At 42.9% G+C, this 109,623-nt stretch overlaps 1 protein-coding gene across 2 annotated transcripts; it reads right to left on the bottom strand.

The window, feature by feature from the left end:
- Positions 1-5,167: 5,167 nt before the first annotated feature.
- ap1ar (adaptor related protein complex 1 associated regulatory protein) lies at positions 5,168-80,327 on the bottom strand. 2 transcript variants are annotated; one of them, XM_055645580.1, is made up of 10 exons: positions 79,974-80,324; positions 40,397-40,445; positions 38,783-38,809; positions 31,537-31,562; positions 30,982-31,078; positions 26,342-26,440; positions 17,324-17,388; positions 12,751-12,827; positions 11,763-11,885; positions 5,168-5,875 (listed from the first exon to the last, which is right to left on the bottom strand). In XM_055645580.1, the coding sequence occupies exons 1-10, from the start codon at positions 80,105-80,107 to the stop codon at positions 5,610-5,612; spliced, it is 963 nt and encodes a 320-aa protein (XP_055501555.1). In that variant the 5' UTR covers positions 80,108-80,324; the 3' UTR covers positions 5,168-5,609. The 2 variants fall into 2 exon arrangements, with proteins under 2 accessions (XP_055501555.1, XP_055501566.1); XM_055645591.1 differs by lacking the exon at positions 26,342-26,440 and having other exon boundaries at positions 79,974-80,327.
- Positions 80,328-109,623: the final 29,296 nt, after the last annotated feature.

Below are 109,623 nucleotides of genomic sequence, written 5' to 3'. Positions count from 1 at the left end.
CAGAAGCAGAAGCTCTTCAACCTCAGTTTGGACAGGTTGTGGTCTGCTGGTAAACTGTTTAGTCCTCTGTTAAAAGAAATATGTTGTTACATCAAAACATAGAAGTAGTAGTAAGCTATGTCACACCTTGCACCTGGTTTGCTATAGAACATGAACATGGCTGATCTTTAATCTTGGCACCAGTTTTATGCACCTGCACAATAATGACTAAATTTCTTCATCAATAAAAGAATTGACGAAGAGCTTTAAAATCTTAAAGTCTCACAGCAAGTTTTCTCCTAGCTTTGAATTTATTTTGTAATATATATAGACTGAATAATCGTTGCTACAACATCTAACTGATGGAGATTCAAGAAGTCTTTCACAAAGCAGTACATTATTTCAAGTTAAATGACACCAAAAATATAATGTGATAGGTTTCTATGCTGTAAATACTTTATTTGAAAGATGATACCAGTTTTGAAGCATATTCATATCAATGATGTCTCAAAAGAATGGAAGTCGTAAGAAGCTAGAAATTATTATTATCTTTCCCACGTCAGTGAATGTAACTGAAAAAGTAGACAACCCAGTGGAAAAAGTGACTATAAATCCAAAACTACTATGGAATACACAGCAGACTTAACCTTAGGGTGGCACAGCGATAGAGTTGTTGCCTTACAGTGCTTGCAGCGCCAGAGACCCGGGTTCATTCCCATCTACGGGTGCTGTCTGTGCGGAGTTTGTACGTTCTCCCCGTGACCGTGTGGGTTTTCTCCGAGATCTTTAGCTTTCTCCCACACTCCAAAGACGTGCAGGTGTGTAGGTTGATTGGCTTGGTGTATGTGTAAATTGTCCCTGGTGTGTGTAGGATAGTGTTAATGTGTGGGGATCGCTGGTCAGCGCGGACCCGGTGGACTGAGGGGCCTGTCTCTGCTCTGTATCTCTAAACTAAACAGACACTAAAAGGTGCGTCACAAATTACTGGAGAAGCAAAATTTCAAATCTCTTAACTGAAACTCATCTTTTATGGATTTGACCATTTCATTCTGCTAAAATAAAACCTTCTTGGCCTCCCAAACGGCAGTGCTGTCATTGGATTTAAGGACTTCTGCTGCAATATCCAGCACCAGATAGAAAATGTCCCATTGGCACACTTCAGGAAATGCACCTATTACCGTCATTTTGTAGTTACCTTTTTGCAAGTATTTGCAAGGGCATTATTAGTAAGGGCATTAATATTTTTACATTAAAAAAAATCAATGGTCTTGCGATTATCAGAATCCATATTTGCGATGATGATGATCCGATGGAAACAAGAATGCTGTTCAGGGCGTTTGTCTTGAAGAGTTCTTGAGAAAGGACTATAAAATGTTTACTTTTGTTCCTTCAGTAATGGCAAATTGAAAATGCAATGTCAACAAATGTAATGAAAACTCAGGTCTCAAAATGACCCTCGGTTTTCAAAACCGCAGACATGGAAACTATTTAGAGACTAGAAAAACACCCACATTCCTACGGCCAAGATTTGCTGGTTCCACACGGTGGAAAGTAAAGGCTGCACTTGGGTTCAGAGTGGCCCAGCCACCTTCCCATCATTAAATAAATGTATTTAACACAGTGGCTGAGAGGTTATTATGCAGGTTATTAAATAAAGGGTGGGTCAGTGACCATCTTTGCAACAGTAGGAGTAATCTCCTACTGGTTTACTTGGCTTGGTGGTATTTGATGAGGCTTCATGAATTATGAAAGAACAGGGTACTCTTAGTTGATGTCATGGACCTTGATGTTAAATGATTGTTAATCGATTTGCTCAATGTTTGCACACATAGTTTAATGCAATGTGCAATATTTATTTTGTTAAAGACTGTTAAATGTTATTCTGGTTCGCAAATGATTGGAACATATTTCCCCTACATACCATTGGAACAACAAAGCAAAGCCAACAGCGACAACTGGTGGTTAATAAAAAAAGACGCATACTCCAAAAAGCTTACGAGTTCATTATTACCGTAAGAACAAGAAATATCTTTTGGAAATATCACATTATTAAAACAAAATTAAAGTTACTCTTATGCTCAGTCTGCAATCAAAGCACATTTTTAAATAATGATATATTTTACTTTAATCACCGTTACATTGATTTTACTGTTAATTCATGAATATATTATGCTAAAGAGACAAGTTATTTGCCAGTATGTAGCAAGCAAAATCATTTGGTTTTGCTGAAATGAGACAATGGAAGGCAATTGAACATAGCGCGTTTCAAAACTGGTATAGCCCTTGATAAAATGTTTTGCATGCTCTAAACGGTGTTTACTTAAGAATGATGGAAATTATCAAATGCCAATATGCAAACATTTCCCATGGGCCAAGTTATAGAAATGAAATTGCGATAAAAACACAAAAAGTAAATTAGAACTACTTTCAATTCCAGTAATGCATCATTCAGAGCAAATGCCAGCAACATCCAAATAGGTCTGTGCTGGCAGTTAGATTCAAACAACTTTCATTCCACTTACCATATCTCTCCTTACAAACACATCGTTCACTTCCATCTCTGCACTCTTTCTCTCATCATTCACTGAACTCCAAAGCATTAAGCTCATTTTCATGGGTCTCCAGACCTGTAGTTCCTGACGCCCTGTTGCATGGCAAAATTCCTTTTATATTCATTTATTTTATGCCCACACAATGTTTCCACGACAGCCTCCATCATACTTAGGGGATGGGAAATATACATCGGCAAATGCATGCAGACAGTTACAGGACAGTTGCCTGTATTCCTTAAAGCAAAATTACCAACTTGCTCGAAAATAAATGGTGCTAGAGATATACTGTAACATTGCTGAAGAAAATAACATTAAAAATGCAATATCCTTGTCAACCGTCTACCTTTTGTACATGTTCACATCGCAAAAAACTTTTTAAAACTGTAGGATATTAGTTTTGTTTGAGAACTATCTTGTGTTCAATATAATAACATGCCAGAGATGAGGAATGTAAACAGCAGATTCTTTATTCTTATTCTTAAATGCCCAGCCCAGATTCTGTGCAAGTGCAAAATAAAAGGCTTTTTTTTTGCATTACAGGGTGCCACACTTTTATCACACAACTCTTTCCTATGGTATATAGATGTACAAAATGCTGGACTAACTCAGCGGGACAGGCAGCATCTCTGGAGAGAAGGAACGGGTGATGTTTCAGGTCGAAAACCCTTCTTCAGACATGAAACGTCGCCCATTCCTTCTCTCCAGAGATGCTGCCTGTCCCGCTGAGTTACTCCAGCATTTTGTAAATCTTTTTTCGATTTAAACCAGAATCTGCAGTTCTTTCCTGCACATTCTTTCCATGGGTATGTCAGCTTGAAGTCCAGTCCATTTCTTATGCAAGATTTCCTTATGGTCTTTTGAAGTTAGTTCTGTGTAAATCATATGGGTAGTAGTCCTTTGTACTTCCTATTAGAAAAAGGCATATGTTGCATAATCTGATTTCAGAGGTCAATGCAGGCAGAACACCAAAGACAGTCAGTCACTGGAAGAGATATCTTTAAATCCAAACATGAGGACAACTGGATAGCGTGTTAATCTACTAAACCATTATCCTTGGTAATTCTCCAAGTACATGTATTTAACTCAACTACTGAAAAGTGGAACAGATCTTCAGAAACTAAATAGAATACACAGGTTATAATATGTGTTAAGTGCACAAGGCCAAAGCCTTGCCCTATAAATTACATACAAGGAGATCACACTGGAATCCCCAGCTAACACACCAAATTTTCTTGTGAATTCTGCAAAATGTGGACAAAGTAACGAGAGGTTACGCTTCTATGTAAAACTATTTTAGCTTAAAGCCTGTTGGTGTCCGTCACATAACTACATAAAGCACTTACTACATTATCAACTCTCTATAAAAAATATATATGAGGGTCAAAAGATGGGAAGATGTCAATTAATTTAACAGTTATAGATTATAAACTAAATTATCATCAATCTGAAATGCTGGAACGTTCTTGGAGATGCAAGGCACTGCAGATGGTTTTCCCAGAACGAGAAAAAATGCTGGAGTAACTCAGCAGTTAAGGGTCCAGGGATGAACTATGAGAAAACATGCTCAGGTGGTTTTGACTCGGGAACCTTCGTCAAACTGACCCATCCATGTTCTCCAGAGATGCTGCCTAACACACTGATTTACTCCAGCATTTTTTGATGGAACATTCTTGTTTGAAATATAAAGCATAGATTGGAGAAATAATACTGGAGACAGATCAGATAGTATCTATGGAAGAGAAAGAACAAAGCTACAGCTTCAGGTCAATGGAAAGACAAGGTGTTGTGGAAGTGTATGGAATGCAAAGTCCTGGAGTAACTCAGCAGGTCAGGCAGCAACCCTGGAGCATGTGGATAGGTGACATTTTGGATTAAGACACTTCTTCAGACATTTGGCATTTCAATCAAATGACATTTCATCACAATTCTCCAAATTATCGAGTTGAATTGTTAAATCTGTTTCTCTCCCCACAGATGCTGCTGGACTTGCCGAGTATTTCCAGTATTATCTGTTCTGCTTCAGGTTTCTAAAGGGTGCAGTATTTTGCTTTTGATATATTGGAAAAATATCAGTTAGCACTCAAACAAGAATCCAAGGTGAGCTGACCCAACTGGATTCCAAATTGGTTGGAAGGAGGAGTCAAGGGAGAGTTGTGGAGGGTTGTTCTTGTGATTGAAGGTCTGTGACCAGTTGAGAATGATTTGGATGACAATAAACATTGTAAGCACATTAGCAAATGACATGCAAATTGGTCTGGAGGAGCATAAACTGAACGCCCACAATATTTTCTCTCAGATTAAAGGATTATAAAAATAGAGGGCATAAGCTTCAAGTGAGAGGGGAGAGATTTAAAAGGGTCCTCAGGAGCAACTGTTTCCACTTAGAGTAGTCAGTATCTTGGATGAGCTGCCAGAGGAAGCTATGGAAGTGGATACAATTAGATCTTTTAAAAGGCATTTGGACAGATACACCCTGTATATGGATAGGATGGATTTTACAATGGGGAAATGCAGGCAAACGGGACAAGCCCAGTATACCCACTTGGTTGGCTTGACATGGTGGGCAAAAGGGGCCATTTCGGTACCGAACAACTATGACTCTGAAAAGAAAGATAGAACAACAAACAGCAGCTCAATTCTGTAAAATAACAATTTTCATTACAGTAGTTGCCATACTTGATCAATAAAATGGTGCACTTATCCAGTGTGCTCACTAATTTTGTTATTACTCCTTTTAAAACTACAGCAGCAATGACTCATAACAATGAATACCTACCAACAAGCCTCATGTTGCTATAACGTTTCAATCAAACTTCGTCACATTTTCCCTTTACAACACACTTTAATCAACACCCAAGGTAATGGCTTAAAAATTTCATTCACAAACTGAAAGTTCACAAGAATTGCACTTAATTATAAGTTGTACGTGCTAGCACAATACAAAGCAGTTGCGTTGTTTTGTACTCCATGGCGAGTCAGACCAGTCAACAAAAATAGAAGTCCCACGAAAGTTGAAAAACATTTTTAGAGCATCATAAAAGATTGGTTTAAACCAGCCCATGTTACCAGGCAAGAGCACTATCTATCTTGCTGATTGCCATCTGTAATTTTCACATCACTAGGAGAAAGTTCTAGAACAGGGTTCACAAAACCAGCATATTCAGAATTCCCATTATCATCCATCACAGCACTGACAAAATCATTTTCCCATTCTAGCCCAGTTGAATCATCCGATGCAGACAAGGGGTTGCTCCCAGGTCGACAACTGCTGTGCCTCATGGCTGCTTGGAGAATATCTTCCTCGGTTCGAGAACGCTCTCTCATTGGAATCATTCTGTTAATTCCTTGAATAACATTAAAAGAAACATACATTTTGGTTTAACACAATAGTATAACACTAGGATTCAAAATCAGTTTATCAAATCAGCACAGTGAAAATTATTATTTATTTCAAACAGAAAACCTCTGCCAATTTTAAATTTAATTTAAATGAACGAAAGCAATCATATGCACAAAACAATTTGCAGCATCTAACATTAGCTAAATAATAAGGAACTTCACATGAGTATTAAACCATTAGGAGAACCATTTGGCCTATCGAGTCTACTCCACCAATCGATCATGGCTGACCTATTTTCCCCCTCAAGCTCATTCTCTTGCTTTCTCCGAATAACGTTTGACACCCTGACAAAAGAAACTACCGATATCTGCTTTAAAAATACCCAATGACTTGGCCTCCATGATCATCTGTGCCAATGAAAACCACAGACTCATCACCCTCTGACCAAATAAATTCCTCCTCATCTCCATTCTAAAGTTATTTTATTCTGAGGCTGAGCCTCACGTTGTCAAGTTATCAAGCAAGTTTGTTGAGCTAACAACATTATACTTTCAAAACTCCATTAGATTTGCACAAGCAAAATATTTACGATGGAGAGGCAAAACAGGTGCATCAATCTCCTGTCCCAAGTTAAGCTGTGGGATTCTTCCTTATCTTAGGTCTGGATTCTCTTTCTGCTTAGGTGTACATGATGTTAGGAAGGGTCCAGTTGACCTGACGTACAAGCACATGTAAACTGATATAGCTGAGCAAGATAGTAATGTGGCAAGGCAAGAACAGTGAAAGCACCATCTTCTACGGTGCTAATGTGGGTTCATTCAGAATAGAAAAAGAGCAGTATTTTTATTTCTAAATGAAAGTTTTTCCATTCAATTTGAGGAAGTTGGTCAAAACCTGGCACATTAGAAGATGAAATGAAACATCTCCACTGGTTATCAATTTGTTTACAAAAGAGAAGAGAATCGCTAGCGGTGAAGGCTGTGGTGAGAACAAGTTATCTTGATCATGCTGGAAGAACTAAATTATATCATTAAATTGTAACTTTTTTAATAGATTATGGCTATTCATTATTTATATATATATACACATATGCACATATATACATACATATACATACTATACATACACACTATACATACATATACACATATATATACATCCATATATACATATACATACATATACATATCGTATATTAGCACAGAGCCTTTAGCTACATGGTTGTCTTCTTGCAAGAGTCATGGTTTAAACATATATTCAAATCTATGAAATAGGATAGTATGCAGCAGATATATTGGATAAAAACAAGCAGCTGCTCGTATTGCATAGACAATCCTGCTTTTGCCTGGTATAAAAATATTTATGTAAACCATTCATGTCTTGTGCTAGCTAGTCAACTATGAATACTGTAAGACACAAAATGCAGGTGTAACTCAACGAGACAGGCCGCATCTCTGGAGAAAAGGAATGAATGACGTTTCGGGTCGAGACCCTTCTTCAGACTCATTGATATGTATATTGTTACTTCATCTCGTTCTTGAATAGAAATTTGTAAAAGATTTGAAAGTCCAGTCACTCTACAACCTCCATCCTCCACCAGGAGGGTCTTAAAGCTGCAGAACCAGCCAATTTCCGTCTACCAATACTCTCCTCCATCTAGCAGAACAGGTCCATATCCTCAACAACTTCTCATTCGACTCCGCCCACTTCCTCCTAATCCAAGGCGTAGCTATGGGCACTCGCATGGGCCCTATACCTGTCTCTTTGCAGGGTACATCGAACAATCCCTGTTCCAGGCGTACACTGGCCCTATCCCCGAACTCTACCTCTGCTACATTGACGACTGCATTGGTGCCTCCTCCTGCACCCATACACAACTCACTGACTTCATCAACATCACCACTAATTTCCATCCTGCACTCAAATTCACTTGGACCATCTCTGACATCTCCCTACAGTTTCTAGATCTCACCGTTCCCATCACTGGAAACAGACTATTGACCGACATCTACTACAAACCACCCAACTCCCATAGCTATCTTGACTACATTTCTTCCCACCCTGCTTCCAGAAAAGACTATCCCCTACTCCCAATTCCTCTGTCTACGCCGCATCTGTGCCTAGGATGAGGTGTTCCATACCAGGGCATCGGAGATTTCCTCATTCTTTAGGGAACAGGGGTTCCCCTCTTCCATTATAGATGAGGCTCTCACTGGGGTCTCCGATATCCCGCAGCTCTGCTCTTACTTCCCCTCCCCCCATTCATAACAAGGACAAAGTCCCTCTTGTCCTCACCCTCCACCCCATCAGCCATCGCATTCAGCAAATAATCCTCCAACATTTTCGCTACCTGCAACGGGATCCCACTCCTGGCCACATCTTCCCATCTCCACCCCTTCCTGCTTTCCGCAGAGACCGTTCTCTCCAAAACTCCCTGGTCAACTCGCCCTTTCCCATCCAAACCACCCCCCTCCCTAGGTACTTTTCCATGTAAACGCAGGACATGCAACACCTGTCCCTTTACTTCCCCACTCGACTCCATCCAAGGACTCAAACAGTCTTTCCAGGCAAGGCAGAGGTTCACTTGCACCTTCTCCAACCTCATCTAGTGTATCCGCTGTTCCAGGTGTCAACTTCTCTACATTGGCGGGACCAAACACAGGCTCGGCGATCGTTTCACTGAACACCTCCGCTCAGTCCGTCTTAACCGACCCGATCTCCCAGTGGCTCAGCACTTCAACTTCCCCTCTCAATGTGACCTTTCTGTCCTGGGCCTCCTCCATTGTCAGAGAGAGGCCTAGCGCAAATTGGAGGAACATCACCTCATATTTCGCTTGGGTACTTTACACCCCAGCGGTATGAACATTGACTTCTAACTTCAGTTAGCCTGCTTTCTCTCTCCATCCCCTTCCCCTTCCCAGTTCCCCCACTAGTCTTACCGTCTCCGACTACATTATATCTTGTCCCGCCCCCTCCCGTAACATCAGTCTGAAGAAGGGTCTCGACCCGAAACGTAACCCATTCATTCTCTCCAGAGATGCTGCCTCACCCGCTGAGTTATTCCAGCATTTTGTGCCTACCTTTGGAAAAACAATTTATTCTGCAACTGTGTCTCATTCTTTCCTCTCAAATTTCAAGTCATTTTAAACCAGAATACAAGTGACTTTCAACTGCGTTCCTCAGTAAAATTGCATCATCTTCATCGTTGAATGATTGAAACAAGCTCGCACTGCTTCACTGCTGCAGTTCTATCTCAGTACATCAGCCGACAGAAAATGTCTTGCCTCACCTCAAATATAATGGGCTGCTCTGCACGCACAACAGTAAAGCATCTAGGGTTTCTAAATCAGTAAAGTGAGAGTTTAATGAAACATGACTAAGTTTTAAAATGTACAAATTACACACCATCACATCCTGTGGGAGGAAACATTAAAGGGCCTGTCCCACGAGCATGCGACTCCATGCGGCAAGCGCGACCTAACGTGGTCGTTTGAGCCGTACGGCTTCGCGGGGCCGGTCCCACTTCGATCGCCAGAGCCGTATGGAGTTGTGCGGAGCTGGTCTCGACATCGCCCAGGTCTCTGAAAAACTGACCGTGTTCAAAAATTCCGCGCGGCAACGGCCTGCCGGCCCGCAGCCGCCTCAACGGGCGTGTGCAGCGTCATGACGCCGTAGGCAGCATCTTGACGCCGTACGTCACGCGCGAACTTCCCGCGGACTTCGCTCGAACTTCACGTCACTCACTCGACCTCCGCGCGGCCCCCGCTTCCGGTTTGGTCGCGCTCGCCGCATGCAGGCGCATGCTGGTGGGACCGGCCCTGTACGGGGATCACTCGACCTCTGCGTGGCCCCCCCTTACGGTTTGCTCGCGCTTGCCGCATGCAGGTCGCATGCTCGTGGGACAGGCCCTTTAGGGGTTGAAAGTTGGCCTCAGGCCTTTGTGGTAAATGCACAATATAGTCGGTGTGTATTCCTTTTCCATTCATTGAAGTAAATGAAACTGAAGGTTTAGATGGCGTAGTCAACATTGACTCCATCTAGACCTAATGCTGCCTTGGGAGAGCAGCCAACATAATCAAGGACCTTTTCCACCCGTAATTCCCTCTGCACGCATCAGGCAGAAGGTACAAAAGCTTAAAAGCAAGTCCCCACACACAGGAACAGTTTATTTCCCTCTTATCAGGTTGCTGAATAGTCCTTCCAATCCGCCTCATTGTGGACATTGGAGTTTTTCTCTGGAACTGTTACACACCAATGCTGAAAAACTATACTCTGCATTCTTGGTATTTTTCTCTTTGTTTTACATGATGTGCTTGTATAAGGCTTGATTATATTCATGTATAGTATTATCTGATTTGACTGGATGGCACCTAAACAAAAGCTTGTCACTGTCTCGGTACATTCTCCAGAGATGTGGTCTGTCTCGTTGAGTTACTCCTGCATTTTGTGTCTTATAGTATTCATAGTTGACTCGCTACCACTCGAGCAGTTCCAATTTTCTTCTGCCGTTCTCGGAAGCTTTTCTACAGGTTGATGTTGTGCAGCCAACAATTTGTGAACCATTCACAGAAATGCTGCAGGTGAAATACATCTTCCACATTATTCCACATGTTCTTGCTGATTAGCTAAGAGAATGGAATAATGTCACAGTGACATTATTACATGTGATTGAGCCATGGAGTCCAAGGAAAACCCTTGCTCATTCATCAAACGCTCCAAGGCATTTTTTCCTTTATATTTGTGAATAATAACTGGTGCGAAATGCAAGAACGAAGGGGAGAGTTTAGCTGTCAGTTGAATTTGTAAGTAGAAAGCCTTTCTTCAATTATGCAAATCCCCACATCTCCTTTAATCTTGTCATTAATCAACAAATCAATTATTAACCTCCTTGCTAAGGACACAGGTCCTTCCTATTCATTCTTTCTAGACCCGAGTTTAGATATTTCAATTACATTTCCAGCCAAACTATTTAGTTCCACTAAAAATAACCAGGGACTAGGGCATCTCCCCTCATCGTTGACATTTTCCAGTATGAGAAAATATCATAAATCTCTCTGTACCGTCCCTATTGGTTAGGTTTAGATTTATAATTGTTATTATGTGTACAAAGGTACAGTGAAAGTTTTGTTTTGCATGCTATCCGATCAAATAAGATAATACCATACATAAATACAATCAAAGCAACGTCAAGTACAATAGGTACTTTTGAGCAAAGGAAAATGCAGAATCCAGTTCTCAGCATTGTAGCACAACAGTTCCAAAGATCTGCAATATCTGCAAGTCCAATGTCTGCAAAGGGATGGAGGTGAATTGGGCAGAACCCTGACTTATGGAAGGACCATTCAGATTACTGATAATCTTTCACCTCTTTCCTATATCGGCGTCTAGATCTGCAGGTGTTTGTTTCATCGAGTTCCGGTAAAACCTCCAAGTTCTTGTATTCTGTCCCCTGTTCCTCTACATTTCTTAGTACAATTTTAACCTTTATTATTCTGCTGCCTAGTTTGCTCTTCCTGGATGTACTACCTCACATATGCCAGAGACCATTTTAATTTCCATTTTTATGCCAACTTAATCAATCCACAAATGTCTTCCTGCAGCCCACAAATGTCATTCTCAACACCAACTTCTGCATTGTGGTCTCTACATTTACTTGTTTATTTAATTTTTAAAAAAAGACTTAAATGCTCAAAGTGTATGATGTGATAAGGCGTTGCTCAAATTTTAATCGTCACAAATTTATGGATTCTGCTTGGTTTAATGACTCATTGACATTGGCAGAGGTGGTTTACTGGAGCCAGTTTTACCCATATATCACATTTCCAGCTTCAGCACCTTGAAACAATTGAAAGCAGGTGGAAAAAAAAGCTAACAAATTGAAATAGCTGTACCTTCTTCATCTTCCCACTCGAGGTCCAGTGATGTACTGTCATCATTCGTTGATTTGGTTTTTGTCGTTAGGTCACAGCTGCTCTCAGTGTTTGGCGTTAGAAGCGCAGGCTCAGCCAAGACTCCTAGCAGGAAGGCGGGAACAATTCTTAGCAAGATGACAAATAATCCATTTTCAAAAAAACGGAGGTTCATGCACAACTTAAAAATATTCGATTCCTCACTTGTGACAAAACACTACATGATGTTTAATCGTATTACGGTTGATCCAACAACAAATGCATTGAATTTTTTTACCCCTAGTCAAAAGGAATCATTCATCCTAATTAATATGTTGAACATTACCAAAACTCACTTTTATAATTTGCCCGCTTAGAACAACAAACTGCCTTTATTAAGATTACATTGTCCCTTATTAAGGAATGGGGGGAGGGGAGAGGAGAAAAGCAAAATTAAGGGAAAAGTAAGAGTTTGGTGAAATTTGGCTCCATAATGTGAAGAAAAGAATGGATGGATGTTTTCAGGTTAAGAGGCCACTTGTTGTTAGATTCAATACTTACTTTTTTTTTCAGACGACTTGGGTCTCAGATGTAGATTACAGTTTCCGATGACAAACTGTTACAGTTGTTAGTTTCAGATGACAAACTGAATTTTATATTTTCTATCTAAAAAAAAGCGAACTAATTTTCCGATGTTTTTGGCTTAGTATTCCATTATATTTTCAATCTCAAATATACATTCAAGTTCACATTTATTGTCACATGCACCAATTGGTACAGTGAAATTTGAGTTGCCATACAGCCATACAAATAAAAAGAACACAATACACGATAGAGTCTAACATCATCATCCACCACAGGAGAATCAATGTTTCCCACTGTGATGGAAGGCAATAAAATTCAGTCACCGACAGTTAGCCAACATAATGACATTTTAAGAAAATGTATTTGGAAGAAAATGTTGGCCTTATCGTCCAGTAAGCAAACTTACTGTGTTGATTCCTGAATGCTTCAGATTGAGATTTTGTGTGATGCAAATATGATTCAAAGTCTTCTTCCCCTGCTTCACTGCAGAAATCAATAGAAAAATGAATCAGTAGAAATACTCCATTGAGTTAAGAACATCAACATTACAGATGTTTGGACCAGATTTGATAAATGTTTTTGGTCTCAGTAGGCAGCCATGCCAACTGCTAAAAGAAATCTGGAAATTACAGCTAAAATCCTCGTAATTAAAATTAATGGTGAAAAGAAACGGTCTGCCTGAATTTCCAAAATGTACTCCTGGATGGCAATGTCATGGACTGCTATAGGTTTCCCTCTCAATAGCAAAATGCATAACATATGAAACATTTATGATAATTGTAATCATCAATTAAAACATTTGTGACAAAATAACATAGATAGACTTCAGGAAGTGAAGCAGTCCACATATACCAGTTTGCATTGACAGTGCCAAAGTAGAAATGGTTGAAAACTTCAAATTCCTAGCAGTCAATATCATCAACCTTTCATGGACCACCCAGATTGAAGCAACGACCAAGGAAGCACACCAACGCCTCTACTTCCTTAGAAGGCTTAGGAGGTTTGGCATGTCCCCTACAACTCTCACCAACTTGTACAGATGCACCATAGAAAGCATTTTATCAGGATGCATCACAGCTTGGTTTGGGAACAGCTCCATCCGAGACAGCAAGAAATTGCAGCGAATTGTGGACGCAGCCCAGACCACCACACAAATCAACCTCCCTCTATTGACTCAATTTAAACCTCACTCTGACTCGGCAAGGCTAGCAGCATATTCAAAGACCGGTCGCACCCTGGCCACTCCCTCTTCTCCCCTCAGGTATAGAAGTGTGAAAAAGCACACCACCAGATTAAGGGACAGTTTCTTCCCAGCTGTTATCAGGCAACTGAATCATCCTACCACTTGAACCTCTTTGACCATAGATGATCGGACTTTCCTGGCTTTACTTTGCACTAAATGCTATTCCCTTATCATGTATCTGTACACTGTGGATGGCTCGATTATAATCATGTATTGTCTTTCTGCTAACTGGTTAGCACGCAACAAAAGTTTTTTCACTCGGTACACGTGACAATAAACTAAAACTGATCTGAACTTCGTCACAATTCCTTCCAATATGGTCCTTTCCAACCTCTTGCTGGGGGACTTGCTTCCAAATCACTGGCCTGGCCAAATGCAGCACAGTGGAATACACAGGACGAGCCTGTGCACGTAGGTGTCTCTGCTCCCAGAATAGTTAGACACAGGTTTACCCCAAGATTTATTACCTTTTATATATGTCACTGAAAAACAATTATGAATATAAAATAAAAATCTAGAAACCCAAACCAAAAAAGAAACATTGAAAATTAAAATAACTTAAAATCATTTTAAAAACACCCATTTTAAAATATTGAAATACATTTAAATTAAATGCTCCCAGCAGCTCATTTTTATATTGAATGAGGCAACATTGTACTAGTGCCAGGATAAAGGAACAGTGGGCAAGATTCCCTCAATCTTTTTCTCAGGGTAGAGGATTTAAAAGCTAGAGGGCATAGACTTAATGAGAGGGGAAGGATCTAAGAGGGACCTCAGGGGCAACCTTTTCCACTCAGAGGGTTGACCACATCTGGAATGAGCTACAGAAACGGATACAATCACAACTTTTAAAAGACATTCGGACAGATTTATGGATAGGAAGGGCTTTGGCTGCAGGGATATCGGCCAAATGTAGGCAAATGGGATTAGATCGACATGCCAACTTGGTAAACATGGATAAGGTAGGCCAAAGATCCTGATTCCATGCTGTACAGTTCTATGGCTTTATAACTTATTAGACTCAGAAATCACTAAACATATGGTTTTGCTGTTAAGGATGTCAAAATATCCACTATACAAGAAAAATAAACAAAAATAGATCCAATAAGTTAAAAAATGTTAATGGACAAGCTGATCCTAAAGGTTGACAAATTAATGGGGCATGTTTTTGTCCCAAGATATATATTTTTTAAATCACCATTTAACAATTAAAAGGAATTACAACAATTCCCAAACGAAGCTTGAAGGAAGAATTAACTAACTTTTGGGTGAATTATCAAATATTCACTATTAAAGCATGAAAATAAACCAATTGTAATCTCAATTTGTCACAGGTCAGTTGTGACGAAGTTACAAGAATCTTGAGAGGAAGTAATAATTTAAAATAAAAATGATGTGAGAGCCACAAATATGTGGTAAAAAAGTAAAAATAATTTCCAATGAATTTAGTCAACATTTTTTGAGATGACTCAAATATGGTAGATAAGGAAGTGTCAAGTTGATATTAGGAATCATTCAACAAGATTCTGTCCTGGAGACTAAACAAAATGGGAGCATGTGCAACTTCAGGCAAACATTACTTCATTAGACGGTGGAAAACAGCAGCAAAAAATGTATACACTCAAATTGGCAGAAGGAAATTCCCTACATTATGAAATAAGGAACTATAGATGCTGGTTTACAAAAAAAATGGTAAAGTGCTGGAGTAATGCAGTGGGTCAAACTGCCTGATTTGCTCTAGTTTCTCCAGCACTTGGTGATTTTTGTCACTACATTGGTGCCGTGAATGATAAATGATTTGGATGAAGGAGCAAGAGCTAAAGATCCCAAAATTTTAATTACAGGTCGTCAAACTAAAAATGTTATTTCTCTCTACAGATCCTGTATGAGCACCAGGTAAAGTCCTCTTCTAGTACAATGGGACCTAAACAAGTACTTATTCCAATATTGGAATCCAATATCAATGCAACATTCTCTTAGCTCAGCCTTGATGCATGCTTCTACAGTGCCCTCCATGATGTTTGGTTCAAAGACCCATCATTTATTTATTTGCCTCTGTAATCCACAACTTGAGATTTGTAATAGAAAATATCACGTGTGGTGAAAGTGCACATTATTAGATTTTATTAAAGGTCATTTTTATACATTTTGGTTTCACCATGTAGATATTACAGCAGTATTTATACACTTCCCCCCATTTCAGGGCACCGCGATGTTTGGGACACGGGGCTTCACAGGTATTTGTAATTGCTCAGGTGTGTTTAATTGCCTCCTTAATGCAGGTATAAGAGAGCGCTCAGCACCTAATCTTTCCTCCAGTCTTTCCATCACCGTTGGAAACCTTTATTGCTGTTTATCAACATGAGGACCAAAGTTGTGCCAATGAGTCAAATAAGCCATAATGAGACTGAGATACAAGAATAACACCGTTAGAGACATCAGCCCAACCTTATGCTTACCATAATCAACTGCCTGTCCTACAGATCAGAAACCCTCTTCATGAGTCAGATGTGGATTTGTCTATTACCACTGATCGCAGAAGACTTCATGAACAGACATACAGAGGCTACACAGTAAGATACAAACCATTAGTTAGCCACAAAAATAGGATGGCCAGGTTACAGTTTGCCAAGAAGTACTTAAAAGAGCAACCACAGTTCTGAAAAAAAGATCTTGTGGACAGATGAGATGCAGAATAACTTGTATCAGAGTGATGGCAAGAGCAAACTATGGAGGAGAGAAGGAACTGCCCAAGATCCAAAGCATACCACCTCCTGTGAAACACAGCGGTGGGGGTGTTATGGACTGGGCATGTATGGCTGCTGAAGGTACTGGCTCACTTATCTTCATTGATGATACAACTGCTGATGGTAGTTGCATAATGAATTCTGAAGTGTAAAGACACATCCTATCGGCTCAAGTTCAAACAATTGTCTAAAAACTCATTGGCCGACCGTTCATTCTATGGCAAGACAATGATCCCAAACAAACTGTTAAAGCAACAAAGGAGTTTCTCAAAGCTAAAAAATGGTGGCCAATCACCCGATCTGAACCCAATTGAGCATGACTTTTATATGCTGAAGGGAAAACTGAACGGGACTAACCCTCAAAACAAGCATAGGCTAAAGATGGCTGCAATACAGGCCTGGCAGAGCATCACCAGAGAAGACACCCAGCAACTGGTGATGTCCATGAATCACAGACTTCAAGCAGACATTGCTTGCAAAGGATATGCAACAAAACATTAAACATGACTTTCATTTACCTGACATTGCTGTGCCCCAAACATTATGGTGCCCTGAAATGGGGGGGCGACTATGTATAAACACTGCTGCAATTTCTACATGGTGAAACCAAAATGTATAAAAATGTCCTTTTTTTAAATCTGACAATGTGCACTTTAATCACATGTGATTTTTTCTATTACAAATCTCCAATTGTGGAGTACAGAGGCAAATAAATAAATGATGGGTTTTTGTCCCAAACATTATGGAACGCACAGGATGTGCATTGGCAGATTAAGAATAACTACAAAAACAGGAAGAACAAATGGTTCCTTTTTAAATTCAGAAGTGCTGACGCCAATTATGAAACTGCTATAACCACCAGGTAAGATTGGGCAACTAAGTCAAGTTCATTGCAGTTATTCATTTTCTCAACTCTCGGCATAGAGGAAGCACATGTATACAAGCTACAGAGTGCCACTGCAAACGCTACATGTTTAAGGAGGTCTTACCCTTTTTGCTGATCAGGAGTTGCAGCGGGCTGGGTCCTTTGCTTCATCTTGTGTAGCCTCTGTTGCTATAAAGCACAAAAACTGATTAGTGGATCATCTTTACATATGGAATCTTAATAAGTAGACCAGAACCCCGAGGGGGGTGGGAGAGAAACAAAATGTAGGGAATACTTCATACGTGATTCTGCAAATCAGTTATTTAGAACAGACTAAATATTAGACAGCTGCAAAGAACTTAGCATTTGTTGTAGAGGTATTTTGGGTACCAAGATCAAAGCTCTCCAGAAGTGGTAATACAAGTAGACAGAGTGGTAAAGAAGGCATATGGTATGCTTACTTTCATAGGTCAGGGCACCGAGTAAAAGTCAGAAAGTCATTATGTGAGGTTATCCACTTTGGTGGCAAGAACAGGAAGGCAGATAATTAACTGAATGGTGTCCGATTAGGAAAAGGGGAGGTACAACGAGACTAGGAAGTAACATTGTGTGTAATTTTGGTCTCCTAATTTAAGGAAGAACATTATTGCTATTGAGAGAGCGCATCAGGTTAATTCCCGGAATAGCGGGACTGTCATATGATGAAAGAATGGGTCGACTGAGCTTATATTCACTGGAATTTAGAAGGATGAGAGGGTATCTTATACAGAAACATATAAAATCCTTAAAGGATTGGACAGGCTAGATGCAGGAAAAATGTTCCCGATGTTGGGTGAGTCCAGAACAAGGGGTCAGTTCAAGAATAAGGGCAGAGCTGCCAAGTTTTGTCAGATCATTTCAGTATTCTAGTACCTGAAAATCAGTATTTTGCTGAGGAAATCAGTATTTTTATGCAGTGCCATTCTGCTGAAAAACGTTATATTTTATGTGCGGTCATACCCATGTAAGAGCACAAGAATGCATAACTTTGCTACCAATTGGCATGTCTTCTACGCACCTTACTTGACAGTGCATTCATTGCCATCTCTTTGTATACTGCTGTTTGAACGGCTGCTTCCTGCTTTTAGCACCAGATGATGATGTAGAAGCCATTTTGGAAGGCTCCCTCTCCCTCCCTCCCTCACCTTCTCCCTCCCCCAAACAGTCTGTGACCCATAGCGCTGTGGCCATAGCGCTTTATGTAAAGCCCATAGCGCTCCAGCTGGTAGTGCTATTTTTAGAACCCATAGAGCTGTAGCCGGCAGCTCTTCATTTAAATTCCCACGCGCTAAACTGACAGCACTGTTTAAGCCTGGAACGGGACAGACAGATCAAAGCTTACAAAAATAATCATCCAGATCTTGAAAATTAAAATACTAATAGATGTAATCTGCTATGAGTTTTAGAGGTACAGTATGACTTTTTATATCCTTGCAATTTTTAAGCAGCAAGATGAAACAGGAAGTCGGGCCGATTTTTTTAAAATCTTATCGCATTTCCGTACAAAATACGGAAAATCCGTACTACTTGGCAGCTCTGTAAGGCCATTTAGGACTGAGATGAGGAAAAACTTTTTCACCCAAAGTTGTGAATCTGTGGAATTCTCTGCCACAGAAGGCAGTGGAGGCCAATTCACTGGATGTTTTCAAGAGAGTGTTAGATTTAGCTCTTGGGGCGAAAGGAATCAAGGGATATGGGGGGGAAAAAGTAGGAACTCTGTAGTGAATTTAGATGATAAACCATGATCATATTCAATGGTGGTGCTGGCTCGAAGGGCTGAATGGCCTACTCCTGCATCTAAGATGCAAGTTTATGGAACTTTGGCTGGACTGTATTAGGAGTATTACGGGCAATGCTGGTCACCTCATTACATAAAAGATGTGGAGCCCAGCTTTGAAAAGGGTGCAGTGGATGTCTACTAGAATGGTGCCTGGATTAGGTGTATTAGGTTTAGGGGAAGGTTGATCAGAAATGGGTTGCTTTCTCTGGAATGGCAGAGGTTGTGGGGAGTTTTGATAGAGAGATATAAAATTATGAGAGGCATAGATAGGATAGACAGTCAGAACCTTTTCCCCCAGAATGGAAAAAAAATCTAATACTAGATGGCATAGCTTAAAGGTGAGAGGGGCAAAGTATAAAACAGATATGCAGAGTAAGTTTTTTTCCCACCCCCAGAGAGGGTGGCGAGTGCCTGGAACGTGCTCCCAAGGCTGGTGGTTGAGGCAGATGCGAAAGTGGTATTAGAGAGACTTGAATAGGCATATGGAAATGCAGGGAACGACAGGATATGTATTATGTATAGGCTGATAGGAGTTGGTCTTGGCATTAAGTTCAGCATACACATTGTGGGCTGAAGGGCCTGTTCTTGTGCTGTACGATTCTATATTCTAGGATAAGAAGTCAAGGATATTCAAAAGCCTTTATGTTTCTTACAAAATCATTTTAATGCGGCGCCTTAATCAAGATACTAAGTAATGCTTCGCAGAATTAGTCATTTTCTGTACATAACTTTAAAAAAAAAAAAATTTATTAAAGAGTTTGTAGTTCCATCAAATATTTCTAATCAGAAAATACACAGGGTAGTAAACAGTGTAACGTGCAATTGACAAAGAAACAAACAGAAGTGAGAGCTATTTTAATAGGTAACTTTGACTTGGAATATAATAAAACAAAAACATTAACACCAAGCTAAATTTAGTGAGAAATGTGGCAAAGAAGTTTGTCAGCATGGTACAATTTCAGGATCTTAGCAAAGAGAGATTGGTTTACAGAGGGAATTCTGGAGCTTCTGCCCCACAGGATGAAAGGGTTGATTGTGAGTAAAGGGGTGAAAGGAGTGGGAGGCACACAGAAGGCCAGAGTAAAAGGAGTGCAGCACTTATGGACAGTTGTGGGGGTTGAGGAGAGGCAACGCCATTGAGGGATTTGAACACAAAGGTGAATGCCAATGGCAGACAAATGTAAATCAGGAACTGAAAATATAAGTACTTTTGACACACCATCCACTTCTGTATTTCATTCTGTGACATCTATCTAAATTATGAACAATGATTTTCAGTATTACAAATTTCAGACAAAACAGACAATGACAGCTAAAATATAGTTTGTCTAAAATGTATAATTTGTAGCAAAATAGAAGACAAGAACCAGTTTGAGACAGCAAATAATCTGGATTAATAGAAGCATGGGAGAATTTCAGCTTACATAAACCATGACAGAGTCAGAGAAGATGACCACCTAAATTAGTGGTTTGAGGTAGATATCAAATACGGTTTGATTATATTAATGGGAACCATGCAGCACATCTATGACGGGATGTTAGACAGGTATTTTGACAAGGCAAAAATGGCGAGGCCAATGACACTGTTGTATATCTTGTCTTTTGCTCGTCTTCCTGAGTAAAGTAGAAAGTCCCATCAGATCGTTCAACGAATGATAGAAGTGATGGAGTAGTAGTGGAAAGAGAAGTACTTTCAAAAGATTTGGTTGGCTCCCAGTAGATAAGCGAAGAAAGGGACAAGGGCTGGATTTAAATTTGTTGATAACAATCTCTCTATATAAAGTCATTTTTTTCTTTCCCTCAAATTTCACTTTTGGCAACATTAAATTTCCAATACATTTCCTTAAGTGATTTGGACAGAGGCCTAGAAATTCACCCACATATGAAAATGTATTAAAGTTGTGTGTGGGACCAGTGTCAATTCTTTCAGATGCTATCCGCAATAGATTTTTGCATCACATAATTCTGTGAACGCAAATGGTGACAAAGTTTTTCACGAACTGCAAAAATAAATGTACGAGTTCCGTCCACCAGTGAAACTGGTATGTGCCAATTCATGTTGGTGTCTCAAAGCGGAAGAGATGATTGATGACCAAATCAATAATAAAACATTTTCATTCTCGCTGATCGCGGGGTCCAATGTGCGAATGCTTAAAGATAAAGCACGCACAAATACATCCATCCTAATTTGGATCAATCTCTGCTTCCTCTGGAGTGTCCCACCATCTGATTAATTCCAACTCCATTGTGTTAGCGAAACTGCTGATTGTACTCGCAGTAAAAGCTATAACAGACCAGACAATGTCACTGACACAGTAAAGACAACCTGCATCCTAAAATTGACCATGTCTCCAGCCAAATTGTTCCAGTATAGTTACAACTTTGGTATCTAACCACATATGTTGACCAATTATGTCTTGTACCTAAAAAGGACACATCTAATTTGGCTGATCACTGTGCAAACAGTCTACTCTTAAAAGTATTAGTGACATTGGTATCAAGTGGCAATTATTCACCATTAATCCTACTCACCATTACCCAGTTTGGGTTTCACTTGCAACGCTGAGCTTCAAATCTCATCACCAACACATCAGAGTCCAAAAATGAAACAGTGGGCTGAATTCCATAGTTAAGGCATGACTGACTGCAGCATTTGACCAAGGGTGGCATTGTGTACACACATTAGTTGGTTGCAGCACTTATTCCAGCTGCAGGATGTCAACAGCAGTTCCTCAAGGCAAAAGTAGGAATGTTTGCAGATAATGACACAACATTCCATTCCACCTGCAACCCCTCAGCAAATGCAGCTGCCCATGCCCCAATGTAGTCTTGCTGCTTAGTGGCAAGTACCATTGGTGCAACAGAAGTGCCGGACAATGATTCTTTTTAAGCAACGATTCTCATTCACACGACATGATTATCACTGCTGTGACTCCACAATATCTGCGTCCAGCAACTCAAAATGAAGCAACCACAATTGAAGTTACAAGGGCAGTTAAGAAGCAGTATTCTGCATGAGTGGTTCACATTATACTGCAAAGTCTCTCCACCACATGAAGGACACAAATCAGGAGTTCATAGAAAGGTCTGAAGAAGGGTCTCGAACCGAAACATCACCCTTTCCTGCTCTCCAGATGTTGCCTGTCCCACAAAGTTACTCCAGCTTTGTGACCATCTATGGTCTCCATTAGCCTGGACCAACAGCTTACATGTAGCTCGATACTATTCACTTGATCATCATCTCCTCCGGGTTGGCCCGAATGGTCCAGTATGAGTGGGCCACCATCCAGCAGCTTGATTGTAGATACAGGAGTTTTCTACTGTGATTAGAACAGCAAGCAAATCCACAGGGAAGTCAAGACTGCTGCTGAATGCACCATTTATTGTGCATCCCTACTTGGCACCAAGGTGGTGGTGAAGAGACATCATTCTGACCGCTTGTGGCAAAAGTATTCCAACAACGTTGTGGGGAAATTCCACGGTGAATAACCGATCAAAATGAAAAGGAAAAATGCAGAGCGAAGGATGGCACGCACACTTTTGGACCTCTTGCTGGTGTTGGAATACCCAAGGGACAGTTGCCCTGATCCTCCTAGATGGTTCAAGGCAAAGATTTTCCTTGCCATAAGGAGGAAGCTTTGTTCCTATGTATTTGGTACATGGTGTGGGCACGAGGTGAATGGTGAACTGCAATGAATGCTCAGAACCGGTCATCGGGATACCTATGGATATCAGGCTGATTACTGTAAATAAGGCAAAGCTTCTTCAGCATCCTTAGAGCAATAATTCTCATCTCCACATGCAGTTGTTCAGGTAGAGTGGTTCAGCCCATTACATTTAAACATGTTATCCTTTGGCTGTCTTGCTGCAGGGATGGATGGATCCCAGTGCAAAGCTTCCAAAGACTCATGGACATACACCCTCCAGGTCATCTGCTCCTCTTTATGCGATCTTCGCAGTGAAGCTGTCGACTTAGATTCCGCTCCTGTTCTTGCTGGAGATCAAGTAGAATCAAATCCAAAGTAAACATTAAAAAATGTTTTCAATTCCAAAAGGCTCAGAAATCTCTAGAAGCATCAGAGCGTCAAAACTTAGTGCTGTTGACCCCAAAACATTATGTCCGACAACCAAACCAACTCATCTTTAACTGATGCGCCCTTTAACTGACACAGGTTGTTCTGATGGTTGAGATATCCTATGATATCTGTGAGATATCAGAAGGCAGATAGATATACAGAATAAAGGGGCTGTCACACTGCACGACCTAATCCGCGAGTTAAGAAGAGTGTCTTCGATCTTCAAGCTAGAGGGCACTCGCCTGGAAAGCCCCGAGCTGGATTGACCGTCCACGTTGAAACCGCGAGTTGGATCGACCGAACCGCACGCACACACCGCAAAGGCAGGGGCCGGGGAAAGCTGTCTGAAATTCACACCTGCGATGAAGGTAAAAGACGGCTGCACAGTGTATGGTAAGTCCTTTAGAGAGCGCGGGGGGGGGGGGGGGGGGGGGGGGGGAGGAGAGGAGATACTTTTAAGAAGTATAAAGTTTAGCGGGCATTTTACCTACCAATAGGTTTCCCTTAGTCCTGAAAACGCCAATGAGCCAATCAAAATGCCCGGTCAGCGAAGGAGATTGCCTACGGCTGCCCTCGACTGCCTGTAACTACATAGCGACCCCACTCCACTGCACTACGAGTCAAAAAGAACCATGCCGACCAAATTTTACTCGTGGAAAATTTGTCAACACACTGAAAAATTATCCGTGACCTAGCTGAGGCCACGAGCATGCGAGAACTCCCCTCGAGCATGAAGGAGAGTTCCAATGACCTCATAGGACCTCCTAGGACCATGTATCAACCATGCTGCGAGTTTGAAGGTCGAAGACACTTTTCTAAACTCGCCGATTAGGTCGCCACAGTGGGACTGCCCCTTAAGGGATAGTATAAAGTATAATAATAGTGTAAAGTAGTAGGATCGCATAAAACAGTATAAATACAGAATGCATCCTGCGAGATAGCCACAATGTATGCCGACTGTACACAAGTGAATCAATTTCACATGTTTGCAGAAAACTAACCTCACCACAAAATCAGAATTGAATGTTGCATCATGTGGGGAATGTTACAATTTTGTGTTGCAATTCAGATCCATACATTTGAAAAGTACAAGTTAGGTGACTGAATTTCTAGGCCACAATGTTTAAAAGTTTGCAGATGTACAAATGCTCACATTTTGCATCATATTTCACTATAAATCAAGTTATAGCAGACGATGATGTAAAAATTCCACGGACATTTCACTAGTGAACAATACAAGCGTGGAACTGAACTGCTGAAGTGGCACATAAATGATGGTATATTTGCATTGTCAGCTTGCCCTGCTCTAAATATAAAGTATTCTTTAATGCGAGTGCCATTCTAAGTCACGTAGAACACCTGGCACTCTACCTACGATTTTTGATTGATAATATTGCCACTATTGTAATTCAAACAAATCAATTCTTCCGGTGTTATGATCAGAAGACAGTTAGATTTAGAAATAATCTATTCGAGGCCCGAGGTCGCAAAAGGGGACCCGGAGTGGAGGGCCGTCGAGAACAAAAGGTGTGGGCCCCGGTCTGTGTGGGGGGGGGGGGGGGGGGGGAGGGAGCAAACAAAAAAGGGGGTACTTTGTAATTTTGTCGGCGTCCTTTACGTGAAGACTCTTTGTACACCTAGGTATTCAAAACAAAGCATCTCACTGACTAAAAGTATCTCATCTCTCTATAAAGCAGGGTCGGCAACCTATGGCCCCTGGGCCGAATGCGGCCCGTAACCCAAAATCATCAGGCCGCAGGTGCATTTTTTTCCTCCCCGTAATTATCCGGCCCGCAGAATTCCTTCAGCCCCGGTACGTCCCGGGACGGAAGACGCGGCGCCCAGGCGCAATGACGCAAAGGGGCCTGCACTGGTGGCTACAATGGCGGAGCCGCCGAGCGCCGAGTTCTGGCTGTACCGCATCCTGCACAAAGCCGCCTGCACGGCCACGCACCTTCTGTGTCTGGGCTTCACTGTCGGGATCGGGGTTGTCAACAGGCCGGGGACGAGTGAGTACGAGTACTTGAGCCAACTTCCTTCAGGACCGTAGGTACGCCATGTCCGTGAGCGCCCGTAACTAGGAGCCAGTGCTCCGGGTGGTGTCCTCGAAGGTGCGGGATCTATGTGAACACTTGATTTGATGTCTGCCATCCGGGGCGGGATCCATGTGTACACATGGTACATGTGGCCCGCCATCCGCTCACAGACATGCGTTCTGGCCCCTGTGCAGAACAAGGTTGCCGACCCCTGCTATAAAGTATAATAAGTGTAAAGTAGCAGTATAGTATAAAATAGTATAAATACAGAATAAAGGATGTAGCCAACTTTGTGCTGCAGCTTGAAATGTAATCACATTTTAATTTAACCAAGTTGTAGCACAAAGTCGGTTCCATTCTTCAAACTGTACTGATCATAACACTGGGAGAATTGCTCAGTGTAGGTTACAATTAATGTCAAGTTTATCAAATGAGAATCGTATAGAGGATGGCAGACACCCCCGTGATGAATATGTACAGCAGCACAATGATACCATCATCTTTTCATCTGTTCAGTAGCACGATTCCACAATTGTGTTCTTCAAATACTGAACAGTAGTAGTGCAACTTCTGTGAAATGTTTATGTCATCGATGAGTAAAACCTGAAAAGTCATTGTTAAATTGTTAAACGGTAAAAAAAAAACGATGAATAGGATAATTCCATGAGTAGTAGCTCTGCTTAGTAACCAAAAGTTTGTAGCCTCATTTTGCTGTGGTATTATATTCCATTTGCATGCTTAAACTGGAATGTTGTATTATTAATGTTTAATGTTTTGTGACATTCTTAATTGTTACTGTATGTCGTGTTGTTACTTGTGAGCGGAGCACCAAGGCAAATTCCTTGTATGTGAACATACTTGGCCAATAAACATATTCATTCATTCAAATTGTCATACAGACAGCTCCAAATTAATGTTATTCTATGTCTCATTCAACAAGTTGCAGTTTTGTAGAAACAAGTTTTGTTACTGTATTTGATTACCCTATCTGTTGAATTCAATGTAACATCTGTGATGAAAGCAGGTTTGTTGCTTTGGAGTTGTAAACAATAATTAGAAATGAATCAATAGCATACGGGTGCGATATGAACAAGACGTGGTCTTTAATCACTTTAAAACATTATTGCTGATGTTTTAAATATGCTCTGCCAACAAGATGTGGGCAAAGAATGTTTCAGCTGAGACACCAAATAGGGGCTTCATGCCCTCACCTCCAAAAGCTTTTTCTGCATTGCTGCCCTGGCTGCTTCACGCTGTGCAGCGTAAAATGCTTCTTCGTCTATCCTTAACTGTTCCTCTTGTGCAGCTAACTGCGTGTAAATGAAATAAAAAGGGGTTAACAAAAATTATAAACCTCACTAAAGATTAAAAAAAACATTACAAATACTATTGAGCAGCATATTAATACAACACAAAATATATAAACAGAAATTAAAGTGAATGAAAAGGATATTATAACAAATTGGGAAAAGCAAAGTTAAATGAAATATATACATAAAACACTGTAACCTCTCCTCCTAACGATGGTGAAATATGGCTAATTTCAATCCATATTGCACAACTTCATATATTTTGGACATGAACATGGGGATCCAGGAGAGGGAACCAAAAACCAGATGCAAGGTGTTGGCAGCTTTGGGAACGGGTCAGAGGCAAGGTGTAATTGGCGTCATAAGGGGAAAAAAAAGCTGTTGGAATTTCAGGGTTGGGGAACCTCTGTTCACACAAGCCTGGAGCGATTGGGTTTGGCAGCCAATGGTGGATCTCGGCCAGAGGCGGTTCGGGGAGCGGGGGTGGATAGAAAGGGAAAGGATGGGTGGTAACTTGTGCACAGCCAAGTGATAGAAGATACCCAGTCGGATTTACCTTATACAGTCCAGTTCTTGTACAGGACTTGTTGTAACGTGAATGACCAGAGATCACCACTCATCACAACGTGGTTTAGTTTCCCCTGAAGTGCTCTTAAAATAAATCTGCCGGGGGTGGTGATGGAAATTGGGTTGAAGTGATCATTCCTGGTGCATTGCAAATACCAAAATTGTAATCATGCTTAATTCCTGAAATGTCCAGCTTCAATGCTGGAATGTTGGAATTAAAAAGGCCGTGTGTTTGAATTTCTATGCAAATATGTGCTATTCCTCACATTTGATTCAATGGAACATCTTTGCAATTTATTTCAAGTATCTATTCACATTTTCGTGCAATTGTTCTCCTTAAACATCCAAATTCTAGCCTCCTAACTATTTTTTTGTCAGATGACTTAATTTTAAAACACGTGTTCAATTTAATATTAATCATATCTGATTCAAAAATATTTTTTATCACTCGAGTCTTTTCTGCAAGCAGACAAAAGTAAATTTTTGCAACCATTCTGACAAAACTAATTGAGTTATAGCATCATTTTTAAATTAATGCTGCACCCTTTCAAAGTCGCATCCTTTCCATGGTTAGGCCAAAATGTTACACAATTTGAAATTGGGAAAACTACTTCCCAACATACTATTATCTATTTAATTTGAAATTTATTCCGTATCCAGTGTACAACTCGAGTCTTTTTTTTCCTCTCTTCTCAGCAGCAAGTAAGCGTATTTGTCCTTTGAATTCACTGCTTAAAAAATAGTGAATAGTCATTACCCTTTAAGGAAAGAGAATGGTGGTAAAATGACAAACACTTTAAATTCCAACATGATGGCAGTGGTTAACACACTTAATTAAACCATAGAAACATAGAAAATAGGTGCAGGAGTAGGCCATTCGGCCCTTCGAGCCAACACCGCCATTCAATATAATCATGGCTGATCATCCAACTCGGTATCCTGTACCTGCCTTCTCTCCATACCTCCTGATCCCTTTAGCCACATCTAACTCCCTCTTAAATATAGACAATGAACTGGCCTCAACTACCTTCTGTGGCAGAGAATTCCAGGGATTCACCACTCTCTGTGTGAAAAATGTTTTCCTCACCTCGGTCCTAAAAGATTTCCCCCTAATCCTTAAACTGTGACCCCTTGTTCTGGACTTCCCCAACATCGGGAACAATCTTCCTGCATCTAGCCTGTCCAACCCCGACCTGCCTACATTCCCTTTTAGCATCATTATCCCAACAGAACAACTGCTGATATTAGAAATGTCATTATCTATAAAATAGTATTTAAATGCAAAACAAAATAACATCCAGCAGAATTCTAAACGATATGCACCATCATTTGAACTTCATTCTACGAATTTCAAAATATGCTCCTGGGAGCATCTTGCTACTTGATCAACAGGAAGACCATGTTCCCAAAGTAGCCTTTGTCATACATTTCTATAGTTGGCATATGTAATGTAGGGGAATGAGGTAAAACAGAGAAGCATCACGTTCCTTACGTTGATGAACTTGGATAGTCCAAAAAATGTGCCTGGGATAGTCCAGAAAACACTGTTGGACTCTGATCTGTGCTTGCAAATTAATTTATAAACATCATTTGGAGGAGTCACCAAAAGTGACGTGGTTTATATTTAAATGGCATTCAGGAAAGATAATCTTATCGAGTTCTTTACATTTCTTCATTTAAAAAAAATTGGTTGGATTTGTCATAATTTTAAGGCATGCACACATGACAAGATTCTGAAGAAGGATCTCGACCCCAAAACACCACCCATCTCTTCTCTCCAGAGATGCTGCCTGTCCCGAAGAGGTATGTTTCTATGTTTCCAGCATTTTGTGTCTAAGATTCTGGAAAATCTTTGGAGTTTTAAATTAATATTTTAACAGATATCTAAAAAATACATATACATGCTTTTTATTTAACAAATAACACACACAAGGAAGTGCTAGCACTCTGCACTCACAGTACAGATATCAGAATCTGAAATAATGAGAACAGTTTGAAATATTTATACCACAAAGGCTAATACAATATTAGATGATTTTTCATTTTTGATTCTGTACATGTATTTAGTCCAGGCACTTCTCGGCTTGAATTCAAATATTGTGCTGCATAGTATTATAATTGGACTTCACTTCAACCTCCATGACAACAACTCAGATATTTATGTGCATGCAAGTTATCGACCCAAAATGATGAGAAATGACAGTGATGCAAAATAGTATTTCTTTCCTACCCTATTATTTAAGGACAAAGTAAATGAATAGTGCACTTGCCAGTAAAATGGCTTAATCTCAATTGGTTCAATGGATATTTAATTGAGATTGTTCTACTCTGAAAAATATTAACAGTCGTAAAGACTTAGGATGAAAATGGGTTATGTCACAGGACTATCTAACATGGACTCATTCCCACTAACCTCAAGCTCAAGTGCATCACAGTGGAATTGTGGTAGAGTTTATGCAAGCCTCCAGCGGATGCATTTTAGACAGACGGTCCGAGTACTTTGGGAATACTTTCCTACATTTCTTAGTGGTTCAATAGGAGAAACTATAATTTTAACAACTACGCTAGCCTAAATTTATATTCAAATAGGTGAAAAGGTTAAAGTCTGGAACCTACAGGGTCACCTAATTTGCTGATTTGCCACTTGCATCAATACATTAGTTATAAAAAGTTATTGATTCAGGAGAATGAAATCATTAGACAAAGCTATTGTGGCAGGGAATATATTAACTCTGCTGTTCATCTGTGATCCCAAGGTTGCTTTGCTCTATATTCCAACCTGCTCATGACTTTGGTTGAGTCAGCTGGAACACAAGATGGAACACCGCATCCAAAGTTTGAGAGAATGCAAAGAACATAATATTCCCAGAGGATTATTAATTTCCATATGGAATATGGTTCACTGGAATCTAATTTTCTATAAATTTCTAATGTATTTTAAATACCCATTTAAGAAAAATCAATCGCTAAATAGAATCTGAAAATTTCATGCAGAATGCTTCAACTTCGATCCTTCCAGATCACAAATGCATCCTCAGCCAAAGAAATTCAATTACCCTAAGCTTTTACACATTACGCAAAATGGATCCATGAAACCATTTCCAACCAAAATTACCACTGTAGAAATTACTAATATGGGTTCATGTGCAAGTGCAAATCATTCTCGTTTTGTTTTAAGACACAGTGAAAGTTTATGCAATTTAATACTCATTAGCCATTGAATTATTACTTTCTTATACTCTAGAATTCATTATATACACAAAAATTACCAGCAAGCAATAAATGGTACTTCAAATCTCAACCATCAAACAAACAAAATCTGAGGTAGACATAAATGCTGGAGAAACTCAGCAGGTGAGGCAGCATCTGTGGAGCGAAGGAAATAGGCAACGCTTCGGGTCTAAGAAGGGTCTCGACCCGAAACGTTGCCTATTTCCTTCGCTCCATAGATGCTGCCTCACCCACTGAGTTTCTCCAGTATTTTTGTCTACCTTCGATTTTCCAGCATCTGCAGTTCCTTCTTAAACAAATAAAATCTGAAATGTGACACCACTAAAAACAGAACTCACCCGCAGTGGACATTCCTCTGCAAACTTTAGATTTGGAATGGGTTGGTGCTGAAAAGGGCGTAAAATTGGGCAGCCCATTCAGCTGACAATTTATGCAGAATTAAAGTAGGACAGCTAATATGCTTCGTGTATTCTCTGGGGTTATGCAAAATAAATCCAATGCTCCTTGGTTTCAAGCAAGGTGAACAGTACCAAACAGAAAATGGGAATATTGTAAAATGTTACAATATGCTTCATAATACCACTTTATGGACTAGATATGCAGATTCCATTAAAGAGTAGAACAGCTCACCATAAGATCCAATACAAATTATCAGTATAGATTTTGATTTCGAGCAAATTTATATACACTCGTTATTTTAACATTTAATTTTCAATGAGCAAACTGAATTATCCGTATAGTACCTCAGTCTGGAGCTGTGTATCCACTGCCACTTGCTTCTGAGTAAGTGTTTCATACTGTCTACTGTGAAGGATTTGAACTTCATCTTCATTGATTGGTCTGCAAAATTGGAACCGCAAAGACTGTGGCAACTGACAGGTATCAGAAACATTATAGTTATTAGGACAAACACAACATAATAAGAGAGAGTGCTTGTGACAATGCTTTTTTTTTGTGGGACGTGAAGACCTTCACCATAAACTCGACAACCCTCACTAACCCATCATCTTTTACTTGTTCCTCCACGACAGGTTTTATACTGGTTTACTGTATCCATCACAGAAATTATTCTTCGAAAGACAACACACCTCCCCAGTAGCTAGATTGAAAATGTCACAGTAAGCACGATCTTTGCAGACAGCTGCTGCCAAGTCTTATCACATAATTCAGGGCAAAAAACACCATATTTATTTTAACTGTTCCCCACACAGATTTACATTGCGGATTATTTGACTGAATACTGGCGTGACACACAGAACCTACTAATTGCACCAAAATTAACACGGTGAACTACTTACCTCTGGTTGGACCCTGGACTTTCAGTCTATAAAAATAGCATTAAAGAAAACAATATTAGTTTTTTTAAATTAAACTTATTAACCATTAAGCCTGTGGCATTAACACTATGATTTTATTCCATTTCAGTGGCAGCTTTCTGGTTAAAACTAGAAATGTAAGAAAACATATTTATTTATACATCTATATTACTAAAACTCTGATCTTGACCGCTTTTGGCACACTGTGGCGTGATTTCCGAGAGAACGCCGCCACCTACGGCCGTCAATTTTGGCCCCCTCACTCAGAGCCCCCCTCCGCCTTACGGGACCGGAGGATTTTTCCCATCGATGAAAAATCAGAAAGATATTAATGTTTTTAAAAGGCTTGCCATTCTCTCTGCTGCCCCTGCTGGTGGGAGGGGGAGGGACTATAAAACCCAGAAGTGGTGTGCCTCACTCACTCTTCAAGATGGAGGAAGCCAGAGGGTCACGTTTCTCCGAGCTGTGAATAACACTGAACACATGTCTACTCAAATGTGAGTGCCCTTAATGTGGTTCTAAAATGCATGCAAAAAGTGTCTATTGGTTCTAAAATACTTGCAGAAAGTGTCTTTTTTGGTTCTAAAATGCTAGCAAAAAGTGTCTCTATTGCTTCTAAAATGCTTGCAAAAGGTGTCTGTTGGTTCTAAAATGCTTGCAAAAAGTGTCTCTATAGGTTCTAAAATGCTTGCAAAGAATGTCTCTATTGGTTCTAAAGTGCTTGCAAAGAGTGTCTATTGGTTCTAAAATGCTTGCAAAGAGTGTCTATTGGTTCTAAAATGCTTGCAAAAAGTGTCTATTGGTCTAAAATGCTTGCAAAAAGTGTCTATTGGTCTAAAATGCTTGCAAAAAGTGTCTATTGGTTCTAAAATGCTTGCAAAAAGTGTCTATTGGTTCTAAAATGCTTGCAAAAAGTGGTTCTTCTAAAATGCTTGTAAAATGTGTCTATTGGTTCTAAAATGCTTGCAAAAAGTGTCTATTGGTTCTACAATGCTTGGAGAAAGTGTGTTTTTTGGTTCTAAAATTCTTGCAAAAAGTGGCTCTATTGGTTCTAAAATGCTTGCAAAAAGTGTCTATTGCTTCTAAAATGTTTGCAAAAAGTCTATTGGTTCCCAATGCTTGCAGAAAGTGTATGTTTTGGTTCTAAAATGCTTGCAAAAAGTGCCTCTATTGGTTCTAAAATGCTTGCAAAAAGTGTCTCTTTTGGTTCTAAAATGCTTGCAAATAGTGTCTATTGGTTCTAAAGCTTGCAAAAAATGTCTATTGGTTCTAAAGCTTGCAAAAAATGTCTCTATTGGTTCTAATGCTTGCAAAAAGTGTCTCTAAAAAGTGTCTCTATTGGTTCTTATGCTTGCAAAAAGTGTCTCTTTTGGTTCTAAAATGCTCGCAAATAGTGTCTATTGGTTCTAAAGCTTGCAAAATAAATGTCTATTTGTTCTAAAGCTTGCATAACGTGTCTCTATTGGTTCTTATGCTTGCAAAAAGTGTCTCTATTGGTTCTAAAATGCTTGCAAAAAGTGTCTATTGGTTCTAAAGCTTGCAAAATAGTGTCTATTGGTTCTAAAGCTTGCAAAATAAATGTCTATTTGTTCTAAAGCTTGCATAACGTGTCTCTATTGGTTCTTATGCTTGCAAAAAGTGTCTCTATTGGTTCTACAATGCGTGCAGAAAGTGTCTTTTTTGGTTCTACAATGCATGCAGAATGTGTCTATTGGTTCTAAATTGCTCGCAAAAAGTGTCTATTGGTTCTAAAATGCTTGCAAAAAGCGTCTCTATTGGTTCTAAAATTATTGCAAATCTTTTTTTTTTGGTTCTACAATGCATGCAGAAAGTGTATTTTTTTGGTTCTAAAATGGTTGCAGAAAGTGTCTATTGGTTCTAAAATGCTTACAAAAAGTGTCTATTGGTTCTAAAATGCTTGCAAAAAGTGTCTCTATGGCACTGTAATTATGAAGATATTCAAAAATTACAGAATGTTGTTGAAGGTATGGCAATTAAGGGCAAAACAGACAAACCTGCTCTACACTGTGAAGTGTGTACTCGGGGAAAGTTTATCCAAACTAGGAACAGAGACCCTGATGTAAGAGCCAAAGCAGTTTTGAAGTTGGTACACACAGATTTAGCGGGACCGATAGACCCAGAGTCCAGAGAGGGGTACAGGATTGCGCTATCATTCACTGATGATTATTCCAGTGCAGTGTTTGTGTACTTTCTAAAGAATAAGAGTGACACAGTGCAAGCCACTGAGAGGTCTCTTGCTGACACAGCCCCATACGGGAAGATTAAATGTATGAGGTCTGACAATGGTACTGAATTCATGGGAAAGAATTACCAGGCACTACTCAGCAGAAATTGCATTAGACATGAGACATCAGCGCCATACTCACCACACCAGAATGGTACTGCTGAGCGAAATTGGCGCACCCTGTTTGACATGGCCAGGTGTATGCTAATAGAGAGTGAGTTACCTAAACAGTTTTGGACCTATGCAGTGCAGACAGCAGCTGTAGTGAGGAACAGATGCTTTAATAAGCGCACAAAGCAGACTCCTTACTTGATGCTGACAAGAAAACGGGCCAACCTGTCTAGGATGCAAAAGTTTGGGTCTGAGTGTTATGCCTATGAACAGGACAAGAGAAAACTGATCTCAAAGTGTGAGAAGGGAATCTTTGTCGGGTACGACAAGAATAGCCCAGCTTACATGGTTTACTATCCTGACAATGGGAATGTAAAGAAGCACAGACTGGTGAAGTTTGTGACCAAAACAATTGTAGAGAGGCAGACACAGACTGACATGACCCCCGGTGACAATAACTTTGAGGTGCAGAATAGGGCCAGTAGGATGAGAAAAAATACTGACGAGAGTCCAGGACATACTCAGGGCCAAGATCAAGTAACTAGGCCTGAGGTGAATAGCCAAGCACAGATAGGTGAAAACAAGCATGAGCCTGCACGTTACCCTTCTAGATTGAGGAAGAAACCAGGTTACTTAAGTGAATATGTAACTGGCAAGGCGAATGATGATCATGTAATGATTAACATAGATTATTGCTACAGATTGATGTGTAACATCCCCCTAACATTCAGGGAAGCTGTAACCTCAACTAACTCAAAGGAATGGGTTAACGCAATGCATGAGGAAATGCAGTCGCTGAGAGAAAATTACACATTTACCCTGACCAACTTGCCTGAGGGTAAGAAAGCAGTGGGGGGGTAGATGGGTATATGCAACAGGCAGAAGGTTATGATGTAAAATCCAGCGCAAATGAAAAGTTGGTGTACAAGCTAAAAAAAGTCACTTTATGGGTTAAAACAGTCGGGTAGAAATTGGAACAAAATGTTACACGAGTATCTGACTGAAAACGACTTTGTGCAAAACCCAGCTGATCATTGTGTTTACACAAGGGAAACAGAAAATTAGAAAGTGATCATGATAATATGGGTCGATGACTTAATTATTGCTGCCAGTGATGAAAATTCACTGAAAGCTGTGAAGGAGATGCTCACAGCCAAATTCAAGATGAAAGACATGGGCAAACTGAAACATTTTCTTGGCATTGATTTTGACCAGAAGGTTTGATATGCAAGATTGTAAACCGAGGGCAACACCTTGTGAACAAAAATTGAACTACACTGATGATGCAGAAATGATGACTGATGTCAGAAAATACAGAGAGGTAGTAGGTAGCCTAATTTATCTGACTACTTGCACGAGACCCGATCTCAGTTTTGTAGTAAGTAAACTGTCACAGTACTTTAGTGAGCCGACGGAAGAGCAATGGGCTACTGTAAAACATGTACTGAGATATCTCAGAGGCACAATTGAGAAAGAGTTGTGTTACAGGAAATGTGACGACGAGAAACTGGCGTTACAAGCGTACAGTGATGCAGATTGGGCAGCTGATGTAACCGACAGACGGAGTACAACCGGTTATTGTGTAAGCCTAAACAAAAATGGTCCTTTGATTTCATGGAAAACCAAAAAGCAGCCCACCGTTGCACTGTCAACTTGTGAGGCTGAGTATATGGCGTTAGCCGCAACACTACAAGAGTGTATGTACCTAGTACAATTACTAGAAGGTATTGATGGACATCAGTACCCAACACCCAAGGTTTATGAGGATAACCAGGGTACAATTGCGTTAGCAAAGAATCCTGCAAGTAGACAGAGGTGTAAGCATGTGGACATAAAATATCACTTCGTGAGGTCCACTGTGAATCATGGCAAAATAAGTTTGGAGTATTGCCCAACAGACCAGATGGTAGCAGATGTGATGACAAAACCTGCAACAAAATTTAAGTTGATGGAGTTTGCAAAGTTTATGTTTGGAGAGTAACCATGTATGTAAAAGTCTACATGATGTAAGGTAGAAAACCTTAGGATGTTTTATTTTGAGTTAAGATAACAATGCGAGAGCAAGTGGGGGTGTTGACATATATGAAAAATATGCTCTCAATTGTAAAGAAGTTAATCTTAATGTTGTATTGTTACTCAGACAAACTTGGTGCAGGTGGTGAATGAATGACAATGATAGCAGCCAATAGTAACTGACAATGATAACAGCCAAAGAGAAGTGCTGTTATTGACAGCCAATGAGAGGTACTGCAATTGATGTGTGAGCATGTGTGTAAATAAAGTTTCTCTTCCAGTTTGAACAAGATGGATGCCCCACTGTGTTTTTTACTGCTCTGAATTATCTTCGGTCTAGCACTGGGTAGGCTGCAAGAATCGCTGCACAATGCACCTCTGCCAACAAAAATGCTTGCAAAAAGTGTCTCTATTGGTTCTAAAATGCTTGCAAAAAGTGTCTATTGGTTCTAAATGCTTGCAAAAAGTGTCTATTGGTTCTAAATGCTTGCAAAAAGTGCTAAAAATGGTTGCTATTGGTTCTAAAATGGTTGCAGAAAGTGTCTCTATTGGTTCTAAAATGGTTGCAGAAAGTGTATTGGATCTAAAATGTTTGCAAAAAGGGTCTCTATTGCTTCTAAAATGTGTGTGTGCACGTCGTCTGTCTGCGTGCGTATGCGTGAGTGTGTATGTATGTCTGTGTGTGTGTGTATGTGTGTGTAAGTGTGAGTGTCTGTGTGTGTGTTTGTGTGTGTGTTCGTGTTCTGCTTGAAATGCTGTGAAATGGCTTGGAGTGCTGTGAGGTTGGACTTGCTGCCTACACTCTGCTTGGTGTGCTGTGAGGTTGGACTTGCTGCCTGCACTCCGTTATGACTTTTGAGGTAATTACTCAGATTTTCTTTGTTAAAATTTAACAAATCTCTCTATATTAAAATTGTCTTTTTTTTTTAAATATCAAAAGCAAAGTGTTATCAAGAGGCAGTGAGCAGCAGAACACAGCAAGATACACAACAAAAAAAAACTTAATAACACTCATCTTTAACATTTAAATTGTTGTTATATTTTAAGTAATTCACATTTTAAACTTTAATGAATCCTTTTTCCACTTGCCATGCCTGCGTGCTCTTCATCACAATAGTAACCTAATAGGCAGGAAGGGTTGCGCTGTCGGAAAGAGCCACTAAGAGTGCATGGGGGGGAGATGGACTGAATGCGTGTGGGGGAGGGGAATGGCATGGAGCAGAGTGGGGGGGTGAAGGGAGGACGGATGACTGAGCGAACTGCCATCACCAGCCATGAGAGACTGGGCTGCCAGCTCACCAGCCATGAGTAAGTGAAATGCCAGCACACCAGCTGTAAGTGACTAAAGTGCCAGCCCACCACCCATGACTTAGTGAACTGCCAGCCCACCTGCCATGACTCACTGAACTGCAAGTCCAAAAATCCATTCAGTCCACAATGTCCATACTAGCCCTCTGGAAACCAGTCCCTTCAGCGCACAACAGACTGAGTGACTGAGCTGCCCAGCCAGAGTGATTGAGGTGCCCGGCTTGAGTGACTGAGCTGCCAGCCCAAGAATCCATTCAGCCCACAATGTCCATACTAGCCCTCAGTCCACAACACACATACTAGCGCTCCAGAAAGCCCCCCCCACCCCTCCCCCCCTGGCCAGCAATATTGGAATTGGTGCAGATGTGGAGTATTGCATTGCTGGACCAGCCCTCCCGTGTGAAGCTGGGACCCAACGTGTCCCACTTAGTCTAGTATTTTATATAAACTTATGATAACAATGTTTATTATTTAGTAGCCTAAATTTAGACTGGCTAAACCTACACAATAACCACCTATGTGTAGGAAGGAACTATGGATACTGGTTTAAGTCAAAGATAGACAAAATGCTGGAGCGAATCAGCAGGACAGGCAGCATCTCTGGAGAGAAGCATTCCTTCGCTCCAGAGATGATGCCTGTCCCGCTGAGTCACTCCAGCATTTTGTGTCTATCCTCTAATAACTATCTATCACATTTATGCAGGAACATTTTTTGAATATATATTTTTTACACTTTATATTGTAAAAAATGTCACACTTGGAATATCTATGTGCTATTAAAAATATACATTTGAAGAATTCAACAGTGCTGCCGACTATTATAAAGATCCCACTTTTTGGTCACCAATGACCACCAGAGGAAACCAAAATTACTAACCTATACAATACATTTTATTACTCTGCTAATCAGTTGTTATTTTGATATTCATGATACAAAAATAGAGTTACCAATTATCAGAGACCTTATTAATCATACATATAAATCTAATTATAAATATGGCAGTGAAGGACATAAGCTATCTTGTAATCCAGATGCTAATATATACTGTTCAGAATGAGTAAAATACTTCAAAATACAAATTGCATATTTAGATTAAAAAATAAAATCTAAACAATCTTCCCATTTGTACTTAAAAGACAACTGAAATTAATGTTTGGAAATATGAATCATCTCCATACAAATACTGAAAAAAGACAATGTGCTGGAAGAAAGATGAGACTCCATTCAGGGACTTCCGAGAGATCCTCGTTCTTTAGTAAACATGGTTTTGCCCCTGCTGTCATAGATTATCCAACACTTTGTGTCTTTTCCTGTAAACCAGCATTTGTAGTTCCTTCTTTCTATACCTCCCAAATATCAAAATTGGCCACAAAGACAACAGAATCTCTTTTGGCATTTCACAGGTTGAGATGGTTTTGTCTGGCTTCAATTCTAGCATTAGATAACCAATGCCAATCTCCAGTCTATTAAGAACCCGATGGTGATACTTATTTACTGATGGCCATACATGCACTCTGGCAGATTCCTCAAGAGAGATGATGTAAACATACCTCATCACTCTCCACCAAATTCTCAAACTGCAAGAAAACAAAGTGGCTGTTAATTTTTACATAATGTCATGTAACATTAGACGATGCATTTACTGATATACACAACCCAATAGAAAAAAAGGTGCAACAAAAAAAAAAACTTAGAATCTCTGTCCACGAAAAAGCACTCCCAGTTTTTGTGAAATGTGCAGAGATATTGTTTTTGCAGCTGACGTTCCTGACAGAATTGGAGGCTCAACACTCATAGCGATAATTAATTTTTCACAAAATAGAAATATTCAATACAGATATTACCAGTATGTCACTACATATTGTCCCATAACCACACCCTTAACAAAATGGGGTTGCCTATCATTGGGCTGCTAATCTGTTGCATCCAATTCAATACAAGTATTTCTCAACTGTGACCTCTAGTGAAGAAACCTATTATTTCAGGCTTGACAGCAATTCCAAGACTACCACTTTCGACAAAGCAGGAATGGGAACAGCCATTGATTCGCCAATTACGTGCATGTCTCTGAAGATCTGTCCTGGACCCAACACTTTGATGCAATCATACAGAAAGCCAATCAACGCCTCTACTTCCTTAGAAGATTGAGGAGATTCAGTACGTCGGCGAATATTATAGTTAACTTCCGAGATGTAGGGTAGAGAGCATATTGACTGGTTGCATCACGGCCCGGTAACTTGAACACCCAAGAACGCAGGAGATTATAAAAGACAATGAACACTGTCCAATCCATCATGGGTACTGATCTCCCCACCATCGAAGGGATTAGATATACAGCATAGGAGTCTGAAAACTAACGTCCAGGTTCTGGAATAGCTTATTCCCAATAATCGCCAGGCTATTCAACACTACGAACTCCAACTAACCTTTGAACTGTCTTGGTTGCACCAGGAACTTTGGGCTTTGTTTTATTTTTTGTACTATATTGGGTTTTTTTATTTATCGAACTTTTTAAATGTTTATTATATTATTGATCGAGTAATGTGTTTACAAACCTGTTGTGCTGCTACAAGTAAGAATTTAATTGTTCCGTTTCCATACATATACCAATAAAATACTCTTGACTCATCATTTAGGCATTATGACAGGTACATGGATAGCAAAGATTTAGATGAATGTAGGCCAGACATGGGTAAATGGGGATAGCTTGGATGAGGCGTCCTGGTCAGCATGGATGAGTTGGGCTGAAGGGCCTGTTTCCAGCAAGTATGATTCTAAATGGGCCAGTAAACATTCTAGACTAAAATCAAAATCATGCACTTATCACAATTCTCCAGGGATAATTCAGTACCATTTGCTTTAACAAAAATAATTTGTTTTCATCGAGATGGGGTGGGAAACTCGGCAAAGATTTGACCATATACTGGATAGATTCCAAAACCATTCATCCATGGCATTGTACCAATTTTAGTTATGTAGCAGAGAAAAACAGAAGGTTTTGCAGTTACTTATAATTCAGATATGGATTTCTTGTCTTTCCAAATATCATTCACTCCCACAGTAATGTTAATAGTAACATAAAGACAAATAATTTTAAATAGTATTTAAGTCATCTGCTACTGCATGCTTGTCAAGAAAGGTGAATGAGATACAATTTCACATACCTCTATAGTAAAGTGCTCTCCACCAGAAGTTGTTCTAAAATACTTTGATCTAGGGGAAAACAAAATTGTTTACATTTTTCAATAACTTTTAATATCTAAAAAAACAGAATGACAGATAGTTAATATAAAATGGCAGTTCTTACTGTAAGCTTTCAAGATGACATCATTTACAATAGGTTAGAAATTCAGCAGTATAATCAACTATATTCTGAACGATGTATCCAATTTAGCAAATAAATCACAAGAAATGTAATTCCAGTTGTCAAAAATGTCATTACATACTTACCAGTAAATTAAAAAGGGATGTTACACAAAAAAACTGGGTAGTATTATCAATAATCATACTTCTGAAATAAATATGTTTTAACACTGTTTACGTCTTTTACCACAAATTTTCTTGCATAGCTACCATCACAGTCAATAGAAAGGAAACTGTCAACATCAAAGCTTGTTTTTACACCTCAGTGGGTATTTTTAAGGCAGAGATAGACAAGTACTTGATTAGAACGGGTGTCAAGGGTTATGGGGAGAAGGTAGGAAAATGGGATTAGGAGGCAGAGATCAGCCATAATTGAATGGCGGAGTGAACTTGATGGGCCGAATGGCCTAATTCTACTCCTATAACTTGTGAACAGCTTTTTAATGTACTTCACTACATGTGACAATAAACCAAACTAAAATGCTGGACAAGCAATTTCCTTCAGATAAACATTCAAAGGTTGAAGTCATCATCTTCGGGTATCGTCAGAGATAACACTATCTTGTCACAAACTATTCCTCCCACCTTCACCACTCTCCCTTTATGACAATGGGTTCATGCTAAATATATTGGCCCACCAAGTCCACGTAGACCATTGATCACCCGGTCACATTAGTTCTGTTATCCCACTATCTCATTCACTCCCTGCAGTCCACAGGCAATTTATTCAAGCCAATTAACCTACAAACCCACACATCTTATGTATGCGAGAGGAGACCGGAGCACCCAGAGGAAACCCACACGGTCACAGGGAGAAAGTGCAAACTCCACACTGACATCATCCGAGGCAATGAATGAATCTGGGTCTCTGGGACAGTGACGCAGCAACTTTATCAGGTGCGCCACTGCGTTGCCTTGTGAGAACACGTTACACGTCAACCTCATCTTGCAGTAAATCTGCAATGGTCGTGTCAAATCCCTGGTTTACCGCATCTCGTTCTTGGTTGGTTTTAATATATTGCCAGGCGGCCAGAATCTGTACTTGCAAATTGTTCGGGTTGCTAACCATTCTCAGGAATGGAACTCTATTGCAATCTGGAGAGGGCTGGCCCTGCAGGAAAGCTGCACACACAGAAGTATCTTGGAAACAATAAATCTGGGTTCCGATTGCAGGACAGGCAGTCAGAATCTTTTTCCCCAGGGTGGAAACATCATAGACAAGAAGGCACAACTTTAGGGTGAAAGGGGCAAAGCTTAAAAAGGAGATGTGCAGGCAAGAATTATTTTGAAAGTACAGAAGGCAGTAAATGCCTAGAATGTAGGAGAGCGTAGATCCACGTGTAGTGGCGAAGGCAGAAAAAATACTGGTTTATAAGCAGCATTTTAGAAAGACACAGATATTCAGGGAATGGAGGGGCACAGATCATATGTAGGTGAAAAGATTAGCTTGGCATCATTTCGACACAAATAGTGGGCCGAAAAGCCTGTTTGTGTGCTGTACGTTTCTATATTCTATGACCCACACACCATCGGTTTCTACTGATCTTTGAAAATTGGGCTCCAGATAATGTGGAGCCTATTCTGCACAAACATAGCACATTCAGCTGGACAGGAGGCTACAAGCATTTTTTAAATGTCCCAAATGAAAATTATATCACGTGCAACTGCTGTTTTATATCAAAAGTAGTGGTTACAGCACAGAAAGACAATTGGCCCGTCATGTCCATTGCACCTCTTTGAAGTAGGAATCCAGACGATTCCACTTCCCATCCTCTATCCTAGTGGCCCAGAAAAATGTTCTCTTTCAGTAGGTATGTTACAAAACCTACCTGAATCGTCATTGGGAATCTGCCCTCAGCAGTTCCGCTGTTTTTAAAACAGAATAGGCTGTAAACGCACATGTTCAGCTTAGTAAATCATTAACGTTGGAATTATTAGTTTTACCGGATACCTGTTATAACCTTTTAAAATTACTCTGATTTCGCAACCTCTCGCAGCCCCAGGTTTTATAAAGCAAACAATTTGGTATGTACCTTATTTTTACATTAAATGGGGCATTACCCTGAATATCAAGTTATCTATAACGAATAGTTCATTTTGGGCTCCATATCCCCTTTCCTTTGAGGGCACTAATCCAGGCCCGTCCGTTCTAAACAGCGCGTTGTTAGAAAGCCGATTTAAAATCATTTATTTACAGCAATGAACAAAATTCCATTTGGCCTTAAATTAATGTAAATTAGATATAAAAATCATGCATTGTGAATTATACACTTAGGCTTTTAAAAATGTTAATCTTTCCTGTATCCAAGATCACAGCTCAGGACAAAATACAGGGGATGCTACGTCAGATGCTTTTTTAATACTTGAGATTGTTTTGGTAAATAAACTTAGGTCAAACACGGGCAAGCAGACTTGAGTTTTTAAATCTCAAAATCCTTTTCAGATAATTATGAGTTCAATACAGCATTGAAACGATTTATCTTTTTTTGTACCGGAGACCTGATAACCTCCGGATGTGTTTGTGGCATTCTTGGCCCTTTTGTAGGTCCCTTTCCTGTAATTGTTCATGGGCCACACTACATTTAAGCTTGGACAAAAAGCAGGGGTGTACGTCAGATGCAGGTGAAAATTAGTCAGCCTAAAATCCTTTTCCAAAGCATCTAGTCCGGATCAGTTATTGATCATTAGGGATTCACCAGGATGCCGCCCGTACTTGCGGGCTTGGGTTATAGGAAGAGATTGGTTAGCAAGGGACTATTTCCTATGTAGTGTAGAAGATTGAGGGGTGACATTTGTGAGGTGCATGAGGGAATTGGATAAAGTGAACGCTCAGTCTTTTTACCTAGATAGCAGATTCTAAAACTAGAGAACATAGGCGAAGGTGAAAGGGGAGAGATTTAAGCAGGACACTGAGGGGCAACATTATCACTTGGAGGTAATCCATATCTGGAATGGAGATGCTATTGAGGCAGATACAATTACATCTTCCAAAAGACATTTGAAAGTCTGTGGAATTCTCTGCCTCAGAGGGCAGTGGAGGCAGGTTCTCTGGATGCTTTCAAAAGAGAGCTAGATAGGGTTCTTAAAAATACCGGAGTCAGGGGATATGGGGAGAAGGCAGGAACAGTGTACTGATTGGGGATGATCAGCCACGATCACATTGAATGGCGGTGCTGGCCCACTCCTGCACCAATTGTCTATTTGGACAGTTATATGGATAGGAAGGGTATAAGAAGGATAAGGACTAATGGGACCAGCCCAGAATGGCAGGTTGACCGACGCAGTTAAGATGGGATGAAGGGCCTTTCTCCGAGTTGTTTACCTTGGACTCCAAGAATGCGTTTATTGTAATATGCACAAGTGTGGTGAGGTACAGGCACAATGAGAAATATTTGCATGCAGCAGCTTCTCAGGCAAATAAACTCAAATACGCAAAACCAATATTTAAATTACACTAAATTTAGCAAGACAACCACGAACATTATTTACAGTTTCAAATATTTTGTTGAAAACTCAAAAGAAAAACTTGGTGCCCATTAAGTAGTCTGTTGGTTTGTTGCTGTCACTGCCTGTCTGACACTAATTATAGTCTCAATGGTAATGGAGAACACTTTTGCAACATTTATCTCAGGCATGAACGATAAGCTACAGTGTGGGATGTCGATGAAAGCACAGCACACCAAGCAGCTCAACTCGACTGAACTGCCTTATAAATATTTATGTACAGTGATTATTCAAGTGTCCTAGTATCGAAGGTAGACAAAAATGCTGGAGAAACTCAGCGGGTGAAGCAGCATCTATCGAGCGAAGGAAATAGGCGACGGTCTCGACCCGAAAGGTCGCCTATTTCCTTCACTCCATAGATGCTGCCTCCCCGGCTGAGTTTCTCCAACATTTTTGTCTACCTTCGATTTTCCAGCATCTGCAGTTCCTTCTTAAATATTCAAGTGCCCTGTGTTATTTCGTTTTTTTTAAAATTTAGAATGCCTGTGAATAATACAGCTTTGAGGAAAAGTATTTATCTACAATTAATGTGCATTATTCTGTAAACCTAACACTAAAGGTTTCAGTCAAGGGTGTGGTGTCGCAATAAGCATCGGGCCTACAGAAAGAACACATTTAATTACACCTGCATGAAAGGGATGAGTTGGCTCTACTTTAAAAGGCAGATTAGTAGCCTTCATAAATCAAAAATATTCGCCATACCTACGAGCCTAATATGCATCCAAAGAAGCCTATCATAAATATTTAACGAGTGCCTGTGAATTGAAGGAAACTAAGAAAGAGCTGACACATTTGTGAAGTTTAATTATCCGTTTCCTTCTCCAAACCTCTGCAGACTTGTTGTCAAGGTCTGCACTGCAACACACTAAAATAAAATAAATTCTGAAGAAGGGTTTCGGCCCGAAACGTTGCCTATTTCCTTCGCTCCATAGATGCTGCTGCACCCACTGAGTTTCTCCAGCTTTTTTGTGTACACTAAAATAACATCCAGACTTGAAATGTGGTTTTTTTTGTCATCAAAACATTTTACTATAAAGATGATAGGCTATCAAGGGATATAGGCCAAACACTGGTAGGTGGGATAAGTGCCTATGGGACATGTTGGCCAGTGTGAGCAAGTTGGGCCGAAGGGCCTGTTTCCATACTGTAAGACTATGACTCCAGACTAGGGACAGATGGCCTGGTCAGTCAGCAGAAATTACCCAGTGCAAGATCAGCAAATGATTGACCATTGGAGCAGCCATGTGTACCTGGTATTAAATTTGTGATAGAGATACATAATAAGTTGTGACAGAAATGTAATTAAAGCCTCTCAACTCAAATTGATCATCACAAAATAAGAAATCCTAGCATGGCAATGTTATTATCTCCCAGGGCCACATTTGGGTTTAGTATAAACACTAATCAGCGCACACTAATAAACAGTTGATGGTTGTAATAGATCTTAATTTTTAGCATCTTTGAAACAGATGACCAGTTCAATTTTAATTTTCCTCATCTAAGTTCTGAATAGATCAAAGCAATGCCATAACAGTGCGAACTGGTATGCAAAGGCTCCACAATAATTCTGTCTATAGACATCCAGAAGATAGAGACAGGAAAATGCAAATAGTGGAATCTTGAGCAAAACACATCACTGGAGTAACTCAACAGGCCAGAGAGCATCTCTGGAGGGACTGGACAGACGATATTTTGGGTCAGGCCCTTCCTCAGACCAGAGTTCCTCTTGTATTTCAGAGGATGTTTGATTAACTATTACTTATTAGGCATGTGGGTAAAAATTAAGCTTATGAATAAGACACAGTAACAGAAAGGATATAAAAAGATAACCGAGGGACAGAAAGCACAAACACAAAACATTGCCAATGCCTCTTTTTCAGATGGAAATAGGCAAAGGGGGCACACAAGTCAAAACTGTATCCATTACTGATTTTCATTGCTGTTTTGGGCTTGGGGGGGGGGGGGGGGGGGGGGGGGGGAGGAAGAAGTTGCAAATGGACTCACTACAGCATCTACAGAATAGCAGTACAGAGTGGACAAACCCTTTGAAGGATATAGGACCGTGCATGATATTTAAAAAACGGCAGAGTATAAAAACCATACTAAATCTCTATAATTGACAAACATGACCCAGTAGGGAATTATTGCCAAATTCTCTGCATCATGTATGAAGATGGGAAACTATTTTCATCAGCTGAATGATTGATCACCAAGGGGATGGATGTAAAGCTAAGAGTATTTAATTGTACTGGCAATCGACTAATAAAATTCTAAAATGCTGCAGCTTAACGGGCCCATTGACAGACACAACGCACAAATAAACAGTCAATAACCAATGGTACAATAAATTAATCATCTTACTAAGACAAAACCGAACTATGCTGTGCAACTAAAACAAAGTCCATAGCAGATCATAGTTACCGAGGTAGGGTTATGCACTATTTGCAATGGGGTTATTCACTATTTGTTTCACGTATCTTGTGTTTTATGATTGTTGGCAGATCAATTTCCCTCCTGGGATAAATAAAGTTCTATCGCAGCGAAAGCCTAATGGTTGCAGGAAATAAACTGTTCTTGAACCTGCAGATCACAGTTCTCAGGTTCCTGAACCTCAGGGGTGTCAAACTCATTTAAACTCATTTTAGGTCACGGGCACTTTCCCTTGCAACTGCAGGAAATGCTACACTTGTCGCTTTACCTCCTCCCTTGACTCCATTCAAGGACCCAAGCAGTCTTTCCAGGTGCGACAGAGGTTCACCTGCACCTCCTCCAACCTCATCTATTGCATCCGCTGCTCATCTGCTGCTCTACATCGGTGAGACTAAGCGTAGGCTTGGCGATCGCTTCGCCCAACACCTCCGCTCGGTTCGCACTAACCAACCTGATATTCCGGTGGCTCATCACTTCAACTCCCCCTCCCATTCCAAATCTGACCTTTCTGTCCTGGGCCTCCTCCATGGCCAGAGTGAGGACCACTGCAAATTGGAGGAGCAGCACCTCATATTTCACATGGGCAGTTTGTACCCCAGCGGTATGAACATTGACTTCTCTAATTTCAGGTAGTCCTAACTTTCTCCTCCCTTCCCCAGCTCTCCCGCAGCCCACTGTCTCCACCTCTGCCTTTCTTGTTCCTGCCCCCCCCCCCACCCCCACACACACATCAGTCTGAAGATGGGTTTTGGCCCGAAACGTTGCCTATTTCCTTAGCTCCATAGATGCTGCCTCACCTTCTGAGTTTCTCCAGCATTTTTGTCTACATTTTACTTGCTTGTCTCTTCTTAATTTACACAGAAAACTTGTGATAATCAGATTTTAAAATGACACCAGCTCCTTGCTTGTTTACACTTAAGTCATATTGAAAATATTTTATATTACACCTACACCTACTTGTAACATGATACCCGTTCCTTCCTTTTTTACTCCAGTTAGAGAGAAGTATCCTTTACACGGGAGGCCTGGTCCCCCAACACAATATTCCACCACTGACCCATTGCCCCCAACTGCGCATGATCGGCTAATGGGCCCGCCGCACTAACGGCAGAAGTTAAGTTAAAGTTAATAACTTTGCATTTAATATACCTCGCCATCCCTCTTCCTACTCCTATCCTCCTCCATTTTCCCTCATCCCCCAGCACTCTGCCTTCCTCTTGACCCTCCCTCTTCCTTCGCGTCCTCCTCTCTCACCTCTCGCTCTCGTTTCCCCTACCCTCAGTCACTAAATTAAATTAAAATAGAAGGAAACTGTGTCGGGGCGCCGTTGTGAAGTGAGGAAAAAAACCCCGAGATGATCCTGAACAAGTCTGTCTTGAGAACCATAAATTAACAGCAGAATTGGCAAAACTACAATAATATAGTTCATTTGATTCCTGCAACGCGCTATAGGAATAACTAAGCAGGATAATTAGCAATGTGACAAATCTATAGAACGTGGTTCTATTGCAAACTAGTGTTACACTGGTGTTACCATGTTAAATGTTACCCAGAAAAAGTCCACCATCATGGCCATTTCAAATTACATCCAAATCCAAATACACCTATTTGTACATGTGCATATTCTTTACCCATGTGTTGCCCGGCGCGGCTTGGAATGGCTGTGGGACTTTGCTAGTGCACGCCGGGGGCTCCAACAACAAGACCCGGAGCGCGGCCTTGCATCACCTGGCGCCGCGTAAATGGCCGCGGGACAATTACCATCGCCCGCCGGGGGCTTTGACTCTGACATCGGGAGGGGAATGGGGAGTGCAGGGGAGAGATAAGTCTTTGCCTTCTATCACAGCGAGGAGGAGATGCGCTGTGATGGATGTTTGTGTAAATTGTGTTGTGTCTTGGTTCTTTCTTGTGCGTATGACTGTCGAACAACATTTTGTTTGAACCTCAATGGGGTTCAAATGACAAATAAATTGTATTGTATTGAATATTGTATTGAACTGATCTCGGAAGATAAAACTGAAAACGTAGCTGAGGTAGCAATTAGCTGAAACACCAAGTTGAAAGATATAATGATCTGGGTTACTTTAGATTAATTCCTTCACTTCGTGCTATAAATACTCTCCCTTAACTTCTCACCCGCCATAACTGTGTTGCCAGCAAGTCACAGTGGGATACCGTGCTAATTACTCCTCAGATCCATTTTTATTTGGATGAACAAATTGTTTTCTAGCTGCAGAAATCCTAAAATTCGCAGGCGAAACTGGTTTGGAAAAATAGGCGAGTGATGCATTAACGTGCAAATCATTCAAAGACATTTTTAATGGTTTGTGAATTGCCACAACGTGCAGACAATTTGTGTTCCGTGGCCACTAGCTGCACAGAAACTGCATCTTGCTATTAAATTCAGTGTGTCAAAAGGTTGACACACTTGCGCATTAACTCTCAATTAAACTTGCCATAGAAAGACGAATCTTGTAACAGACTTTTTAAATGGTGTTAAAATTATTAAAGCCTGGTAATTAGGTTCTGTGAGCAATTTGAATAAGATAAATCATGCATTTTTGACTCAGTTTGCAAAAGAAATCCTAAGATTTAAATACCATTATTTTAAAAAAGTGATTTTTTAAAATCATTTATTTGCTACTTTCCCAAAAAGTGAATATAATCTTTTCTCCCAGCGTTTTGCTTTGATTTACCACAATGCTGCTTGGATTAGAGAATGTTAGCTAAAAGGAGAGGTTGGACAAATATGAATTGTTTTCTCTGGAGGTTGAAGGGAGACTGATCAGTACAATATAAAGTTATGAGAGGTATATTTCGGGTAGACAGTCAGAACGTGTTTCCTAGGGTGGAAATCTCAAAGATTGGAGGGCAAAGCTTGAGGGAAGAGGAGCAAAAAGTTGAAAGGAGATGTGCGGGGCAGGTTTTTTAGAACATCGGTAAGTGGGTGCCTGGAATGTGTGTGCCAGGGCTGGTCGTGGAAGCAGATACATAGTGGCATTTAGATACAAAAAATACTTTCAATAGGCACATGGATATGCAGGGCGTGGAGGGATAAGATCATGTACAGATGGATACAATTAAGGGCCTGTCCCACGGGCGACCTAATCCACGAACTCTGGTGAGTTTGCCCTCGACTCATACTCGCAGCATGGTCGACACGAGGTCTTCGTAATTCTCCTTCATGCTCGAGAGTGGTCTCCGCGTATTCGAGGCCTCAGCTAGTTCTCGGCGGTTTTTTCAATATGTTAAAAAAGCCCGCGAGTAAAAAAAGGTCGACATGGGAAAAATCTATACAAATCTATACAACCGCCGAGAACAAAAATTGTAAAGAGCCATGGTTTTTCAAGGGAAATTGGACACGGTTCGGAAAAAGAGGGAGATCTACAATAATTATAGGCAGCATGGAGTAAATGAGGTGCTTGAGGAGTATAAAAAATGTAAAAAGAATCTTAAGAAAGAAATTAGAAAAGCTAAAAGAAGATATGAGGTTGCTTTGGCAAGTAAGGTAAAAGTAAATCCGAAGGGTTTCTACCGCTATATTAATAGCAAAAGGATAACGAGGGATAAAATTGGTCCATTAGAGAGTCAGAGTGGACAACTATCTGCAGAGCCAAAAGAGATGGGGGAGATATTGAACAGTTTCTTTTCTTCGGTATTCACCAAGGAGAAGGATATTGAATTATGTGAGGTAAGGGAAACAAGTAGAGTAGCTATGGAAACTATGAGGATCAAAGAAGAGGAAGTACTGACACTTTTGAGAAATATAAAAGTGGATAAGTCTCCAGGTCCGGACAGGATATTCCCTAGGACATTGACAGGGAAGTTAGTGTAGAAATAGCAGGGGCTATGACAGAAATATTTCAAATGTCATTAGAAACGGGAATAGTGCCAGAGGATTGGCGTACTGCGCATGTTGTTCCATTGTTTAAAAAGGGGTCTAAGAGTAAACCTAGCAATTATAGACCTGTTAGTTTGACGTCAGTGGTGGGCAAATTAATGGAAAGAATACTTAGAGATAATATATATAAGCATCTGGATAAACAGGGTCTGATTAGGAACAGTCAACATGGATTTGTGCCTGGAAGGTCATGTTTAACTAATCTTCTTGAATTTTTTGAAGATGTTACTCGGGAAATTGATGAGGGTAAAGCAGTGGATGTTGTGTATATGGACTTCAGTAAGGCCTTTGACAAGGTTCCTCATGGAAGGTTGGTTAAGAAGGTTCAATGGTTGGGTATTAATGGTGGAGTAGCAAGATGGATTCAACAGTGGTTGAATGGGAGATGCCAGAGAGTAATGGTGGATGGTTGTTTGTCAGGTTGGAGGCCAGTGACGAGTGGGGTGCCACAGGGATCTGTGTTGGGTCCACTGTTGTTTGTCATGTACATCAATGATCTGGATGATGGTGTGGTAAATTGGATTAGTAAGTATGCAGATGATACTAAGATAGGTGGGGTTGCGGGTAATGAAGTAGAGTTTCAAAGTCTACAGAGAGATTTATGCCAGTTGGAAGAGTGGACTGAAAGATGGCAGATGGACATAGTAAATGGTAGGGAATTGAAGAATGTAGGTGAACAGAGGGATCTGGGAATAACTGTGCACAGTTCCCTGAAAGTGGAATCTCATGTAGATAGGGTGGTAAAGAAAAGCTTTTGGTGTGCTGGCCTTTATAAATCAGAGCATTGAGTATAGAAGTTGGGATGTAATGTTAAAATTGTACAAGGCATTGGTGAGGCCAATTCTGGAGTATGGTGTACAATTTTGGTCGCCTAATTATAGGAAGGATGTCAACAAAATAGAGAGAGTACAGAGGAGATTTACTAGAATGTTGCCTGGGTTTCAGCAACTAAGTTACAGAGAAAGGTTGAACAAGTTAGGGCTTTATTCTTTGGAGCTCAGAAGGTTAAGGGGGGGCTTGATAGAGGTTTTTAAAATGATGAGAGGGATAGACAGAGTTGACGTGGAAAAGCTTTTCCCACTGAGAGTAGGGAAGATTCAAACAAGGGGACATGACATGAGAATTAAGGGACTGAAGTTTAGGGGTAACGTGAGGGGGGGAACTTCTTTACTCAGAGAGTGGTAGCTGTGTGGAATGAGCTTCCAGTGAAGGTGGTGGAGGCAGGTTCGTTTTTATCATTTAAAAATAAATTGGATAGTTATATGGATGGGAAGGGAATGGAGGGTTATGGTCTGAGCGCAGGTATATGGGACTAGGGGAGATTATGTGTTCGGCACGGACTAGAAGGGTCGAGATGGCCTGTTTCCGTGCTGTAATTGTTATATGGTTATATATTTTACTCGTAGGTTTAGTCGTAGTAGGCCATAGTAGGTCGGCATGTTATGTCGTAGGTAATCGAGGGTAGTCGAAGGTAGTTGTAGATAGTCTTCATCATAGTCAAAGGGAGTCGAAGGAGATCAAAGGAGGTCGTCTTCACACTCCACTATTCAGTGTCCAATTTTCCCAAAGTTAGTCGTAGCTAGTCTTCAACATAGTCGAAGGTGGTCTTCAACGTGTCATTTTTTAAAAACTCTTCTAAACTCGCCAATTAGGCCGCCCAAGTGGGACAGCCCCTTTAGTTTAAATTGGTGTCATAGTCAGCACAAACATTGTTCCTGTGCTGTACTGTTCTATAAATTTACAAACTCAAATTCACGCCCCTTCTCTATTTTTACACTATTTGTCAATCTAAGAATCAACCATTGGTCCCATTATTTAAAGTTCCAAGTACTTCACTGGTCTCCACGTCATCAGCTAACACTGAGCAAACTGACCTGCGCGCAGATAGAGCTGCTGCCTCACAACCGCGGAGACCTGGGTTCAATCCCGTCTTTGGGAGCCATCTATGTGGAATTTGCATGTTCTCTCTGTGACCACATGTTTCCGCCCACATCTGAAAGGCGTGGGTTTGTAGGATCATGTGCTTCTGTAAATTGTCCCCAGTGTGTGGGAAGTGGATGCAAAAGTGGGATAATATAACAACTAGTGTGAACAGGTGAAGGACCCGAAACGTTACCCATTCCCTCTCTCCAGAAATGCTGCCTGTCCTGCTGAGTTACTCCAGCATTGTGTCTATCTTTAGTGTAAACCAGCATCTGCAGTTCCTTCCCATACATACAATTCTCTTTTCCATTTTGAAAGATAGAGACAATTTACAACAAAGAAATTAAGCTCATCATACACTGTGAAGTACCATAGTACATAACCTCCACAATCTTTTTCCGTTTTTTTAAAGCTATTGATATTCACAAGATGCACTTGCACAATGAAGAAACATTCCAGAATTTGTCTCAAATGGATTCACTGAAGGAACAAAGTAGTATGAGGGAATACTGCTTGGATTCTTGTATTGTAAATAAATTAACTCTTTTCAGTAAAGCTAATTTCACTGGGAGAAAAGTAATGACAGTCATGATAGCCATGTCATCAAAGCTTTCACATCCAATGAGTGCCTGAATTGTTTTCTTGTTCCACATTGAAGTGGTTTGTCTCCCTTTTCCCTCACACTTGATACTCATAACCCTCTCGAATGATTCATTTAGGCGGCTATACCGCCATTAATATCCTGCAACCATTTCTGCCTTAGCTATCTAAATAGTCAGAAACCAATATCACCGTATCTTTACAATTTACCAATCTTGAGAAAAATTTAGAAACTAGTTTTCCATTAAATCATATTCAAAGGCTTTTATGCACCACACAATCTCATTTGCTGTCTCTAGCCCAAAGCACAAAACATGTTAAAACTGTCGTTACTAACAGAAGGAATGGGTGACTTATCAGTAGGGGCTCGACCCGAAATGTCACTCTGCAGAGATGTTGCCTGTCCAGCATTTTGTGTCTATCCCTGTGCTTCTCATAGTCGCTCATTAGCTTTCTGTAAACAGTTCCAGTCCTGCTTGTCAAGCACTATCCACATCTCTCTCAAGAGCAGCATGCTAAGTGACAGACTCAAGGGGACTTGTTTCTCTTCCACACATTTCTACTGTGCTTGGAATCTAAGCAACAATGTTCTCTTCATGAACTAGGATGAGAATACGGCTGCTTATGTAGTCAGGGTTGCCCTGATTTATCACAAGTTTAACTCTTCCTCCCTGTCTGGCATTTCTGTACCAGTCATGTAAGCGCAACTTCCAAAGCTTTTAAATTATTTCCCAAGGGTCAAAAATGTTAGTTGTCTAATGTTCAAAAAAACAATGAATTTCTTACATGCAGCAGCATACAGACTTGTAAACAGTACTCGGTACATAACCTAATAAACAAAAACTAGTTCAATAAATAAAGCACCCAATATAATGCAAAACAAAGTCCCCAAATAACATGAATAGAAACTAAAAAAAAATCACCTTAAAGTCGAGACTCAAACCTTTTACAATTACACAAGGTCCTAACGCATATACACCATGCGGTTATATGTCATATCTTGGGAAATTGCTTGAACATGCACATCTGTACCAGATGGAAAAAGAACTCCATCTTCTTTCCATCATTTTCCCCCCCCATAAATTCTTAGATTTTACTTCCAACTAAACCAGTCTATACTTGCAGCAACAATATGAAGCCCTTTTCCATTGTCAATCAGCTGTTATGTTTCGGTGAAAACATGAAACTTGCTTGGCAAATGAGAGGCGATATCTTTCTCTGTACCAGCAGGTGCCGAACAGCCAGGATCATTAACTTTGCTGCCATTCTATCCACCTGCATTCTCAGGCTCTCAGCTACCCCTCATAACTGCGAGGAAACAAAATGGCACTCTTATTTGCCAGGTTACGTAATCCTCTTGACCAATCCACATAATCTTTACATAGACACAAAATGCAGGAGTAACTCTGCTGGACAGGCAGCATCTTTAGAGAAAAGGAATACGTGACGTTTCGGGTCGAGACCCTTCAGACCAGCAACCAGCAGCATCTGCAGTGAATTCCTCCACATAATCGTTTGTCTGAAATAGTCCCTAGAAATATCCAATCAGCACAATTTCATAGATCTCCTCGCCCAATACGGTATCCATTACTTAAATTAGTTTCCATATTGCACGCAGCTCCCAGGATGATTCTCTGTGAGCACACGTACGCTGAGTTACTCTGGCATTATGCTTATCCACATTTTATTCAAAATTGTATTCAACAATAATGGTCCTATAACCATCCTGGAATGTTTAACTGCATTAGAGATGTTATACTAATGCAAACTGTTGATTTAGACTATTATCTGTCAATGTGGGGCAGTGGTCCAAGTTGCAGATTGTACACTTCCTTTTATATTTTGAAAATAGTTCAGAATCCCTGTACAAGGGGGATAGGTCTGAACAACAAGATTATCACTCCTTCTAGTCGGGTTCGACAGTCCCACTTCTATCGCAGTGGCAGTTCAAATTCCTGTTTAAAAAAAGATATTTTCAGAATGAGGAGTCCTCCCCAGGCGCCACTCGATGAGACTGCAATTATAGCAAAACTATAGTGCCATCAAGAACTTAAATCTGTTTCCATTTGCATCATCGCATCCTCATGATCATATACCCCTTAGAAGTCCAAACACTTGAATACTTTTATCTATAAAACTAGACTAAGTGGGACCCGTTGGGTCCCAGCTTCACAAGGGAGGGCTGGTTCCCCAACACAATATTCCACCTCTCCACCAATTCCAATATTGCTGGCCAGTGGGGGGGGAGGGGGTTTAAGCGCCAGCATGGGTGTGGTGGGCTGAAGGCAGCAAATCCAATGTCACAGCACTTTAAGCAGAGTGCAGGCAGCAAATCCAATGTCACAGCACTTCAAGCAGAGTGCAGGCAGCAAATCCAATGTCATAGCACTTCAAGCAGAGTGCAGGCAGCAAATCAATGTCACAACACTTCAAACAGAGTGCAGGCACACACACACACACACACAGACACTCTCACATCGACTGATAAACCATATATATGGCAGTAAACTCTCATGAATTTACTTACACAGCTCCGTGCGTCTCTCCACTTTTGGGCCTCCGCAGTCAGCAGCACTATCCGCAATCTGCGCGACCTCTGCAGTTACCGGAAATTACGCAATCAGCGCGACCTGTCCACTAAGCGGAAGTCACGAAATGAGCTGGATTTTTGAACCAAACAGTCAGATCTAATTAAGCACTGCAGTTTCAAGTACAGGAAGGGCAGCAGGCCAAACAACTCATTTCATTTTCATCAAGGACAAACAAATCATTTATTCAAGTACATTGCAGACTCACTGTTTAGTTGATTCCCAGATTAGAATGAGAAATGTGGCCTCTCCCCCGCGATCTTGCAGAGTTACTGAGTCACGTACAGGTTTTTATAGTCCTGCCCCACTCCCCAGAAGGCACGTTACCTTCACCGCGGTGATTGACAGACGAGAGGATCTCAAGGTTTTTTGTTTTTTTTTATAAAACACTCATAACTCCTATATTTTTAATCAATACGAAAAATCCTTGGGGCCTGATCAGCAGAGGAGGACTGCGAGTAAGATGGCCAAAAATCATAGCAATATATGGTAGTGATTTTTTCTAAAATCAATATACAGCATAGACAGGAAGTGGTCAAAATGAGAATTTTAATTATATAGATACCATTGAATCTCAAATGAAACACCAATTTCAGCTCTGAACGAAGGCCATTTTCCTTCCTCTCCCGACAGCAAAATATTTCTTGGTCCCATTTCGAACAGATGGATTTCTAATTTCATCCGCCACGCTGTTGAGATCTTCCGTTGCCTAACCTCAACGAATTTGTGTCCACCACGATGTAGACCTCTTCTTCCATCGCTATTTTACCAGATGGATTTCTCACACGCACCACTTTCCTTCAGTCACATCCAATAAATGCTAGTATTTTATTTATGACTCATTTGTGCACTCTATGAATGACAATTTGTGACCATTTTCACAAGATTAAAATTCCCAATAACATATTCCTCTATGAATACAATGTAATGTAATCTGCACAGCAGATAATTATTATATTTCAGACTTTTGCAAGCAACGTATTGCCCAGTGCAAAAGAAAGTCTCAAAGTTCAAACTCATTCTTGCACTCATAACTATGTTGCCTTATGACCCAACAGTATCTCAGTTGGAAATATTTCACCTGCATTCGCCAATCACTCCACATTCTTGTTCTCCGTAGCTCTGAACTAATCTCTGAAGGGTGGCATGAAGGTGCAGCGATAGAGTTGTTGCCTTACAGCGTCTGAGACTATGGGTGTTGTCTGTACGGAGTTTGTACGTTCTCGCCGTGACCTGCCTAGGTTTTCTCCGAAATCTTCAGTTTCATCCCACACTCCAAAGACGTACAGGTTTGTAGGTTAATTGACGGTAGAAATGAAAATTGTCCCTAGTGTGTGTAGGATAGTATTAAAGTGCTGGGATCACAGGACACGGTGGGCCGAAGGGCCTGCTTCCGCGCTGTATCTCTGAACTAAACAAAATCTGTCTTGGATCGAGCACGTTGATGAAGTCATATAGAAAGTTAATCATCGCCTCAACCTCCTTGGAAGGTTGAGGAGAATTGTGGATCCTTGGCTTACTGTCCCTCAGTTCCTTGGTCTTGCTATTGTTGACAGCAAGATTGTTGTTCTGGCATCAGATTATCTCCCACCTGCATTTTGTCTCAAAGTTACCCATTATATGGTGTATTGTTAGCAAATTGAAAGATGGTCTTGGAGCTGTCTTGATACACATTCATGTGTATAAAGTGGCTGGAGTAGGGGACGGAGCACAATGCTTGAGATGCTCCTGTGTTGATGGTTTGCGAGGAGGAAATGCTGTTGTCAATTCATACAGATTGTGATCTGCCAATGAAGAAATTGAGAATCCAATTACAAAGGTTTGAACAGAGACCAAGTTCTCAGTCTGAATAAAGGTCTTGACCCAAAATGTCACCCATTCCTTTTCTCCAGAGATGCTGCCTGACCTGCTGAGTTACTTCAGCTTTGTGTGTCTATCTTCGGCTTAAAATAGCATCTGCAGTTCCTTCCTACACATTTTGTCACCACTGCATAATCTCCTCAAAGTATGCCCACTTTGAAGAAGTTCTCTTCATCTCTCCGACAAGGGTTCTGTAAAATCCTCTCTCGAGATTCCTCCTGCTCTCCGACTCTACAACCACATTTTAACCCAGACTTGCTAGCCAGACTCGTTTTCTTGGTGCTTGCCTGTGCCTCCATCTTCTGCCTTGGGGATTCCAACTCCGGTTCAAGACATCCAAGTTCGAACCCAACCCGGATCACAGGTACCGACAGTCTGAAGAAGGCTCTCCACCCGAAATGTCACCTATTCCTTTGCTCCAGAGATGCTGCCTGCACCGCTGAGTTACTCCAGCTTTTTGTCGATCCCCAGTTGTCAGAGTTTGACATGTTTGCAGGGGATGATGGTATTGAACACCAAGCAGTAGTCAATGGGCGACAACCAAACATACGTGTTCTTATTACATAGAAACATAGAAAATAGGTGCAGGAGTAGGTCATTCGGCCCTTCAAGCCTGCACCGTCATTCAATATGATCATGGCTGATCATCCAACTCAGTATCCCGTACCTGCCTTCTCTCCATACCCCCTTAACCCCCTTAGCCACAAGGGCCACATCTAACTCCCTCTTAAATATAGCCAATGAACTGGCCTCAACTACCTTCTGTGGCAGAGAATTCCAGAGATTAACCACTCTCTGTGTGAAAAATGTTTTTCTCATCGTGGTCCGAAAAGACTTCCCCCTTATCCTTAAACTGTGACCCCTTGTTTTCGACTTCCCCAACATCGGGAACAATCTTTCTGCATCTAGCCTGTCCAACCCCTTAAGAATTTTGTAAGTTTCTATAAGATCCGCCCTCAATCTTCTAAATTCTAACGAGTCCAAGCCGAGTCTATCCAGTCTTTCTTCATATGAAAGTCCTGACATCCCAGGAATCAGTCTGGTGAACCTTCTCTGTACTCTTGTCCAAGTAGTGCAGTGCGGAGTGAGATTGTATCCCCCCCTTATCATTAATTCACCATCTGTTCAACCGTGACTGTTCATGCTCTTGTCCAAGCTAGCAGGCTGCAGATTCAATTCCACTCAAGGAGATGCACAATCAAATCTGACGCATCTGTGCTGAGCTGGCAAATTGCTGCACTTTCAGAGACTCTGCCTCTCTCATGTAGGCATTCGATGGGGCCTCGTCTGCTGTTGCACGATGGAGGCAACTTGCGTGCAGCACTGGCTTAAGTGTGGCAATTATAATCGACCACCCCACACGTCATGAAGGGGCTCCGTTCTTACTAGAATGTCCAAATTGCAATTTTCCGTAACACAAAACCTATTTCCCATTAAATCCCCTGGTATGTGAGGTGCACCGATGCAATGTTTTTATCTCAGGAATGATAGTGCCACTGGTTCATTGGGGTGGGGAGCGCAAAAGAGATTCCATTGCCATAGAAGGACCTGCGGATGTTGGTTTAAATTAAAGATACTCAAAATGCTAGTAACACGGCAGAACAGACAGCATCTCTGGATAGAAGGATTGGGTGACGTTTCGGGTTGAGTCCCTTCACAAAACATCACCCATTCCTTCTATCCAGAGATGCTGCCTGTTCAGCCGAGTTATTCCAGCATTTTGTATCTAGATTCCATTGTCAATTAAGAAAAGGAAATCTTAGTAGCCAGCTGCTGATTTTGGAGCCAGAAGATAGTACTCACCCTCTTGCCTTCAGTTCGAATGGAGATGTATACTTTAAATACATATCAGATGCAGTTATGCGTTCAATGATACATCTCTCAACAATTAAGAGGCCATTCAGGTTTACAATTTGTAATTTAAACTTGCTGATCCAGTTTTGGACATCTTGAAGGTAAATAATATGTAAAATTCCTGAAAAAACACACCCTGCTAGATCAAAAGGAACATTCTGCATTAAAAACAAAACCACCACATTACCTGTGCATGACAAGAGGTACAAATTGAAAAAAAGGCGAAATTATTTTGCATTTAGAATAGAATAGAATAGTTTCTTTATTGTCATTGTAACATGGGCCATGTACAACGAAATTTAAAATGTCAGCCAGTCAGTGCAGCATTCAAACATTTCTAAAGCTAACGAAACATCCACGGTAAAATAATAAAGATAAGCAAATAAATAAAAAACACAGACAAAGCACGCATACACACCCAACCCTCCATCCTTCTGTCGATTTCACCGTTACCACAGTCCCTTAGTCTGTATCGCCCCTGCGTTCCTTGGCGGCCACATTTAGTGTTTTTATAGCAGTGGGGTAAAAACTGTTTTGTAGTCTATTTGTCCTTGTCCTTGTGGATCTGTACCGTCTGCCTGACGGCAACAGTTCAAACAGGGAGTGTCCAGGGTGGGAGATGTCCTTTATTATATTCTGGGTTTTTTTGGTGCAGCGGGAACTGTGTAATTTCTCCACGTTGCATCTAAATTCAGCACGAACTAATCTTATTCCCCATCTCAGATTTCTGGGCAAATGACTGTGACCCAAATACAGGCAGCTTACGTTTTATGCGGGAGTTACGTGCACATAAATCACACATATGCCACGCATAAATTCAAGTGCGTTATTTCCTAAATGGGAGCGCGTAAATTAAATCTCAGCAGTAATAAAACCAGCACATTATTCTAAAAACACGTAATTCGAGTACAGGTGCACAACCTTTTATCCGACAGCCTTGGGACCAGACACTTTTCGTAATTCGGAATTTGTCGGCCTTCGGAATGGAAATTTTTTAGCGTAATTTTAATGGCTGGCTCAGTGGTAGAGTGCTCGGCTCATATCCGCAAGGTCGCGGAATTTGCGCCTTGATCCCGGTAGTTCCTCGGTCGCGAGTTTGCGCCTTGATCCCGGTAGTTCCTCGGTCGCGAGTTTGAGTCTTCAATGTAGTTTTTTCTTGAGGAATAAATGTCTGTATGAAATGCAGTGTGTTGAATGAATTCCTGAATTTGTAAATGTGACCGCAGCATTGAATCACCTCTCGCACTCATGTCACCCTAGCGGGGCTACATGCCCTTAGGCGGCCTAAGGTGACATTTTCACACTCTTATATCCGTGTGCAGCAGAGGCGACGTGCGTTTGGCACCAAACGTGAGCTTTGGTGTGCAGACGACATCCTGGAAAAAATGTCCGGTTTCTTCCAGGTAGGCGATATACCCTCCCGGGCAATATACCCTCTACTTCTCTTTTATGAAGGGGATTTAGTTCCCCTTTCTTCCAGGACCGACCGGAGGTTCCGCTGTCACCTCTGCGGGCCGCCCTCGGTGAACGTCCTGTCTCCCTGTCCCTGGGGTAGCAGGGGGCGATCAAACAGCACAATACCCCCCTCCCCCTCCAACTCCAGAGGAATCCGCTCCCCGATGGGCCGCTACGGCGACAAGTGGCAGTTCGCCCACAGCCCGAGCTGCGCGACCCCAAGAACAAGACGTACCTTGCACACCATCAGCTTCTGCCCATACGGGGAGCGTGTTCCTCGAGTTGGATCGGGGCTGGGCTGGAGTTGCTGATCTGGAATCTCCGTGCTTGCAGTGGGCCTGGGGGTCGGTGTCCCGACGAGGGGGCGCAGCTCGGGCTGTGGGCGAACTGCCACTTGTCGCCATAGCGGCCCATCGGGGAGCGGCTTCTGGTGGTCCTGATGTCTCCGGCCAGTTTGCAGTTTTCCTCTGGAGTTGGAACGGGGCTGGGCTGCTGCTGGCTGTGGGTCTCTGGGATCTCCGTGCTTGCAATGGGCCTGGGGGTCGGTGTCCCGTTGGTCCTGACATCTCCGGTGACTGACACAGTATGCTGGCATCGCCGACGTGAAGACAGTGCAAAGCCCCTGCGCCGGTGCAATGGGCGGGGAGTTGGAGAGGGGAGGGAAGGGGTCACACACATGGCCGGGAAGCAGAGGGGTGTAGGTGGGGTGAAACTGAAGGGAACGACAATCTGCTGCTCCCTGAGTTAAAAAGTTCCCACGCAAGACTCACGATACACTGTGTATCGCGAGTCTCCCGTGGGAACTTTTTAACTCAGCGAGCAGGCAGCAGCATATTGTCAATTATTAACCCTCCCGCGCAATATACCCTCACCTCTTTTATGAATGGGGATTTAGTTCCCCTTTCTTCGAGGACCAAGCGGAGGTTCCGCTGTCACCTCTGCGGGCCGCCCTCGGTGAACGTTTTCAAGGACCTTTCTTCAAGGACTGAAAAAATGTCCGCTATTCGGAGGTTTTCGTTATTTGGATCTTCGGATAAAAGGTTGTGCACCTGTACTAGTAAAACATGAGGCATTTTCAATTGCTTTAAATGCATTTTAATTTTATCACGCAAGCTAAACATACTAAAGGCTATATGTTACATTGTTTAACAGAGCATGGTTGGACAAGAGAAAATAGTTGCCATGGGTTGTCAATTTCAATGATCACTCAAGGTGAAACTGACAGACTCTGTTCTTGACAATGGTATCCGATTGCTGCACAGAAACAATTTTTTTACCCCTTGACACTTTTTTGCAATATTACTTTTATCTGCTCCCAATACTGTTATAACCAATTTTGCCAGCACAATACAAATAGTGTTCCCTAATTCATCAACTGTTTACATTCAATACAGAAACACATTACAGCAGAACAACCTGTACATCAAGTCAAGCTCGATACAAAAAGCTGGAGTAACTCAGCAGGGCAGGCAGCATCTCTGGATAGAAGGAATGGGTGATGTTTCAGGTCTGAAGAAGTGTCTCAACCCGAAACGTCACCTTTCTCTCCAGAGAAGCTGCCTGACCCGCTGAGTTACTCCAGCATTTTGTGTCTATCTTCTGTGTAAACCAGCATCTGCAGTTCCTTCCTACACATCAAGAGTCAAGGATGTTTATTTGTTATATTCACCGGCAGAGGAACAATTCTTCTCTTTATCTATTGCATCTGTAAAATTGTGGTTCGAACAAACTGGTTCATGGATCCTACTATACCAGGTCAGTGTAGGGCTGTAGGGCTCAAGAGCAGGTGCTCCAGCAAATATCTGGCAGAGTCTCAACAACTCCAGGGCTTCCACATTTCAAGATCTATGCGCTAGATTCCTCAACTTGCGATTTACAACAAGGTGTGTTTAGTTTAGTGTCCTGTGTACCGAGTTACAGTGAAAACCCTTTGTTGCGCGCTAATTAAGTCATTCCCGTAGTGTACACATACATACGGGAATAACGATTAGAGCAAGATAAAGCCAGTAATGTCCGATCAAAGATAGTCCGATGGTCACCATTGAGGTAGATAGTAGTTCAGGACACCTCTCTCTAGTTGTAGCAGGATGATTCAATTGCCTGATAACAGCTGGGAAAAAGTTGTCCCCGAATCTCGAGGTGTGCGTTTTCACACTTCTATACCTTTTGCCCGATGGGAGAGGGGAGAAGAGAGAGTGGCCAGGGTACGACTCATCCCTGATCATGCTGATGGCCTTGCTGAGGCAGTGTGAAGTATAAATTGAGTCAATGGAAGGGAGTTTGGTTTGGGTGATTGGCTGGGCTGTGCCCACAATTCTCTGCAATTACTTGCGGTCTTGGATGGAGCTGTACTCTTTACGGCGATATTGGTTTGCTGATATCATGATTGTTCAGAGGATGAGAATCTGTGGCAAGCCATTCACTTTCTGACAACCAAAGCCTTTCCCTCATCTGGGAAGCACATGTTGGGAATGTGATGGAATATTCACCACTTGTTTAGTCGCATGTAACGGCCAACAGAGGCCCGGGGAGCCGTTGGTGAGAGGAGGAGTTACCTGGAGCTGTGAGTGTACCCAAATCTGCAGCGTTCCATCTCACTTCCAGAGAAGGAGTCTGGTGGAAGCCTCTGATTGGTGGAAGAGGACCAGAGGAAGCAGCTGATTGGGTGCAACCCCGGGTTTACATTTCTGCTTTCAGGTTAAGGATTCTGGGAGTTAAGGCCCAGGAGCCGTTACAGAGGGAGGAGCCAAAATCTGCAACGTTCCATTCGCAGATCACACTTCAAATTAAGGAGTCTGGTGGAAGCCTCTCATTGGTCGAACGGACTAGAGGAAGCAGCTTGTATCCCGGGTAAGGCTTTATTGTATTTGGATAAGGGGGGAAATGAGGGCAGTTTACGGTTCTGGATGTCAGATGTGGGAGGTCATGGAGTCTGAGTGCCCTCCAGACGTCCACATCTGCGCCAGGTGTGTCGAGATGGAGCTCCTAAGGGACCGTGTTAGGGACCTGGAGCAGCAACTCGATGACCTCTGTCTGCTCAGGGAGAGCGAGGAGGTCATAGAAAGGAGTTACAGGGAGGTGGTCACTCCAAGACCACGGGAGACAGAAAACTGGGTCACAGTTAGGAAGGGCAATGGGCAGAGGCAGGGACTGGTGAGTACCCCGGTGGCTGTACACCTTGAAAATAAGTACTCATGTTTGAGTAAGGGTGGGGGAGACAGCCTACCTGGAGGCTGCGACAGTGGCCGGGCCTCTGGCACAAAGACCGGTCCTGTTGCTCAGAAGGGTAAGGAAAAGAAGAGGAGGGCAATTGTAATAGGGGACTCTATAGTCAGGGGGTCGGACAGGCGATTCTGTGGACGCAGACAGGAGACCCTGATGGTAGTTTGCCTCCCTGGTGCCAGGGTCAGGGATGTGTCTGAACGGGTCCAAGAAATCCTGAAATGGGAGGGAGAGGAGCCTGAGGTTGTGGTACATATAGGTACCAACGACATAGGTAAAACAAGAGAAGAGGTCCTGAAAGAAGAATTTAGGGAGTTAGGTAGATAGTTAAGGAGAAGGACTGCAAAGGTAACAATCTCAGGATTACTGCCTGTGCCACGCGACAGTGAGAGTAGGAATGGAGCGAGGTGGAGGATAAATGAGTGGATGGGGGACTGGTGCAGTGGGTATGGATTCAAGTTTCTGGATCATTGGGACCTCTTTTGGGGAAGGTGCGACCTGTACAGAAAGGACAGGTTGCACTTGAACTCGAGGGGGACCAATATCTTGGCGGGGAGATTTGCAAAGGCTACTGGGGAGACTTTAAACTAGTATGGTTGGGGGGGAGGGACTCAAATTGGGAAAGCTAGCAGTCAGTGTGTGAGGCAGGAGGCAGAGAATGGTAGCACTCTGACCCAAAATGTAGGGGAGAGAGAAGAAAAAGACAATAAACAGAGAATAAGAGAGGATGGGTTTCTTAAGTGTGTACATTTTAATGCTAGGAGCATTGTAAGAAAGGTGGATGAACTTGGAGCCTGGATTGACACCTGAAAGTATGATGTTGTGGCGATCAGTGAAACATGGTTGCAGGAGGGCTGTGATTGGAAACTAAATATTCCAGGATTTTGTTGCTTCAGGTGTGATAGAATTGGAGGGGCAAGAGGTAGAGGTGTTGCATTGCTTATCAGGGAAGATATTACAGCAGTGCTTTGGCAGGATAGATTAGAGGGCTCGTCTAGGGAGGCTATTTGGGTGGAACTAAGAAATGGGAAAGGGGTAGCAACACTTGTAGGGGTGTATTATAGACCGCCAAATGGGGAGCGAGAATTGGAAGAGCAAATATGTAAGGAGATCGCAGATATTAGTAGTAAGCACAAGGTAGTGATTGTGGGAGATTTCAATTTTCCACACATAGACTGGGAAACACATTCTGTAAATGGGCTGGATGGGTTGGAGTTTGTAAAATGTGTGCAGGATAGTTTTTTACAGCAATACATAGAAGTACCTACTAGAGAAGGGGCGGTGCTGGACCCCCGTTACGAAATGAGACGGGTCAGGTGGCAGACGTATGCGTTGGGGAACAGTTCGGGACCAGTGATCACAATACCATTAGTTTCAATATAATTATGGAGAGGGTCAGAACTGGACCTAGGGTTGAGATTTTTGATTGGAGAAAGGCTAACTTTGAGGAGATGCGAAAGGATTTAAAAGGAATAAATTGGGACAGTTTGTTTTATGGGAAAGATGTGGAAGAGAAATGAAGGACATTTAAAGGTGAAATTTTAAAGTACAGAATCTTTATGTCCCTGTTCGGTTGAAAGGAAATGGTAAAAATTGGAAAGAGCCATGGTTTTCAAGGGAAATTGGACACGGTTCGGAAAAAGAGAGAGATCTACAATAATTATAGGCAGCGGAGTAAATGAGGTGCTTGAGGAGTATAAAGAATGTAAAAAGAATCTTAAGAAATATATTAGAAAAGCTAAAAGAAGATACGAGGTTGCTTTGGCAAGTAAGGTGAAAGTAAATCCAAAGGGATTCTACAGCTATATTAATAGCAAAAGGATAACTAGGGATAAAATTGGTCCATTAGAGAGTCAGAGTGGACAGCTATCTGCAGAGCCAAAAGAGATGGGGGAGATATTGAACAATTTCTTTTCTTCTGTATTCACCAAGGAGAAGGATATTGAATTATGTGAGGTAAGGGAAACAAGTAGAGTAGCTATGGAAACTATGAGATTCAAAGAAGAGGAAGTACTGACACTTTTGAGAAATATAAAAGTGGATAAGTCTCCAGGTCCGGATAGGATATTCCCTAGGACATTGAGGGAAGTTAGTGTAGAAATAGCAGGGGCTATGACAGAAATATTTCAAATGTCATTAGAAACGGGAATAGTGCCGGAGGATTGGCGTACTGCGCATGTTGTTCCATTGTTTAAAAAGGGGTCTACGAGTAAACCTAGCAATTATAGACCTGTTAGTTTGACGTCAGTGGTGGGCAAATTAATGGAAAGGATACTTAGAGATAATATATATAAGCATCTGGATAAACAGGGTCTGATTAGGAACAGTCAACATGGATTTGTGCCTAAAAGGTCATGTTTGACTAATCTTCTTGAATTTTTTTAAGAGGTTACTCGGGAAATTGATGAGGGTAAAACAGTGGATGTTGTATATATGGACTTCAGTAAGGCCTTTGATAAGGTTCCTCACGGAAGGTTGGTTAAGAAGGTTCAATTGTTGGGTATTAATGGTGGAGTAGCAAGATGGATTCAACAGTGGCTGAATGGGAGATGCCAGAGAGTAATGGTGGATGGTTGTTTGTCAGGTTGGAGGCCAGTGACTAGTCCGGTGCCACAGGGATCTGTGTTGGGTCCACTGTTGTTTGTCATGTACATCAATGATCTGGATGATGATGTGGTAAATTGGATTAGTAAGTATGCAGATGATACTAAGATAGGTGGTGTTGTGGATAATTAAGTAGATTTTCAAAGTCTACAGAGAGATTTATGCCAGTTGGAAGAGTGGGCTGAAAGATGGCAGATGGAGTTTAATGCTGATAAGTGTGAGGTGCTACATCTTGGCAGGACAAATCAAAATAGGATGTACATGGTAAATGGTAGGGAATTGAAGAATGCAGGTGAACAGAGGGATCTGGGAATAACTGTGCACAGTTTCCTGAAAGTGAAATCTCATGTAGATAGGGTGGTAAAGAAAGCTTTTGGTGTGCTGGCCTTTATAAATCAGAGCATTGAGTATAGAAGTTGGGATGTAATGTTAAAATTGTACAAGGCATTGGTGAGGCCAATTCTGGAGTATGGTGTACAATTTTGGTCGCCTAATTATAGGAAGGATGTCAACAAAATAGAGAGAGTACAGAGGAGATTTACTAGAATGTTGCCTGGGTTTCAGCAACTAAGTTACAGAGAAAGGTTGAACAAGTTAGGGCTTTATTCTTTGGAGCGCAGAAGGTTAAGGGGGGACTTGATAGAGGTCTTTAAAATGATGAGAGGGATACACAGAGTTGACGTGGATAAGCTTTTCCCACTGAGAGTAGGGAAGATTCAAACAAGGGGACATGACTTGAGAATTAAGGGACAGAAGTTTAGGGGTAACATGAGGGGGAACTTCTTTACTCAGAGAGTGGTGGCTGTGTGGAATGAGCTTCCAGTGAAGGTGGTGGAGGCAGGTTTGTTTTTATAATTTAAAAATAAATTGGATAGTTATATGGACGGGAAAGGAATGGAGGGTTATGGTCTGAGCGCAGGTATATGGGACATGGGGAGAATACGTGTTCGGCACGGACTAGAAGGGTCGAGATGGCCTGTTTCCGTGCTGTAATTGTTATATGGTAATAGCAGCAACAAAGGACATGACAGAGGAACAGAATTATAAGGCACGTTACAGGTACTGTAATTACACTGTGTACCATAGAAACATAGACATAGAAAATAGGTGCAGGAATAAGCCATTCCGCTCTTCAGCCAGCACCACCATTCAATATGATCATGGCCAACCATCCAAGATCAGTATCCCGTTCCTGCTTTCACCCCATATCCCTTGATTCCATTAGCCCAAAGAGCTATATCTAACGCTCTCTTGAAAACATCCAGTGAATTGGCCTCCACTGCCTTCCAGGGCTGTGGAGTCAATACCCAAATCACCCGACTCAGACTACTTGATTTCTAACGTATTCGACAGACTCTGATCCCTAGGTATAATAATTCTAAATCTGCTATGATTTAGAATTATTTGCATTACACAAGATAGCATTTCATAAGAACTACATGAATCATCAGGCTACTTTTAAACCCATGTCCTTAAAGTTTTGAGTCTACTGGCTGTAGCTATGCCACTGGGGCTTTTGAATTGTTTATTCTTGAAAAAATAAAATTATCCAGACATGTTCACTCAGTAGAAGGCGGAGGGAAATCAGCTGTTGATGGCGTTTGTTTACGTTTTGTTTCTCATCGTTCTGCCACCAGATGGCAGCACCAATGCGATTTCTCATTCTCTAGAGTGGAAATAAAGTGTGCGGTATGTTTTTTCCTATTTACGTTGTCTCTGAAATTTATGTTGGGGTCGGAGTCGGGACATTTTTACCGACTCCGACAGCACCAAAATTGCTCTGACTCCACGGCCCTGCTGCCTTCTGTGGAAGAGTATTCCACAAATTCAGAACTCTCTGCGTGAAAATGTTTTTTCTCATCTCAGTCCTAAATGGCCTACCACTTATTCTTAAACTGTGACCCCTGGTTCTGGACTCCCCCAACATCAAGAAAAATTTTCCTGCATCTAGCCTGTCCAATCCTTTAAGAATTTAATATGTTTCTATAAGGTCCCCTCTCAGCCTTCTAAATTCCAGTGATTACAAGCCCAGTCAACCCATTCTTTCATCAAATGTCAGTCCCACCATCCTGGGGATTAACCTGGTGAACATACACCGGTTAACCTGCACCTGCATTGGCCTCCACTGCCTTCTGCGGCAGAGAATTCCACAGATTCACAACTCTTGAGTGAAAAAGTTTTTCCTCATCTCAAAACTAAATGGCCTACCCCTCATTCTTAAACTGAGAAACCTGGTTCTGGACTCCCCCAACATATGGGAAAAAAAAATTCTGCATCTAGCCTGTCCAATCCCTTAATGATTTTATATGTTTCTTTATACGTTTCTATAAGATCCCCTCTCATCCTTCCAAATTCCATTGAATACAAGCTCAGTCGATCCATTCTTTCATCATAAGTCAATGCTGCCATCCCGGGAATTAATCTGGTGAACCTACGCTGCACTCCCTCAATAGCAAGAATGTCCTTCCTCAAATTAGGAGACCATCTACAGGGTGGACTGCAGTTACTCACCAAACCTAGCCTATCTTGACACCTCTCCAAACTCACCACCCCGTAAAGGCCAATGTGCATCTGTGTACCACCAGCTGTTATCAGGTAACTGAATCATCATACCATAACTAAAATGCAGTCCTGAACTACCATCTACCTCATCGGTGACCTTCGGACTATCTATGATCGGACTTTACTGGCTTTACCTTGCACAGAAGGTAGTTGAGGCCAGTTCATTGGCTATATTTAAGAAGGAGTTAGGTGTGGCCCTTGTGGCTAAAGGGCTCAGGGGGAATGGAGAGAAGGCAGGTACGGGATACTGAGTTGGATGATCAGTCATGATCATATTGAATGGCAGTGCAGGCTCGAAGGACCGAATGGCCTACTCCTGCACCTATTTTCTATGTTTCCAAACGTTATACCCTTAGATGGGACTAATGAGGCATGTTGGTCGGTGTGGGCAAGTTGGGCCGAAGGGCCTATTTCTGCATTCTACGACTGTGATGCACAGCGATTCACATGCACTTCCTTTTGTTTCGAATTTTTGTTTCAGATTTTGAACATCTGCACTTTTTTAAACTTTTCTGCTACCGGCCAGTTCGAACAAGACTATGTTTTTTGCTCTTCGCAGCCGTGACCTGACCTGCCGGCCTTTCCCATTGCCCTAAAATAACAGCAGATAACACTGGAGGTAAACATCAGTTCAGGCAGCATAGGCAGGACGACATCAAGAAGGTTAACATTTCAGGCCCTTCATCAGATGCTGCTTGCTCTACTGAGTACTTTCAGCATCTTTTCATTCCTTCAGATTTCCTACAACTGCACTGTGTATTGCATCTCACAATTCCGGCTTTACCTTGCACTAAACGGCATTCCCCCATCATGTATCTGTAAGCTGTAAATAGATTGACTGGAATCATGTAGACAATAGACAAAAGCTACAGGAGTAGGACATTCGGCCCTTCGAGCCAGCACCGCCATTCAATGTGATCATGGCTGATCATCCCCAATCAGTACCCCGTTCCTGCCTTCTCCCGATATCCCCTGACTCCGCTATTTTTAAGAACCCTATCTAGCTCTCTTGAAAGCATCCAAAGAACCTGCCTCCATCGCCCTCTGAGGCAGAGAACTCCACAGACTCACCACTCCGTGAGAAAAAATGTTTCCTCGTCTCCGTTCTAAATGGCTTACTCCTTATTCTTAAACTGCGGCCCCTGGTTCTGGACTCCCCCAACATCGGGAACATGTTTCCTGCCTCTAGCATGTCCAAGCCCGTAACAATCTTATATGTTTCAATGAGATCCCCTCTCATCCTAAACTCCAGAGTGTACAAGCCCAGCTGCTCCATTCTCTCAGCATATGACCTTGTATGTACATGTATTGTCTTTCCGCTGACTGGTCTGCACGCAACAAAGGCTTTTCACTGTACCTCGGTACACGTGACAATAAACTAAATAAATTAAACTAAACCACAGGTACCCTCCAAGTAAGCCCTGTCCCACGGTTCATTCCAAGAGCTCTCCCGGCTTTAAAAAAATCAAACTCGTGGTAAGCACAGAAATTGAACGTAGCGGGTACGTCGGAGCTCGGGGATGTCTCTTAGCGGCTCGTAACGCTAATGACAGGTTCTCGGCAAGACTTGCTAACGGCAGGTAAGCACGGGAAGACTCGTGAAGATTTTTCAATGCTGAAATATGTCCACGAGAGTCCCGAGTACCGACGAGTGGCCATTACCTTAAATCTCCGAGTTCGAATCAGGGCAAACTCAGGAGAGCTCTTGGAATGAACTCGTACCTCGGAACAGGGGTTTAACACTATGAGCTTCAGTGTATTCAGTTTAAACAACAGCCTACAATTCTTGACAGCCAACCATTCCCCAGGTAGTTGATTGCTGGAGATGCAAAATTAAAACAGAAAACACTGAAAATACTCAGCATCAGGCAGCTTCTGTCAGAGAACGCAGTTCTGAAGAAAAGTAATTGACCAGAAACATCACCAAGTGCTGCCACTACACTGACCTTTCTGTCCTGGGCCTCCTCCACTTTCAGAGTGAGACCAAACGTAAATTGGAGGAACAGCGCATCATTTCACTTGGGCAGCTTACAACCCAGTAGCATGAACAGTGATTTCTCTAATTTCAAGTTGCATCCACTCTCTCCATCCCTCCCATTCCCTAGTCATCATACTAGATTCACTGTTGTCCTGCTGAGTCCACCAGTGTTTGTGGTGTCCACAGTCTGGTTTGGCTCAGCCACCAAGCCCGACACCTGGATGCTGCAGCGAATCGTCCGATTAGCAGATAAAGTTATTGGCTGCCACCTTCCCTCCATTGATGAACTGTACACTGCAAGGGCCAGGAAGCAAGCGGGCAAGATCATCTCTGACCCCTCTCACCCTGGCCACAAATTCTTTGAATCACTTCCCTCTGGAAGGCGACTCCGGACTGTCAAAGCTGCCATAGCCTGCCATAGTTTTCATCCACGAGTAATTGCTCTACTCAACATCCAAAAATCTGTAGCCTCCCTTTAATCTGGTATTTTGCTGGTTCACATCCTTGATCAATGGTGTTTTATCATTAATCTTTTATTATTAGTAATGTTAAGTGTTTTCCGAGTCATTTGTAACTGTCACTGTATTGCATGTTGTTACTTGTGGGCGAAGCACCAAGGCAAATTCCTTGTATGTGAATACTTGGCCAATAAACTTACTTACTTAGAATCACTTATATCACTCATTATCACATTCCCCACAGTCATCAATAGACCATTGGGGACTTCACCTTTCCTTGATCATCATTGCTGGACTTGATTTGTTCTTTTGCATATCTTTCATTCATTTGTTGTTCTATGTACCTTCACAGATCTCTTCTTTCCCTCTCCCTGACTGTCTGAAGAAGGTGCCATGAGTAGGCAGTGGCTTTTAAAAATCTTGAAAACCGTGCATGCGCAGATTGTTCTCTCCTTGGTAAGCTGTCAGTCGGCTTTTTTTTTTAAATCGTGGAAACTGCGCATGCGCAGATTGTATCTATAACATGGTGACCAGAATTGAACACAATATTCTAAATGTGGTCTCACTAACGTATATACAACTGCAACATGACCTCCCAACTTCTATATTCAATACTCTGACTGATGAAAGCGCTTTTGACCGCCTTATCCACCTGCGACTCGACCTTCAAGGACACTTCTTAAGACTGAGGGACAGGGAGGGGAACACTAGAGTTATGGAAAGGTGCAGAACAAAGCAAACCATGCATCGACGACTCAGGAAAGGTGGAACCAACAATGGTCCAATGGAATCCAAAAAATGTGACCTCCAGGATCAGGAACAGCTTCTTCCCAACAAGCATCAGGCTATTAAACACTAGAATTGTCAACTAAATTTCAAACCACCTTGGCTGCACCAGGGATTTCGGGCTTTTGTTTTTACTAATATCGGGGTTTTTTTAATATAATGAACTTACTGTTTAGTTTTTGATTATGTTATCCATTGAGCACTGCATCTAGAGACCTATTTTGCTGTTGCAAGTAAGAATTTCATGATTCCGTTTTGGTACATATGACAACTGAACACTCTTGACACTTTAAGTAACATCCTGGTGAATCTCCTCTGCACCCACTCCAGAGCAATTACATCCTTTTCGTGCTGTGGCTTCCAAAAAGTTGTGGTCTCACCAATGTTTTACAAATCTGTACCACAAGTTCCCCACATCACCATTGTTTCCCTTTGTTCATGCAGATTACCATCTTGTGTACGTTCTTTACCATACTGTCTACTTGTGCTGCAACCTTCAGGGATCATTGGGTTTTTATACCAAGGCACTGCTGTTCCTCGATGCACTCTAGGGTCCTACCACTCATTGTGTTTACATGCACCTGGATTAAATTCCATCTGATATAGCTCCGCTCGATTTACCAGTTGATCAATCTTTCAGTAACTTGAGACGACCCTCATCAATGTTCACAGCATCCTCAATTATTGCATCATCTGCAAATTTACTCATCATATGTTTCACCATGGATCACCACTCATTCTTACAATTTCAACAACTACAGACCCCGTTTTTCATCAGAAGACAATGTCTTAATCATCCTTTTTATTTAAGAAGGAACTGCAGATGCTGGAAAATCAAAGGTACACAAAAAAGCTGGAGAAACTCAGTGGGTGCAGCAGCATCTATGGAGCGAAGGAAATATGCAACGTTTCGGGCCGAAACCCTTCTTCAGACTGATGGGGGATGGGGGGAGCGGGGAGAAGAAAGGAAAAAGGAGGAAGAGCCCGAAGGCTGGGAGATGGGAGGAGACAGCAGGAGGGCTGAGGAAGGGGAGGAGACAGCAAGGACTAACAAAATTGGGAGAATTCAATGTTCATGCCCCCAGGATGCAGACTCCCCAAGCGGAATATCAGGTGCTGTTCCTCCAATTTCCGGTGTTGCTTGCTCTGGCCATGGAGGAGACCCAGGACAGAGAGGTCGGATACGGAGTGGGAGGGGGAGTTGAAGTGCTACCAGGAGGTCAGGTTGGTTATTGCGGACTTAGCGGAGGTGTTCGGCAAAACGATCGCCCAACCTCCGCTTGGTCTCACCGATATATAGATCTGCTGACATCTAGAGCAGCGGATGCAATAGATGAGGTTGGAGGAGATGCAGGTAAACCTCTGTCGCATCGGTCTTAATCATCCTTTTCTGATTCGCCTTCAATGGAAATACACCCTCCTTCAATATAAAAATCAAAACTGCGGCATGTATTATTCCAGCATGGAACCCAAAGTTGTACTAAACACAGGCTAATTTTATACTGCATTTTGTTTTCAACAAGTCCAAAATTCTGTTTACCTTAAAAAGATACAAAGATGCTGGTTTATAGGAAAGAAAAATGCAAGATGCTGGAGTAGCTCGGCAGGACAGACAACATTGATGGAGAACATGGATAGGTGACATTCCAGGTCAGGACCCTTCTGGTTCTGTTCTGCGATTCCATTTACTTGCCTCATTATTTGATACCCCGCCGGACATGCTGACTCTGCATTTCATGTACAAGGTTACCCAGCTCCCTCACAGCACCATTTTGTACAAAATAGGAAAAGGAACTGCAGATGCTGGTTTATAGCAAAGAAAGACGTAAAACGCTGGAGTAACTCAGCAGGTCAGGCGGCATCTCTGGAGAGAATAGACAGGTGACGTTCCGGATCAGGACCCTCCTTCAGTCCCGACTTGAAACGTCACCTATTCATTTTCTCCAGGGATGCTACCTGACCCGCTGATTTACTCCAGCATTCTGTGTATACCATTTTAACTCAAGCCCACGTCCTCTTTAGGGAATCAGTCTCATATTCCCCAGATTATACTCCGTCTACTAGTTGTTTTTTTTTGCCCATCTACTTTACATGCTCTCCAAGGCAGCCTCCTATTCCTCACCCACCTTAATCTGAGCCTATTCACTCTGGCTCTCTCTAGTGTAAATAACTAGACTTCAATTATACAGCATGTGTCGAGACCAAGTAGACTCCCAACAGGCAAGTTCACAGAGGATTCCTGGCAATAATAGACACGTTTTTTGTCTCTTGGGCAATGGAAACATCAGACCAGGCAGACACAGTGAATAATTCTCTGCCACAGAGTGGAATTCTCTGCCAAAGAAGGCAGTGGAGGCAAATTCACTGGATGCTTTCAAGAGGGAGTTAGCTCTTAGGACTGACAAAATCAAAGGATATGGAGAAAAAGAACAGGGTACTGATTTTAGATAATTAGCCATAATCATATTGAATGGCAGTGCTGGCTCGAAGGGCCAAATGGCCCATTCCTGCTATTTTTCTGTTTCTAAGAAGTGGTTTAGCCACAGTCAAATCTGTGCTATATATGCACAAGGTTGACTGACATGGAAAGAGAGATAAGAAATATAATACATCCGATTGTTGGATCCTGTGGCATCATTGAACTGATGAACATAAAATTATCTAAAATAGGTTGTCATTTAATAGGATTGATTTTTTTAAATGAACTGATGTGGAAAATTGCAATGTGAATAAGAAAAGTCCATATGCCATTGGCCAGAATGACTCGAGTATAGCAAACAATAATTTGTGCACATCATATTTTGTGTGTCATTGTCATGTGCACATCATATTTTGTGTGTCATTGTCATATGTCAGTGTGGAAACGCCTTTTGGCCCAATTTGCCCACACCGGCCAACGTCCCACCTGCCTGTGTGTGGTCCATATCTCTCCAAACCTGTCCTATCCATGTACCAGTCTAACTGCTTCATAAACGATGGGATAGTCCCCGCCTCAACCACCTCATCTGGCAAGCAGCTTGTTCCATACACCCAAAATTTAAATGTTAAAGCATCATTACATGGCTCCTTAATACCGTTTAAAAAAATTATAAAACATGATGAAATGCATGAGCCTTGATTGAAACACAACATCTTCAGACTCCCTTGTGTGGCCTCATTTTGCATTAATAATATTAAGCATAAAAAGAGTTGGGCTTCTCAATGCTGCCAGCATTTGGACAAGCAGCTGCGAACGTAGTCAGCCCACAAGCACACACCATCACCAGTATTCAATCAGTAGCATGGATTATTTTGTTTCCACTGCTCCATGGATTTGAGGCATCAAGCATGTTCCTATGGTTAATGACACAGACCTCAAAAGGTAGGTGGGTCTCACTACCGGCAAGGTGGACGTCTTTTCTACTTGAGACCCAAAGGAATTAGGATTGTCAATGCTGTACCTCAAATAAAAGGAAAGATTCCCTTGGCACATCCCCAATCCCATGCCTCCTTGTCAAGTAGAGTCACAAGGTTAGAGAGAGAGAGATACAGTACAGAAACAGGTCCTTCACCGAGTCCACATAGAACATAGAACTTCGAACAATAGGGAGGTTTCACGGCAGTCGGGTCACGACCCATGACCCGTACTGTTGCTAGGCTACTCCAAATGGATTACACGTGATGTACTGCAGGTAAGCACTTACCGTTGCTTCCAGCTTAGCGGGCCTGTTAAAACCCGCTGAAATTGTCAATTTTTGCGCTGTAAATAATTATGTTAAACGGGATAAGCGTGTGAGACAGCCTACTTCAGAATTCCAAAAGTGAGGAGAAATGACGGTAGATAAAAACGAGAGCTGAAGGGTCAACAACAGCCAGAGTGCTTGGCGAACATTGGCCGTTTGCTCACTGCATTTCATCAACTGGCATTATTTGTGTTTTTTCTTGATTCCTTTGGCATCTAAAAAGTTGCAGAAGTGAAAAATCTGGCTGTAATTTTTTTAAATCGCCCATGGTTCTCGTGGGTTTTTACATACAAAATGAAAATGCATCTGAAGAAAATTTTACAGCCAGATTTATCACTTCTGAGAATTTTTAGATACGAAAGGAAGCAAGAAAAAACACAAATAACGCCTTACTTGATGAAATGCAGTGAGCAAACGCGATAATTCCCAATATTTTCAATGTTTACCAAGCACTTTAGCTGCTGTAGTCCCTTCAGTTCTCGCTTCTCTATACCTTCATTTCGCTTCACGTTTTGAATTCTAAAGTTGGGTACATGTCTCTCACACTTACCCCGACTTCCACAATTTTTTTCAGCGCACAAATTCAACATTTTGGCGGTTTTTAACAGGTAGGAAAGTACGCGTTTCTAGCATTAATAACATATACCGGAAGTGACGGATGTCTTCCAGTTGGATTTAGCGGCTCCTATGACCCAGTGACGTTTCGTGCAACCTCCCTATGAGCACAGGAATGGGCCCTTCAGCCCACTTTGATTGTGCCGAACATGGTGTCTAGCTGAACTGATATCTGCCAGCACATCATGCATCTCTCTCTATTCCCTGCACTTCCTATCTAAAAGCATCTTAAATGTCACTATCATATCTGCCTCCACCATCACCCCTGGCAATGTTTTCCAGGCCCCCACTATGTGTGAAAAACAACTTGCCCCACAAATTTCCATTAAACTCTTCCCGCCCTCACCTTATAGCTATGCCCACTGATGGAGGGCCAACCACCCATTTACAGTTGTTGACAAAAATATTCACCACTGGTGCATTACCTAGTGCTCCTCTGACACACACACCTACCCTTGAACTTCCAACAGCCCATTAAGGTGAAAGCACACAACACCACTAGTGCTTTTCCATTAACTAGAGTGTGGTTAATCTGTGAAAATTCATACACGACACTGATCCACTACAAAGGCAGAACATTTCCCACTGAAAACTGGGACATTATTGCCCTAACAGAAACCCTGCAGACTAGTGTGGCAGAGCAGTAGAGTTGATGCCTAACAGCGCCCGAGACCTGGGTTCAATCCTGACTGCGGGTGGTCTGTACGGAGTTTATACATTCTCCCTGTAGCCGCGTGGGTTTTCTCCGGGTACATTCCAAAGATGTACAGGTTTGTAGATTAATTGGCTTATGTACACTGCCCATAAAGTGTCAGAATACAAAACTAATCTAACATAGAACTAGTGTACGGGTGATCATTGGTCGGTGCAGACTCGGTGGGCCCGTTTCCACTTTGCATCTCTAAAAACTAAACCAGGGGTTTGCCAGGGACATCTGCAAGAATACGAGTGCAGTCTCCAAATGGCTGCACTTTGGAGAAGCTTGCAAAGCAGGCATGTTTTTAGCCAGGTTGCCTGATCCTGGGAGCTGCCGGAGTACAGTGTGCCAATGAATAGTGATCAGCAAACTCAGGTCTGGCAAGACATCAGTGCAGAAATAGGGCCACGCTCCCACTTGTGTTTTTATAAAGGTGACAAATGTTAATGGGGTAACTTGTGGAAGCATAACCTGCATTGATGTTGGTCTACCAAGAAAGGTATTTAAGACAATGATGTCCCATTAAACTTAGGTGAAAAAGCAGTTGGGTATTGAGCCCTTGAAAGCAGTTTTATTTACAGCTTTACGTGAAGATGCACAGAAGGTTCAGTGCTCAACATCAACACAAGTTGTAAGACCATGTGCCAGCTTTCATTTGTCTATCGATAGTGGAAAGAGTAGATAATGTCTAAATGTGTAGGAAGGAACTGCAGATGCTGGTTTAAACCGAAGATAGACACAAAATGCTGGAGTAACTCAGCAGCACACGCAGCATCTCTGGAGAGAATGTCACCCATTCCTTCTCTCTGGAGATGCTGCCTGTCCCAATGAGTTACTCCAGCATTTTGAGTCTATCATGACCTAGCATGTCGGATGGCCCCAGCACTTAAGATGTCATCACAAAGATGACTCACTGGCACTTCTACTTTCTTAGAGGTTTACAGGAATTCATTATAAAACTGAACAGTCAAACTTCAGCAGATGTCACTGTCAAAAGTATCCTGAATGGTTGCATCTTGGCCTGGTATGATTATTCCATAGTTCAAGGACTAAAGAGGCTGGGTGAACTCAGCCCAGGCTCCACCCGAAATTGATTTAGCACCGAGCACAGCCTTCCCTACCATGGAAAGCATCGATGCAAGCCACAGCCTCCAGGCAGCAGCCATATCATCAAAGATCGGCATCATCTGGGCCATGCCCTCTTCTCGCTGCTACTGTTGGGTAGAAGATAAAGAAGCATGAAGTCCCACACCACCAGGTTTAGGAACAGCTACTTTCCAACAACCATCAAGCTCTTGATCATATCCCTAATCCTACTGCAGCAACTCAAATTCTACCTGTACCTCACCACACTTGTGTACATGACAATAAACTCGACTTGATTTAAAGCAGAATGTTCATCCGACTGTAAATACAGGTTTATAGTGATTGTCCCTTTAAATAACGTCCCATATTCCCTCAGCATTAGCAAGGTGCAAGCGACCAACACCTGTTGTCCAACCAATTTGATAGAAAATCGCATTCATTTTGTAATAATGCAATGTCCACATGTTATCATCAGTTGGGCAAGTTTAGTGCTCTGACGACAGTGCAAGGAAACAAGTTCTTGAAGAAAATGGAGCAAAAAAATTATTGATGACATTCATCAACACACCCAGAAGTGTGCAAAACTGCTTAATGCCACATCGAGATGACAGTAACTTAGCCACAACAAAATCGTGTTACAATACAGACATTGAAACTCCTGAATAAACGTTAATATCAGGTTTGTTCAGTTACACTGTTCTTCACAAATTTAGCTTTGAGAGATAAAACAATCAGACCATTTCCATTATCTAAGAGCAGTAAATTAAATGCACTCTCTGCCTTTCAGTCTTGATACAAATTCAAACTTTTTTGGCAACTGATTATTCGCCTCATTCCTGAAAGGGTGGACCACATTAAAACGTAGAAAAACACACAATTAAATATCTCGTTCTTAAATACTATCCGCACACTTGAAAAGAGAATGTAAGAAATCACATAGCAACTTTACAAAGAGTGAGATTTTTAGAAATAAAAACGTGACATTAAAATAAGATTGTACAACCAATGACTACAATCATGTATTTAGTTTCTAATCATTTCTAGTATTAATAATTATGAACATTAGAGTCTCCAAGACATTTTTTGTGCACATTTCTATCGTCGAGCTCTTCTTTGTGAAAAGTGACATCATGATACATTGAAACTAATTAAATGAGGGGAGTGTTTCAGAGATGTTAACCGGCAAATGACGGCAAAAAATCAGCAGTGCAAAAAAAAGGGTTTTATTTTGTAAGTAGAAGGTAGACAAAAATGCTGACGAAACTCAGCGGGTGAGGCAGCATCTATGGAACGAAGGGAATAGGCAACGTTTCGGGTCGAACCCCTTCTTCAGACTGAAGAATTATTTTTGCAAACAAGTAGGTCAAGTAGCAAGTCTTCGTGAGATAACCGGAATAAAAATAGACGAGCGCCAAACAATTTAACTATTAAACCTCAGTGCGCACATTGGCCGGGTGTTTTTTTTTTTTTAAAACAGCGTCACCTGAATAAAGATGATTTTGCAACACTCTGGACAAAGATTAAAAGACTCACCCTCCGCCCCGCTGGATTCTGTTGGCCTCCTTCCTGAACAACCGCATGCACCGAACCCAGCAGTTGCCCATGGCACATGCTCTTCGGTCACCAACAAGACACAGGGCTAAAGTGAAGAGCAAGCCCGGGTCCATAGGACAAGCCCATGCTCCCGGGGGCTATAAGAGCGGGGCATGAGATGCAGAGGCGGGCGGATAGTGGTGGGGGTTGCAACAGTAGCAGTAGCTCCTCCACCAGCAGCAACAGCAACAACAACAACACCAGCAGCACAATCCCCGGGACTCCCGCACGCGCCTGCCCATCACTGGCTCACGCGCCGTCTTCCGGCAGGCCCGGCCCGGGCCACGTTCCACGTCTCCTTGGTCACCCCGCCCCCCCTCCTCCTCCTCCTCCTCCTCCTCCTCCAAGCCGCTAGGTGGCGCCGCAACTCCCTCCCCCCCCTCTCCGCTTTACCCTCTCCTGGCCGCTGGGTGGCGCCGCAACTCCCCACTCGGCTGCCTCTCGCCTCCAGGGTGCTCGGAATCAATCTTTGGAATCGCGCCCAGCGCTCCCCCAGGCGGCGGTGAGCAGTAATAACAACTGCTTTTCACTGCTCCCTGTTCCCTTCTCTCAGCTTTTCACTTTTACAATTCTCAACACTCAAGTTTTTTTGCACTTTCAAGTGCAGGTGATTAGCATTTCCCCCAGAATTTTACAAACATGGTCATAGTGATAGGATCAGAATTAGGCCATTCGGCCCATCAAGTCTACTCCGCCATTCAATCAAGGCTGATCTATCTCTCCCTCCCAACCACATTCTCCTGCCTTCTCCCCAAAACCTCTGACACCCGTACTAATCAAGAATGATATTCATTGCAACTCCAAATAACATATAGGGAGGTTTCACGGCAGTCGGGTCACGACCCATGACCCGTACTGTTGTTACGCTGCTCCAAGTAGAGTACACACGATGTACTGCAGGTAGGCACTTACCATTGTTTCCAGCGCAGTGGGCCCGTTAAAACCCGCTGAAATTGTCCATTTTTGCGCTGTAAATAATTATGTTAATCGGGATAAGCGTGTGAGACAGTTAGCCTACTTCAGAATTCCAAAAGTGAGGAGAAATGACATTAGATAGAAGCGAGAGCTGAAGGGACAACAACAGCCAAAGTGCTTGGCGAACATTGGCCGTTTGCTCACTGCATTTCATCAACTAAGGCATTATTTGTGTTTTTTCTTGATTCCCTTGGCATCTAAAAAGTTTCAGAAGTGATAAATCTGGCTGTAATTTTTTTAAATCGCCCATGGTTCTCAAGTGGGGTTTTACATACAAAATGAAAACACACCTGAAGAAAAAATTACAGTCAGATTTATCACCTCTGAGAATTTTTAGATACCAAAGGAATCAAGAAAAAACACAAATAATGCCTTACTTGATGAAATACAGTGGACAAACGCGATAATTCCCAATATTTTCAATTCCGATATCTGCAATGCCAATGTTTACCAAGCACTTTAGCTGCTGTTCTCCCTTCAGTTCTCGCTTCTCTATACCTTCATTTTGCTTCACTTTTGGAATTCTGAAGTTGGGGACATGTCTCTCACACTTACCCCGACTCCCACATTTTTTTCAGCGCAAAGATTCAACATTTTAGCGGTTTTTAACAGGTAGGAAAGTACGCGTTTCTAGCATTAATAACATATACCGGAAGTGACAGATGTCCTCCAGATGGATTGAGCGGCTCCGTGTGTCGAGCCCTATGACCCAGTGACATTACGTGCAATCCCCCTATGGATAAGCCTAGAAACAAGGAGCCACAGATGCTGGTTTACCAAGAAAAGACACAACAGGCTGGAGTAACTCAGCAGGTCAGGCAGCCTCCAGAGACACTGCCTGACCAGCTGAGTTACTTCAGCCTTTTGTCTCTTAACATGCAGATAAAGGAAGATGACGATTGCTAACTAAGGCACGGTTTAAACAATGGGCACTTACTAGTATCACAGGGCTGCTGACAGGGAGAAATGTTGGAGCGTGTGGAGTAATGCTCTTGGTGTGAACCTTGGATGGTGCTGATGGGCACTAACCTGCTCAGCAGGTATGTGGACACAAAGAACTGCAGATGCTGGACTATTGACTGGAACACAAAGTGCTGGAGTAACTCAGTGGGTCAGGCAGCATCTGTGGAGGGTGTGGATAGGCAACGTGAATGTGTGCATTTTATTCAGACATAATAGCAAGGGGCTCACATTATATACACATGATGACATTATAATGTTCTGAACACATGGTTGGTCTTCATACCACACAGGAACACATCGTTCCACCCCAAAAAGATACACACATCTTGCCAGGATTCAAAGGATTGAGTTATAGGGAGAGATTGAGCAGGCTAGGACTTTAATCCTTGGAATGTGGAAGACTGAGTGGTGATCTTAGAGGTGTATAAAATCATGAGGAGCATGGATAGGGTGATACACAGAGTCTTTTTCCCAGGGTCGGGGAATCAATAACTAAAGGACATAGGTTTAAAATGTAACTGGAATCTGTGCAAAGGCTTTTTCACCCACAGGGTGATGGGTACAGTGGCTTGCAAAAGTTTTCATACCCCTTGAACTTTTCCACATTTTGTCACGTTACAACCACAAACGTAAATGTATTTTATTGGGATTTTATGTGTTAGACCAACACAAAGTGGTGCATAATTGTGAAGTGGAAGGAAAATGATACAAGGTTTTCACATTTTTTTATAAATAAAAAAACTGAAAAGTGTGATGTGCAAAAGTATTCAGCCCCCCTGAGTCAATACTTTGTAGAACCACCTTTCGCTGCAATTACAGCTGCAAGTCTTTTGGGGTATGTCTCTACCAGCTTTGCACATCTAGAGACTGAAATGTTTGCCCATTCTTCTTTGCAAAATAACTCAAGCTCACTCAGATTGGATGGAGAGGGTCTGTGAACAGCAATTTTCAAGTCTTGCCAGAGATTCTCAATTGGATTTAGGTCTGGACTTTGACTGGGCCATTCTAACACATGAATATGCTTTGATCTAAACCATTCCATAGTAGCTCTGGCTGTATGTTTAGGGTCGTTGTCCTGCTGGAAGGTGAACCTCCGCCCCAGTCTCAAGTCTTTTGCAGACTCTAACAGGTTTTCTTCCAAGATTGCCCTGTATTTTGCTCCATCCATCTTCCCATTAACTCTTCCCTGTCCCTGCTGAAGAAAAGCATCCCCACAGCATGATGCTGCCACCACCATGTTTCACAGTGGGGAAGGTGTGTTCAGGGTGATGTACAGTGTTAGTTTTCCGCCACACATAGCGTTTTGCATTTAGGCCAAAAACTTCAATTTTGGTCTCATCTGACCAGAGCACCTTCCTCCACATGTTTGCTGTGTCCCCCACATGGCTTGTGGCAAACTGCAAACGGGACTTCTTATGGCTTTTTTTCAACAATGGCTTTGTTCTTGCCCGATTTGTGGAGTGCACGACTAATAGTTGTCCTGTGGACAGATTTTCCCACCTGAGCTGTGGATCTCTGTAGCTCCTCCAGAGTTACCATGGGCCTCTTGGCTGCTTCTCTGATCAATGCTCTCCTTGCCCGGCCTGTCAGTTTAGGTGGACGGCCATGTCTTGGTTGGTTTGCAGTTGTGCCATACTCTTTCCATTTTCGGATGCTGGATTGAACAGTGCTCCGTGAGATGTTCAAAGCTTGGGATATTTTTTTATAACCTAACCCTGCTTTAAACTTCTCCACAACTTTATCCCTGACCTGTCTGATGTGTTCCTTGGGCTTCATGATGCTGTTTGTTCACTAATGTTCTCTAACAAACCTCTGAGGCCTTCACAGAACAGCTGTATTTATACTGAGATTAGATTACACACAAGTGGACTCTATTTACTAATTAGGTGACTTCTGAAGGCAATTGTTTGCACTGGATTTTATTTAGGGGTATCAGAGTAAAGGGGGCTGAATACTTTTGCATGCCACACTTTTCAGTTTTTTATTTGTAAAAAAATTAAAAAATCATGTATCATTTTCCTTCCACTTCACAATTATGCGCCACTTTGTGATGGTCTAGCACATAAAATCCCAATAAAATACATTTACGTTTGTGGTTGTAACGTGACAAAATGTTAAAAAGTTCAAGGGGTATGAATACTTTTGCAAGCCACTGTATATGAACTGAGCTGCCAGAGGGGGTAGTTGAAGCATATACAATAACAGCATTTAAACGACAGACAATAGGTGTGGGAGTAGGCCATTCAGCCCTTCGAGCCAGCACCGCCATTCAATGTGATCATGGCTGATCATCCCCAATCAGTACCCCGTTCCTGCCTACTTCCCGTATCCCCTGACTCCGCTTTCTTTAAGAGCCCTATCTAGCTCTCTCTTGAAAGTATCCAAATAACCAGCCTCCACCTCCCTCTGAGGCAGAGAATTCCACAGACACAACTCTCTGTGAGAAAAAGTGTTTCCTCGTCTCCGTTCTAAATGGCTTACTCCTTAAACTGGGGCCCCTGGTACTGGACTCCCCCAACATCGGGAACATGTTTCCTGTCTCTAGCATGTCCAAACCCTTAATAATCTTATATGTTTCAATACGATACTCTCTCATCCTTCCAGTTATTACAGATTCCCTTTGCTGTCTGGTTCCCGCAATTTATTTCTTCTCAGATCTATACTTAACTCTGACAATGTATTTGCTCTTTGAATTAAAACTGTGCAGCCTCTTTGCAGAACTCATTACGGTTCCATGTCCCTTCAGCAGCAGTTGACAACAGGAATAGATTCTCCATGACACATCACTTCGGTATATTTAAATATGTCTCTTGCAGCAATACAATACAGACAATTCTAATTTTATTTATTTGTGTACTCAATACTTGTATGAAATCCAGACTTGGAGTACCCTCAGCAAGGTCCCATTGTTGAGCCTCTCCTTCGTGGTAACTTGTCTGGTGACGCCCACTCTCTCAAAGGTTGAAATTGCTTTTTCTTATCTCGACGTAGTTTTCTCTTGTCTTATCTCGACTCGTAGTTTTCTCTTGTTGCTAAAGGTTGCTCCACTACTTCCCCTCCAGGTTAGGCTGCATCCAACTCACTGAAGAGCATTGATGGTGATGAAGCATTGGCTCATCTGGAATATAATCACTGGTAGAGTGTGGTGTGATAAGTAAGTAAGTAAGTAAGTTTATTGGCCAAGTATTCACATACAAGGAATTTGCCTTGGTGCTCTGCCCACAAGTAACAACATGACATACAGTGACAGTTACGAATGACTCAGAAAACACTAAACATTAAAAATAATAAAACATTAATGATAAAACACCATTGATCAAGCATGTGAACCAACAAAATATCAAATCAAAGGGAGGCTACAGATTTTTGGCTGTTGAGTAGAGCAACTACTCGTGGATAAAAACTGTTTTTATGCCTGGCTGTGGCAGCTTTGACGGTCCGGAGTCGCCTTCCAGAGGGAAGTGATTCAAAGAGTTTGTGGCCAGGATGAGAGGATCAGATCTTGCCCGCTCGCTTCCTGGCCCTTGTAGTGTACAGTTCATCAATGGAGGGAAGGTTGCAGCCAATAACCTTCTCGGCTGATCGGACGATTCGCTGCAGCCTCCAGGTGTCGTGCTTGGTGGCCGAGCCAAACCAGACCATGATGGAGAGGGTGAGAACAGACTCTACGATGGCCGTGTAGAATTGGACCAACATTGCCTGCTGTCGGAAGTACATCCTCTGTTGTGCCTTTTTGAGTGTGGAGTCGATGGTAGCCCCCCCCCCCACAATTAAGGTCCTTGGAGATGATGGTTCCCAGGAACTTAAAAGACTCCACAGATGTGACTGCGGTGTTGTTGAAGATGAGTGGGGTGAGGGGAGGGGTAGCACTCCTAAAGTCTACAATCAATTCCACTCTCTTAAGAGCATTGAGCTCCAGGTTGTTGCGATGGCACCAGGATGCCAGCTGTGACACTTCCTGTCTGTATAAGGCATTTACATCATAATTCAGCTAGCAGAGCTGTGGAACAATTGTTACTGCTTTCTGACAGTAAAACTGAATGTGGCCTTGTTCCAGTTTTATACCAATGCCAACGTTCTGGACAACCCTACCAGAGGAAATGTCTCCTTCCTGCCACCTCATTAAATGTTTTCAGCCCCTTAAATACTTCATTCTTTTCTATTTATGTGCACTGCAACATCCTTCCCTTAGGTTATACCTCTGTGACCCAGTGACCCATTGTACCCTTCCTCTCCAAAGCCAGTTTCCTCTTCCTGAACTCCAGTGCCCAGAACTGTGTGTAGTCGCCTTGATGTGGTTTAATCAAAGCCTTATATAAATTTGAAAACTCCTTGAACAAGAGCACAGGCGGCAGGGTGGCAGAGCGGTAGAGTCACTGCCTTACAGCGCCGCAGACCCGGGTTCGACCCCGACTATGGGTGCTGTCTATACGGAGTTTGAACGTTCTCCCCATGACTGCATGGGTTTTCTCCGAGATCTTTGGTTTTAATAATTAATAATAATTAATAATCTTATTTATATAGCACATTTTTAGTCAACTTGCATTGACCCCAAAGTGCTTCACATAATTACATTACATTTACACACAGGCAAAGGTGGGTGAAGTGTCTTGCCCCAAGGACACAACGACAGTATGCACTCCAAGCGGGATTCGAACCGGCTACCTTCCGGTCGCCAGCCGAACACTTAGCCCATTGTGCCATCTGTCGTCCCACACTCCAAAGATGTAGAGGTATGTAGATAAATTGGCTTGGTAAATATAATTAATTTTTATCCTTAGTGTGTGTAGGTTAATGTCAATAGCGACCGATCGCTGGTCGGCGTGGAATCGGTGGTCCGAAGGGCCTGTTTCCATGCTGAATCTCTAAAGTAAACTAAAAGAGTCCAACTTAGTACGAGTTTAGGCATCCGCCCAATAGTACAGTATTGAGAGATTTGTATGCAAGCACCCACAAATATAATTGCATTTCCTTGCCTAATAACGAAAAAACGTATCTTCTTATATCCCAGCATGATTGAATGTTCCTGGACTTACCATTCAAGAAACAAACATTGGGTCAGATGATAAATTGCAGTGTTCCTTACTCTAGGGATTTTTATGTATAGGAAGGAACAGTAGATGCGGGTTTAAACCGAAGATAGGCACAAAAAGCTGGAGTAACTCAGCGGGAACTTGATCACCAAACTCAGCGGACTTGGCATCTCCACCTCCCTCTGCAATTGGACACTGGATTTCCTCACCAACAGACCGCAGTCTGTTAGGGTCAACAACCTCACCTCCTCCACTATAACACTGAACACCGGCGTGCCTCAAGGCTGTGTGCTCAGCCTTCTCCTCTACTCCCTCTTCACCCATGACTGCATCCCTAAGAATGGCTCCAACGCCATCATTAAGTTTGCCGATGACACCACGGTGGTAGGACTGATCAGCGACAACGATGAGTCAGCCTACAGGGATGAGGTCCAGCACCTGACAACCTGGTGTGCCAACAATAACCTCGTCCTCAACTCCAAGAAGATGAAGGAAATTATTGTTGACTTCAGGAAGATCAGAGGGGGCAGACATAACCCCATCCATATAAACGGGACCGAGGTGGAGCGCGTCTCCAACTACAAATTCCTCGGGGTACACATCTCGGAGGATCTGTCCTGGTCCCTCAACACCTCCAAGCTGATCAAAAAGGCGCAGCAGCGCCTTTACTTCCTGAGGAGGCTCAAGAAAGCTCACCTGTCCCCCCAGAACCTGACCAACTTTTACTGCTGTACCATCGAAAGCATCCTGACCACCTGCTTCACGGTATGGTACAGCAGTTGCACCGTAGCGGACAGGAAGGCACTACAACGGGTGGTGAAAACCGCTTAGTACATCATCGGTGCCCCGCTCCCTGCCATGGATGCCCTCCACCGAAAACGGTGTCTGAGACGGGCTGGGAAGATCATTAAAGACCCCTCCCACCCCAACCATGGACTGTTTGCCCTCCTCCCATCAGGGAGGCGGTACAGGAGCCTCAGGTCTCGTACCAGTAGGATGAGGAACAGCTTCTACAATAATACCATCACATTGCTGAACTCGGAGTCCCGCCGATAGACTTCTCCAGTCTCTCCGTACACATTGTTTGATTATTCTGTATTTTTATTTCTATATTGCACTATACTACGGACTGACGCTAAACTGCATTTCGTTGTACCCATACTTGTATTTGTGCAATGACATTAAAGTTGAATTGAATTGAATTGAATTGAACGGGACAGGCAGCATCTCTGGAGAGAAGGAATGGGTGATGTTTCGGGTTGAGACCCTTCTTCTGAAGAAGTCTGGTATGCAGAAGAATGCCAAGGAAACCCACATGGTCACAAAGAGAACTTGCAAACTTTACGCAGACGATACCTGAGGTCAGGATCAAACCCAGTTATATGGCACTGTGAGGAAACAGCTCTACCAGCTATGGAACTTGGACAACTGTGTCTCCAAAGATGACATCCATGCAAATGCTAAATATATGCTTTGATTTGTGATTTGCAATTTTCTTTGGATATTGAATATAGTCCGCCCCAACGATGAGTAACTGAGATTCAGATCATGACTGTGTACTACACATTGTATCTGCCCCACTACATTCAAAATGTGCTCTTTACTGAGTTTATTGTATATGTATCCTTCTCCTTCTCCAACTATATTGACCTACAACTCTAATAACTATCTGTCAATCAAGATTATAATCTAGAAGTCCTGTTCACTAAAAAAAACTATAATTGTTCATGTAAAGTAAAATTAATTTTTTGTCATTTACAAGTTACATGATTCAAGTTCCATTTCTATGACCATGACCTCTTGGCGAGCCGTTGCGGCAGATGCCTCCTTGTGAGCTGCGGAGTCGGCGAGGCGGGAACCCGGCGGCTCGAAGCCCATGGCCGGTGGAGCATGAGGCCGACCGACCCTGGGTCGGCGGAGCCCGCGGCCAAGACCAGAGGCCGAGCACCACGAGTCCATGTAGCCCGCGGTTGGGGCCTGGGCCAGCGCCATGGAGACGTCCGAAAAGGACCCGGCAGCGATGGTGGGGAGGTCGGTGCGGCGGTCGATGATGGCGCTGACCGACGGACGAGGACGGACCACGTGGGAGTGAGGACGTCGCTGCTGGGGCAAGGAACAAAGGAGGCCCCGGCGTGGGTGGACCACCGTAAGGGGGGGGAGAACAAAAGGCGACCTGGCGCAGGTACTGTGTATTTGTAAATTTGTCAGTGCCCTTATGTGGCGACTATTTGCATACCTAGAGTATGTAAGCAAATAATTTCAATGTGACATGTCACATGTGACAATAAAGTAATCATTCATTCATTCATTCATTTTTGTTGGAGAAACATTCTTTCTGTGTTGGTGTTGTAGTAGAAGCAGAAATCTTGTTATTTTTTTATGATTAACAATATGCATTTTGGCATGATCTCTTTAATAGAACAGTTGCATGACTGATGACTGCCGGTACGTTTGTAAAAACTGATTTACAGTCATCTAATGCTCTCCATTGGATTTCTGGAACAGAGATTTGTCTTTTGACTGCACACAAATGTAATTGTTTTGTCTGGTAAAGGATGGAATTCCCAGAGATTCTTGACTGCCATCTCCATGAAAGTCTCAGTTGTGCCAGCCGAGACCAATGTGAGATGTTTTACGCCTGAAGGTTAGAATAGATTCTCATTTCGCTTGGAGTTACTCCACCTTGATCAGTGTGACAGTACTATAAAATGATCAATTAATTACTGCTTACTCCATTATGCTGCATCCACCTTTATTTTTCTCAGCAGGGTGGTGTCGCAGTGCTCAAGTTTCTTTGGTCCTCGTACAAACAGATCAGCACTGGTTGTTTTGCTTTATGCTTGGGTCCTCGGTGTTAGTGCAAGCAACTGTAGCTGTCGCTCTCTTCACTCGCTCCACACTGACTCGGCGGTACCAGTGTGAAATCTCTTACTGACAGAGTTCCGGGAGTTTTGGAAACCACTTTGCAACCAATGAGTCACATCCGGGGCCTCCCGTGAGCATAATGAACTGGTGATACTTTGGAATTGGATTGGATAGAGTGAATGTGGAGAGGATGTTTCCACTAGTGAGTGAGTCTAGGACTAGTGGCCACAGCCTCAGAATTAAAGGACGTTCCTTTAGGATGGAGATGAGGAAGAATTTATTTTGTCAGAGGGTGGTGAATCTGTGGAATTCTTTGCCACAGAAGGATGTGGAGGCCATCAATGGATATTTTTAAGGCAGAGATAGATAGATTCTTGATTAATAGGGGTGTCAGGAGTTATGGGGAGAAGGCAGTAGAATGGGGTTAGCAGCAAGAGATAGATCAGCCATGATTGGATGGCAAATTAGACTTGATGGGTTGAATGGCCGAATTCAGCTTCTATCACTTATGACCTTGTGACATGGCCTTATGAATTGCAACAATAATACCGGTGGTCGAGGACGGACCACATGGGAGATGGAAGATGCACCTGGAACAAAGGAGGACCCGGCGTGGGGGAACTGCTGTGAGTGAGTGGGGGAGAGGGAGAGGGGGAGAACATAGGAGGTCCTGGCGTGGGTACTTTGTAACTTTGTCAGTGCCATTTATTGCACTGTGACTTGTCACATGTGACAACTTATTCATTCATTCATTTATTCATTCAACAGGGTACTCATTTTGGATGATCAGCCATGATCATAGTGAATGGCAGCGTTGGTTTGAAGGGCTAAATGGCCTACTCCTGCACCCGTTTTCTATTTTTCTATTCATTAATTCAACCTTTTGCTCAACAATTTTTTCCTGTTGTTGATCCATATCTGTAATTCCAAATATCTTCATTGCCAATTGCAATGTATTCTGGGATGTACACATGCTAAGAGACTTTATATGTCGTAACCACAATAATATCCAAGGGCTTTTTCGGCACAAGGAACTGCAGATGCTGGTTTACCAAAATATGACAAAGTGCTGGAGTAACTCAGTGGGTGACTCAAACATGAATGTTTCAGATTGTATTTAATGAATATAGATGACAAAACAAATTAACAACAATCTGGAATGATGGAACATTCTTGTTTGAAGAAAAGGTATAAAGCATATATTGGAGAAACAACATTGGAGACAGGCTAGGCAGCATCTGCAGAGGAGGAACAAAGCTACAGCTTCAGGTCAATGGAGACCCAAGGAACTGCAACTGCTGGAATCTTGCATAGAACGCAAAGTGCTGGAGTAACTCAACGGGTCAGGCAGCATCTATGGAGCGAAGGAATAGGTGATGTTTCTGGATGAGACTCTTCTTCAGACTGAAGAGGGGGGGGGGGGGGGGGGAGGAAGAAAGGAAGAGGCGGAGACAGTGGGCTGTGGGAGAGCTGGTAAGGGGAGGGGAAGGAGGGAGAAAGCAAGGACTATCTGAAATTGGAGAAGTCAATGTTCATACCGCTGGGGTGTAAACTGCCCAAGTAAATATGAGGTGCTGCTCCTCCAATTTGCAATGGGACTCACTCTGGCCATGGAGGAGGCCCAGGACAGAAAGGTCAGATTCGGAATGGGAGGGGGTTGAAGTGCTGAGCCACCGGGAGTCTTTTGGGACGGGAACCTTCTTCAGAATCTATCTGTCCTACGACCTAGTCAACAGAAGGATGCCAATCGAGATGTTCCCTATCATTATTCGCCAGATGATCTGCTTAAACACGCTGAGATACTCCAGTGTTGTAAACTTTTGTTGTTGTCCAACAACAAGCCACAGAATCATGAGGTATACCTTACAGACGTCATCAGAAAGTTAGGGTGAGCTGATTGTTGGTGGATGTAATGATGACAAAGACAAGGAGTGAACAAAGAGAGACAGTTAACACTATGGAATTATCTCTGCACAGGTTTAATCAGTACAGTAACCCCAAAACTGACCACCCATGCTGATGTTTGAAAGCACTAATCAATTTTGACCTAGCTTTGTCCCCTTATCCCAGTGTATTAACTCAAGCAATTACATTCCAAATTGCTTTTTAAAAGACCTTGTAGGATGTGATTTCATCAAGTTTACAGAGAGTGTTCCAGATTATAACATCCTGTGTGAAATACTATCTCCCCATTTCCTTTTCAGCAATTCTGCAAAGGACTTTAAATTTAAGACCATTTGTTATCTTGATTTCAAGTAATGAACAAACAGAATGTAATTACTCTGTTGCTGATTGTGACTTGTGCTACCGAGGTCTGAAATTTCCACCCTAAACCTTGCGACATCTCTACCCTTGTTAAGTGGATGAATGAATGAATGGATGAATGAATGAATGAATGTTTATTGGCCAAGTGTGTTCACATACAAGGAATTTGTCTTGGTGCTCCGCACGCAAGTGACAACATGACATACAGTAACAATTAAGAATGACACATAACAAATAAACATTAATAATAAAACATTATTGATTAAACATGTGAATGAAATAAAATACCTGAGCAAAATGAGGTTACAGACTTTTGGTTATTGAGTAGAGCTACTACTCGTGGAAAAAAAGCAGTTTTTATGTCTGGCTGTGGCAAAGAGTTTCAAAGAGTTTGTGATTCAAAGAGTTTGTGGCCAGGGTGAGAGGGGTCAGAGATGATCTTACCCGCTCGCTTCCTGACCCTTGCAGTGTACAGTTCGTCAATGGAGGGAAGGTTGCAGCCAACAACCTTCTCAGCTGATCGAACAATTCACTGCAGCCTCCAGATGTCGTACTTGGTGGCTGAACCAAACCAGACCATGATGGAGAAGGTGAGGACAGACTCTACGATGGCAGTATAGAATTGGACCATCATTGCCTGTGGCAGATTGTGTTTCCTCGGCTGCCGCAGGAAGTACATCCTCTGTTGTGCCTTTTTGACTGTGGAGTTGATGGTGGTCCCCCATTTCAGGTCCTTGGAGATGATGGTTCCAAGGAACTTAAAAGACTCCACAGATGTGACTGTGGTGTTGTTGATGGTGAGTGGGGGGAGGGGAGGAGGAGCTCTCCTAAAGTCTACAATCAATTCCACTGTCTTAAGTGCATTAAGCTCAAGGTTGCTGTGATAGCACCAGGGCGCCGGCTGTGACACTTCCTGCCTGAAGGCAGATTCCTCCCCATCCTGGATCAGTCCAATCAGGGTTGTGTCATCCACAAACTTGACAAGCTTGACAAAGGTGTCTGTGGAAGTGCAGTCGTTGGTGTAGAGAGAGTAGAGGAGAGGGGAGAGTACGTAGCCTTGCGGTGCTCCTAAGCTGAGGGTCTGGGGGTCCGAGATGTGCTTTCCCAGCTTCACATGCTGCTTCCTGTCTGTCAGGAAGATGGTGATCCACTGACAGAGGGGTTCAGGCACAGTCAACTCGGAGAGTTTAGAGTGTGGTAGCTCTGGCACAATGGTGTTGAATGCAGAGCTAAAATCACCAAACAAAATCCTTGCATAGGTCCCCTGGTGGTCTAGGTGCTGGAGGATGAAGTGCAGACCTAGGTTGACTACATCATCCACAAATCTATTGGCCCAGTATGCAAACTGCCGAGGGTCCAGCAGGGGGTTTCAGCTGGGCCAGCACAAATCTTTCAAGGGTCTTCATGACTACAGAGGTCAGTGCGACAGGCCTGTTGTCATTAAGACCAGTAATCCTTGTCTTTTTGGGCACAGGGACAATAGTGGAGACTTTGAAGCAAGCAAGGGCAGCACAGGTTTGCAGGGACTGGTTGAGAATGTCTGTGTTGACTGGTGCCAGTTGTTCGGCTCAGACCTTGAGGGTTGAGGGAGAAACAATGTCGAGATTTGGAGAACTTTTTGGCTTTTCTGTCTTCTGAACAGCCTCTCCACCTCTTCTATTTCTATTGTTAGTGATGGAGAAGTTCTGAATCTGTGGAATTCTCTGCCACAGAAGGCAGTGGAGGCCAATTCACTGGATGTTTTCAAGGGAGAGTTAGATATTACTAGACCAAGTGCATGCTCCCCCAACGCAAACTTCCACCACTCACCCGTTCCCCCAACGCAAAATTGCACAACTCACGCATAGCCCCCAACTGCGCAGGCACGGCTCATTTCTCATCCCCCAGCACTCCCTCCTCCTCCTCCTCTTCACCCTCCCTCTTCAATCCCTAGAGGAGGGGTGGTAGAGAGGAAGGGGTGGTAGGAGGGGTGGTAAAGAGGGGGGTAGAGAGGGAGGGGTAGAGAAGGAGGGAGGGGGATAGAGGGGGAGGAGGAGGGTAGAGCGGGATAGAAGGAGCGGGAGGGAGTAGAGAGCGAGGGGGCAGAGAAGGACGGGGTAGAGAGGGATAGAATGAGTGGGCAGAGGGAGAGGGAGGGTGGTAGAGTGGGGGGGGAGGGAGGGGTGGAGAGGGAGAGGGCGAGGGAGGGAGGGGGGTTGAGAGGGAATGGGCATCTCCCTTCTCCAGCCCTTCCCCATCTCCCTCTACTGCTTCACTTCTCACCCCATCTCTCTCCTTCTCATTTCCCTCATCCTCCGACCCTCACTCCCATTCCCCGCCCCAGGACCTACCCAGGTCATGGAGCAGCATCAGGGCCTGGTTCTCATACTCAGCCCGGCCCTGGCTGTAGACTCCAGCCGTCAGCTCAGCCACAGCCTGGGCTCCAGTCCAGGCCCCGGCTTCATCTCCGGGCTCGTCCCGGACTTTATCTCCCTCCTAACCCCATTCTCCTGCTTCCTCCCCATTATCTCCGACACCTGTACTAATCAAGTAAGTAACCATCCATCCATCCATCCATCCATCCATCCATCCAGCCATCCATCCATCCATCCATTCCCTTAAAAATATCCACTGGATTGGCCTCCACGTGCCTTGACTCAGGCTCATCCTTAGATCCAGCAGCAGCTTCTTTTTCGGCCCAGGTCACAGCCCCATCCCAAACCTCGGGCTCTGCCCTCACTCCAGCTCCAGTACCACACAGCCACCACCACTCCTCATTCACCGCGAGCGCTGGAGTGCACCTCCCTCCCGGAGTGTCCCGTCCTGCCTTGCGAGCGCATTGTGACGTCACTTGGGCGAGTTTTCGGGCTGTTTTTAAAACTTTAGACGATGAAAAAGTTTGGAAATACAGGTGGGAATACGACGGGAAGATGTTTATCGCCTCGACGGGAAAAATGTGAGTAGGATGTGTTAAAATGGGAAGGGTCTGGACTAGCGTTTGGAAGAAAATAGGGAAAATTAACCAGATTGACACACACAGCCACAAACAAGACGAAGCGTTTTAATATTATATGGATTACTCTTAGGGCTAACGGAATCAAAGGAAATGGAGAAATAGCAGGAACGGGGTACTGATTTTGGATGATCAGCCATGATCCTATTGAATGGTGGTGCTGGCTCGAAGGGCGGAATGGCCTACTCCTGCACCTATTTTCTATGTCGGTGATCTATAATACAGATATTTGAATGTACAAGCTGCAACTTATAGAGTTATACAGAATGGAAGCCAGGCCTTTAGGCTGACCATCAAGCACTCATTTACACAAATCCCATGTTATTCTCTCCACGTTCCCACTGACGTACCTCAGATTCCACCACTCAACTACACACTGGGTGCAAGTGAATTTGCAAAACGACACTTAGTTGGGATGTGGGAGGAGCCAGAGTATCCAAGGGATATCCATGTGGTCACAGGGAGAATGTGCAAACTCCAGAGGTACAACACTAGAGGTCAGCATTGATCCCAGGTTAGACACCAAATGCTGGAGAAAGTCAGCAGGACAGGCAGCATCTCTGGAGAGAAGGAATGGGTGATGTTTCGGGTCGAGACCCTTCCTCAGACACATTGATCCCAGGTTGCTGGAGCACTGTGCCTTATTTCCCCTCGTGGCAATGAGTCGATTTCTTGGCGTAAAGAACACATGACAATTGAGTTAAATTGTCGTTGATAAATGATCCTGTGTAGAGAGCATGTGCACTAAAAATGACCTTCCTCTTTGAAGTACATGAAATATATATTTTTACTTTGCAATTTCAAACTTTATTTTAATTATGAATGTGTAAACCAATCTTCATTTTGCATTGTATAAAATGTTAAATTAGTTCATTAGTATTGTGGTTTTTCCTTCCTGTCTTGCTTACTGAGAATTCTTAATGTGACAATCAAAAAGCAAGAGGTAAAGTGCAAAGTGCTGGAGTAACTCAGCGGGTCAGGCAGCGTCTGGGGAGGGAAAGGACGGCAATGTTTTGCGGTCGAGACCCTTCCCCAGACTGATTCCAGAAGGGGGGGGGGGGTGAAAAAAGGGAAAGAGGTGGGGTGGGGGCGAGGCAAGTGCTAGAAGGATACAGGGGAGCAAAGTTTGTGTGACAGATGGGTCCAATAGGTGACAAAGGCTAGAGATGAAATGGAGTCAAAAAGGCGTCAGATACAGAGAATAGAGGAGTTATCTATTATCTAAATGGTGGCCGACTAGGAAAAGGGGAGATGCAGCGAGACCTGGGTGTCATGGTACACCAGTCATTGAAAGTAGGCATGCAGGTGCAGCAGGCAGTGAAGAAAGCGAATGGTATGTTAGCTTTCATAGCAAAAGGATTGGAGTATAGGAGCAGGGAGGTTCTACTGCAGTTGTACAGGGTCTTGGTGAGACCACACCTGGAGTATTGCGTACAGTTTTGGTCTCCAAATCTGAGGAAGGACATTATTGCCATAGAGGGAGTGCAGAGACGGTTCACCAGACTGATTCCTGGGATGTCAGAACTGTCTTATGAAGAAAGACTGGATAGACTTGGTTTATACTCTCTAGAATTTAGGAGATTGAGAGGGGATCTTATAGAAACTTACAAAATTCTTAAAGGGTTGGACAGGCTAGATGCAGGAAGATTGCTCCCGATGTTGGGGAAGTCCAGGACAAGGGGTCACAGCTTAAGGATAAGGGGGAAATCCTTTAAAACCGAGATGAGAAGAACTTTTTACACACAGAGAGTGGTGAATCTCTGGAACTCTCTGCCACAGAGGGTAGTTGAGGCCAGTTCATTGGCTATATTTAAGAGGGAGTTAGAAGTGGCCCTTGTGGCTAAGGGGATCAGAGGGTATGGAGAGAAGGCAGGAACGGGATACTGAGTTGGATGATCAACCATGATCATATTGAATGGCGGTGCAGGCTCGAAGGACTGAATGGCCTACTGTCCCACTGAGTTACTCCAACTTTTTGTGTCTGTCGAAGATTTGAGGAAGACTGAGTCTCTGGGGCAAACCTGAGACCACCTGCGCCACCATGTGGTCAAGACCGGGTCGCTGGGACCAAGCCACAGGCAGCCAGCGCCTCTACTGAGGCTAAGACTGAGTGGCTGGGTCTAGCCTGAGATGCCAGTGCATCTTCATTCCCAGTTCCCACGGACAACAAGGGACTGTACCATAGAAACATAGAAAGATAGAAATTAGGTGCAGGAGTAGGCCATTCGGCCCTTCGAGTCTGCACCGCCATTCAATATGATCATGGCTGATCATCCAACTCAGTATCCCGTACCTGCCTTCTCTCCATACCCCCTGATCCCCTTAGCCACAAGGGCCACAGCTAACTCCCTCTTAAATATAGTGTGTGTGTGTGTGTGTGTGTGTGTGTGTGTGTACGTGTGTGTGTGTACACACACACACACACACACACACACACACACACACACACAGGCAAAGACTGGCTGACAGAACAATCCAGAGACTGCCAGCACCACTTCATCAAGCCTGAAGCTGAGCCACCAGGATAAATGTGAGGCCTTCAGCATGTTTCCTCTAGAGGCAAGGGTGAATTACAGGGAGAAGGCTGAGATCACCACACCTCCTCCTTTGAAAGACCAGCTCTGAGCTGTCGGGGCATTCCGGAGATCCCAGCACCACTGGATGGAGAGGGACAGCGGTCCTGGGGTTTCTTACCTCTGTAGATAAATATATTTCATGTGAGTTCCCCATACTGCGAGTGTCAGTGTGGTCACTACCGAACCCAGCGTCATTCCCCAACGCCACAATTTATCATCAGGCGGAGGCTGATCTGCCAATCATTAAAGAAGCCCAAGAACTCTAACAGATGGGTCTCACATTAAATTCTCACGGAATGCCTTGGAGTTAAAAATTAACCCCATTATTTTGGTAAATACATAAAAGCAAACTGCAGTGATCCTCTGGCGATGTCTCAGATTTGCTCTATGTGTGACGAATGAAACACAGACACAAGGCTGTGGATTTGTTGGGACTTTTCAGTCTGACTGAAACCTGCAACAATCTATTAAAAAAAAACCCCAGCCTTGAAGCCCCATAGGAAACACTTTGGTGGGAAACGAACCAAGAGCTGCAAGTGAATGGATACTTGTACAGGGAGCACTACAATTTGAGTGCAAGAATTATTCGCTTCAAAGCAGTTTTGAGGTATTAATTAAAAGATAGCTAAATTCATACCATTAATCACATGGTTCCCTTGTACACTGGAGACTGGAGACTGATCTGTCTTTGCAATGCTCAGTGGTAATACATCGCTAAGATTTCCCCTGTAAGCTAACCACAGCCTGAATGACATGTAACATGGTGATTTTGGTGGTATTCTGCAAACTAATGCCTGATTCATTGCTGCAAAGAAAAACAACACCGTGTAATTAGCGACCGTTTGCTTCAGCTCCCACCTGCTGATAAAGGATTGACCTGATAACACTGGCTGGTTAATTGGCCCTTGGAGACAGACTTGAAACATAAGGGCCTGTCCCACTTGGCCGTCATTTACGCGACAGGCCGGTAGTGACTGACACACAACAGACGCACGACTGTCGCGTGCGTCATCATGTGTCCACAAAGCCGCCTGGAGTGCTTGACATCATTTGAATATCCATGATATACTAGACTAAGTGGGACCCGTTGGGTCCCAGCATCACACAGGAGGGCTGGTCATCCTATGCAATATTCCACCTCTCCACCAATTCTAATATTGGTGGCAAGTTGGGGGGGTGGGGGCTTTCTGGAGCGCTAGTATGGGTGTTGTGGGCTGAAGGGACTGGTTTCCATGGGCTAGTATGCAAATTGTGCACCAAATTGATTCTTGGGCTGGCGTCTCAGTCAACCAAGCCTGTTGTGCTGGCAACTCACTCACGGCTAATCCTTGAAATTCTATTTCAAGCAGGGTATAAGGCCACCAAATTCAAGTGCAGTTTCTTACCACTTCTAGCAGGGTGCAAGGCCACCAAATTCAAGTGCAGTTTCATACCATTTGAAGTAGGGTGCAAAGCCACTAAAGACAGCGAGTCGTGACCTCTCCCTCTTGCAGACACTGAGCTTTCATGGTGTGGCTTTCATGGAGTGATTGACAGGAGAGAGATTCTCAACATTAAAAAAAAAACTAATAACACTTTTATTTTTCATTAATGGGAAGAATTCTCTGCACCTGCTCAGCGGAGAGGGACTGAGTAAGATGGCCAAAAATCACAGCCGTAAGTGGTAGCGTTTTATCTAAAATCAATATACAGTGCAAACAGGAAGTAAGTGCATTTACAGTAGTGCCTTTTAACTTCAAGCCAAAGCACCCAAGCCGCCATTTGCAGTAAGTGGTGTCTTTCAACTTCAAGCCAATGCACCCACGCCACCATTTGCAGTAAGTAGTGGCTTTCAACCAAACCACACCCAAGCCACCATTAGAAGTAAGAGGTGCCTTTCAACTTCAAGCCAATGCCCCCAAGCCATCATTTGCAGTAAGTAGTGTCCTTCAACTTCAAGCCACACCCAAGCCATCATTTGCAGTAAGTAGTGCCTTCAACTTCAAGCAAAGCACCCAAGCCACCATCTGCAGGAAGTAATGCCTTTCAACTTCATGCTACCATTAGCAGTAAATAGTGCTTTTCAACTTCAAGCCAATGCACCCAAGCCACCATTTGCAGTAAGTAGTGCCTTTCAACTTCAAGCCAAAGCACCCACGCCACCATCTGCAGGAAGTAGTGCCTTTCAACTTCAAGCCAAAGCTCCCAAGCCACCATTTGCAGTAAGTGGTGTCTTTCAACTTCAAGCCACATACAAGCCACACCCAAGCCATCATTTGCAGTAAGTGGTGTCTTTCAACTTCAAGCCACACCCAAGCCACCATATTTGCAGTAAGTAGTGCCTTTCAACTTCAAACCAAAGCTCCCAAGCCACCATCTGCAGGAAGTAGTGCCTTTCAACTTCAAGCCAAAGCAACCAAGCCACCATTTGCAGTAAGTAGTGCCTTTCAACTTCATGCCACCATTCGCAGTAAGAGGTGCCTTTCAACTGCAAGCCAATGCACCCAAGCCACCATTTGCAGTAAGTAGTGCCTTTCAACTTCAAGCTAATGCACCCACACCCCCATTTGCAGTAAGTAATGTATTTTAACTTCAAGTCATTGTACCCAAGCCACCATCTGCAGTAAGTATTGCCTTTCAACTTAAAGCCACTTCAAGCCTCTCATCCTTCTAAACTCCAGAATGTACAAGCCCAGCTGCTCAATTCTCTCAACATATGACAGTCCCACCATCTCGGGAATTAACCTTGTAAACCTATGCTGCACTCCCTCAATACCAAGAATGCCCTTCCTCAAATTAGGGGACCAAACCTGCACACAATACTCCAGGTGTGAGTGACTCCAGCATTTTGTGTCCATCTTCTCCTTCCCTTGGTCCTCTGCCCAATGCCGTTGACACTAAGCCAACAAATCCTTTGATCACTCATTGTTGCCCTTCAATTTACATCTTCCCGCTCGAACAAACTAAAAGACCACCTCTGATTCAAGGACAGACCAGGCAGGAAAATGGTAAAAAGCATAATATTTATGTAACCTAGCTAAATAACAGAAAAGCAACACCTTTTGCATTCCCTTGTGAAAAAACAGCCCTTTACTGTTCCTTTGCCAACTCCTTCTGCCTGATTCAATACCTTAGTGGGCATCAGCAAAGATAGGGGCAGGCTGCTTAGATACATGCTCAGGTGGGTGAGATCTTTTGGAATCACATACTCTGGGTTTTGAAGCGTGATAATCTAGCCAAAGACTACTCCATCTGCACCTCAAGTCCCTACCTGTATGTCGACTTCCAGGCTTGGATAACTGGCTCTGGAGATGGTCCAGAGCAGGTTTACATGAATGATTCCAGGAATGAGTGGATTAGCAGATGATGAGAGTTTGTCAGCCCTGGGCCTGTATTCGCTAGAGTTTAGAATAATGAGGGGGACCACATTAAAACATACAGGATAGTGAAAGACTTGGATGGAGTGGGTTTGGAGCAGTTGTATCCACTAGTGGTAGAGTCTAGAACTAGAGGTCGTAGCCTCAGAATTAAAGCATGTTCTTTTAGATGAGGAGAAATTTATTTAGTCAGAGGGTGGTGAATCTGTGGAATTCTTTGTCACAGAAAGCTGTGGAGGCCAAGTTAGAGGATATATTTAAGGCAGAGATAGCTAGATTCGTGATTAGTATGAGTGTCAGAGGTTACCGGGAGAAAGCACGAGAATGGGATTAGGCGGAAGAGATAGATCAGCCATGATTGAATGGCGGAGTAGACTTGATGGTACAAATGGTCTAATCCTTTTCCTTATGATCTTATGATCCAACATCATCTATCTCATTCCACAAATGCATTTCAAGAATTAGTTAGATTTTCAAGAGAGCGTTAGATTCAGCTCTTGGGGCTAAAGGAATCATGGGATATGGGCAAAAAGCAGGAACGGGGTACTGATTTTAGATGGTCAGCCATGATCATATCGAATGGCTCGCTCGAAAAGCCAAATGGCCTACTCCGGCACCTATTTTTTCTATATTTCTATGTTTCTAGTAACAATACCATGGGTGTGAACTCCATGATGGAGTTCATAGAGGCATTGTATGGTTTAAGTTTAGGTTCTGAAATCCAACGTTTGAGTCCAGGCATGTTTGGGCTCAGTTCATTGCCATGTTTGAGCTTGACATCTTATTCCATAATATGCCTGGAAATCATGCATTCATTCTCAGGGCAGGCAACAACTATGTGCAGTTATGAACATACACTGCAGGTTCACTGTTAGTCCTCTGCGATTTTCCTTTGCATTGATCGTAACAAATATGCAGCCCTTCTGTCCAGTTGACCAGAACTTGAACAGTTGTACAGCCTCTAAAGTGTTCTTGTGCCTGTCTACAATGTCAGTTTTCACTCACTTATACCATCATCCTAAGAATAACTACATATGGATAGTTTTTTTTAAAATTTGTGTTCAACACCATCTCAAAGAAATACAGAACACCTTTGCTGACCACATTTGCTCAGTCCTCTTGGACCTACCGGATGCTAAAAACTTGAATCCCCCTTCCCATTCCCACACTGACCTTTCTGTCCTAGGCCTCCTCCATTGTCAGAGTGAGGCTAAATGCAAATTGGAGGAACAGCATCGCATATTTCACTTGGATAGACACAAAAAGTTGGAGTAATCAGGAGGACAGGCAGCATGTCTGGAGAGAAGGAATGGGTGATGTTTCGGGTCAAGACCCCTTTTTGGACTTGTCCTATGAATATCGATTTCTCTAACTTCAAGTAACCCCGGCATTCCCTCTCTCTACATCCCTACCCCATCCACCAACTTTTCGTTCTCACCCAACAAACAGCTAACAATGGCCTGTTTCCTTTATCATCGTTACCTTTTTGCACATCCTTCATTCATCATTCTATATCTCCCTACATCACCGTCTATATCTCTAATTTCAGTGAATTTCAGTCTGAAAAAGGTACTCGACCCGAAACGTCACCCATTCCTTCTCTCTGTAGGTCCTGCTGACAAACAACCAGCATCCACTGTCCAAAAACCTCGAGTTTATTTCCTCACCCTCACTGCATTCTCTGTCATCTGGCATAATGTAAGATGTAAAACATGTTGTAGATACTGCACAATATGTGCTGTAAAGCATAAAGTAACATCATGTACCGTGGAGCATATAGTAATTCATTGCTAACCATTATCCTTTGAAAGTTTTGAAACATGTACCTGTGTGACCTGACCTGTGGTTTTGTTCCCAAAGAAACACCCAATTAAATAGGGTGGGCGGCGCGACTCACGTCGCAGCGGCCTCTGCAATCCGTCTGTCATTTTTTAATTTTTTTGTCTCATTTGTATGTAGTTTTTATCTTTTTTAAACTGGGTATGTGTGTGAGGTGCGGGGGGTGGGGAAACTTTTAAAAATCTTTAACCTGCACGGAGAACCCAACCTTTTCTCTGTCGGGTCTCCGTTGTCGTTGGGGCAGGAGGAACTGTGGTGGCGCGCTGCTGCGACCCGACCCAGGAGATTCAGGGGCACCAGCCGTAGGTCTGGTGGACAGTAACACCGCGAGCCCGCGGGTCCCTGGTGGGAGACCGCTTTTCGGGGCCTCCGCAACGGCGACTTCTCCAGCCTGAGTTGCGGGGTTGAGGATGACCTGGAGCGGGGCCTTACATCGACCGGCGCGGCTTTAAATGGCCGCGGGACTTGTTAGCGCACGCCGGGGGCTCCAACACCAAGACCCGGAGCGCGGCCTTGCATCACCCGACGCGGCTTTATAATTGCCGCGGGACTTATTTACCATCGCCCGCCAGGGGCTTTGACTCTGACATCGGGAGGAGAACGAGGAGTGCAGGGGAGAGATAAGACTTTGCCTTCCATCACAGTGAGGAGGAGATTCACTGTGATGGATGTTTGTGTAAATTATGTTGTGTCTTGGTTCTTCTTCTTGTTTGTATGACTGCAGAAACTAAATTTCGTTTGAACCTCTGGGTTCAAATGACAACAAATAAATTGTATTGTATTGTATTGTTCCCTGCTCATCACTTGGAATCTGCTATCATTTCTGTGCTTTTTTCTTAAGAGACAATTGTAAGGGCTCCAAACATTGTTTTTGCAGTGGGAAATGGAAATGGAATTTTCTGCTTTGTCTGTAATTGTGCTCACAAAGATCTCTGCAGCTGGATACATCTATTTGTGAAGTTCTGAAGAAACGTGATCAACTAAGAATTTGAGGGATTGGTGGGTGTGGGGGGGGGGGTCATCTGGGTGAGGATGAAATCTATGTTAACCCAATAAACATTAATAACTTAAATAACATTAAATTGCCACAAAATATCTCCTTTCATTTAGATGTAGTGGTTTTGAATCTTTGAGTACCCTCTCTCAAGGGGCAGACCAGTGTGCATATTATTTCAATGAAAGGTCATGTTGCAGTTGTATAAGATGTTGGTGAGGCTGCATTTAGAGTATTGTGTTCAGTTCTAAGCTTCAGTTTTAGGAAAGATCTTGTCAAGCTGGAAAGGATACAGAGAAGATTTACAGGGACATTGCAAGGGCTAGAGGGAGAGGTTGAGTATGTTGGGTCTCTATTCCTTGGAGCACAGGAGGATGAGGGGTGATCTTATTGAGGTTTATAAAATCATGAGAGGAATAGATTGTGTCTCTTGCCCAGAGTCTCTTGCCCAGAGAAGGTGAATCAAGGACCAGAGCATAGGTATAAGGTGAAGGGGAAAAGATTTGATAGGAATCTGAGGGGCAACTTTTTCACACAAAGGGTGGTCAGTGTATGGAACAAACTGTCAGAGGAGGTAGTTGAGGCAGAATTTAAGAAAGAGTTAAATAGGTACATGGATAGGATATGTTTGGAGGGATATGGACCAAACACGGGCAGGTGGGACATGTGTAGCTGGGACATGTTGGCCGGTGTGGGCACATTGTACTGAAGTGCCTTTTTTCACGCTGTATCACTAATGACTAATTGGTATCCTTGCCAGTTACCAGGAGCAGAGAACCCTTTAAATTAATGTTGCTGGCATCATTACAAAGCACAGAATTCCATCAAACATTGAAATGTTGCATTTGTGCACATCGCGATAATTGAATAGAGGATGAACGGAATAATACACCGTAAAGCATATAGTGAAACGGAATGTATTTTTCTCCACCCAAATAAATCAGATATGGTTTGTGAACAGTGCAATGTAAGAAATAAGCAGTCCAGCAGAATGCCCATTAGAAATAGCTGCATCATCTTGGGAGTCTTTGTGTTCATATATATAGATATAACAGGATAACATTTTAGGGCGGCACGGTGACTCAGAGATAGAGTGACTGCCTTACAGCGCCAGAGGGCCGGGTTTGATCCTTACCACTGGTGCTTGTCTGTATCAATTTTGTACATTCCCCCCGTGACCTGCGTGGGTTTTCCCCGGAGCTCCAGTTTCCTTCCACACTCTAAAGAAGTACACATTTGTAGGTTCATTAGCTTGATACAATTGTAAATTGTCCCTAGTGTCAGATAATTTTAATGTGCTGGGATTGCAGATTGGCGCAGACTCGTTGGGCTGAAGGGGATGTTTCTTTGCTGTGTCTCTAAACTGAACAGAGGTAGCTCTGGGATTGTCTCTGTGAGTGGCAGATACCCCTGAATCCCCCTGGTGCTGTTAATGTGGTAACCAAGTGCCTGAGTTAGGACAGAACCCATCAACATGGGCATTTAAATAGAAGTATATGAGAACGATACATTAGGGGGGGCGCGGGGTGGGGGGGGGAAACTTTTTTAAAACTCTTCCCTGCACGGAGAACCCGACCTTTTCTCTGTCGGGTCTCCGTTGAGGTTGGGGCCGAGCACTGTGGAGCGGCCTCCAACCGGAACGACCTGGGGCTCCAGTCGCGGACTTACCCACCATCGCGGAGCTGGCCGAGTTCAGAGCGGGAGGAGCGGTGGTGGCGTGCTGCTGCGACGGGCCCAGGAGATTCTGAGGCTCCAACCGCCAGCCCGCTGGACGGTGACACCGGGAGCCCGCGCGTCCCTGCTGGGAGACCGCTTTTCGGGGCTTCCACAACGGCAACTTCTCCCGCCCGAGTTGTGGGGTTGAGGATGACCTGGAGCGGGGCCTTACATCGCCCCGCGTGGCTTTAACTGGCCACGGGACTTGTTAGCACCCGCCGGGGGCTCCAACACCAAGACCCGGAGCACGGCCTTGCATCACCCGGCGCGGCTTTATAATTGCCGCGGGACTTATTTATCATCCCCCGCCAGAGGCTTTGACTCTGACATCGGGACGAGAACGAGGAGTGCAGGGGAGAGATAAGACTTTGCCTTCCATCAGTGAGGAGGAGATTCACTGTGATGGATGTTTGTGTAAATTGTGTTGTGTCTTGGTTCTTCTTCTTGTTTGTATGACTGCAGAAACCAAATTTCGTTTGAACCTCTGGGTTCAAATGACAACAAATAAATTGTATTGAATAAGCCCCGGCTCCTCTGTTTGGCGGGACCAGCGAGCTCCTGCCCTTTCTGGGCTTCCTAGCGGTAACTGTGCTTCTCCATCCCTCAACAGCTTCACCTTGTTATAATTATTGTGGAATTATTTCTGCTTTCTCTCAACACTTGATGCTTGCTTCGTTGCTTGCCTCCAGCGTTTTCTATTATTACATTTTGACATATTTATCCATCTTGCAATTGCTTCTTGAGGTACCGACTTAACTTAAAAGCATGTTCAGTCTTAAGGACCTGTCCCACTTGGGCGTAATTTGCGCGCCATTTACGCGACGTCAATTACACGTCACGACGCACGCATGGCGTGCATTACGCGCGCATGGCGCTTGGTGGCGTAGGCAATGACGCGCGGTTGCGCGAGGCGCCCCAGGATTTTGGGGTTCACAAAATCTTCGCGCCCCACCTGCATGACACGCAAATGACACCCAAGTGGGACAGGCCCTTTAGTTAAAATGGCTTACCACAGAAAGCAGATGAGCCCTCACTGAAGTATCCAGAGATCCAATTGAAGTAACTACCAGTGGAAGGCAATGTGTCAAAAAGTCTTGTCTTTCATAAGCATTGTACGTCTGTGAGCAAAGTCCCAAATGCAATTCTAAGCAAGATTATTCAATCTTGTTACAGTAAGAAATCAATGCAAATTTTGTTATGTTAACTGGGAAAAGAAATTTGCTGATGTCAAGATTTCCACCCTCCTTAATTTACCATTTTGCTGCTGGTTTTGCATTAAGATTGGCAGCATACACTGCTGCTGTAATCAGCAAATAAGCAGCTTGACTCAGGCACCTATCTTTGTAGCCTAGGAGCTTAAAGGGCCTGTCCCACGAGCATGCGCCTGCATGCGGCGAGCGCGACCAAACCGGAAGCGGGGGCCGCGTGAAGGTTGAGTGAGTGATGTGAAGTTCGAGCGAAGTCCGCGGGAAGTTCGCGCGTGATGTACGGTGTCAAGACGCTGCGTACGGTGTCGAGATGCTGCGCACGCCCGTCGAGGCGGAGCGTACGGCATTGAGGCGGCTGCGACGGTCAGTTTTTCGGAGCCTCGCTCAATGTCGGGACCAGCTCCGCACAACTCCATACGGCTCCGGCGATCGAAGTGGGACCGTCCCCGCGAGGCCGTACGGCTCAAGTGACCACGTTAGGTTGCGCTTGCCGCATGGAGTCGCATGCTCGTGGGACAGGTCCTTTACTTTGTTCAAGTTCACATTTATTGCCACATGCGCCAATTAAGGTACAGTGGAATTTGATTTACAATGCAGCCACACAATCAAAAAGAGCACAATACACAATAGAATTCAACATGAACATCCACCACAGTGGAATCAACATTCTTCACTGTGGTGGAAGGCAATAACGTTCAGTCAGTCCTACTCATTGGTTCATCTGTGGTCGGGTTCCCACAGTCACAATGAAATATGCTGAGTAGGAAATGTCTAATCTAATGAAGATTGTACAAGAATCAAACTGTTGTGTTCGGAATACATACATAGGATAAATAAACAATGGGAACACGTTGAGCAGAAAATCAATGGACAAGAATTCTCCACAGGGGCAGAGAAGTTCATAACAAATCCATCTTATGCTTCTGCCTAATTTAAGCCAGTGGTTCTTAACCTATAGCCAATTTAGACTTTACTTCAGAGATAGTGTGGAAACAGGCCCTTCGGCCCACCAGCGACCAACCTGTACACCAGCACTATCCAACACACAAGGGACAATTTACAATTTTACCGAATCCAATTAACCTACAAACCTGTACAGCTTTGGAGTGTGGGAGGAAACCGGAGCACCTGGAGAAAACCAAACGTGGTCACAGGGAGAACGTACAAACTTTGTACAGTCAGCACCCGTAGTCAGGATCGAACCAAGGTCTCTGGTGTTGTAAGGCAGCAACTCTACCCCTGCGCCACCGGGCGGGCCTGTGGACTACCTTCGCAGCTCCACTAACCTGGAGCTTTCAATGTTGCTCGCCTTAGGAAGAATGTTCTCTCTGCCATGTGCTCCCAGGTGAATTCTCTCCAAATAAGTTGCAGGCTGACAGGTGATGGTAAGGCTTAGAGTCATGGATTCATGTCGAGATACAGCATTGAAACAGGCCATTCAGCCCATCAAGTTACTGCTGACCATAGAAACATAGAAAAAAGGTGCAGGAACGGGCCATTCAGCCCTTTGAGCCTGCACTGCCATTCAATATGATCATGACTGATCATCCAGAATCAGTACCCCATTCCTGCTTTCTCCCCATATCCCTTGATTCTATGAGCTCTGAGCTATACCCAACACTCTCTTGAATACATCCAGTGAATTGGCCTCCACTGCCTTCTGTGGCAGAGAATTCCACAGATTCCCAACTCTCGGGGTGAAAAAGTTTATCCTCATCTCAGTCCTAAACAGCCTCCCCCTTATTCTTAAACTGTGACCCCTGCTTTTGGACTCCCCCAACATTGGGAACATTTTTCCCACAACTACCCACATGCAACCTACATTAATCCTATTTATTTTTCCTCCTAACATTCTTGACAACTCTCCTGATAGTATCATTTATCTATACACCAGAAGAGGTTAGAAGCGGCTGACCTCAGTCATTTAAGATTGACGAGTATGAACTTTACCAAATCCAGATTGTGACTGCTAAACAAAGAGTTTAAAATGAGCTAAAATCCAAACAAAAATAGTGTCAGGAAATAAAAAGGTCATAAAGTTTAGGATCAACAGAGGTCATTTAAAGTTATCTAAAAAGGATAATCGTAAAAAGGGGCCATACTGAAATATCACAAAGTCGTAACCAAAACAGCTTTGTCTACAAATCGTCTAAATGGATGTTTCTCAATGAAGCACTGAGTTGCTGTTTAACCACATTTTTTTATAACCTACTGTTTAAGTTAGCAACGGCAGACCTCTTTCTCAGAATCAGACTTTTTCATTATTAGTTTTAGGTTCTCAAATCAATGTAAAAAAATAAGAACTTATTCAATGTTCGCCCATTGGTTTGTTTGGAAGAGGAATGGAACAGCAGTGGCAGATCACAAACATTAGGAGGGTACACTAGTGGTTCAATGTGGGCCAGATGTTCTTCTGAGTCCAGCCTGTCTTGGCTAATGTCCAGCAGTCCTCTGCTCATTCACAGTCCTGTTGTGCCATCATGTTAGTGCTGCTGTGAGACTGCAAGGAGCCGAGGCTACCTGCTGGTGCTGATGTAGGGAAGTATCACAGGAAATGTTCCCTCATGAATCCATGGGATCTTAATCAGGCGATAGACTAAGAGGATCTGTCCTTTGTCCTTTGGCCTGCTTTCAAATAAGCCTGTAATATTGAACAGTTGCAGCTAAATGGTTCTTAAAGGGTCTGCAACTGCACACCACAGCCAAAAGATAAAATAGGATGCTTCCCATCTTTTTTACATTGATAGCAATGTATTTTTCCAGTTATGCCTTCTGCAGCCAAACAGCTGATGCTGATTTCCATCATCT

Source organism: Leucoraja erinacea, chromosome 1 (genome assembly GCF_028641065.1).
Source record: "Leucoraja erinacea ecotype New England chromosome 1, Leri_hhj_1, whole genome shotgun sequence".
Lineage (NCBI taxonomy): Eukaryota > Metazoa > Chordata > Chondrichthyes > Rajiformes > Rajidae > Leucoraja > Leucoraja erinaceus.
This window is presented reverse-complemented; position numbering and strand designations above follow the sequence as displayed.

Excerpts from the sequence above, each read along its gene's own strand:
- ap1ar (XM_055645580.1), bottom strand. The coding sequence starts at position 80,107 with ATGGACCCGGGCTTGCTCTTCACTTTAGCCCTGTGTCTTGTTGGTGAC. Across the intron at positions 31,079-31,536 it reads AGTCCAGGGTCCAACCAGAG|ACCAATCAATGAAGATGAAG; the intron begins GTAAGTAGTTCA and ends CCAATTTTGCAG. Across the intron at positions 11,886-12,750 it reads AGCATTCAGGAATCAACACA|GAGTCTTGGCTGAGCCTGCG; the intron begins GTAAGTTTGCTT and ends CCTTCCTGCTAG.